General features: G+C 41.1%; 4 protein-coding genes across 8 annotated transcripts in view; 2 read left to right on the forward strand and 2 right to left on the reverse strand.

Moving 5' to 3' along the window:
- The first annotated feature begins 22,723 nt into the window (after positions 1-22,723).
- NIPA1 (NIPA magnesium transporter 1) lies at positions 22,724-37,245 on the forward strand. The gene is made up of 5 exons (XM_042868107.1): positions 22,724-22,883; positions 25,774-25,821; positions 29,367-29,457; positions 30,642-30,802; positions 32,127-37,245. The coding sequence occupies exons 1-5, from the start codon at positions 22,724-22,726 to the stop codon at positions 32,636-32,638; spliced, it is 972 nt and encodes a 323-aa protein (XP_042724041.1). The 3' UTR covers positions 32,639-37,245.
- Positions 37,246-40,969: 3,724 nt separating this feature from the next.
- On the forward strand, positions 40,970-51,958 carry NIPA2 (NIPA magnesium transporter 2). 4 transcript variants are annotated; one of them, XM_042867930.1, is made up of 8 exons: positions 40,970-41,190; positions 43,281-43,337; positions 47,272-47,332; positions 47,652-47,874; positions 49,317-49,373; positions 49,748-49,838; positions 50,425-50,585; positions 50,986-51,958. In XM_042867930.1, exons 4-8 carry the CDS (start codon positions 47,736-47,738, stop codon positions 51,621-51,623), a joined length of 1,086 nt encoding a protein of 361 aa, XP_042723864.1. In that variant the 5' UTR covers positions 40,970-41,190; positions 43,281-43,337; positions 47,272-47,332; positions 47,652-47,735; the 3' UTR covers positions 51,624-51,958. The 4 variants fall into 4 exon arrangements, with proteins under 4 accessions (XP_042723864.1, XP_042723863.1, XP_042723865.1 ...); XM_042867929.1 differs by lacking the exon at positions 40,970-41,190 and adding an exon at positions 41,287-41,354; XM_042867931.1 differs by lacking the exon at positions 40,970-41,190 and adding an exon at positions 41,421-41,592.
- CYFIP1 (cytoplasmic FMR1 interacting protein 1) lies at positions 50,092-118,561 on the reverse strand. Of its 2 annotated transcripts, XM_042867928.1 has the most exons (31): positions 118,466-118,561; positions 105,815-105,938; positions 105,567-105,656; positions 104,387-104,464; positions 103,608-103,709; positions 101,991-102,172; positions 101,221-101,317; positions 100,953-101,081; positions 100,147-100,251; positions 99,862-99,953; positions 98,650-98,767; positions 97,898-98,020; positions 96,427-96,552; positions 95,965-96,131; positions 94,818-94,965; positions 92,784-92,937; positions 91,397-91,553; positions 90,682-90,778; positions 89,895-89,971; positions 89,701-89,809; positions 89,005-89,124; positions 86,631-86,830; positions 80,675-80,762; positions 70,135-70,278; positions 68,214-68,304; positions 60,569-60,699; positions 58,855-58,927; positions 57,655-57,749; positions 55,846-56,084; positions 54,856-55,003; positions 50,092-54,450 (listed from the first exon to the last, which is right to left on the reverse strand). In XM_042867928.1, the coding sequence occupies exons 2-31, from the start codon at positions 105,929-105,931 to the stop codon at positions 54,286-54,288; spliced, it is 3,762 nt and encodes a 1,253-aa protein (XP_042723862.1). In that variant the 5' UTR covers positions 105,932-105,938; positions 118,466-118,561; the 3' UTR covers positions 50,092-54,285. The 2 variants fall into 2 exon arrangements, with proteins under 2 accessions (XP_042723862.1, XP_042723861.1); XM_042867927.1 differs by lacking the exons at positions 101,221-101,317; positions 101,991-102,172; positions 103,608-103,709; ... (2 more) ...; positions 105,815-105,938; positions 118,466-118,561 and having other exon boundaries at positions 99,862-99,950; positions 100,953-101,075.
- Positions 118,562-124,123: 5,562 nt separating this feature from the next.
- The window catches only part of TUBGCP5 (tubulin gamma complex associated protein 5), a 23,232-nt gene continuing 3,176 nt past the window's right edge, over positions 124,124-144,179 (reverse strand). The window contains exons 4-24 of the mRNA XM_042867323.1: positions 142,722-142,818; positions 142,058-142,168; positions 141,425-141,504; positions 140,272-140,407; positions 138,085-138,202; positions 137,331-137,420; positions 136,696-136,789; positions 136,190-136,421; positions 135,762-135,964; positions 135,119-135,234; positions 134,673-134,941; positions 133,569-133,767; positions 132,164-132,352; positions 131,087-131,269; positions 130,726-130,810; positions 130,491-130,611; positions 129,401-129,579; positions 128,484-128,609; positions 127,825-127,913; positions 126,611-126,711; positions 124,124-125,196 (exon numbers count right to left, since the gene is read on the reverse strand). Coding sequence (XP_042723257.1) covers positions 125,150-125,196; positions 126,611-126,711; positions 127,825-127,913; positions 128,484-128,609; positions 129,401-129,579; positions 130,491-130,611; positions 130,726-130,810; positions 131,087-131,269; positions 132,164-132,352; positions 133,569-133,767; positions 134,673-134,941; positions 135,119-135,234; positions 135,762-135,964; positions 136,190-136,421; positions 136,696-136,789; positions 137,331-137,420; positions 138,085-138,202; positions 140,272-140,407; positions 141,425-141,504; positions 142,058-142,168; positions 142,722-142,818 — 2,865 coding nt within the window. The 3' untranslated portion in view covers positions 124,124-125,149. The remainder of the gene's footprint in view (positions 125,197-126,610; positions 126,712-127,824; positions 127,914-128,483; positions 128,610-129,400; positions 129,580-130,490; positions 130,612-130,725; positions 130,811-131,086; positions 131,270-132,163; positions 132,353-133,568; positions 133,768-134,672; positions 134,942-135,118; positions 135,235-135,761; positions 135,965-136,189; positions 136,422-136,695; positions 136,790-137,330; positions 137,421-138,084; positions 138,203-140,271; positions 140,408-141,424; positions 141,505-142,057; positions 142,169-142,721; positions 142,819-144,179) is intronic.

Consider the following 144,179-nt stretch of genomic DNA (forward strand, 5'->3'; position numbering starts at 1 on the left):
ATTCCCTGAAATATCAGAATAGTATTCCTCCCAAGTTTAAACAAATTTCATTAACCTTGGCCACTACGGCAAAAATATCAACACAAATGCATTGCTTTGTCTTATAGTAAGTTTTCATTGTTTAATATCAAAATATCAGGTTAGGATAAAGAGTTTCAAGTGCCCCTAAAAAACGTGTTAAGAAAAAAGTAATTCCAAAATACAAAATGACAGCATGGATAACAAATGTGTTACTCCACCTGGGAGCATGTTGAGTTCTTTAAGCCTGCAGCCACAGCAGTGCAGCCTGTTCCCTGCAGTCTTCCTCCTTTTTTCACTTCCTTCTGTTCTTTGGATACAAAAGAAGGCTGAAAAGAATCTGCTGTCTATTTGCATTATTCATTAACTGCTAAATTAATAGCCATTTCCTTCCACCTTTCCCTCTGGGTACCAGATGCAGGAGTTGCTCAGACCACAGTCCAAGAAAATAACATGCCCCTGAGACATGTTGTCCCAAAGGGCATTCTTCTGACATGTGGCATGGTGAAGTCACCTGCAGAGGAGAAGTCACAGCACAGAGAGGGTGAAACAAAGTTTGGCTATGGCAGCGCGAAGGCAAATGGACTGAACACGAGCAAAAGGCAAGAGCTAATAAGGCCAACCCACACACATGTTGCTGCACGCCAACCAACTCTTTCCCTAATTTTTCAGCTTTTACAGATTGTCTGGAGTGTTGGAGACCATGCTGAGGTAATATCCTCACCACTATGTCAATCCCCTATTTATACTAAATATTGTAAAGTAGAAGATGCTACATATATATGTGCAAGTGTTCCCCGTGCTCAGGAATAAGTTCAAGTTTTTATTCTCATCAACATTTTGAATAAAATGGTATTTTACAATAGATTTTAGCATCCTTTGCTATTCTGTGAAAGTGTTACACACTTTATTAGCTGCAAGTTAGCTTGACTGATAGAGACCAATGGAGCCAACAGCAGCTAACAGCTCTCAAGAAGACCAGACCTTCAACTAAGTAGCATAAGTGGCGTAAGTAGCCTCACAGATACTTCGAGTGGTCAAAAGTACATAAGGGCAGTTTTGCAGACTTGCATTTGCACAACCAACTACAATTCCAGCAGCTAATATATCACCAGTGCCTCTGCATGTAGCAAAGATTTGTAGATTGCTGGCATTACATCCTGTTTAAGTGGAATTTTAGTAGAAATGAGGGCACTGATGTAGCTTTAGTATTTCACTGCTCTAAAACAACAACAAAAAAAGAACATTCTACAGCTGCTTTTGTACTACTAAACTATTCCTTAGTAATTTTGATGTATTCTAGATTACAGTGATCATGAATACAGAAAATGTGGACAGACTCTAAGGGCTGCTTTGCCTTACTTCATTGGCAAATAGCTCCAGATATTAAATCTAAATGAGAGTCTTGTTAGATAAATTTATCTAAAAAGGGTTGCTACTTGGCTGAATTAAGTCAGTTAGACCTTTAAGCATAAAATGTCCACCATATAAATGCAATAAAGACTACACTAGTTTTAATATGTCTAAAATATTACACCAGCAAAATAATGAATAATAATAATGGAAAGAGTACAAAACAAGTAGCTCTGCTAATGCAAATTATTTTGCACATATTAATTTGGCTCTGCTGTTTAGGTTTTCAAAGCCTTCTTTCCGAACTCTTCCAGAGACACAGAGTAAATATGATTTTGCATTGTAAAACATTTTTGCCTATGTTATATGCAAATATTATGTTCAGAGTAAGCTCCTGTGTATTGCCTTGACATACCCACCTCACACATGAAAACAGATGAGAAATGGTCTACAGTTAGTCTGTAGACTAACAAGTCAGCCAGAAAATAAAACAGCAAATGATCCATTTTTTTTATCAATCAGCACCATTTATCATGAAAGCATTTTGCTTGGCATCTTAAGTATGTAACAGAATTCCCCTATAAATCAAAGGTCACAGCTCTTGAGAAGTCCTGATCTTCTGTTCTTATGTCTTTCAGAATGCCATGTTGACCACACAAGCTTCACTACTGTCATCACTATAATGTATAGCACTTTGCTGTGTACTTCAGTAATAATGTCAGTTGATTTCTGCTTTTTTTTTTTTTTATTTGCTGCAGTTCAGAAGGGAACACGTGACTTCCTCTATTTTGAGTTACAAACCTTAATGTAAGCATTTTTCTGAAATATGTTCAGAAACCAAGGTATTACTAGAGAACAACAAGGAGGTTAAGAAAAATACAGCAGTTCCAGTGCAATGAGCATCAGAATGGCACTAAAGGAAAACTGAAAACTGTAACTAAACAGAACAGACTGAATTTCTGAAGAATGTTACCATCTGTCTGACCATTGCCCACTTGGAGCACATGCTTATAGACCTAATCTGCACAAATCATATCTTTCATTTTCCATCCTACAGGTACTGCTGTGTCATGGCTAAATCCAGAACGATTTTACCACTGCATTTTTCTGAGCAGAAAGTCTCATAAATTACTTATATTCCTAAAAATATCCTCTAGCATTTACAGCATACTATGTAAGCAGATGAACGACCTCCAGAGCACTTTGAGGAGAATCAATTAAAGATTTCTGAGCTGCAGAGACCAGATGGCCAAGTCTGAGACCACATCTGGACTGCCAGAAATTTTAAGCAAACCGCGTTATCTCAGTGTGCAAAAATATCACAAGAAAAATCCCAGATGATCCAATAAACTTGAAAAAACCCTCTCCAGTTCTAAAATAGGCTTATGGGTATAAAGGGATCGATGCCTGGGAGAGGCGCCAGAGATTTATGCAACCACTGCATTTGAAACTGATCGACAATGAGGGCTAACAGCTTTGAGTATTTTGGAGCTCGCCCACTGTTCTCACCCAAGAGATCAAGGGCAGGAGATTATGACCAGCCCTACCACAACCAGACAGAAGACAAATTTTAGGAGATGCAGCTCTGGCTGGATGCCTTACAGGTAATTAGATTCATATTTCCAGTACTTTACCTGCATATTTAGAGGTGGAGTTATACTGCAGCAGTTAAAAATAAATGAATGCATTAGATTAATATAAATTGCAAAAAATCTGTTGCTTTCTAGGACACTAGGAGGCTTCCCACGGAGATGGAAGTAGGGTATTTCTACTATAGTCACAAAAGCCTTCCTTAACTTCAAACATGTAAGAGGTCTGGTGACAGGGACCTATTTCAGTGGTTGATTCAATGTCCTTCTTATATAAGAGTTCTTCTGCCTTTCCATGCCAAAAAAAAACCCAAAACAGCTGAAATACTCACCTTCTGTATTTTTAGTAGGAAGGGCCATGGCCATAAGTTTCATGGAATTCAAATATGGCCACTTCTGCTTCTCTGTCCAAGGTCTGTTTATGTAATTTTTAGGATGTTGAATGAACTCAAGACCTGGCTCAGAGGCCGCGTTGCGTGATGCAGCTGAGCCTGCCAAGAGCAAGGCCCACCAGCCTGCAGCAGGACCAGCAGGCAGAACAAACACTGTGCAAGGCTCTGAGCATCCATTCACGTGGTGAGAAGGGTCTCTGGAAGATGCTCGCCAGCATCTCAGGGCAGCAGTTAGATGGCCAGAACACAAGGAAGTGTGACAGAGAAATTCAGGTGCTGTAATCCATGAGAGCAAAGCTACTGAGATCAGTAGAGGAGGACTGAATACTCTGAACACAAGGACAGCAATAGACTTTGTGTCCCTGAACCAAATACAGACTCATGGTGCACAGGTGAGCGAGAAAAGCTGGCCAGACATAAGGGTTCTTCTTCAAGAAATGCTTTCTGAGCATCTCCCACCGAGTTGCATTTAAACACAACTATAACAACTTCAACAAATGTAATTTCTGCAACTTGCTTACGCACATGAGCATTTCAGAATTGCTGTGTCATCCAGTCCATTTTCCAGTATAGCATAGGCTGTAAAATTTTGAGTGGCTGATTCCAATTTTATGTCTTCGAGATCAAACATGAATGCTATAAATAGACACCTGTTCTAGATGCGAAGATGTCAAGAAATGAAGAACTGTCGGAGGGTCAAAGTGTGTCTTCCTGCAGCTCCTGAGAATTGGCTGCATAGGCTCCAGGCTAATCCGTAGTGCAGCTGCCAAGCCTGTAAGAAGCACCTCAAATAAAGTGATTTTTGGATGACACTTCTGGTCTGGGTCACTGCCTAAGCCTCACAGCAGTTTCCCCATGCATTCCCTGTGATTGAGACCCTGACTTGCTGTCTTAACTTCAAGCTTGGTCTCAGAACTGACTCACCACTGTGGACTTGTCCAGTGGTCTGGGCTGCTGGATGAACCCGCTGATGTTCAACCCAACAGGTCCGCAGCTCTGATCAGTGAAGAGACTTCTACTGTCCTGCTGTCACAACCAGCTCTCCTCCCTTTATGGTTACTGCTCCCAGACCAGTTCTTCCATTATTTCTCTTGGGAGCTCGCTTCAAAGGTTCATCTATGCTAAGGACAGTTCACTATTGCTAAGGAAAAATCAAGAAATACACCTCTTTCTAACCGGTACACTCACTCTTGATGTTTTTTCCCACTGAACTGAAAAAAGTCAATACCTGCTCCCCATGAAGGAAGGGATTCTATGTTTTGATCAGATCACCCTCTGCTGCCTGCTGAGATGTTGTTTGCTATCAGACATTTTCTTTTATCTCTCAGATAATTTACAAGACACATCACTAGCTTTTCAGCATTTTTTTAAAAACATTATGAGCAGAACTACAAAAAGTAGTAGGGTAGATAACTGCAGGACAGGTACCCTATCTACAAAAGGGTAGATAACAGCAGGACAAGGGGAATTGGTTTGAAGTTGAGGGAGGGAAGATTTAGGTTGGATGTCAGGGGGAAGTTCTGTACAGGGAGAATGATGAGGTGCTGGAACAGGCTGCCCAGAGAGGCTGTGGATGCCCCATCCCTGGAGGTGTTCAAGGCCAGGTTGGATGGGGCCCTGGGCAGCCTGGTCTAGTATTGAATGTGGAGGTTGGTGGCCCTGCATGTGGCAGGGGGTTGGAGATTCATGATCCTTGAGGTCCCTTCCAACCCTGGCCATTCTGTGATTCTGTGATACACATTCTATTTCAGTATGCTGTATACAACGCTTCATGCACAGATATTTTTTTTGTCTCCCAGTACCTATCCCCATAAATCCCTTTTGCTTTGGTTTATCCAAATCACACATTTATATGCTTGTCCACTAAAGCACCTAATCCTATTCACAGCAAACTGCTTTTGAGGATATAGTTCCCCTTTCTCTTCTTACCCGGCTTCCACTCCCATTCTACAAGTGGTAATCAGCCATACTTGCTCTTTGGCTGAATTTCACAAAACCCAAATTAGCTGACAGTGCACGTTCCTCTGAATGATGGGAGCAGAATATTCTTCCTTCTCCAAGTTTCGTTATCTGTTCCCACAGTGCAGAACCCCACTGGTTCTGTCTATACTCCACAGGGACACCTGAAATAGTGTGTGTTAGTGACCTTTGTTATTTCATCTGATATACACTTATCTGTTCAAAAGTATCCTCTGGTGAAAACACAGCCAAACATATTTGCAAAGCTAAGTTTATTAAATATACAGAATTTCTTTTAGCAAATTTGTCAACTCAGCAAAGACAAAGATCTGTTTTGCTTAACAAGGAAGCTTTCAAAATCTCTTAACATTGATCCATTCCCTTTTAACACTTCTATAAAGTAATGCTTCAGCATTTTTTCCCCTGTTATTTTGCCCAGAATCAATGTCAACCAAACAAATCTAATTACCCAAAAGAAAAAAAAAAAAAGGACAGTGAGGTGCCCTAGGGCTGGGCAAACATTAACACTCCAACTTTCTTTAGTTTTCACAAATTTCCAAATACATTAGCATAAGCAGTGCAATCTCAAAGTCACTTAGAGTGGCTGATTCCAAAGCAGCCACAGAAAGATGATGGTGAAGGCCTAATTCCACATCCTTTGGCTCCTTATGGGGAAAAACAGAGCTTTTAATGATGCCATGAGGCCAGAGGAGTACTGGAGAGGGCTGACAACATAGTGACACTGCCTAAAGCTGCTAGAGATTGAGCTGTCGGTCTCAAAGTGCTGGACAAGGGGAAGCCTGTAAGACAGTGAGTCCAGACACTCCCTGAGCACCTCAGCTACGCCACTGATGGGCTTATACCATGTGGTTTGAGCAGCCTCCAGCAGATGTACATGGGAGTCTCCAAAAAATACCCTCTTCATTGCATATGTTATGAACTTATTTGTTACACAAGGATCAACAGTTTATAATAGTGTGGTGAAGAGATCTGAGGGTCACTCGTAAGAGCTTTTTTATTCCTTGTCAGAGAACATGGAAATGCAGCAACTGCAGTAGATCCTCATCCACAGCATAGCAGGGCAGTCACCTAATGAACAGAGAGACAGGGTTAATGGATTTATCTGCATCTGTTTCCTAGTATGGCTTAGATTTGTACTCTTAATCATGGATGATGAAGAATGGGTTTGATTTTGGCTTTTTAATGTCAAAAGCTCAGTCTAATTCCCTCAGCCATCATCGTTACAGAATCCTTTAAACTTTCTCAAGACACCAATGCATTTATATTTCAGTCTGATCTATTTCTTAATATTTTCTTTCCATCTCTTTAAAGTACATTTCTGGACCAACGCAGTATTAGCTGTCTCTCTAAGGAAGTAAACTTAAGTCAGATTCCGTCTTGTCCTCCTGCTTTTTTTTTTTTTTTTTTTTTTTTTCTTTCCTCTTAACTGCAGCAATTTTGCAGGAATACTTCGCAACCTTTTTTTTCTAGAAGGGGAAGATGCCTCATCTTCTTTTCTGAAGGGGCACAGCAGAGGGCAGCACATGGCACATGTTCCCCCAGCTGTTCCCAAGTGCCTCCCATGCGCTGTCCGTGCTCTTTGACTTTACAGCTTCTGCTTTAATGCAACACGTTTTCAGCAGCATCATCACACCAGAGATCAAGCCAAGAATTACAATTATTGATTTATACATGGGATGCAACAGTGAGCAGGAAAACAAATGTTTCAGCACCTCTATCAGCATACATTACTATAACTGTGGGATGTATTCATTTTTACCCCTGTGCCATCAGACTCTATCAGCTCCAGCATATAAAAGAAGGAAGTTATTCTAGCAAAAAGTATTCCACTTCTGTTTGCAGTAGGAAGTTGAGGGGAAAATGTTATGCAATTTCTCCCTTTTTACTTCTTGCTCCAGGGTTTCATTTCCAACATCTCCACTTACACAACAATTCCACAGCGACTGCCTTTTAGGGAAAAAAGACTACATGTGAGGAAAAGGACTCTGAGCTGTGCTAGCAGAGATAATTCTCAAGCTTTATTTTTCCCAGGGATGCTGAGGAAGCCACAACTGTTAGGGACCTCTGCTTTCTGACTTCTCCCTCTCTGCAGCAGAGGCAAGGGCCAGAGCTGGCTTACCCTCCTGATGCATTGCTGTTGAGGACTCACAGAATCACAGAATCACAGAACTGTAGGGGTTGGAAGGGACCTCCAGAGATCATCGAGTCCAACCCCCCGCCAAAGCAGGTTCCCTACAGCAGGTCGCACAGGTAGGCATCCAGGCAGATCTTGAACATCTCCAGAGAAGGAGACTCCACCACCTCCCTGGGCAGCCTGTTCCAGTGCTCCGTCACCTCACTGTAAAGAAGTTCTTGTGCACATTTGTGCAGAACTTCCTATGCTGCAGCTTATGTCCATTTCCCCTTGTCCTGTTTCCACTCACCACTGAAAAGAGTCCGGCCTCGCCATTCTGCCCCCCACACCTTAGATATTTATAGACCTGGATCAGGTCCCCTCTCAGTCTCCTTTTCTCAACAGACCCAGTTCACTCAGCCTTTCCTCATAGGGGAGATGCTCCAGGCCCTTCACCATCTTCAGACTCACGTACTGCCATTGGTTTTAGCTCCTGCTATAGACAGACACAGCCATCCAGAAGCACTTCCAGTTTATTCAGCCACATCCACTGTCTTATTAAAAGCAAATCTGCAAATCTTCCTCCTCAGCTAGCAAGTAAGGGCTCCAGACGATAATTCAGCTTGCACAATTAGTGGCAGCGAACAATCCTTGAGCAGCAGAAGCATGATTAATTATCATCAAATAACATCTGCCTGCCTTTAGCCTGCAGTCTCCTTCCTGCTGCTGATGCTGTAGGCTTCAGGGAATGGTTTGCAGGAGCCTGGAGCAATGGGAATTCTGATCTGAAGTTTCCTTTCCTAAATACTTTCTATCAGGCTTAAAGAATAACAGGCCATACATGTATTTAGACATAGGTTCCTGCCATAAAGAATCATATATCTTTTCTTATATCTATTTTCTGATGCATTAATATTTTGAAACTTAACTCTGTAACACTATAGGTCTTCTATTAAGCTTTCTCTAAGGCAGCACTATCTTCACAGTAATACTGTATACGATTAAATGCTCAGTACTGGGGATCTGTTCTCAAAAATATCCCCCTCTAACTTTAACTAAGTCTCCATTGAATTGAGACCAGAAAGGAAAATCTGAAGCCAAAGTGTATAATTCCATAGTTACTGAATGTGAGAAGTATTTACCTAGCATACATCTTAGCAATTGTATGAAACATTCTGTAGTCCATTTGTTTTCAACACAGATTACACCATGAGGACCTTGCACAGTCCATTTGGAGGCTGCACCTTTCTCAGTGGCTCAGGGGACCATGAGTCAGCCAACAGCAGCACCGGATTTCACTCTTTCCTCCCTTTCTCTCAAAGTAAACATGCCAAAGGGCTTCCATGCAAACTTTGTACGTTGTAAATGTCCTGTAAATGACAAAGCCTCAGGGGTGCTGGCAGAGCCATTTTGAATAACTGAAAATTCAAGAAAGACAGGGAAGTTCTTGAGAGAGTCCAGTGGAGGGCCACAAAGATGATTATGGACCTGGAGCATCTTCCCCATGAGGAAAGGCTGAGACACCTGGAAATGTTCATCCTGGAGAAGACTCAGAGGGGATCTTATAAACAATTATATATATTTAAATGACAGGTGTCAAGTGGATTGCGCTGCTCCTTCCATGGGAGCTGTGGTATCTCTCCTCCCATGGGGTTCAGCATCACCAAAGATCAGCAGCTGGTGAGGAGGCCAACACGCAGCCCTTCTCCCTGCTGCCCACAAACATGATTTTTTAATAGGTATACAGCCTGCAATATTCCCTCATTTAAGCTTAGGCAATAATTCTGTTAAAAATAATTCTGTCATGGTGATAATACTTCATACCCATAGTAATCTTCTCCACTTTCATAGCCACACAGCATAGGTCTAAAATACATCAAGACCTGTAAGACAGCCAAAATCTTTCAAATTCATTTCCCCACTTTTGCCATAAAGCAGGAGAGAAAACCATGCAGGAACACATACTGGTGTAACCAGCCTGCACGGGTACATTAAAACATGGCTGCTGGCATGTGTAAGATGATCTGAATGTCTCACAAGTGAGATTTCCAAAGATTTGGGGTCAACTCTTGCCTTAGATCATATGAATTTTAAATAAGTTATATTCTGCAAAGAAATTTAAACTGTTCCTCCCAGATAAGCACTTGAGAACTTATTTCTTGCATATTTTGTAGGAGTTGCCTGTGTCTTTTAGCTGCTGAGCTTTCTGACATCTTGCCCTTGTTTGAGCTCTTGATTGTCAGCATACATACTCAATACTGGTGAGGCTGTACCTCAAGTGCTGTGTACAGTTTGGGCCCCACAGTACAAGATGTGGAGGCCCTGGAGTGTGCCCAAAGAAGTGCAAAGAAACTGTAAAGGATCTGGATCACCAGTATTATGAGTAGCATCTGAGGGAACAGGGATTACTCAACCTGGAGAAGAGAAGGCTCTGGGGAGACCTTACTGCTTTCAACAATGATCTGATAGGAGGTTGTGGTAAGGTGAGGTTGGCTTCTTCTTCTGAGATAACAGTGAGAGGACAAGAGGGAATGGGCTTATGTTGTTCCAAGGGAAGTTCAGGTTGGACATTAGGAAAATTTCTTTTCCAAAAGAGTGGTGAGGCACTGGCACAGGCTGCCTAGAGAGCTGGTGAAGTCACTGCCCTAAGAGGTGTTCAAGAACTGTGTGGATATGGCATTGAGGGATATGGTTTAGTGGGCATAGTGGGGATGGGCTGATGGTTGCACTAGATGATCTGAGAAGTCTTTTCCAAACAATGATTTTATGATTCTATGAGCCATAATTTATAAAAACCTCACTTGGTGTTTTGCAGGAAGGGAAGAGGACCCAGGGACAAAGGACTGCAAATCATTTTACTGTTTACCTTTACCATCCATTTATCTTGGGCCAAGGTAAAATGTATGAGTTTTAGTAGGGCCAAGTGTTGGGTCCTGCATTTTAGTCACAACAATCCCAGGCAACCCTACAGGCTTGGGGAGGAGTGGCTGGAAAGCTGTCTGATGGAAGGGACCTTGGTGTACTGATGGACAGTCAGCTGAATATGAGCCAGCAGTGTGCCCAGATGGCCAAGAAGGCCAATGGCATCCTGGCTTGTATCAGGAATGGTGTGGTGAGCAGGAATGGGAAGCAATCCTGCCTCTGTACTCGGCATTGGTGAGGCCTCATCTCAAGTACTGTGTTCAGCCTTAGGAACCTCAGTACAGAAAAGACATTGAGGTGCTGAAGCAGGTCCAAAGAAGGGCAATAATGCTTGTGAAGGGCTTGGAGAATATGCCCTATGAGGAGAGACTGAAAGAAATGGGGCTGTTTAGTCTGGGGAAAAAGAGGCTGAGGGGAGACCCTATTGCTCTCTTCCAATATCAGAAAGGTGCTTACAGTGAGAGAGGGGCTGGTCTCTTCTCTCTGGTGACAGGTGACAGGACAAGAGGAAATGGCCTCAAGTTGCACCAGGGTAAGTTTAGGTTGGATATCAGGAAACACTTCTGTACAGAAAGGGTTGTGAAGCACTGGAATAGGCTCCCCAGGGAGGTGGGGGAGTCACCATCCCTGGATGTGTTTAAAATCCGTTTGGATGTGGTGCTCAGGGACATGATTTAGCGGAGGGTTGTTGGAGTCAGGGTAGTATGGTGAGGTTGTGGTTGGACTCGATGGTCTTTAAGGTCTTTTCCAACCTGAGCAATTCTATGATTCTATGAAATAACTTAAAGCTGTACATGTTTACCCAGTGATTTGCAGCTGATCACTTACCTTAAACAGTAGATTTCCTGAAAATCATTTAAAGCATTAGAAAAAGGCATTAAATTTAGCACTGATGCACTCTGCATTACTAACCATTCTCCCTTTCAAACTGATGGCCTGTTATCTAAGAGTTTAGCATAGTGCTGTTCTCCAGTGCTAGCTTAGGATTTGGTAGCATGTCTTTCCATTTCGCTGGTGAGAGAGCTCCACGCTGTGGGAGGAACATGCACCATGAGCAACAAGACAAGGGATGCTGAAAAGAGAAATTACGGCATCCAATTTACTCTTGTTATTTCACTAACCATTTCTTAGTGTGTGTGTCTGACAAAACTCCAACCTCTCTCTTTCAAAGGGGATGGACTTACACAAAAGCATTGCTTTGCTCTTGCCAGCATGTGGAGAAAGACACTGCACAGAAATGAGGGGAGAATGATTCAGAGATCTCAGCTCAGCCAAGTATTTAAGTACATACCTAGAATAAGCTGGCGGTAAGGTTAGACCTTTTGAATGGTAGGTACAGATAGCATCAAAAACAATCTGAAGTTCGGAAACATTTTCGTCTCACTGAAGTGATGCTTTATTTAGAAAATGCTGGCACTAGAATTTTCTATGCCATCATTTTCATATGTTTAGTTCCTCTATCCATTTTAGACATCAAGATCTTAACTGGCATATTCTAAGGGACATGCTTACCACTGTCATTTTTAAATAAAGGTAACAAGACATTCTCTATTATAACTGAAATGCAGGCTATGAGAATCAAGGGGCCATAATCTTTAAAAATGAAATCACTTAGTATCATGACATTTGCTTGTGTGCAGTGATCGGGTGGCATTTTATTGCACTGATTTTTTTTTATTGTACCTGACAAAAATAAAAAATAGAAATTAAAAACAAATAAACAAAAAAAACCCACAAAAACCATCTAATTTGTTCCACCCTGTTAGTGGTCAGTTTTATTTCCTGTGACACCTTTTCTCTCAAGGACAAATTCTGCTACCTATAGGCAGCACATACTTTTCAGTGTCAGAACCATCCCTTCTCATCACCTTGTGCTGACCTGTACATTTTCTCTTGGGTTCTGAGTTTCACCTCTTTGCAATTGCCCATTTAGTGACCTCTTACTTGCTCACAATCCCTTCATTCTGTTAAAGTTGACAGGCCAGCCATCATCCTTTTCACTGCCCTTTAACCTTCCATGCTTGTTCCCTATTGAATCCCAGTGAACAATAAGTCTCTGCCTCCTTCCCACTCTGGCACTGTGGTTTGGATCCGTCTCACTGTTTCTGCGAATAAGAAGTGGATTAGGCTTTTGCAGAGGATTAAGCACGGATATCATAGGAGTGGTTATAGTTAGCAGCATATACTTGTACCACAGGAATCGGATGTTTCATCTTCTAGTGGCCCCATGTCCAGCCATAGGTGCGTCATGACACTGGCAAAAGGCCTGCACTCACAGTGGGCCTTATGGGCTGTAGAGCTGGTGGCAGTCTTCCTGTTCTCATAGGTCGAGGCAGGTTGTGCCAGCATCATGCTGTACCAAGAATGGTCATCAGTGGTGGCCGGGCAAACTTCTGCAGTAAGTTCATCATTTGCTTGAGAATGAGGATTAGGGTACAGGGGAGCATGCACAAGGAGTGCATCCACATTTTTGTTGTCCTTCGATGGCAAAACATCTGAGTTACAATTCCATTTTTTTCAGGCACATATGAAAGGGAAGGGGCTACTCTTCTGGGGAAGGATAGCCCCTATGACTTCATCTGAGCCATTTGTCTCCATAATTAAATTCTGACTGGATTTTGAGTAGACTAGGATAGGAGTTAATGTGTGACTGCTTATATGAGCTCCTGATAAACTGCCTGTGCTTTGGGTATCTGTGGAAAGCGAGACCTCTTCTGAGTGAGAACCATTATGGGAGCCACAGACCAGGAAAAGCCTTTCATGAACCATCAATGATGTTTGCAAATACTGGAAGACATTCCACCCCACCATCACAATGGTCTCAGTCTCCCTTGGAGTCTCTACAAAAGCCTCAGGTGCTTGCCATGCAGTCCATGCTTCCTGTGGAAGGATTTATCTCTTGAATTTGGCACAGCTGTTGTTGCTGCTAGTGATTAAAGACCTCCCAGGAATGGTCTGTATGTGCCTTGAAAGGTGGAGAATATAAGAATGCAGTCTGTGTATTCTACAACACAGTTATCAAATAATTCAAGATGTCTTTTACAAAATGCGGGAAGGTGGCTGGAGCATTATAGAGATCAAATAGCAACACAAGATGTTTTCAGTGGCTGTATGTGGTGCACAGAGTGTTTTTTTTCTACTTGTTCCCTCGCCAGATTTGGAGCAAACTATACTCCTCTCTCAGCTCCAGCTTTATGAAGCAGCAAATCTCTTGCATTCACATTGCTCCAGAATGAGAAGCAGAGGATATCAGTTCTGCACAGTGATGTTGCGAAAGGAAGCAGAGGTCTGTGACTACTGCAAGCCGAAGGGCCAAACCAGTGTCCCTCAGAAGGGACAGCAGAACCCAAGGTAACAAAAGACGACTTTTTCCAACCGTTCTCAAAATCCATGGACAGACTGCTTCAGAGAGTCAAAGAATGACCTAAGTTGGAAGGGTTCCAACAACAAGGATCACTGAGTCCAACTCCTGGCTCTGTACAGGATCACCCAAAATTAAAACCAGTAAGTCTCAGCCTCAGCCCACTGTGTTCTCAGCTACACTTTTGATGTTGTGTCTTCCCACCCAGAGGGACCCTTACAAGCACATCTTCCTCTCCTGGCTCTATTCCCAGACCATTTTCTTCCATCTCTCCTCCTCCTTCTCTTACTCACCTCTTAGCAGCTCCTGGGGACAAGCCACCTCCCTGGAGACAAGCCATCTTCCCACACCAGCAGATGCAGTCCCCAGGTCCCTAATGCAGCAACCACTGTCAGTCAGAGAACAGATGCACTAAAATGCCATGTCCTCTCCAAAGGTCACAAAGTATATCCTAAAGAACAGGGTCCAGTTAATTAATTAAGACGTGACTTTATTGAAGAAAATTGTTTTTGAGCAGTGTGAGAGCTAGGTAAGATAAAAAAGGTGCATATGTGCAGACACAAACAAAAAAAAAGTGAACTTGTTGACTCATGCTAGTTATTAACTCAAGGCCTCTAGGGAAGAGCATTAATGTGAAAGTTCTAAAGCTGAAAAAATAATTAAAAAAAAACAGAAGGCAGTTAGAAGACTGTAGCTCAGAAAGGCAGAGGCAGAGGATTAGCCTTCACCCAGGAGTAACAGGGGCTGCTGGCTTTTCACATGACCGACAGCTGTATGACCAATGAGAGCATGTCCTGCACCCCAATAATAATGAGCCAGTGGGAAAGGATTGCAGCCTTGAAGCTCAAGTCTAGGCATTCCACTTCCTGTTCCACACACCGATGTTAGTAGATCCACTACCTAACCACAGAAATTGAGAAAAGCATCAATACGTGTATCTCACAGTTCAGATGAGCAAGAGTTTGCATGCATTTAAGAACTAACGCAAATGGTAGGCTGTTTTCTTTCTTGACAGAAGAAAAATAACTTCCAACCATTTTGTCTCAGAATCACAGCATGTCAGCCATTTTCTCACTCTCCTGCGCAGCTGTGGCCTGCTTTCTAGCAGCAAGGCAAGCCATGGCTTTGATTCTGCTACTCGTTATTAGATCATTTGATATGTTTGTGTTTTTACAACACAGATGCCCAGGTTCTGCAGAGAAGAGCACTTTTACATCCCACTATATTGTCAGTAATCACTCAGTCACACTCTCATTGCAAAGGCAGAAGGAAAAATGGGCTAATGCCTGGTCCCCCCATCATCCGTGCAGGGCACGTGTACACAATGCTCCTTAGCTATTCCTACTGCTGGAAGAATTGGCACAGGTGTAGGAACCTGCAAAAAGAACAACCAGGCAGGCATGGCCTCTACCCACATTGTCCCTACCTCCTAAGCCAAGCAGTGGTTCTGGGTGCAGTGCAATGTTACTTCTTGTTCCTAGACTACGATGTCTATCTTCCCACGTGATACTGTATCTGGCATATTTATGGAATCACAGAATCGTTAAGGTTGGAAGAGAGCTCTCAGATCATCTAGTACAACCGTCAGCCCAGCCCTACCATGCCCACTGACCATGTCGCTTAGTGCCATGTCCGCATGTTTCTTGAGCACCTCCAGGGATGGTGACTTCACCAGCTCCCTGGGCAGCCCGTGCCACTGCCTCACCACTCTTTCAGTGAAGAAATTTTCCTAATTTCCAACTAGAATTTCTCCTGGTACAACTTGAGTCCATTCCCTATTACCCTGTTGCTACTTACGTGGGAGAAGAAGCTGATCCTCACCTCACCACATCGTCCTTTCAGATCGTTGAGAGGGCAATAAGATCTCCCCTGAGCCTATTCTTCTTCAGGCTGAACAATCCCAGTTCCCCCAGCCCTTCCCCCTAAGACTTGTGCTCCAGACCTTGACAGCTTTGTCGCCCTTTTCTGAACACACTCCAGGATCTCCTTACAGTGAGGAGCAAAAAACAGAACTCTGTATTCAAGGAGTGGCCTTACCAGCTCTGAGTACAGAGGGATGATTTTTTCCTTCTCCATACACAGGTGAACAATGTCCAACTCAGAATCAGCTGGCTTTTCAGCTGGAATTCCTGATGACTTTTTGCATTTTGGGAAAAGGGAAAAGGTTTAAAGCCTTTCCTGCACTAGCCCTAGCAAGTGCTAGACACCTGCCATCGTCACTGAGGTAAGAGTGAAGCAGAGAAGTTAAAAGGAAACAAATATATAAAAGAATGATTTATTTAACAGACAAAGGAGGGAAGTCTCCCAAGTATTAATTTTGAGGGTTGGCAATACTGAAGTCAGCCAAACGGAGTCCAAAAGAAACATTAAGGAAGAAGATTATTCTGTTTCAGCTACTTGCTAAATCTAAGAGAGGAAGAGGATTCAGACGTTCTTGTTGTTCTATTGCTAGACATGCTGAAGTAGCAATTATCCTATCTACCTTGCACAGTGCTATTATGCAGTCAGCTTCATTTGAAGGAAAGATGTCCTGAGACAAAAGATTTAAAAATATTCTTCTGTTCACAGGACCTTTTCAAAAAGGGTTGTTTCTTTCTGTTTCTTTTTTCTTTTTTTTTTAAGTCAGACTTATTTGACAAATAAAGCTCATTGTTTCACTGAGTTTAAGATTGGATCATTAGACCACAGATGCTACTATTTGTTACATCCCATGACTGAGCCACACAGTACCATTTCAACAGTGGATACCACTAAATTCATAATTAAAATGGATTTTATCATTAAAACTAGAGATAGCATGATGTACATCAAAGAGCGTTGTATCAGTCTACAGTTTATATATAGGAAGACTTGTCTTTATGTCTGACTTTACCTACAATATTTGCTGGGTATCCCATATAGCCAGAAAATATTTATAGGTACTTTCAAGTTAGTGATAGCCAAATGCCTGTATTCCCATTCTCAGTTCTCATTATGACAGTTTAGCAATAACAGTAGCTTTTGTGTGCAGATTAGTTGCTGTTACAGATCTCCATATATCCAGTATAAACATATCACTGCCAACAGCAAGTAGCCAGCTAAGTAGTAGAACTATAAAAAGGACTGAACCCTTCAGAGTAAATATTTGAGGAGCAAACAATATCAAAGAAATCTGTAAGACAACTGCATGTAAAATGCAAAAGTGGAATAGCTGAAATAAATAAGAAGAAACTCATTGAGCGACTCTAATAATTGGGCTGTATCCCTGGTGCCTCATCTGCTAACAACATGAAACAAGACTTCCAATTTAACCTAAGTTAGCTAGCATTCCTGTCTGCTGCTTTGTGAGAACTCAGATTTAACCCAAGCATTTTACTCATTACTAAAACTCACTTTATGCTGGGAATCATAACATACTAGAGTGCATTAATATTGATTCATCATATAATAGATACTTTGACTACTAAGAAAACCAACTTTTCAGTATACAGATTGCTAGGACTTGAGTGAATTTCCTTGTATGGTAAAAATAATTCACTTTCTGACATTGCTTAAGATCTTAAAGTTGTGCTTAGTGCAAGTATAGCCTCATCTTATTAAAATGTGTAAATCCACAGGTGTGATAATTTTGTGATAATGCTGAACAGCTGATGAACACATTAAGACCAACTGCATGCCAATTGGTTTCCTTCCAGCTTAGATAAATAACTACCACAGCCACCTTCCATTATAGCTCTTAAGCTAGCTTTGTTATGTTAAACTTAGTGTTAAATATGAGAGTAGTTAGTTCTGTAGCTATTTTTATTTGAAGCAGAGCTTCATGGAAAGCCTTCTAGCAGCATGCACTTTTTGGTAGATTCTCTATAGAAAGCAATCCCATTAGCCCTTTACCTTTTCTCACAGTAGGATCCTGCTTAAGCCCAACAGCTGGGCTTGAGTTTTCTCAGTATGTTTCTCCTAGTGAAAACAGGCTACTTCACTGTGTCCTTGGGAAGATCGCAGGACTCACCCTGGAGGCAACTGTGAGTGAAGCTGGAGATGTAGTTTTCCTGCTGAGAAGGCAATTATTTAGTAGGTAAAACGTATTACTAGAAAGGTGGCATATTGCATACACTGGGAACTGAATGTAAGATAGCTACTGCAAGCTCAGTGGCTTACAGTTTGCAAAGGCATGGTTGGTTCAAAGCAAGGCTTCAAGTGGAAAGTAGGTTAGAATAATAAGCCATTCTCTTGTTGAAGTTGATATCTTATTGCTTAGTTGGATGACAAAAAATTCCAGCTGAGGTACATAGTAGTGAGTATGCAACCTTGCAACAATATTGCCTTGAAACTCTATTCAAAATACCTATATAAAAATAAACATTACAGTGAAGTTCAGGTTTGGAGTGCAGTATTATAACAAAGGATGTGCTGTACCTTACGAAAATTGATCTTTGAGCAGGCAGCTGACTGCTGTATTCCCTGAGGTGTCTGCTAGAAAAGATGACTTCCTGAGCAGCAATGTAATAGAAAATCCACGTATGTATTGTTGGAACTACTCAGCAAATCTCATGACAGAGTTTATTTGATGAGTGAGAGGAGTTCCTCTGAGTTCTTCACTTGGGAGAATTTGAATTGCCCAAGTCTCCAAGGCATACCTTGAAACATAGTCAATTCAGCAGCTGACTGATTGAAAAGAGCAGCCCAAAGGGAATTCAATGACTATGACATGGTGGTTTGGTATGCATCTGTATACCAAAGCAGTTCTATAAATCACCACGTCAAAGCTAACAACATCTCTAAGTCTGAAACATGGTCCAGAACTCCCTTAAACTCAAGCAGAAGATCAATATGGCTACTTAACAATGAAGGCATGGGAAAGGCAGGCAAATTCTTTGCACCCAGGACTGTAATAGTCAGCTTCTTTAAATTACTGTGACTATCATGCCTTCATTGGAAGACTTGTTCTAACGGTTCATGATAAAATGCTAGTGCATGCTAGGCTTTCATCATCCTCCCAAAATACGAAGACAAAACACTAGGCATACAGGTACTATATATGTATCACATCAGTTCGCAACTAATGTAGGTGGACTACACCATCTGCTGCAGAATTATCTGGAAAACTGGTGATTTTTCCTGTCTTCTCTAGTTGCTGGGGATCTAGAAGTGATTTCTGCTCAGCATGTGTGAGTAGGCATGGTATTAATTAAATCGAGTTCTCTGCAGCGTGTTGAGAAACATACATCAGAATTACCTGCCTAGCTTTTGCCTGTTGCAAGCTGGAGAGGTTCCTTCCAAGGACCTGAAAGAGAGCTGAAATGGCTCTATCTATCCGCAATACACCTGCTGTGCTGCCAGTGCCAGTAACCCAGCATCAGTCTTGCGTGATCTCTCTGAGAAGGAAGTTGAAGTTCTCCAGCATTGTAAGTGACCGCTATCATTTAGCTAAACTCTGATCTTCATTTACTCCAGGCTTTAAAAATCGCACACTTACAGCAGCTCTAATGCGCAAACATGGCAAGGCAGCAAAGGAAACCTTCCCTGTCCTCACTTCTCCATTCATTTGCAGACTACAGTAGGTTGTGCTGATTTGCAGAATGCTATTCTGCCCTGGAAGGCAGTTGGTATACCCGACTGCTGTTTTTCTAGTGGTAAGCCATGAGAAGGAGAGTCCATGGAAGCTTATGAGATCTCCCATGTTGCAGATAACATATAAGGCAGCGTAATGTTGCAGATTCAGATGTCCAGTTTTGGGCATCAAGACTGAGTGTGATTTTCTTAAGTGCCAGCTTCCCAGGATGTTTCAGGAGTCCTGTTGCCACTGTCTACAATGCAGTAGTCATTTGACAAAAACCATTACGGATTTAAAAGCTCAGACCTGGGCCCAAAGACTGTACAGCGTATCCTCTGATTCTTGTTAATGCAGCAGGGAAGAGAGTCAAAGAGCCACCAGGATCCGTGATATTTCAGGATACCAAGGCTTCCTTTCATTCTCTCATCTGCTGGTATGAATGCCCACAGCAAACCAAGATTCACATCACTTCCTTTCCAAAGCAGGACCAACTCAGACCAGTGACGGCCCACTTGTACCAAATCCACTTCTGTGCTCCAGAGTCCTTAGGAAGGATTTTAAGGTAATCTTCAGGCCAAGTTTCAGTGGACAAGTACACAACTATCTTCACATAAGTGTACTAATTTTGGGTTTTGGTTCTCAAGGGCCAGAGAACAGAAAGGATTTCCACTGTTTTACTGTTTTCTCTACAGTCTCAGTTCTTAGTGCTTCACTTGCTGGCAAAGTTGATTTCTTTAGTGCTTCTGCCAAGCAGAATTACTGCTCTTGCCTCAGGGTCTGATACAGCTGTTGGTTGGCTTCCACCCTGCTCTCCCAACTACTTTATAGGAGTTTCAGATCAACTTCTGGGCATACACAATACGTTCTCAGACTTGTGCCAGATACAGAATGATCTGATTTTCCTTTAGCATAGAAAACAAAACAAAACAACACTGCAACAGCTGCTTTAATTTATTTTTTAAATCATTTTTATTTCATGTACATAAAACAATCACAACAGAGCAATCAAAGCAGCTACAGAGGAAGCAGTACATTCCTTTGGACCACGTAGATCTAAAGCATTTTTCTTTTCCCTGCAGATCAGGAAAAAAACTCATCCTAACCAGAAAATGTCTACTCTGCACCCTGCCCTCCCCCTATGGCAAACAAAACAAAAAACTAAAACAAACAACAGCAGAACCTCTACCAGCTTTTTCATCTCCTTCTAAGAGATCTACCTCCATCATTCATCCCTCCCTAAGAGGAGAATCCCAAGATAAGTCTGTTAAGTACAGACTGTACCTCTTGACTGATCCCAAATACCTGTACTGTTATTGAGTTTCAGAGTTGAGTTATCTACCTCTACAAAGCAGTCTGTAGACTTTTTACACCAGTCCTCACATATTGCCTGAATTAAGCAAAAAGTGGCTAACAAGTGGAACCAGGTACTATGAGTGCTTAAAATCAAGTTGGATGAAAGCAATGGAGAGGAACAGTTTGTCAGAGGAAATGCTACATACATCCTGGTGTTCCTACTGTGCACTTCGTGTGCTCATGAGACATCAGACCACAGTGGCATTCAGTACACTGTAGTACTACGATGTAAAAGCTGAGCTAATCCACAGCATGTTGTTTTGCAATACTACAAACATGATGACAACTGCAGCAGGAGGAGTGCAGGACAACTGCAACAGAAATCAGAAGATTGTATTTACCATAGAAGTTTACATATACTGGGTATATGCAATTTAAGTTTAAGAAAGGTCATCTGATTTCCATTAACAGTTAAGAGCTGCAGTACCTCCCCTGTGACAAAAAGCTGAGGGAGCTGGGCGTGTTCAGCTTGGAGAAGGCTCCAGGGAGATCTCATTGTAGCTTTCCAGTACTTGGAGGGAGGAAGAAGGAAACTGACTTTTTACACAGTCTGATAGTGATAGGATTAACAGGACTTGTTTTTAAATAAAAGAGGGGAAACTCAGGTTAGATGTTAGGAAAAAAATCTTTACACAGAGGGGAGTGAGGCACAGGCTGCCCAGAGAAGACATAGGTGTCCCATCCCTGGAGGTGCACAAAGCCAGGTTGGATGGGGCCCTGGGCAGCCTGAGCTGGTGCGTGGAAGTAGGTGGTTTTTAAGGTCCCTTACAACCTAGGCCACTATATGAATGATATGAGCTGTTATTTCTAAGGTATGCTTATGCTTTGGTTCAAAAGGTTTGTAAAATAGACAATACAGATGTTTTGAATGAAATGATCTGGTAAGATATTGGTGGAGTCAGGCTCTGGTTTTCAAGATATTTGCAAAGTCATTATTTATCATCACTGTTTCTTATTTTAGTCTGTGACTAGTCCTGGAGAACCTTTACATGGCAAGAGTAATAGTAACCAGCTGAAAGAGGCAGCAAGTGTATGTGGAATTACCCATCCAAACATGTACTTCAGCAAGACATAACTAAGCATTACAATTTAGAGATTAAAATAATATGGATAGAGAGAAGTAAATGTTTCTTACAATGTCTGATGCCTGTTGGTTCTTGGTTGGGGGTATGTCAACTTTTTTTACTCTTGGTTTGACCACACTGCAGAGATTTGAACTATAAAAATCGCTCATGTTTGAGCTCTGTTTGGAAATTTGCTTGGTAATTGTGAAAGCTGTTAAACATGTTTCATCCTTCCACAGGGCAAAGCACAAGTTACATTTCCTGTAATAAATGTCACTGTACGTGTTAGTAGGCTGTATATAGATCAGAAGCTGGTATAACTACCCTGTGTTTGCCTTCACCTCTGTTCTTGTTTTGTGCTTTGCAAAATTCAAAGGGTTGCTATGGATAATTCTTCTTCCACCCGATGGAAGATTCTGCAGATCTTGTGAGTCTCACAAGGACAAACCCTCTATCCCATAGAATTAGATATTTATATATTCCCTACTGCAGGGAACCCGCTTTAGCGGGAAGTTTGGACTCCAGAGGCCCCATCCAACCCCTGCGGTTCTGTGCGGTTCCGTGAGATGTGTGCCACGCAGTAGCTCCGCGGAGTAGGAAGGCTGCTCTCAGCTCGGCTCTGCCGGGGTCTCTGCTACTTCCACACTCTTTCAAACGTGTCATGGCCAGGAGTCACGCTGCCCCTGAGGACGCGATGCCCCCCGTGCTGCCCGAAGAACACCAAACCGGCAGCGGTAGGACCCGAGGGAGGGGCTCAGCGCTGCCTCAGGGAGGCTCAAGCTGGAACCCCTCTCAGGCCACCCCGCTGCCCTCACAGGGCCAGCGCCTCACACAGCGCCCTGCCGTGACGTCAGAGTACGTGTGTATATGGGGGCTGGAGGGGAGGCGATGGTATGACGTCATCCTGCTGCCGTTCCCGAGCCCGGTTCAGCACGGAGCCGCCCCCGGCGGGCGGGGCGCGCAGCGCGGGGCGGTCCCGGTGCAGAACCGCTGCCGGCAGCGCTGGGCCCGGCCAGTCGCCGTGCGTGAAGCCATCGGCTGGGCGATGCGGATGGCGGTCGGTGCGGCAGCGGGGGACGGGGCGGCGCAGAACCCCGGCCCCGCCGCCGTGTCGCTGGGCTTGAGTGTGGCCGTGGTGTCCAGCCTGGTGAACGGCTCCACCTTCGTCCTGCAGAAGAAAGGGATCGTGCGGGCCCGCGGGCGAGGTAGGGACCCCGCCGCCCAGGGCGCTGCAGTGCGGGGGGAGCGCCGCAGCGGGCTCCCGTTCCCCTGCGGCACGGCGGCATCGAGCCGAGCTCCGCCTGCCGCGGGCACGTCGGGTCGCCCCGGGCGCGGCCGGGGCGGGCCGGGAGCACCTTGCAGGCGGCCGCGGGCTGCGGGGAAGGTGGGCTCGTTGTCTCCTGTGAGAAACGGAGGGCGCGTTCGGCGCAGTCATCGTCACCGCTCCCCAGCCCGCCTGTCTGCCGTCCCGCTGCCGCGCAGCGCTGGGAACCGCGCCTCTGCCGGCACGCGATGCTCTTTCACTTCCGTGTGGCGCCGCCGCGTTGTGCCGCTGTCTCGGGCCGTTGTGGTTCGTTCTGCGGTAGGGCCATTCCGAGCTACAGCCGCCGCGTGGTGGTTTCCTTCGGTGGAGGAAGGCGCGCCCACAGCGCCAAGTCGCTGCTCCTCTTCTCGTGTTGAAAATCCCATCCCTCGTTGTTGTTTTCTGATGTAAACCTACTCGGGAACTTAGCGTGCTGTCTGAGCAGCCTGGCCAGAATACGGATGTGAGCTCACAAGGCGTGGAAGTCTTCTGTGTTTTGTGCTGCAAACAGCAGCATCTCGATGCTTAGAGTGTAGGGAAACTGCAGTGTGTGCGTGGGTGCATGGAGCAGACCAAACTTCCAGCTCTGCTACCACCAGCTGACAGCCTGATCTAACAAGTTGTTACACTTCCTACGGTGACTTCACATTAAGGGTCTGGGGTAAATCACTGTTTTACAGGTGTGCTCTCCCTTCAAGATAGCTGTAATCTATTTTTATTGTCCATAGAGGAATTACACTGCGTCATAACTACTGAGCTTGTTGTAAGGGAAACAAAAGAGAAAGGAAAGACTTTCCAGCCCAGCTCTGCTAAAGGTATCATCTCGTGGTACAGTTGGGCCTCATTACCTCATTAGTGCCCTGAGTTAGGTGACTGATGGGAGTGTGTTTGTGTGGGTGCTGTGTCACAGCTGTGAAACATCTGCTCTGGAGATATGAATGAGTTTCACTTGTGTGTCTTCCCAAGTGTTTCCTGTCTCTGCATTAGAGGTTGGACTAGGTGACCTTTAAAGCTTCCTTCCAACTCAAATGATTCTATGAGACATCCAGCCAAATACCCTGTTTCTCTCTATTTAATGTGAAGCCATGTAGCCTTGAACCTAGCAGTCAGAATGAAGAACATGAAGATGTTCGGTGTCAGATGATGTCTTTTTTTCCACTGGCTTCAGCAGGTGCTGTATAATTAACAAGGAGGCACTGCAAGTCTTTTCTGTCATCTCTCCTGAGTCAATAATATCAAGTCGTTGCAATTAGTAATCCTCAGAAACAGCAGCGGGTGGCAAATATTTTGCAAAGTTATCTTACTTGAGTCAATATTTTCTGTAATTTGTGCCCCCAAGTGTTTTAATTTTATATGCAATAACAAAAGTCTAAAAAACGATTACTCCCACTCTAAAGCTGGCCATTTTCATTAGTCATTTTCTATCTCGCTTCAATTATGTAGTGTGATTTCCAAGTGCTTAATATTTCATAAGTTTCCAGAGTTGCAGATTATTATATCTTTCTTTCATTTGGGATTTCACAATGCTTGCTGTAGAATCATAGAATAGCTTAGGTTGGAAGGGACCTTAAAGATCACACAGTTCCAACCCTGTGCCATGGGCAGGGCTGCCCCCCACCGGCTCAGCTGCCCATGGCCCCATCCAACCTGGCCTTGAGCACCTCCGGGGATGGGGCACCACAGCTTCTCTGGGCAGCTGTGTCAGCACCTCACCACCCTCTGAGTGAAGAATTTTCTCTTTATACCTAATCTGAATCTCCCCTCTTTTAGTTTAAAGCCGTTCCCCCTTATCCTGTCACTATTAGACTGTATAAGAAAATTGGTCTGTCTTCTGCTTATAAGCTCACTTCAGGTACTGGAAGACCACAATGAGGTCTCCCCAGAGCCTTCTCTTCAGACTAGACAAGCCCAAGTCCTTCAGCCTTTCATCGTAGGAGAAATGTACTCACTGCAATACTGCCTATTGATCCAGAAGATCTTGAAAGAGAGTGTTTTCCCAAGTAAAGGCAGAGTGGGATTGCTGGAAAAGCTGGCATTATGCTGTTCTCATATTCTGCTCAAGTCATGTTTGATGGGAGCTAGCATTTGGTTTAGTAACTAGTGATTAGCATTGATGCTCTTCAGAAACAGAGCTGATAAAATGTGGGTACACAGGTTCCCTGGTGCACTCCAGGTCATCATGAAAATAGTCATCCTTGAGATGGGAAGGCCCAGAAAGACCATCCTGAGGTTTTATGCTTCTTGGAAATGCATTGGTATGTCCATAGTTCAGAGGTTTCAATCATAGCATTTTCCAGATATTCAAATACAGGATGATCTGTCCACACTACCATACTGCCAAATCTGCTTGCAAGACAAATTCTTGATACTACTTCACTGAAGCTATGTTAACAAATGAATTTATCCAAATAATTCTTTGTTTCCATATGTTTCCCATTCTCCTGGTAGTGGCTTCTATATGTATGTTAAACTTCCTTTAAAGTGGCATTTGCTGGTGTTTTGGACACTTTTCAAAGTCATATAGCATTAGTGGCGCATAGGTATTCCAATCTGGAAATCAGAGCCTCTGGCTGTTATGTTCCCTTAAGAAGGTCTGACTTGGGCAGTTTTATTTGCCCCAGGCCAGGTCTGGACACCTTTTATTTTCTCTCTTGTTTTCCTCCCACTTGCCTTGAGGAAAAAGGTTAAGATAAAAATCCTTAATAGTTGAGAGTGCTGAAATTGTTCTATTTTGTTGTTCTGATAATGCAGTTTCATATTTTTTCTAATACATCTTCCTATATTTCTCCCAGGTACTTCATACTTGACAGATATAGTATGGTGGTCTGGCACTATTGCAAGTAAGTATCTTAAATGGCTTGATTTTAAAAAAATTTTTTTTGAAGGGGGAAGTTGTGGTTAAGCTGCAAAATGAGGCAAGATCTGGTTTCTAATCTTGGATCTGGCACTCACTTGTAGTGAAGTTGCTTTCCCTCAGAAATATCCCACTTTTACTAAACTGCCTCTCTGGCTGTTCTGTCTGATGGTGTTAGAAAAAGCTAAGAGGTGGGATAAACCCAGATCAGGTGTTTTTTTTCTGGATTTTCTGAACCATCCGATACTTGCAGCTCTTGGCACCCACACACTGCTCTGACTGGATTCTTGCATGTTTTCTGTTTCTGGATTGCACTGGTACACCCAGTTTTTAATAGAAGTCAAAGCTGAATAAGAAATTGTAGCTCTGCACAAAGGGGCTCATTGAGCACATTATGCTTTAGATCAGAAAGCATTTAGCCTCAATTTTAAAAACAGTATCTTTTCTTATTTCTAGTTTGGTAGCTCTGGTTTCGGCGTCGTTTTTAATTTGCTGGGTTAATATGAAGCCTTACGTGGTGCTGATTATGAGATCTGTGCAGTTCTAGTTTTAGTGTCTTTGTAAGTAATCCTCACACTCAGTTCACTCTCCAGTTTCAATCCATGCAGAGTAACTAGCTTTCTCCTTTTGTAGTTCAGTCCTAGTGTTACCCACAGGAGTTTAAATGCAAAGCTGGTTTATAGACACTAGTCCAGCCTTCTGTGGATTATTTGGAAATGTTTTGATGAGTTTCTGAGAAGCGAATGAGTCCAGCTATGTCCTTTGCTTTGATGCAACAAAGTACTTTGTTGTCCTCAAGCTGCACAAAAGGAATGGAAACTGATAGATCCCTCAAAGGATGAGGTTCGCAGCAAGAGTAGGAGCCAATAGAGCTTCTAAAGCAAGTCTTCAGCTAATTCAGGCTGAGTTTAATTAGTGCTTTGTGGGCTTCTGACTCCGTGATCACGGCTGCCTAGGAAGCAATAAATCTGTGCTTTGGTCACTGTTTTTGTTCTCTGTGAGGCTTCTGTATTGAAGTTCAGAACAGACAGTTTACATAGGAGATTTTTTGGTACAGGAGTAAGAGGAAACGACTTCATGCTCAAAAGAGTTGCCTGAATTGGCCAAAGGTACAACAGCTGAAGGGATTGATTTAAGTTGGCTTTTGTCTATCAGCTAGGTGCAGGTATTTCAAAACACAGCCGCAATTATTTTGCAAAGAAACCAATTAAGGACTTTATAGGTTCATAATTGCAACACCGTTACAAACTGCAATAGCAAGGGCTGGGCAGGCAGGCAACTGTGGCATCTAGGGAAAGGCAATTCTTTGGCAATTGGGTGAGATTTCATATTTTTTTTCAGGTATGGAATTTGGAGTTAGGACAACTATCAAAGCCAGCATCAACTCTATCAACTTGTTTTTCCAGTATTTGTTCAGACACTGAACAAGCATTTCTGCGTTGGCATGCTAACTCCGAATAACACTGCCTAGCTATTTTGTGGCCTTGGGATCCACTGGAAGACTTCAAAGGAAGGCTTACAGATTCTACTGAGGGACTTCTTTTTTGACTGCTAAATTTTTTTAACACTAGTCAAGAGAGTGATTGCAGGTATCTCAGTTGGCTTTAGGTTCATTAGCTAATTGATTACTTTCAGTGTGAGCTGAACTTTTTTGTGATAAAACCAGGCTGGTAGATGTGCTCTAGGAACATTCCTAATGTGTGTTAGCTGTGAATAGATTCAGTCTGTGGAAAGAGGCTAAAGTTTGTTTGCAGTAAAGCCCCTGAGGTGCATGGAGCAGACAGCTTTCACTGTTCAGATCTGCTTTTACCAATCTTCTCGCAGATGTAGACATGTCAGTGTGCATCAAGCTTTGTGTTGCAAGAATTTCTGGGATATCAGTGCTGCTTTTGCAAACTGGAAGCCTGATGTACCTTCACAAGCTGAAGTAGTGATTTGATTTACAGCAGTGATGTGTCTGGAGATGAATTTCTAACCACTGAGGACTGGATAGGTTGGCAGCAAAGGTCCTCAACAACAGGCAGATGGTAACTATTACTTAGATTTGATTTTTTTAAATTACTCTTAGTTAATCCTAGTCTGTTGTTTATAGTGGTTACTATTCTATGGTAATGCTGAAAAGTTTTGGTAAGTTCACTTGGTTTATTACACGTGCAATGTGACTAAAGCTTTGGAGACCTAATTTATGAGTCTTGAGTTGGTGCCGTGTATTAGTGTTCTGTAGTCAGAAAGATGAGTCAGCTGATCTACACCCAAAAAAAGTGCAAACTTTTGTTAGAATAACTTGGAAGAGCGTGAAATCTGCAGATCCACAGCATGCCAGATGGGTCCTGCCTTCCATACAAGGTGTCCCTCAGAGCCATTGGATGCCTTGAGGATAGTGGCACAGCTGCCCCATGTGCCTGCCAAAATGCAGAACTGGGGCTGGTAGCTGAGTTACTCCGTTCCCAGGGGCTGAAAGCCTTTCAAAAGACCACTGCTGACTGAGGGACCAGCTTGTGCTCTAGCAGTGCTGCTCATTAGCTTCTCTGGCTCGCTCTTGCATATAGAGAAAGCTTCAGTGACTTCAACTAGTATAATCTTGCCATGTTTGCAGTTTTTGCAGTTTGTGTATCTCCTCCATGCTTCCTGTGGGTGACAGGTCTTCATTTTTACTGATGTAAATGTGAGCTCGTTTAATAAATTAACGAATGTTTGCACTGTGCTTTGCAGGTGTGAAGAGCAGTTTGATGATAACAACAGTTGATAGTTGATGGCAGTGCCAGCCTGAGCAGAAAGACAGTGTGGATTCTTGAAATGTTTTCAAATGTTTATAATGGCTCTTAAAATCAACTTGAAATTTGAGCTGTATGTAATCTGTGTTCAGTCTCAGGGTTTTTGCCAGGTAGCAAATTGTAACTGTGTGAGAATCATGTCGACCTATTATAAACGTACTGTAAACTTGCCAACACTTGCAAAACCATTTGGTCATTTTCTCTTTTTTTTTTTTTTTTTTGTTTACTGGAAACTTGAGCACATTTATCGCAGCTGTGGTGTGCAATAATGTGGTAAATTTTAGAACTGCCTTTTATGGAGTGGAGAAGTGAAAATAAGATTGTGAGGCTGCTAATGTGATTTGGTATGGATATATATATATTTTTTTTTTTACAGTGATCAGAAATTTCTTCTGATATTGTATAATGCTGTGAGAAGTTGAAGCATTCTATTCTATATTGAAGAGCTTTTATATATGCAGTTCATATTTCATTATTAGATTTATTTGCTGTCCTTATTTTTCCTCCCAAAGGTAACACTGCTGTTAGAAACTGTAAGCCAGTGTGTTCGTGTTATACGAATGCACATTCTGAACAAATCCTGTATTAACATATAAAAATTGCAGCCATTTGGGTTAAGTGCAAAATTAACAGAGCTAAGCAGATCTGTAACATCTGTTTTCCACTTAAATCAATCTTTCTCAAACAATATTGGGTAACTTTTCATTCCTTCTTTTTACAAAGAGGTTTAAAAACTTATTTCTGGTTCTCTTGACAGTGGCTCTTGGTCAAATAGGGAATTTCTTGGCCTACACTGCAGTCCCAACTGTGTTAGTGACCCCCTTGGGAGCGCTTGGTGTTCCATTTGGGTAAGAGTTTATTTTTTTTGTTTTTATTTGAATGTTGTTACTACTTGGTATCAAATAGACTCTGTGATCACTGGGCATCTGCTAAGGAGATGCCAGGTTTATGAGTGTAGTGATGAGTTGTAACTTTGCCTGCTCTGCTTTGCCCAGTGAAGTATGTGTATAGACTGGTGGTGGTGGGAGTGTGGTGAAGAAAGGATTCCTGAATCTCTTCTTTTTTCATTTGTTCCAGACCATAGGGATCATTAAACAACTGTTTTTTCCCCTTCATTTTGATTATTCTGGACTCTTCTGCTCATTCTCTTACTCACAGTTCCCTTACTATGTAGATCTTTCTCTTTGTTTCACATTTGTTCTCTGCCCTGCTATCCACAATCCACACGTGTTTATTGATGCTGATTTTAATTCAATTGGATTTGGCCCAGTTTCCTGAAGTGACAGGCTCCCCTGCAAATGGATGCTCACAGTTTCTTCAACGTTATGTTCACGTGAGGGGAAGGGGATAAAAAATAAGGCAGCGAGTGTTCCTGGATGGATTTTAATATACGGGTAAATATTCTGTGTGTATCTTGACACTATCTATGAAGCTACTGCAGAGAAAAGGTACAATTATTTTAAAACAGTGCTGAGTGCTGCTCTGAGAATTTTTGCACCTGCCTACTGCTGTCTGCTGAATTATGTATGACTGGAGTGGTTATCTACTTGAGGATATACATTGTGTGGGCCACGTGCCTTTCTGAAGTTTTGTATGCTATGAGATGCTACACTGGTGCTCTACTCACCACCTATTATTTTATTCTAGACCACATAGCTTTTAATATTTTGGTCAGCTACATATTTGAGCTGAGTCCTTGGATCTTTGTAATCAAAGATGATTTTCATCTCATGGTTGTATAGCATATAAAAATATAATGATATTTCACCAAATCATTAACAGGTGGTTATCTGCTAATGAGTTTTGTTTCTTGGTGGTTTTTTTGGTTTGCTTTTCTTGAGGTGAAACATCAAGGATTGAGTAAAACTGAGACTGGATGAATCTTCTGTTTTATAAGTATGTTTGAGGCTATTTGAAGATTTACTAATGTTTGATAATATTTCTTTAAGAAGGAAATTCATATGGCAGGTAACTTACTGCATTATTAACAGGATGTATTCGGGCTTAATTTTCTTCTTTTTCTTTGTGAAAGGTCCATTTTAGCTTCTTATTTGCTGAAAGAAAAACTGAACATTCTTGGCAAGCTAGGATGTTTGCTGAGCTGCGCTGGGTCTGTTGTTCTCATCATTCATTCCCCAAAGTCTGAGAGTGTAACGACTCAGGCTGAGCTTGAAGAGAAACTTACAAATCCAGGTACTTTGTTCCTTTTTTTCAACTCGGAATGATTTTGTGAGGCTGACTGAGAGAACACGTGAGGAGGAAACTAGCAACCTAAATGACACAGGAGAGCTGACTTCTGAAGAAAATATGACATGACAGAGGCAAACTGGTGCAGCTTTTGTGTAGGAAAACTGTGACTTGATGTCTATAGGACACCTCAGATTTATTGATCCGTCTATGTAGAAAGAAAAACATAGATGCTTTTGAAAAAGTTCTCCTTCACAGGAAGCTTAGAACAGTGGCCATTTGAGCTTTTAACTTTCTAAAATTTTGGAAGAGTGTATCACTTTCTTAGACACGAAAGCTATAATTCTAGGACCTTGATTTACATTGTTTTATACAGAACAAAAAATTCTCATTGTCTTTTCTCCTTTAATTCTACTCTTTTTAAATTTTAAGTTTATATTAAATGTTAATTATGTTCCAAATGAAATTTTTTTGCATGATAAAGGTGTGTATCAATAGACTGTTGAGATGTATGCTGAAATACCTATTCTTTTTCGTAACACCCCAGAAGTCCCAGGATAACACATACCAGTGCTGTCACGTGCCAGATCCACTTCTAATTTTCTTTCATAAGAGCTAAGCTTCCAATTATTGCTACTTTAATTGCTTTATGTGAGAGAAACTCGAACCTAACAGCATCAGCTATTCACATTTATGGCTGAAGGGAAAAAAATAAAAGCAAAACAAAAAAGTTGCAAACAAAGAAAACATATACTCTGGTCTAAATTTAATTTATCTGACCAAAATGAATTGGAAATGTATTATTTAAAGTTTTAAAGCATGCAACATTTTTCACTAGTCCAACTTGTATACTAATACTATAATGTAAATGATATGGTCTCCCAGTTCTTCCATCTGTCCTCTCTCATCTCACTCAGTTAATGGAGTCAGTTTTTATGCTTATGCTTTTTGCTGGATCCGTGCGCTGTGCTTTAATGAAATGAGTGATGAATGAGGTATTATCACAGCTGCCCATCATAAGGGACTTTACCCCTGACAGAAGAGAGTTTTTCAAATAAGAACAAAAAAGAAAAGACATCTTAAGTTCTGTTCAAATGTGCAGCTGTCTATTTTACTACTTGATGATTTGCTTTCCACAAAGAACGTGAGGACATCATTAGTTTCAGGTGCCCACAACATCACTGAAAGCACAGCGTTTTGGCTCTGCATTCAACAGCAAATCGTAGCTGTGATGTGTACTTTAGGTTCATTGACAGGACATGATTTGCCTGCTAAAATCTATAGAATGCCAAGAGTTCTTACCTTGCTGTTATCTTGTTTTGTTTTCCAGTTTTCGTGGGTTACCTCTGCGTAGTACTGCTAATGCTTCTCCTGCTAATCTTCTGGATAGCTCCAGCTCATGGACCTACTAATATCATGGTTTACATCAGTATTTGCTCTCTCTTGGGCAGTTTCACTGTTCCCAGCACAAAAGGCATTGGGCTGGCTGCTCAAGATATCTTTCACAATAATCCGTCAAGTCAAAGGGCTTTGTACCTCTGTCTGGTACTTTTGGCAGTATTAGGATGTAGCATTATCATTCAGTTCAGGTACATCAATAAGGCACTGGAATGTTTTGACTCCTCTGTGTTTGGAGCCATCTACTATGTTGTGTTTACGACTCTAGTCCTGCTGGCTTCAGCCATCCTTTTCAGGGAATGGAGTAATGTAGGAGTGGTCGATTTCTTGGGAATGGCATGTGGATTCACTACAGTATCTATTGGAATTGTTCTTATACAGGTCTTCAAGGAGTTCAACTTCAATATTGGAGACTTAAATAAACCTAACATGAAGACAGATTAATTTATTTTTTTTTCTTTTGAGGGGAAACTGGATGGCTCAGGGAAAGATAAAGAACCTTTCATTTCTAGGTCACTGATTCAAATATGATTCAGGTTGGTAGTCAGCCTCTGATGATTTGGTGGCCTATGTGAAATGAATTGGAGGCCTCCATCCAGTTTCAAAGGAGCAGTTTTCCATTGTACCCCAGTCAATACAATAAATGACCTTAATTGGAACCGTGGATTGAGTTAGCATAGAGACTGTTGTATTTCCTTACTTTAAAGGATAATCAATCAGAAGAGATGTGAGGATATTCTGACAGACTTGTGTGTGAATCCTTGTATTATGGCTGTCCCTGAGGTATTGTTTTTGTGGGTAGAAAACATCAGTTTCTAATGCACTCAATCTGATTCCTTTCCATGAGTGATGTGTACCTTAAAAATAAGAGGGGAAAAAATGCGAGTTGAACAATTTGTTAGTACTGCAATGTGTTCACCGTCAAGGCTGTGAATTCTGAGACTAATGTTGGCTGAACTATGGACCGCAGATCTGTCCTTTTTAGTGACTGTCTTGGCAATTTGGTCTGCCATGTGGTGAAGACACTGGGGAGTTTTAAATTGAATTCTTTACACAGAGCAGTGAACCCTTAAAATCCTTCACTATTTACTTATCAGCTGATGGTATTGTTCAGGGTATGCATTTTCCTTTGTAACATGTGCATTAAGACATACCGCATTCACCTGAGTTTTTAATCGGGAGACAAAGTCTGTAAAAGATACGGAAACGATGCACAGACTCATTGCCTATATGGTGGCTTATTTTGTAAGCAGCTCAGAACTATTTTCAGTGCCTTTGTAATCCAAAAATACTGCGTAAATGCGAATGTATTTGTTTCAGATGGCCTATATCGGTTTAATAATTCAGTCTCACTGTCAGTAATACTGGACTGTATTCAAATTCTAAACATGTAAAGCATCCAGGAGAGACACATTTTGGAAGAATTTACTAGCCTGAATTGAAACTCCTAGATGCTTTGACAGCTTTGGCATAGTTGTAATGGGAAGAGGTAAACTATGAGAGGACCTATTCAAAGCCAGCCAACATACCTTGATTCTACCAGTTACTACTTGATTCTAATTGACTAAACACAAGAAGCTATATTGCAAAGTAGTTAATAAGCAGCAAAACCAAAATGTTGAGACAGAAGAGCATAAAATTTCTCACTGCTCAGAAAAAGAAAAGATGGCCTTGTCCTCTTGTAACCTGGGAAAAGGAGATTGAAGCCTGCCAAAACACAGGCATTCAGAGAGCTGAGTTTCAGGCGACCAACTGGAACATACATTCAGATCCACTAACTTACAGACCTTTATGAATAGTTCAGCAATAATATTTTGACAGGTAGTACTCAAGTACACAGCTTAAGCTGTGAGTGGAATGATTCTGAACTGTTTAGGTTAAACCTTTTAGAGAACATTTGTATGTCAAAAATAGTTAATTTTCACATGTTTGTATTTGGTAGTTAAAAAATCACAAGTCAAAAATTTGTGAGGAAAGCTTGAAAAGTAAGAAATGTTTGTTTCTATTTCGAGTGCAAAAACAGAATTCAGACAGTGGAACTCAATAATCTCTGGGTCAGGATGTTTCTTGAATCAAGCAAAATCCCAGTATGGTTACAAGACAGCATTTGGAAAAAGTTCATGATGTTTTTTGAAGAATTCATGAATCTTTGTGACTGGCTGAGGGTAATACAAATGTTGATTAATGAAGGTAATAGTGCCCACTCTGAAGTGGGGTTTTTTTTGTGTGTCTGTGTGTGTGAATTAATGCTATCTTAAAACTCACCTATTGTTTGGAAGCCAGTTTGACAACTGTGAACTCCGGATTCATGGTCTGAACTGGCAGAAATGTGCACTCTTACAGACTGGCACAGAAATTGGGTGTCTTGACGTAATAAAATAGCAGAAAAGGGGCCATCTTGGATTTGCAGATACTTCATATGATTTCTAGAAAGTTTCAGAATGGTAGATGGGGCAAATTGGACCATGGAAGATAATTACTAAACTCTGTCGATATTGATTAAAGATGGCATATTGGTTATCAGCAGACAGTTATGTTTTGTCACCCTAGTTCCCTTTTTTTTTCCCACTGAAATATGAATTGTACATACGTTATGAGACCTGTAGTGACCTACTTTTTAAAACAATGTTAGCTGTTTTCTGAAGCAGTCAAATTGCCTTTTCAAAATCCGCAATCACAAGTTGCATGTTGGTTTTGTACTAGCCTTTAATCTCCAAACGTTTCCATGAAGATCTTTAGGTTAAAGTGAAAAAGTTTGTGGTCTTATCTCAGACCTCCTTTGGCCATGTTTGTATGTTTTGTTTTAAAACATTCTTATTCATTTAGAAAGTGCCTATCCTAGTATGTTAGGTGCATATGCAAATTATTAGTTAATATTGTATCCACAATAACTTGACTGCCCTATCTAACTCTTGCCATTTTCTGCAACACACAAGCAAGTTTACTTGAGGAGCACTCTCTACGCAGAGTAAGAATTAAGTAGCAACCATGTTCTGTGGTCCTTTGGCCATCCTTACAGCTGATAAATGTATGTATGGGTGTCTTCTCCCCGGCTGCTCCTCATCCATGATGAGCTTTCTAGAAATGTCTGGTTAACCTTGTTTAAAACAGATGTCAAAAGCCAGCACATAAGATGAAAGAAATTCTCGTGGCCTTGCACATCATTTTATATCTGCAGCCTTTTACATCGTGAATGCTAAATAATGGAAGCCTTTAGTTTTGCTACTTTGTTCATTGTATAACAGTGTTTTTTGAGTACTGCTATACCTGGACCTGGTTCAATTCTAACTTTAGAAGTGTATTAGCATTTTGTTGTCACTGTTGGTATCATTCTTCCTCCCTTTTTTAGTCTTTGCCAGTTGCTTTTCTGATTTAAAAGGAGGCAGTGTTGAAGTTGAATTTTAGCTGTTCCCTCTTTTTTTCCCCACCTCTGTCACCTCTGTCTGCACTTGAAAAAGACATCCAAGTTCCGTCATCTCAGGGAGCAAATGTGCATATAGCTGTTTCCTGAGCTTTCCCTCATGGAAGTGATGGAGCCTACATGTGTAAAATGGAGTGATTACAGTAGTGGAATGCATTTGAGTTAAATTCAAACCCATACAAAAGGTGTTTCACTCTGTACGTCTGGCATCTGTTGTACTTATCAAACTCACTCACTTGTTACTCACTTGCCTTTGATGATTATCCCTTCAGTGTATGGAGGGTTTACATGTGTCACTCCCAGTCTTTATTAGGTGTCAAACACAAAAATTCCTCAGATGCTCAGTAGGAAAATAGAAACATTTTTGATACAACAACCAAAAAAAAATTTGTTACCTTAAGTACTTACATAGAAATGAAAAATACCTAAGGTTATCTGCTGTACTGACTTTCCAACACGTTATATATGTAAATAGAGCCTATTTATTAGTGAGCTGAAACTAATGTTAAAGAGAACCTGTCATATCACAGTTTGGCAAGTGAGGCTTCCTATTAATAATCTTGGTTTGTACTGAATGTATGTATTTTTCTGAAGTAGCTAGCACTGAAAAATGAAAACACTGGATTTTGTTTGTTGAAATACTAGAATCTGTGAGGTTTAGCTTTGCTTTTTATTTGAAACATAGAGGGTTTGTATTTGAAGAAAGATCTGGGGTTAATAAGTATGGAGTGCTTAAAACTGGACTTTGCATGTTATACCCTTCTTTCTTCATAAATATAAAGCATTCTGCAGATGTTCCTCAGCTGTCTAGTTGAAGCTGCACTGTTAAATCAATTGTTAACAAATATTGATCAATTACCTGATGTCTTTTCTTTACAGAGACCAATCTTTGAAATAATTTTTTGGTGCTACTGAATACAGGCTGAAGTGATGCAGAATGTTAATGTACCATGTGAGGCACCAATGATGCAAAAAAGTTATTTCTATTAGTGCCCAAGTGTTTCAGACAACAATGTTGAAATGATTACAAAGTTAGAGATTAAGAAATCTTTCTTAAAAACTGAAAATATGTGGTTTTGGTGGGTTTTCTTGTGTTTGGATTTTTGTTTTCTTCTTTCTCTAAACAGCTACTCTAGAGAGTAGAAAATGTTACACAAATGGGGTATTTTTAACTTAATTCTTTTTTTTTTTAACTGTGGAACTTTCTTTTTTTCTAACTTTTGTTTTCCTGGAATGTAAAAAAACAGTTCTGATGCGATGTGGGGAAAAAGTGGATGGCAACAAATACACAATGTCAGGTTGCTTCAATGCTATTGCAATATACTCACTATGGATTACATACAAATGGTTTATTTTATTAGCTTTCAAATAATGTGTATATATATATATATATTTGTTAATGGCTTACCAGTCAAGCTTACTCTTTGCTTTTTAAAAAATAGTTATAGGCATGTTGTATTTGCCTTGTGTAAATTATAAGAGGCTATTTATTAAGTTTTCTGATAACTAATCTATTTATTAATCTGTAATGTTTTAAAATAAATGATTTTATTTCTAGCTCAATGCTTGCTTTGTGACTCCTCCTCTTTATCACACAGGCCAAAAAAAAAAAAAAAAAAGTATTTTCCCACTCATCTAATTGTGGTGCAGCCTAATCCCAATTCATGAGCCCAAGCTATTTTCCTTACTTTTGTAGCCTTTCTTTTACTGGTGGTGGACTGTTCTTTCATGTGTACAGATCAATTACCACGTGAAAGGCTCAGTCATCATGTGGTGGCATCTACCAAAAACTGCAGCCTTGATGTTTTAATTGCACTTGAGGTATGCTCACATATAAAATAAACCCTCCTGGCAGAAGTGTTCGGTGGAGCTTGAATCAGTTCAAACTGGTTTAAAGGTTATCGTACTCTCCTGTACATAGGCTAAGGAAACATGTGTGACTGGTCTAATTTCTTGCCACAAGAGCTTTCCACAGAGGGAGTCATTTCAGAAGATGGTGTCCGCCCAGGTAATCCTTCATCTGAAGTTCATAGCTACTTGTATTAGATACTGGCACAAGCATGACTTTCAGACATGTCATTTTTCAAATGGTGGGATCATGATGAGGAACTGTTTCGGTCTTTAGGCTTGTGTCTTAGGGAACAGACCAGTATTACTGCTGGTGAAAGTTAAAAGTTATTTTAAAACAAGCAAAGTGTCTCTTGAGTATAAAATTTGCATGCATTAGAAGAGACCGACATGGATTCCTCACAAGGTATGTGATTGAAATCTTATTTTTAAGATGTTGCTGATATTAATGCCATGTACTGAGATAGGAAGACCAGGAAACCAGAGGTTTTCTTTCTGTACGCAGCATCTCTGATTTCCCTTTTTTAATAGCCTTTTCTTTATTTATTTTTAAAGTAAGCGAGTATACCGTTGTTACCAGTGAGGTCTGTGACATAACCAGTCATGAGTGTGTGTGCGTCTCATCCCCACATCTCACGTGAGGAGGGTGTTAAAAAGACCAAAAACTCATGGTGCCGTTTTCTCTTTATTTAACCAGAGGTGGTGGAGGGGAAAAAATAAATAAAGTGCTGTTGATTTTTCTGACGTGTTTGTTACTGTTTTTGTTCTTATTTTTGAGATCTTAAGCCGAGCTTATTAAGTTGCATGTGGGAGAGCAACCCTTGTAGGATCAGACTCACAGATACAGATCCTTTGTTCTGCTCAGCTGTCTTGGTTAATCGCAGCAGGGACATGGCCACCAGAGGCCGTTACAGCTGCCTGATTTCCTCATCAGTTTTCTGCCATCTACAGACAGCACTGAATTTATTACCCTGGTGGGATGCTTTAAAACTCAGCCAGCTTGTGATATTTTGCCAAGGGATACCAGACAGAGGCTCTGGGTAGATAGCTTTTTATCGCAATCCTTTCACTGTTTGTATGGGGTTGGAAATTACTGCACGAGAGTGAGCTAGCTCATATGCAGCACGAACCTGCTAACCTGCTAATGTTTCCCAGGGTTGTGTGAGTGGCAGCCTTGCTCTTTATCCTGAAACCTTGAGGGATTGGGCCCCTCCCTGCAAGAAAGATATTGAGGCCCTGGAATGTGTTCAAAGGAGGGCAACAAAGCTGGTGAGGGGTCTGGAACACAGGCCATATGAGGAGAGGCTGAAGGAGCTGGGAATGTTCAGCCTGGAGAAGAGGAGGCTCAGGGGAGACCTTATTGCTCTCTATAACTTCCTGAAGGGAGGTTGTAGTGAGCTGGGGGTCGGCCTCTTCTCTCGTGTCATTAGTGATAGGACCAGAGGGAATGGCTTCAAGCTACGGCAGGGGAGATTCAGGCTGGACATGAGGAAGTATTACTTTTCAGAAAGGGTGGTCAGGCACTGGAATGGACTGCCCAGGGAGGTGGTGGAATCACCGACCCTGGGGGTGTTCAAGGAAAGACTGGATGTTGTGTTGAGGGACATGGTTTAGTGGGAGCTACTGGGAATAGGTGAACGGTTGGACTGGGTGATCTTGAAGGTCTTTTCCAACCTTAGTGATTCTATGATTCTATATTTATATACACAATAGATACTGAGCCCTGAAAAGTTCTGCTTATAGCTTTGCATAATAACTTATACTAGCAGACTTTTGCAGTGAAATTTACTGAGTACAAAGAACGTGTAGCGGTATTGTGAGAGTGGATGAGGGTAGGTAGCTTACTATCATTCTTCTTTTCAGAGTAGTTTCCAGATACTCTGAAAATGTGTCTGGTGTATCATGCTGTTGTAAATTATCAAGAGATGCTTTTTGATAATTTTCTGTTAAGCACAACCTCTGGCAGTGAAATAAGGCTGCGATGACTTGTGATGAACTGAGAGCACTCAAAAATGTTTTCTGTGTGAAGGAGTAATAGTATGTTGATCAGAACTAACAGCTGGAAAAAAATAAATCAAGAAGAGTTTAAACAGATATTGAACTTTTTCAAAGACTTCACAGTTCTGGTATCTTGCACAGCACAGAAAAGCCAGCTGTGAAGTGCTTAGCAAATAGCCGCGTACTGTCTGTTATATAGATCATCACAGAATCATAGAATGGCCTGGGTTGAAAAGGACCACAACGATCATCTAGTTTCAACTCCCTGCTATGTGCAGGGTCACCAAGCACCAGACCAGGCTGCCGAGAGCCACATCCAGCCTGGCCTTGAATGCCTCTGGGGGTGGAGTATCCACAACCTCAATGGGCAACCTGTTCCAGTGCAAAATTAATGTTGCATCTAACAGTCTAGTTTCAAGCCTGGGGATAGAATGTTGCCCTAGGACATAAAATAGGCCTAAAAATTATTTCTTTGAGTGTCCTGGAAAGTGCAGGACTTAAAGTGACAGAGTGAGGGGCCTTTTTGGTCCAGCTGTTGAGCAAGATGAGGGATCATGGGAGGGTAAGCCAAGATTGCTGCTCCGGTTTTGTTTCTGAGTTTTACAGAAATGAAGCAGAAGCCTATGCAGACTGTGGTCATGTTCTGAGAAATCCTAGCAAAGTGTTGTCACTGGGAGATGTGACCAACAGGTCTGTCCTACTTGAAAGTCAGAGCTCTCAGGTGGAGCTATCGTGGATGTTTTGGGAGTGGTGGCAATCTAGGCTAATGTTCCACGGTAGCTTTGGAAGGTGTATATCAGTAGTTTTGAAGGAACTGAAGGGCTCTCTGAGCCTGGCACTTATCAACTGATAGAGCTGTGTTCCAGAGTCTAAACTACAAGCTGAGGAGAAACATGCCAACATCCAGTCAGGCATATGAGATTCAAGCAGTCTTGGTAGGAAACTGGGTAAGAGGAGCATGGGATTTGGCTTAAATGGACTAATAAATCATACAAATCATTCAACTATTTAAAATGGCCTTTTTTTTTTTTTTTTTTTTTTTTTTAAATCTTACTGTATCTGGTCTGTAAGTTTTCCTGTAAGAGTGTAAAAAGAAAGGGGAACGTGGATTTTTGGAAGGGATGCTTGGGGTAGCAAGTCATAACGAATGACGTGCGGCTGCAAGGAAACATGCTTCTTGTGAAATATTCTGCAATGCATTAAATGGCTCTTCATTTAAAAACAATAATATAAAAAAGTTGCCCGTAGAAGGCGACAAAGCCGGCTCAGAAATAGCGTTCCTAAGCGGAGTTACGCCCCGCCCCGGGGTCAAGCAGCTCCCCCCTTCGCTCAGAAGGTGACGGCGGTTACGCGGCCCTCAGCCGCCGGTAGTGCTGACGTCACACCGCACCCCCAGGGGGAAGGAGAGGGGAAGGCTTACGGGAGAGGCCACGTGACCGGGGCGGGCGGGGCGCGGCCCGGCCCACAGCGAGGCGGCCGCGCCCTTTCCGGCGGGCGCTGCCGGGACCAGCGGGGCGGGTACAGCCGAGCGCGGGGAAGGCGCCTGCCCTCGCCTCTCGCTGCAGCTGCCCGCCGTCAGTCCTCACCCTCCCATCCCCTCACCTCATGGCGGTGCAGAGCGTAGGGGCCGGCCCCTCCCACCGCCCGCTCCGGCCTCCCCCTCCTCCTCTTCCGCGCGCGGGAGCCGCGGGGCTCCTCCCGATGGGAGCGTGAGGGGCGGCGACCGCAGGTAACGGGGGAGAGATGAGGGCGGAGGAGGCCTGGCGGCCCGCCACTTGGGGGAGGGCGGCCTGGAGCTCGCGCTCCGAGGGGCGGGGCTTGTGGGCGCGAGGCGCCGCCCCGCCTCGGGGTCGAGCCGCGGGCCCCGGTGCCGGCGTGCTGGGAGCCGTGTGGGTGAGCAGCCGGGAGGGCCGGGTGGGCCGTGCCTGGCCGTGGTAACGTGTGCGTGCGTGCGTGAGACTGGCGGCGGGGTATTCACGGTGCCGCGTTCGTCCCGTGGAGATGAACGGTTTCGTCCGTGGCTCGGTGTGACTCTGAGTGCCCGGTGAACACCGGCAGAGCTTCCCAACCCGGGCTCGGCTTCGGTGTGAGGTGTGAAGGGAGGTTTTGGGTTTGTTTCCGTTCGGTGAAGGTAAGGGTTGCGTCTGGCGTCTCAGTCCCGGAGCGTCTTTAGGTTGCGTGGAACGCGAGGCTGCCTGTCTCAAAAGCTCAAGGTGGAACTTGAGTGAACTTTGGTCGTGTGGCTGAGAATGAGGTAACGAAATAGTTGCAGCAGGGATGGAGGAGGTTGTGTCATTGACTGTTGGGCCGTTTTGATAGACTTCTGGGAAATGCAGGCAGGAGGGCAGCAGCTACGAAACACGCTGTAGTCGCCTAGTTGATGAATAACGCTCTGTTTTGGTGAACGTCCTGCCATTGAAGATTGTTCTTTATATAAAAGAGGATAAGTGTAAATAGCGTAGGAAGAATAGGATGTACAAAAAGGTAAAGAATGGATTCTTGTCTTGTTTTCTCCCCCAGTATCTTAAAATTGAATGCTCTTTGTTTTTTTCTTTATTAATGCTGTGTTGAAGGAGTACACTTCCTCACTGTTCAAAAAACCTTCTTCAATGGGCTTTTTGAAACTGGTGTGTCTTTTGCTTTGAGCACTTGTGCCTCTGGTGTGCTATCTATAAGCGCGTGTATGACATCCTTGTAAAAAAAAAAAAATAATAATAATAACATGAAGATAAAGCATATTTCCTTGTTTACCTTGACTGTGTAATACATAAAAATAAGCATAAGACTGCGCTCTCATGGACAAGGCTGGAAAACTTTATCTCTGCTTTAGGAGATTAGGGGAAATTTTTTCCCACAGAGGGTGGTGACACACTGGAACAGGTTGCCCAAGGAGGCTGTGGATGCCCCATCCTTGGAGGCATTCAAGGCCAGGCTGGATGTGGCTCTGGGCAGCCTGGTCTGCTGGTTGGCGACCCTGCACATAGCAGGGGGTTGAAACCAGATGATCATTGTGGTCCTTTTCAACCCAGGCCATTCTGTGATTCATTCTGTTGGAATTAGAGTTGCGCTACAAAATTGGAGGTGCTCTTTCCTACTTTCTGGACTCCTTGGGCTCTGGATGGCATGCATCTTGGCCTTTTAAAGGTGCACGTGACTGAGATTTGAACCAGCAGCTCTGAAGTCTGAATTGTGTGTTATGTCTGTCCTTTATGTGTTCTCTGCCCCCATGTCTCAGACAGATTTTCATGAGTGCGCATAACTGGACTGAGGAGGAAGACTTGGGTTACAGAGTTACCTGTACATTGCAGATTTAAGGAATCTTACTGAGAATATCTGCGTTGTTACTTTTTTCCCCAACCTAAGAGTTCTGTATATTAATATCTTCTAAAAGCTCACTGTACCAAAGCCAATGCTTGAAACTTTAGTTCTTCTTACCATAAAAGTGCTTAGGACTTAAGTTACTGAACAAATATGAAGGGATGACAACAGTATTTCAGTTCAACTTTTAGCATGTTCCCTCCTAAGGAATGGCTTGGATTGCACGCTCGTTTCTTCAATTAGTGAAGCGAAAAGCAAAGGGATGGGAGAACTGTAAGGTTCCATATGAGGTGTTTGAAGGGAATGTTGAACTGGAAAATCTCTCTACTGTGTTACTCAGGCATTTTTAAAAGTGTGAGCTCCCTTTGTGAAGCATAGGTGAGACTGTGTACACTTCTGTGTCGTGCATGAAGGTGAGATTAGCATTAAGTTATGGACATTGGGGTTTTCTAGCTGAATTCTTAATGTACCAATCAATATTCTTATTAACTTATATTTTAGAAACCTAACACTGGAGATACTTAAGAAGCGAATGCCTCTGGATTTTGGAACAAATTGGTATGTATGTAACAAGCCTTCAAAGGGTACATTACTGAACGCTTGTGCTGTTAGGGGGTGTTTCTGGTTCCTGTGGATTTATGCCTCTGGAAGGGAAGAAGGGAACGTATAACAGTCACTGTACACTTGTTTAAGCTTTGGCTGCTTGAACCCACTCTTCTTCCACATAAGCCTTTGTGGATGAGAGGGCATTAAGCAGGTGCACTATTTGAAATTCAGAAACACAAAATTTCTTACGGAGCTCTTACAGGTGAGCAGAATTGAGGAGACAGCAGAAAAGTTAAAAAAATAAATAAATAAATAAAAAATGGTGAGCAGCTGTACCTGGGGTAACTCTTAGTAATGTCATATCAAAACAGGCCTGTTGTTTTCAGATCCTTCTGGTGAGTCATGTAGTGTTGGTGGTGTGGCCGAAACAAGAGTGGTAATTAATGGCAGTGAGCAGGGAAGGGTTGCCAGTGAGTAAATGCTGTTGAATATTTTCAGGAAACATTTCTGTAAAAGGAGATGTTTCTGTAGGAGGAAATGAAAGTTATGACGTCCAGCCAGGTGGAACTGGCTAAACAAATGCAGTTCATAAAACAGTAGTTCTGCAGAAAAGAGTTTGGAGGTTATGCTGTTGGAGCACTTGAAGCTGACTGTGCAGGAAAAAAAAACCCACTCATTTTGGATTGAGTGGAAGAAGACTTCCACTGTATTGTGGAAGTGCTAATATCTCAGCTGAAATACAGTGCACAGCTTCAGGAGTCACACTTGAGAGAAAAAAGCATGGGCTGTTGAGAGGCCCCAGAGGGCCGCACAGCAGAAGGCAGCAAGCGCCTGACCTGCAGTGACAGAGGGAGTTGTACGTTGTTCCAAGGCCAAAGTGGACATTTGTGATGGGTTTTGTTAATCAAAGGGAAGATCTAGATGAAGATCATTAGGTAATGAGAGAGTTCCTAACAAACGTCAGAACATCGAAGCACACGTGATGTTTATGTGGTTTCATTCATAAGAATCTTCCTTGGAGAGGAGTGTTTGAATTGCCTGTAGCGAGGAGCAGCATTAAGTGATGCTGTACTTGGGCAGATGGTTAAAGTAAATGGCTTGTTGAAGTCTGCCTTAGTTTATTGATATCATCTCATTCACAGTTAAAAAGATGAGGCTTTGGAGAGAAAATCCAGAATTCTAGCATTCAGAGATTTTAGTGTACGTTTAGGCTATTTCTCAGAGAAAAGACAGTCTACTTAGCTATTGAGGGCTGGTGGCCAAGTAGGCAAAGTTAGAACAATCCACCATGTTAACTTTTACTGACTGTAATTATTGCTTTCAGATGAAGTACAACAATTAGAGGTGATAATTAATTTTCTTTGGCTGATAACTCCCTCATACTTTCTTAAGCTTATCTACTTTCAAATGTAAAATATTATTTCATCTCACAAAATCACTTCTAATGTTTCTGAATATGTAGCTAATTTGTTACAATAAATATTTAACATCTTTTAAGCTCCGTACCTTGTGCTCCTGTGGAGAGAAAAGGACTTCTGAGCACAGAGGAAAAAGAAATGTTTCCTTGTGTTAGGCTGGTGACACACTGGAACAGGTTGCCTAAGGAGGCTGTGGGTGCCCCATCCCTGGAGGCATTCAAGGCCAGGCTGGATGTGGCTCTGGGCAGCCTGGTCTGCTGGTTGGTGACCCTGCACATAGCAGGGGGTTGAAACTAGATGGTCATTGTGGTCCTTTTCAACCCGGGCCTTTCTATGATTCCATGATTCACTCTAGCTTGTCAGCAGCTTTGCTTGTTATTTATGCTATTTCCCAGATATACTCAGTGTTAAAATCAGTTGTGAATTCAGTTAAAGAATCTTTGCAGAACAGTGCCAAGTCCAAATGAAACCACCGCCAACCTTCCTTCCCTCCTGGTGAGCCTCTTCAGTGAGGAGCTGGATTTGCCACAACCCTGCTGCAGAAATGGCCAGTGAAGGGAGACATCAGGGTGAACTATGCATGAAAGTACGGCACTCCAATCCAAGCCAGAATAGGACTGGCCACATCTGCGAGGGCAGCTAAGCTTAGGAAAAAACAGCAATGTGAAAAGTAATCAGATTCTTCCTCCAAAGAAAGGTGATTTTGTCAGTTTGAGCTCTGTTTTAATAAAAAACTACACCAATAAAATTACTCTCATTGGTAATATAACTGGAGTAGCTTCTGTTGGTCTTCTGAATTCATAGAATCACAAGGTTGGAAAGGACCCACAAGATCATCTAGTCCAACCGTCCTGCCATCACCATTGCCACCACAAGCACTAAACCATATCTCACAGCTCCTCGTCCAGACCCCTCTTGAACACTGCCAGGGACGGCAACTCCACCACCTCCCTGGGCAGCCATTCCAGTGCCTGACCACTCTGAGAGAAAAAGTTCTTCCTTATGGCTAACCTAAACCTCCTGTGATACAACTTGCGGCCATCTCCTCAGGTCCTGTTTATTGCCTGGGAGAAGAGGCAGTTCAAAGCCAGGAAGTGTTTGGAGCTGTTAGTGAGGTGATTTGTTGTGGTCTGGCTCTCTCACTCATGAGTTTTGTTTGGTAGGTGTCTTTAAGTCATGCATGAATCCACTTCAGGTTTTTTTGTTGTTTCTGTTGGTTTTTGAAGCAGATCTTTGCAGTTCTTTTATTTCACTTTTTCCTACAAAAGAAGATACTGAAACATCTGCAAGGATAATCAGAGAGGGCTGGAGGTTTTTGAGCTGCCGATCTTGTAGCGTTTTGGATAGTGCTGTGTTGAGTGTTTATGGAATAAGTTTGCTTTTCTTTGCTTTTTCACAGCCTAATGGTGCAAACAAGGGGAGCTGTGTTCACTTTTAATGTTAACCTACCTGTGGTTGTCTGCTGGGTTTTCCTAGGAGAGTAGTGAATTAATGGAAGTTGGCAGCAAGAGCATAAAGAGAAAGGTAGTATTGGAAGAAAACAATGAATTTAAAGAAACAAGAGCAGGAGTCGAAGCTGTGAGCTTGCCTGGCAGTCTTGCAGTGTACTTTTTGAAGTCCAAAGCTTGCATTGGTACGCCCATCTCTGCCAGAGCCTGGGTGCTTGGTATTGTGCTGCCTTGGTGCTGACATTGTCTCTCAGTATTAGAATCTGAATTCCATGACTTTAATGAGCACCTGAATGGAAACATTTTTTTCCTTCCTGTTCTTTGCTCCCTTTCCCTTTAAAGTCAAAAGCTTGTTAATACAACGTGCAGCAGCACATGCAGTGCTTCTGATTATGTGGAAAATGATTGCTTGGGGAAATCAATGCAAATCTGTGATTGGTGTTCCCAGGAAATAAAACTACCTTTATCTATAGGTGTGTTTTCTTCCTTTCGGCCAGTTCTCTGAATGTTTGTAATAACCAGCAGCCTTAAAATAAAAGCCTAAATATAGTTTCCATTTCCCTTCATACTAGAGGAACGTTAATCTTCTTGAAAGGACTTTGGGTTGGGTTTTGTTTTGGGTTTGGTTTTTATTCATTTTAAAAGGATTTATACAGATATCTTAAATTTAAATCTTACGTATTAGATGAAATCCAGGAGATCTTCATTGCAGTAGATAACAGGAGAAAGGATGCACTGAAATGAATTTCCGTATTTAGCTAGAGGATGAGTATGTAAAACCTACATTTGTACTCCAGTCTAGTTAGTACTTCTTGCTAAGCTGTCATTGAAGGTCTTACATAACTAAGGCTTAGGTTGGGTGGGTGCTTTTCAGCAGAGAGCACATAGTTGCTGTAGCTGAGCAGAAAAATGCTTCATGCAGGTGTGGGAAGTTCTTTGTACAGTGCATCAACAAACAGAGGCATTTTCTTGTTCCTTGTTTATAGCTAGTACATGCATGTGCTTACATCTAGGCTCATTTGTGTCAGGCAAATTGCTGTTAATCTGACACTTGTTCTGCTCTTCTTTCACTTTCTCTAGTGAGTTTATGTGGAAGAAATGCTGTGGCTGTTCTCAGGCTCTCTGACAAACTAATTTCAATGTAAGTAATTATTTGTTTGGTGTTGTCAGTTAAGTGGTGTGCAGCCCACAGGTCTGTGTACGTAAGGAAAAGGAAAATAAATCACAGCACTTAAAAGTTTTCCTTTTCTTTCTTTTCTGGGAAGCTTTTATGTTGTAAGGTTGTCATTTTTATATTCTGGGTCAGATGAAGATGTTAGTTGCTCATCTGTGAGTCAAGCTTACCCATACTTCTTTCTTTCCATAGGCCTATTCTCAGGAAGAATCAGCCACACGAACTGCTGAGGAATCCTCTGTGTGTTACACATTTCTACCATTTTAATCGTGTTTGTTCTGTGCAGGTTTCAGTATTGCATCACCTTGTGTTGAGTAACAGAAGCTCTACTGTTCATTGATCAATGTGACAGTCCCCAGAAGTTTACGAGATGAGCCAAGCCCGTGGGAGATATGACTTCTGCATTGGGCTGGTGTTGGCTATGAGCTCCAGCATCTTTATTGGAGGGAGTTTCATCCTGAAAAAGAAAGGCCTTCTCCGATTAGCAAGGAAGGGCTCCATGAGAGCAGGTAAATGCATGTTTAAGAAGCTTGACAACATTCTGGTTTTACTGCTTAATAGATTACTGAATTTATGATCTCCTTCTTACTGTTAGGTATATGGAACCTAAAATATTTATCCAGTGTGTTTTTGTTGTGTTTTTTTCCCTCTGGTGTCAAATACACCTAACTCAGCATGTGACACATACTGCTTGATTTGCATACAGTGCCCTGTAGGGACACTTACTATAAAACTATTCCTTTTCATGTTAGGTAAGGCTTGAATTCATTTTGCAAATTGATCTTGGAACCAGCACTCTTAACTGTATCTGTGCTCCTAGGAGGGTGGATTTAACTGCATTTGTCAGGAGATGGTGTAGAAAATTCAGAGTCACATGTAATGATATGCTGTAGTGTTGTCTGTTCTCTGGAGCTGCTGAAAGTGTTTGTCTCTCATTGTTGCCTTTTTAAAGCCAGGAACGTTCTAAGCAGTGCTCAGTTCTACTTACGGATTAATATATTACCCACACAAAAAGCTATGTTAATGGACACTTGTATACATTTCCAGCTTTATTCTGTTGAATTGAATTAATATTAAATCACTTTCAGTATAGCCGTTACCATTTTGGGAATCGATTTTTTTTTTTCATCAGTCTGTCAATGTATTGATTGGAACAATAAAATTCTGACCAGCACTACCTAGATTCTTTCTTTTCCTTCTGCTTGTACCTGGGTTTTCTATATGAGGCTCGTGTTTGCAATGTTTAGTAGCAACCAAGTCTGAGTTCTGCCTGTAGCAGGGAGGGATCCAACTTAAGGTCTTAAAGATTTTAAAAGCCACTTCCCCACACCTCAATGGCTGTAAAGGAGATGAGGGATTGTTACAGTACGTTGGAGCTGTAATAGAATATTGGTTTGAGAGCAGCATGCAATGAGCATGCAGATAGTTGCAGAATCCTTAGATCGTTCAGAAAGCTGAATCTGAATATTTGTAATTCAGTGGCAGTCCTGTCTGCTTTTGAAAGATGATTGATTCTGTGTGAGATACACAATTCATTTTGCCTGGTTTGGAATGGGGAAGTATGACTGCATTTCACACTGACGTATGTAGTTGATTGTCTAAGCCACACCTGATTTCCAGAGTGTTTTTCTGAGATGTGTAACTTGGCTTTTTGTGTTGTTACAGTGAGTTGAAAGAACTGTTTTTCATTGTAAAGCCAGTAAGATCATCACTGCCACTTCTAACAAAAAGGAAATAAATAATCAGTTTTCAAAGCAGGCTGTAAGAAGCATCTGCACGTCAGTGCTTCACAATGATTTCAGTTCCTCTAGCTCAAGAGACCATATAAAAAAGACAGTAAAGACTGCCTGTATTTTTAAGAGCAAACAAAAATGTTTTGGCAGTGTTATTAGTGACAGAGCTAGCTGTTTGTTGATCTGTATTTTTAATGGAGTAACAAACACTCTTTCAGGTCAAGGTGGTCATGCATACCTTAAGGAGTGGCTGTGGTGGGCTGGACTTCTTTCAAGTAAGTAACTGTGACTTAATGTATGCTGTAGCCTGTGTTTTGCCTTGTAGCCTGGCACTGCAGATTCTTCCGTGCGAAAGTTCATGATTCCAGTTAGCAGGCTGGGGAGATACAACATGGACACCAAAGTAAAGCACCTCTTCTAATTTGGCAGAATTAATTTTAGGGCCTGTTGTAGTTCCCCAGCCTGTTTTGTGTTAAAAATAGCAGTGGACGCTTTGTGTTCTACAAGTAGTGTTAGCCCAACACCACCATTAGGTTTTTCCCTTGTTCCCTTACTGCATGTTCATGTGTGCAAGAAGATTTGCATGGATTCACACGTTTGTTGCATAAGACACCCTAACCTCTTTTTTGTTATCATTACTACTCTGCAGTGGGAGCGGGAGAAGTAGCTAACTTTGCTGCCTATGCTTTTGCACCAGCTACATTAGTGACTCCTCTAGGAGCTCTCAGTGTTCTTGTAAGGTAAGAAATACTAACAGAAAGCAATGTGATTGCAGAGAGTGAAGCTAAATATTTGTAAGTGCCTGAGATATGCTGTAGTAAATGTGGTTTGTTCTTAACTATAAATGAAGAGCAGTTATAAACGTCAGAAGTAACTTGAAGTTTCTCCAAATTCCAAGTGACTGCTTTAAAATGGTTCTGGCAGTTTGCACCTCAATATGTGAAAAACTGTTGCCTTCTCCATTTTAAAAACACATTGTATACAACACAGGAGTATTTTCAAGATTTTTGTCTTTTTAAAAATGATTTTTACAAGTGCCTCAACACAGAGTTCAGGGGAGGCAGCATAAAAAGGTGCTGCAAAATCCTACAAGTTAGTTCTGCCTGCAGCAAGTATCCTGATAGTGACATAGTTGATTTTCTATTTTGAATAAAAGCTTAACCAGTGGAATTGCTGTAAGTAATTTATGGCTATTAGAGGTGTTCCTGCTCACCAAAAAGTGCACATCATGTATGTAACTGGCATGTATGGTCAAATCAAGCTGTAAGTCGGTGAGCAAATAAATATTACTGATTGCATGTTTTGTTCATTTTTTCTTCTTTCTAGTGCCATTTTGTCATCCTTCTTTTTAAATGAAAAACTTAATCTACATGGAAAAATAGGGTGTTTGCTAAGTATACTTGGATCAACCGTGATGGTAATTCATGCTCCACAAGAGGAAGAAGTAGAAACTTTAGATGAAATGTCCAACAAACTCCGTGATCCAGGTAAGAAAAATGCTGGCTTGATTTCTAAGTAGTTAATACAGAAAGATGTGTACTTACTCCTCTCTAAGCAGAGAGTTTTATTACCACCCTCAGATACCACAAAGGTGTCCTGTGTCTGCTTCATGTTGTCACAGCGGAGTAGAGATTTAGGTTCTGCAGTGTGATTCCATAGAGAGTCTTCAGGCTGACAGAGTGGTAAATGTAATGTGCCCAAGTTTCATTATTTTAGCAAGGTCACACTAAAATCATTTTAACTTCAGTGTTGGTGGAGTAACGAGAAACTTGCTGTCTTTTCTATTCAAGCTGAGTCAGTCGCCTTATTAGTGTGCTTTTTCTTGTTACCCTTAAGGTGTTTGATAGAATACATAAATAACAAGATGCCTTTTCTCCCCACACACAGGTTTTGTGGTCTTTGCAACAGTTGTTGTCATTGTGTCTTTAATTCTAATAGTCGTGGTGGGGCCTCGCCATGGACAGACCAACATCCTTGTGTACATCACAATTTGCTCTGTGATCGGAGCATTATCAGTCTCCTGTGTAAAAGGCCTGGGCATTGCTATCAAGGAACTTTTTGCAGGAAAGCCAGTGCTGAAACGTCCCTTGTCTTGGATTCTGCTGCTAAGCCTTACCGTCTGTGTGAGCACGCAGATCAACTACTTGAACAGGGCTCTGGATATATTCAACACTTCAATAGTGACTCCAATCTACTACGTAATCTTTACGACGTCCGTTTTAACTTGTTCTGCTATCCTGTTCAAGGAATGGCAGCACATGGCGGCTGATGATATTACTGGCACCTTCAGTGGCTTCCTTACTATCATCGTGGGGATCTTTTTATTGCATGCCTTCAAAGATGTTAACTTCACCCTAGCAAATTTGCCCGTTTCCTTGCGGAAAGATGACAGAGCAGCAAATGGGTCTTTGCTGAGCACGTATGACTGCTTTAATCACGATGAAGAAAGTTCTACCTGCCTAAGTGAAATACAATCCACAGAGAGTCTCTCAGCCAGGAGAAATGGAAGTCTGTCAGCCTTCTGAAAACACCTACTTGTTAAATAAGAGAAGAACAATTCTGTAACTCTGGATTTATTTCTTTTTCCTGCTGTGAAATGTCTGAGCTTGTCTGGAACCTCATGTACTTCTTAACAGTGTGGGTAGACAATCTTTAAGTTCGGTTAGTTTGGATCACAAACACTGAAGGGGGTTTTAATTTGCCTTATTTTTACTTTACAAAAATACTAAAATGACCTCAGACCACAGCTGGTGTTGTTGCTTAAGTTATGTAAATACTTTCCCTCTTCCGTTTCAAGATGTATTGCACTAATGACAATTTTATCCAAAATAAATGGCTTTATTTCTGCATTGGTGGTAAACGGATTGCAGTGGGCCTGAATCCTTTGTACTTATTGTGCCCCAAATGACTGCTGAATGGCTGTAACATCTTATCACAGTGGGAGCTGTCCCAGCCTTTGGCAGAAGAAAGCTATAACCAAGCAGCAGTAATCCTTTGAAAGTCCTACTTACCTAAAGCTTTGTTAGACCTGGAGGATTTACATCAACAAACCAACCCTAATCACAGAACTGTAGTTCTGCTTGCAGTAATGCAGTTGCTGCCTCTGTCAGTACTTCAGGAAGTGGATTAGAAAAAAAACAAATCCAAAATGTCACTGCTTAAACAGTGTTCTGGTGGTAAATTTTTTTTAAGCAAGTTCACAAAGGCAGAAAATAAGTATTAGTGATGTAGTTTTATAACAACATTCCTCCTATAGATGGGGAAGGCTAGAGCCAACTGTTTACTGTTCTCATTTTGTCAGTTTCAGTGCTTAATGTTGAAGAGTACAGTTTATTACCAGGACAGAAATCAAGCACCTACCACCTGTGAAACTGACTCTGCTGCCTTCCTTTTCGTATGTGGAAGAGACACCAGGATGTCAAACAAGAAAAAAGGTCCTTGAAATTCTGAGTGAAGAACAGGATTTGAATTTCTGTCTGGTTTTAAGAAGCATCACATCTCTACTGTTCAGGTACAGAGCACAGCTCCCTCCAAAGACCCTAAAAACTGCAGGTTGTGCAGCAGTAGCACCAGACTGCTGACTGCCACTTCTAGTACCAAAACACCAGCCTGACTCAGGCTAAAATTTCATGTAACATTTTACTTTATACTGTAATAGATGCTTTGGATTCCAGATCCCTGGTGTTAGATAATTTAAAATAAGACAGTTATGCCTTTTGTGTGCTTTCTTTTTCCCCTTTAAGGCGAGCAATTATACTAAGTGCAGAAGGTGGTGGATTTTTTTTTTTAAACACTTAAATCTGGTTGACGAAATAATAAGCCACCTTTGAAAGTGTGAAACTAACAGAGAAGTAATGTCTGAAAACATATTCATCGAAGGGAAAATGTCATCCTAAATCCACACTAATGCTACTATTTCTAACATGTTAGAGATCAGTCCACCTAATGCTGCTAGTTAACCAGTGAGAATTATAATTTACTTTAATTACACCATAAATAATTATTTTTACGGAGTTCTTAAGCCAAAAACCAAGCTCTATTACTTAACTGCTTATGTAGCACAGGGCCAAGATGAAGCCTCGGGTATGTGAGACTTGGCTCTAAACCACTAATGATCTCAGGAAATTAAGCATTTCTTCAATTCCTTAATTGAAGCCTGAAGCAGAGGGGAATGTGTGACTGACTAGAAGGCTTCCTGGCACTCCACTGTGAGGAAATAACGGTTGTCTTTAAGAAACATTTCTTTATCTAGTAGAAGAAATGCTTGAATCAAGGACAAGCATCTCCCACACACCATGGCAGCCATGTGTGTCTGCTTGCCAGAACAGTGGCTCTCAAGCACTGACAGTCTGGGAAAACCTGCATCAAAGTAAATTTACTTGCAGACTGCCTGGCAAATCTCTATCTTCTGTTTTGTGAGGAATTTTAGCTCATTTTTTTCTCCTTCCTCAAGGAGAAACAAGAACTCCTTATCACTTGTAAACATGTTTCTATCTCCAACCAAAATACAAGCTGGGAAAGAAGCTCTTACGAGGAAAAAACAGAGATTCCATTCTAATCAGTTAAAGTTCTGCCACTTAGAAATACCAGAAGTACTATCAGCCACCTCCATCTTAAGTAACTGTAGAGCAGTCCCCCTGAGCCAGCCTTCATTTCCACAATTAATGATCACAGAATACTTTTGTGTAGAGAAAGAACAGTCGACTGAAAAAATCAGTTATTCACAAAGCAGCTGCAGAATTCATTGTTTTTTTGTTTTTTTTTTTAATAAAGGCTAATCAAGCAATTAATGCTCTAATACAATTAGGCATTGGTTTCTAAATCTTTCTACAGAGCCCAGTTTCTTAGCCTCCGCAGCTGTTATTTTGATAGCTTGGGGGAATGTTTATTCTGATCCGGTCTGAGATGGCCACCTCAGAAAAGGAATGCAAAGAGGTTGCAAGAACAAACCCTCTACAGCTGCAGGCTTTTAATCAAAGTATATAAAATTTTAGTCTAGAAAAATAAGTATGGATTGTATACAGTTACTGTGCTTGGAGAGTGAAGAGGACAGTGCATCACTCAGATGGCACAGGAGGACTGAAAAGGGCAGATAAAAGGATTTCTTCAACCTGCTGGCATTTTGTTTTTCTCCTTTCCCATACTTTTAGCCTAACCAGGTGCAAAAAGTATCATTAGGGAGGAAATCTAGTTGCTGGCAAGGGACTGGTGAATGGGCGGCTGGAAGCAGCGCACGTGTTCCACGGGTGTGCTCTCTCCATCTCCAGACTTCAGATACTTGTCCAAAATAGCAATTATTTCATCATTCAGAATCTGGAACTTGCGAATTCTTTCAACCATTTTCTTCAAAGGCTGCAAAATGCAAAAAAAACCCAACAATTAGCTCTGGAGATGAAAAGCACCAAATGCTGTGACGTCACCTCATTACAAATGTTCCCCCATTACTGGTCATGCAATCAAGAAATCCAAGGTGCATTCTGGTTTCTGACACTGCAGCTTTTTGTACAAAAAGGGCAATTTACAACTGCCTTCATGTAATCATAATCCAAGTGCAAGCGTAGGAGATGAGCAGCGTTCAGAAAATCCTTACAGCCAAGTAATTACAGCCTTCAGGCTCCAGTATTAGCATCTAATCCTTTGTACTCTCATTTTCAACATTTCATTCCAAAAAGCGATCAGTCCATCTGCAAAGCACCTGAATACAAACAGCTCTGATTTTTTTGTTCGTTCTGGAAAGAACAAATATTTTCAACATACCACATTCTTTATAACCTCATCTTTGCCATCGTGCTTTTGGACTTTCAGCAGGTGGTAGCAGAAATCCAACACGTCAAAGCGACGCTGCTGTCCCAAGAGCACAATGATCATGCAGCCAGCCCAGTGCAGGCCATCTCCAAAGCACTGCCTGAAATAGAAACCAGAACACAAAGAGCCTTCAAAAACAGCTACAGGAAAGGTTTAGGAATCAGCCATTATAATAAAACACATATTAAATAACTCCAGAATATGACAAACATGAATCTAAAAAATACTGTGAAGTCTAGTAGATCAATTTTGCTTTCCAGGTTCCACAAGTGATGCAAATGAATGCTTAATACACACACACACACACAAAAAGGAAGCCTCCACCTTCTGCTTTCCTACAACTTACAGTTAGTTACTTCAAGGACATTTACCCTTTCCCCCACTTCGGCTCTAGCAGCACACATTTCATTTTCAAAGAAAACAAAGGGGGAATTCAGCACTGTCACTCTGCTTTGGGCTGCAGACAGGAAGGGAAGCAAAGGTCATTTCCCCCATAGCTGGTCAGTGAGAAGCACTCGACAGCAGCAGTTTTTCAAAATATGGATATGCACAAGTTACCAAACCCAAGAACCGTATTAACGTGTTAACTTCCAAATGCTCATCCTTGCAGAGAGGAGTCAGATGAGAAAGTACTGGCTAGGGACGCTCGCACACGTCCAGCTATTTTATTTGCATTCAGCTTCTGTAATGGTAAGGCTACCATTGAACAACGTGTGCTAGGGCCTGCTTGTCATGGGATCATTCATTCTACTCTGCCAGCACTTAAAATAGAGGGTCATTTTCTTTAAAGATACAATCATCTCTGTGTTCACGCGTTACGAGCCCCTGCCTGCGATCGCATCGCTCCCCTTGGCTTTGCAGTAAGCAGACACACAAACAAACCCCTCTATTTGGTGCACAAGGAACAAAGGAAGGGCTGTTGGCACAGGTGCCCATACGTACTCCACAGTGAACTCGTGCGTTCCCACGGGGATGCAGTAGACGAACTGCATCGCGCTCCAGAGGCGGTGGAATTCTACACACTCGTCCACGTGCATCACACCATTGCTGGGTAGGGGCCCACGCCAGATGGGATCGTCCAGGAAGGATCGGATCCTCGTCAAGATAACCTCAAACATGGACAGGCCGCAGCAGAGGCGTTCCTTGGTCAGCAAGTCGCCTTCCCTTGCGATTGCTATTTGCTGAGAATGGAAAGTGCAAAATCCCAGTCACACAAAGCACTCAGTTTACAGGCCTTCTTCCACACTGACTTACTTCACACTGAATTACTGAAGGAACTGGGGCTCTTTAGTCTGAGGAAGAGGAGGCTGAGGGGAGACCTTATTGCTCTCTCCCAGTATCTGAAAGGTGCTTACAGTGAGAGCGGGGCTGGTCTCTTCTCACTGGTGACAGGTTACAGGACAAGAGGAAATGGCCTCAAGTTGCACCAGGGTAAGTTTAGGTTGGATATCAGGAAACACTTCTGTACAGAAAGGGTTGTGAAGCACTGGAATAGGCTCCCCTAGGGAGGTGGGTGAGTCACCATCCCTGGATGTGTTTAAAATCTGTTTGGATGTGGTGCTCAGGGACATGATTTAGTGGAGGGTTGTTGGAGTCAGGGTAGTATGGTGAGGTTGTGGTTGGACTTGATGGTCTTTGAGGTCTTTTCCAACCTGAGCAATTCTATGACTCTATAACTTCTAGAAAAGTACCATCCTGAGCTAATAGCACAGCACTGTTCACGTAACTGCTCCAGTTCCCACACTGCGCTCTCCTCTGGAGCACACTGATTGGAAAACATGTAATAGGAGCTTTAAAAAAAATAACAACCATAATTCAGTTTCACTTGGTTTATTCTAGAAGTTTCTCTTGTCCTTGAAGTGAAGTCAGAGTTCAGTTCAGTGAAAAAGCACTCAGAAAAATCTAAGAGCCTTTCCTGTCCTAAGGAAGTTTTAAGGGGTTTTGCTTGCATGGATGGATGCAGAAAGCCAGAAGAGTGCTCAGTGGCCTGCTGCTAGTATGGGCTGTAGCAGCTGCAGCTGCTAGATGAGAAAGCTCCAAAGACAGTAGAAATGGACTCAGATAAAACCAAAAAATGGCAATACCAAGTCAGTGCTTGTCCCACTTACATCATCACACTGCTCTCTTCTGCAGCACAGCAGCATCCACCACCGTGCATTACAATAGAACAGACTGAAGGCTTTGCTTTAGAGCACTCTGCTCTACACAGTTCACATCTCAATGGCTTGTAACCACTACAGTTCACAGAGTATTACTGTGCCCCCACAGTGACAGAATAACAGTGCTGAAGCTACAAAGGCAGTGGAAAAAGAATGTCCTCCTTGGTCATCAGTTTGCCTGGAGAACTCAACTCAAACGACCACTCATTTCTAGTGGTTTTCTAATTTACTGGCTGAAAGAGGAAGAAACTGTTTTAAGAAAATTACATACATTAAAGTGGATCACAGTGAGTGGAATTTGCATTAGCAGCTCACAGCCCGGCCTGTACGCTGAGCATGTATTACGTAGCAACGTACATGAATAATACAATGTTCCTCCAAACCTGTCACCCCCACCCATCTCAAATATTTTAAACTTCTGGGCTACAGAGCTTTACCAAATCCATGGATCTAATACAATTCCTGTCATGTGAGCAAGCTGGGTGTGCGGGTTGAATTCCTGACACAGCTATCTGCGCTGTGTCAAAGAACAGGTTTCTGAGTGCCCAAAAGTGTCCTGAATTGCCTCAGACAGAAATGAGAGCAAGATTACCTGTGGTGTTCCCAGTCTTTCAATGAGAGGGACCAAGTGTAACGGAGCATATTTTGATTCAAGTCTCTTCATTTTAGCATCAAGCCTTTCACCCTCTGAAAGAAAAATAAAAGGAGCATTGATTCATCTGGTTCATTTGATTGATATCTGGCAATTTATTCAGTGCAACAGAAAGCTGAATATGTTTTTATTTTTATAGGCCATTTCAATTCTAAACAGTTGGTTAATCATCAGTGTGGTTTTAGAAAAAACATACGTATTTAAATCGTAGATTGGTACATCCAAACAAAAAAACACCAAGTATTTATAGTGGAATACATTTAATGCATTACTAGATTCAAGACAGAAAGTAAGGCTCTGTTATGCTACTGCTGCTAACATATTTGACTCCCACTTGTACTAACCAACTAAATTGCCTGACTGTAGAAGGTGGGTTATAGTGAGGGTGGAATTCTGTGTATAGTAAGGCTGAAAAAAAGCACTTGGCAGCCCCTTGTCACTGACAAGTAGGAAATATTCTCTGGCAAGCGGGAAATACTGCTTACAATGGTCTAACAAACGGTTTGCTTTATGTACAGAGATGCAAGAATCTGAAAATATTCTCAAAGATTTTTAGCTGATGAGATTTCTCTGAGCAGAACAGATCAACTGCTCTGACAGTGAGAAACAGAGGAAATGAGACAGAAGAGCAGCCTGGAAAGAAGCAGAAGAGCAAGGGGAAAAAAGCTCACTTCCTAACAGTGATGGATAACAAAAGGGGATACTCAAGAAAGCAATCCTACAAACGCTCAGTGTGCATCAATGTAATAGAAAAAAAAAGTAGAAAACAAACGTTTGAAAAGGCTACAGGAACTGCCTGCATTTACTTTATCTGCTCCCAGGCTTCTTATACCTCACTGCGATTGACAGCTATGTACATCAGACAATAGTTTCAGAAAAGCCTCTCACCTTACCCACATTGAGGCATTACTGCTGCCCCAAATACCCCACTCTGTCAGAGTATTCCTCATCTCCCTCTTGTAGATTGCACTGCAACTCGCCACGAATATATTCTTCAGCCAGGCAACCAGGCTTGAATCGGTTACCTCTACCATAAATGTAACAGCAGTGTTGTAAAGGACTGGAAGTGGTCACCAGCAGTGCAGCAGCATGTAAGGAAAGCAGAAAGCATTGCCCAAACGGGGTGTTTTCATTCCGTACCTTTGACATGAACTCTCGGCAGGATGTTTTGGAACGGTGCCGCATGCAACAGGTCACACACTTCCTCTAGGGACTGGAACAAAATGGAAAGGAGGCAGTTAGGAATAAAGAGTCTCCAGACCACACCAGATACAAAAACTGGGCTTCCAAAAGCATGCTGATGCTGGAACAGCAGAGGGCAGCCAGCCTCCGCTGTTAAAGCTGCACACATAACTGCTCTGGTGCTTTCTGCACAGAAATTCTTCCTAAGACTAAATGATTTCACCAGGTTACCTTGGATTGACAAAGCAATCAGCAGCTCTCCTCCCACCCTGAGCTGGCTGTTCTTAAAGGACAGGATATTTATTAAAAAGACTAATTCAGGATGAGTAATTTCGGTGTGAAAGTGGCAGACGGATCCTGAGCAGACAAACAGAACTGTGATGGATGACGCACAGCTCAGCTATTTTTACCAGCACTGCTCCCACAACACATTATCACATTGGGCACGTCTCCCAATAAGGCAGGCTGAGACACCTCCCAGGAGCTGCTTTACTTCTTCAGGGATGTGGGGAAGGAAGAGAGATGCCTCCTGCTTTTTGGTTGCTGTACGTGCAGAGATGACCAGCAGATGACACACAGCTTTGCTGTGTATCTGTCTTTCTTGGAGCAGATGTTCTGCCTATTTGCAGTCCTTGGTGCTAGTATTAGATGTTCAGCAGCCACAGCCCTACCAAGGCCAGGGTACTATGGCTATGTGCCTTTCCTAGCTCTAATCCTCGATGTCAACAACACAAAAATGGACATGCTATGCAGTGAAGATTAACAAGATCCAGCCACTAGCAGAGATGCACCAAAGACCCTAAATTTTGCACTAGTTATGGTAGATGACCACAGTGGAAAAACACTGGAATACAGATAGGACATCAGGGCACCATTGAGAGCAAAACCAAGAGAAGGGGCAGCAAGCAGGGGTGTGTTTCTAGAAAGTGCCTTCAAAGTCATGTCACACTGAACGTGACTCCAGCACTGGCATCACTTCAGTGCACCCTCAGTCAATTCCCCCAGGCAGCAGCAGGGCCTTCACCTCTCTGGCCTCTCACCTCGTGCCCTGTTAACCTGAAGCCCACTCCAAAGCCCAAACTGTGACAGTTACCCCATCACAAGATATGGTTTCACTGCCAGTCAGCTGGCTCTCCCATCACCCACCCATCATCCCTAGGGAGGGATGCTCTAACATTGCACTGGTCTCCTGAGAACAGTGTGCCTTCATTATCTCAGCTAACATTAACAGTTTTAAACACCTGAGAAAAGGACTCTTACATGAGGATTCATGCTTGTGCACAGCAGGCCCCCAGCCAGCTTACTGAGTGAGCTAATGTTGGGCTGGTTGGCAGTCAGCAAAGATCTCTCCTTGATGGACAGCCCAGCCTCAGCGCCTATATGCACAGGTGGGGAATCTCTCCCCACCTAGAATGGGCAACACAGGTAAAGAAAGGGAAAACACCACTCTTATTGCTTTCATTGCTCATAAGCAATGTTCATCTTTCCCTCTGTGAGCACCCAAAAGCATCAAGACCAAGAGATCAGCATAGGAAATTGTTTCTACCTATCTGTCCATCCACAACAGCAATCCTGCAGATTTCAACTTTGTTATTTGTGCCATTAGTAACATAAATTTGAGAGTACATTTGGAGACACAGCAGGGTTTTAAACCAGCACAGCAGGTACCTACCAGGCTCTGCTCAATAAGCAGGCAAAACAGGACAGCATTTCCCACTTCCCGCAAATTCTGGAAACAGACAGTCTTCAGCTCTGCGTATTCAACTATGTCCTTCAGCTGATGATGGAAAAACTCCAAGATACCTGAAATCAACAGAGAAGCAAACGAATGAAAGGAAAAACAATAATCAAAACTCAGGAGCCAGAAAGAAATCTAGCGATGATCACACCAGTGCAGCTCTCCATGTATCAGCACGTGAGGTTGTTTTTAATTTATGGACATGCCTCCTAGACGAAACTGAAAGGAGCAGTATTTAAACATATTAACAATCAGAGGTTAATGTTAAGCCAGTGATGTGTTGAGCATTTCAACTGGATAAACCATGCAGAATGGAGTGCCTACATTCTGCTGGATGGAGCTGCTAAAGTAGGAGGTAAGAGAATGATTTCCAGACGCAGAAAGACAGAGCAGGGCTCTTGTCTGCTATTAGTCCTGTTCCATCCTCTTATTCTTGATTCTATTTCTGTCCCCCAGCCTGCTGCACCACCCAACATGTTCAGTTCACAGCTCTTCTTCCCACAGATGACAGAGCCAGCAAGGAGCAGAGCACTGAAGGGAGCACAGGTGATGTCAAAATAGAGCTGCAAGCACCACAGCCATGCAGACACGATCCATAATCTCTCAAGACAAATACAAAAAAGCCAAGTCAAGCTCTGCTGACAAGGATGCACTACATCCTGGCTGACAAGCACAGTCAGATTGGTTCATCTATCAGGTTTTCAAAAAACTGCTGAAAAACAGCTAAACTGTCATTTTTAAAGCCACACAACTTATAGAATCATCTCAAACCTCTCCAGTAAGGCTTACTGTATTGATGGACTCCGAGCTCCTTCCCCCCTCACTCCAGAGAAAGGCTGTGTCTTCTCCTGGTTTACAAGCAATTTCAGGAAGCCCCTGGGTTCAGGTGGCTCCTGCAGGTCAACAGCACCAAGGCTGAAGAGATACGCAGGGTGGGTGAGGAAGAGTAGAAAACTGCAGTAGGGCAGACAGCTTCCAGGCTCTTTATAACATATTTCCATCAGCATTTTTGCATCTGTTTGCATAAATCTGGCCTTTTCAACCTCAAGAATAGTGATAGAAGAAAACACATAATGCAAAGCTTTTGGATTGTATGCTAGATAAAGCAGTTTCCATTACAATCAGTGAGGAACACAGAGAGCCTCTAGCACCTTCCCACATGCTGCTTGGATGCGGATGGAGAACCCTTCCTATATAGAGGATGAGCCTCCCATATTCACCCAGCAAGGCGACAGCCCAGAGGGAGCACATAACACAAAATATACGCTGGAGCGTATTCATGCCAAGGAAATCCCTCAATTTCAGAAGAGCTTAAGTATTTACAGAGGAGGAAAAAAGAGTATGGCTAACCCACGCGTTTCTACAGAACGTCTCACGCCATTAAATTTAGCAACAGAGAACATCAGTAAAGTGAACAGTAAGGGGAGCCAGAACTGCCTGTGCTACATCTCAAAGATCTGTTTGTCAACAGAAAATGCGCAGTAAAGGAGTGTTCCTCCATGCATTCAGTGAAGAGAGGTTTCAGACTTGAGTAACTTAATGACTGAATAGGAAAACAAAACAGACACCCTAACGGAGGTCATCAGTTGTCATGAATGCTTGCTGACTTTGATGGATTCAAAGAAGAAACTGAAATGTAGCTGAAGGGAATGTTATTGATGTTACATAGACAGCTCTGCAGTGAAATCCTGAGAATAACTGATGTCACCTACAGCAAATGTAAAAAAGGAGGATGACAGCACACAGCGAAACCAAGAGCAGCACAAAGAACAGTGACCAGCAACAAGAAAAACTATTACCTAAACCCATACTGAAAGTGCAACAGAAACCAAATGAAGGCTGTAAGTCCACCCAAAAGCAGCAGGAGCCAGAGAAGCGGGAGGTTCACATCATGAACACCAAGTAACTACAGACCAGTCAGTCTCACCTCTGTGCATGGCAAGATCATGGAGCAGATCCTCCTGAATGCCCAACTGAGACACACAGAAAATAAGGATGAGGTGATTGGTGCTAACCAACATGGCTTCAGCAAGGGCAAGTCACGCCTGACAAATCTGGTAGCCTTCTATGATGGAGTTACGGCATCGGTAGATAAGGAAGAGCAAGTGACCTCACCTACCCCTACTTCTGCAAAGTGTCTGACGCTGTCCTGAATGACATCCTGATTGACAAGTTGGAGAAAAATGGATTCGATGGATGAAGCATTTGCTGGATAAGGAATTGGCTGGCTGGTCACACTCAGAGAGTTGCAGTCAATGGCTCAGTGTCCAAGTGGAGGCCATTGATGAGTGGCGTTCCTCAGGGATCGGTGCCATTTAACATCTTTGTAGGCAACATGGACAGTGAGACTGAGCGCACCCTCAGCAAGTTTGCAGATGACACCAAGCAGAGTGGTGCAGCTGACACGCTAGAGGAAAAGGATGCTATCCAGAGGGGCCTCGACAAGCCTGAGAGGTGAGGGTGGTGTGACACTGAACAAGTTGCCCAGCAAGGTTATGAATGCCCCTGGCCCTCCTGCCCCCTGGCCTGCATTCAAGGCCAGGCTGGATGGGGCTTTGAGCAACCTGGTCTAGAGGGAGCTGTCCCTGCCTATAGCACAGGACTTGAAGTAGATGATCTTAAAGGTCCCTTCTAACCCAAACCATTCTATGATTCATTCTATGAAAATTACACGTTGTCTTCTACAACTGCTCCAAGTTACCGAGTTCCTTTCAAAGTCCTTAACAAAGACTTTTCTTTCCTCCCTGAGAGCTCCCATGGCCATATGCAGATACACAAATGCACACACCCACACACAGGCACTCATGAACAAAATGGTGTCATTATTTTGAGAACCTGACACTCCGTATTTATTACGCAGCTGTTCCAAAAGCCGTATCAACTACCTCCCTTACATGCAGCGCTTGATTTAGGGGTGAAGCAGAGGAAAGTTCACAGAAGTACACAGGCAATTTCTGACGGAACAGAAATGATGCTGGAAGTGCAATCTGCTCCACAGTGGAGACCTGGGGCAGCAGAACATTATCAAGTTTCCATTAATATTTAAACGATGGCGCTCCTGGTTACATCTACTTGTAGTGTACAGCACACAGAAGGGCATTCCTATGAGACTCCATGCGCATAATGAAGCCCTGCAGAAAGACCAACTGTCTTAGTTTCATTTTAATTGCATGCAGCCTCCATCCTTCTCCTAACTCTGTGGGTGCGAGCTGTAAGCAACTGAGTTAACATACATCTTGTATTTCGCAAATTAATCCGTTTGCTCCTTCTTTCCAAGAAAGCAACTTTAACTAAACCTCCCTATTCCTGCAGATGGGATGACGCTGGGAGCAGTAATAATTGGTCGTATAATCCCAGTTTCTGATTTACACAGATAGCAGCCTTGCTTCTGCTGAGATCAAACATCTAGTAAAGCACAGGAGATTAGTAAAGGATTAGGCTCCATCTCAACTGTGCTCAAACAGCAGATGCCAAGTTTCAGCTGTGCAGGCTGTCCACTAATTAATTTAGGAAGTCAGACTAAATCGACACATGGTCAGATTTCTTCACTTTGACCTTCTCTCATTTTCTATAAAACAATTTCAGTTCACACCTAGAGACTCAAATCAAGCATGTTCCAGAGCTTGTAACAAGCCTGGTACCTCAAAGATTATCTATTGGCTATTAATTATAGACCTAAGGTGCTGACTAACAACAAACCTGATCTTGAAAATAACTCTGGATCTACCCACAATATGGCTTATTTTCTGCACAGTGCTGACTTTACAACTGTGAGGTGAAGTCTGCTAATCTGCAGCATCAAAATTGTTCCCAAGAAACCGGGTGATATAATGAACTTTATGCTGATTCCCCTACAGACCTTCAAGTGCTGTCTATGATTATTTCTTTAGTTCAGTAGAGACATCGTTAATTAGTTTTGCATCTCAGCAGTCACACCATTCCTTTAAAAGAAAAAGGAATTCTGATCACAAAGCCTGTGCACTGCTTATTTTGCTAGAAATAAATATCCTATTGGTCTTCGTATCTATTGTGTTGCTCACTGTCCTTTCAAAATCATCTAGGATTTTGTTTTATGTAAACATAACGTACACTTCTGCAGTGTTTTGTCAACAGAGAACCAGGATTACCTTTTTTTCTCATTAAGTACGGACACGTGAAGGGCATTTCCCTCACCACTGCCTCCTGAAGTCTTTCAGTGTCATTTCTCAGCTTCCTTTCTGATTCCAAATCAGACAGAAGGAAATACAATATGGAAAGCTTCTGAAAGTTTGGCTTTGCTGAATTATCTGATATTGGAGCTCAGAAAATGGCCTCCCCTGTGTTTTTCTGCAAGTCCTTCAACAGCACTCCTATCTTTTCCTGCTGTGCATCTCCCCATGTCCCAACATTCTTTTCCGATGGACAAGTTTCAGAAAAATCTATGAATAAATTTCCTCCACGTTCTCCCCCAGGAGAATTCAAGACATGGCCCCCCAGCAAAATTAACCTACCCTTCCACTGATCCAAGTTCAGTCAAAATACCAGGAATACCTGGAAGCATCTGCAGCCTCTCTGCTATGCACCAAGCTATCCTTCCCTTTCACTACTACTGCTCTCTTCCAGCTAAGGCTCCCTCCAGTCCTCATTAGATACTCCAGAAGATGTACAGGGGTACAGGGGGAGACAGTTACCTGCTGGGTTGCTATGTTGAGCAGAAAGGCGCAGCCAGCAGCACAACTGGTCAAAGGAGAGATGGCAGCACAGCTGGCAGCCACCTGGAGCCACAGAGCTGGGGGCTTCTCCCACATGGAGGGCAAACACGTGATCACAAGAGGTCACTGCCTCTTACATGTTGTAACGCACAGTTTGCCTCACAGCAGGCCTCTAAGCCTCATCAAACAGCAGAGCTGAGGAGCTGTTTTCCTTACCACAACCAATGGCATTCCAGAGTGGCCAGGACATGAAATACTTGTTTATGAAAAGAAGGAAAGCTGTATTTAAATTCTAGGAAAACACCAGAAGAAAAATTTTACTTCCAAGATCAAAAGTCAAGTTCAGACTTTTACAAACTATTATTCCTTTCAAGAGCTTCAGAGACATTAACAGGTCCCTTCAAGAATCCTTACACTTGATGTATTTTTAGACAAATATTTTTATGACTACAAGATGAGCCAGTTCCCCACTGCTGTAAGATTGTTTCTATGGAAACAAATCCATTGGTGAGCAGGAGTCCTGAACAATTCTAATGCCACTGTCTGTACTCTGCTCCTTTTAGCAAGAATAAACCTCTTCAGAAATCCACAGGTCCAGAGGGCTGATCACGTAGAGCTCCCAGAACTGCAATCAGCGGAGTTCAAATAAAGCTCTCCATCAAAGTTTGGAGCACATGAAATAGCTGGAGACTTACTGAGCAAACTTAAATTGCTTTGCTCGTGGAGAATGGACTCAGGAAGTTAATTCTAAATTGATGAACTAATGTTACATCAAGGCAGATGAGAGTCTGTGTACCTAATCCATAAATTGGAGTCATAGCTTTGGTCTTTATGTGTAGGCAGCGGTAGGTACAAAGAAGTGATTAAATGAGTTAGGGATGAAAAGCAGCATACAAACATGTTCTGTAAGATGCAAACTTACTACTACAACTACTGAACACTGCTTCTGCAGCAGGCTGCCAGAGGCAGAGAAGGCAAGAGACAGCAGTTGGCATGCACTTGCTTGCATTTTCAGTGTGAGCCAAGTGAATAAGGTGAACAAGTGGCAGAAACCATACAGAGATTTTAGCAGAGAAGAGAGGACAGTTTTTGAATCAAACGTGGGTTGAGCCTTTTCTTTCCATACTATGACAATTCCTCTTGGCATGCCAGACTGGGGCTAAAATCTACAGCAGGTTGCCATCACAGAGAACATTTTCCGTCACCAATCAGACACGCTCCAAGGGCAGGCAGCTCATGATGGAAGGGCTCCAGAGGCAGCAGTGCAATTCTTCAGTTATGCTACAGTCAGATGAAAACCCCCGGAGTTTCCACACATGTTTTTTGTTTAGTGGCTTCAGTAAGAACACACAGAAAAGCTGTGACTGTGCTACAAAGACTGCCTCTGCCGCTTCTTGGAAGAAGTTATCAAGTGTTCTTTGCTAGAAATATTTCAGCACAGAAAAATACCCATCGAGACAAAATCAGCCTGTGCACCAGCCACAGACATGCTTAGGGGACAGAATCAAGTGGGTTTTTTGAGATCCATTCCAATTCGAGTTGCTGTCTTCTACCGTAACATGAAGAACTCTGATATCTCAGGACAGCAGGAATCCAATCATAGAGGATTTCTTTTCAAGTAGTAATTATGAGGTCGAAGTTGTTAGCGTTCTCTAGAAAACCAGAATGTTAAGAAGATTTTAAAAGGTTTAGGTCCTGCAGCAAGAGTAGATAATCTCTGTGAATAGCTGCACAAGTAATGTTTTGCCTTTCTTACAGGATAGATTGCCTTTTTATCTCAGGAGAAAGTTTCTGTTTAGGTCCCTAATACTTCTTAAAGTTGAGGATTTCTGGCAGAGAACACAGGCTTCCTAACCTCACCTGCAGCTCACCTCAAGCCTCAGTGATGCAGACTCTGTATCTGAGAATACATGCTATTGTGGCCAGGACTTAATGAGTGGCTAAAATTCTCAGAAAGATTATTTTTAAGCTGCTAAGTACCATGAGTCATCCATTTCTATGCTCCAGGGAGAAAAACAGGAAGGAAACACTTAGTGAGTCCTCGATTTCGTTTAACATTGGTAATGAGCGTCAAGCAAGCTGTGGGAAGCAGAAAAAACAACCTTACTCCATTTGGAGTGGCATTTAATAAACCTGAAGAACTCTGAAATAATAAAGATATGCTCAGAAGGTGGGTGGCACATGGAAAGATTAAAAGATTAATTTGTGTTAATTAGATATTGTGGAGGAGGAATATTTTGAAGGGGGAAGCAGTTTCAAAATTTCAGAGAACAATGTGATAAATACTAATTAGCCAATTATTTCCCCACAGGGGCATGTAACTTTCAAAGACGTTTCTTCTCCAACTGTTATACTTCCTGCTAAGAGGCCGAGGTGCTCCCTGCACAACCTTCTGACACAACTGCTCTGTCAGGACCAGTCTGCCCCTCAGCAGTAACGTTTCTTTTACCTTACATTTCATAAGGGCAAAGCAAGAGGAAATGAAGGCTTTCCTGGAGAGTCAGGATTATCTAAATGAGACATTTTAACAGCACTGGTACAAAGGGCTAACTTGCAGAGGGAAAGCTCAACGTGCTTGAGATAAAGAGCAGAATGAGAAACTATAGTGAGTATCCCAGCTCAAGGTAATCGTGTCATAAAGCTATCTATAGACAGACTGCCATCCTTTCATTTTCCCTAAGGACTGAAGTTGTAAAACACCATCTAATCCTTTATTAAGTATTTTCAGAAAGCTCAGCCCTTAACGATACTTGCTATGAAAAAAATGACTAAGTTCTGTTTAATGGGACAGAGAAGAGAGGGAGAGACAGACAGAGGTACAAATAATCCAGAAGACAGTAATTAGTATCATTTTATTAAGTTTATAGTAACATCAAAAGTGAACTAACCTGGAGAACCATACTCGTGTCTTGGCAACCTACAGATCTTAGGCATCACCTCCATCAGGGTCTTGACATACTGAAGAATTGTCCCTTGTAACTAAGAGAAAAGAGGCACTTGTTAATGTGTTACTAGAGAAAAACAAAAATTGTGTTCAAGCCACATACAGACTGAACGTGGTCTTGAATTTAGCCCTGTGCCAGCCATCATCTTCAAAAAAGGTCACTCTTTCAAATGAGTACAGCTGCATTTTCCTTCACATGGTATTAGCTGCTTTTTGCTACAGGAAGAATAGCTCGACAGCTAAAGCCAGGAAGGAAAAAAAAAGTACAGGAAATCACCAACTTTTCTTATAGCCAGCCTTGACTGTCCAACCAACTTTTTGATGTTAGTAAACAAGTTCATCAGAATGTTTTCAAAAGCAGCAAAAGAATAATGCTTAGTATGCTTAGTATGAGGCATGTCTCTAACAGCTTCAACTGGCTATTCTAGGCACACCAGTTAAGACACAGCTCCAGTCCATAGTCATACCTTCCTGCCATAGACACCTATCTCCCAACATCTGAGCATTCAGATCACGCATCCCCCCACCTTGAGGCTTTTCAGCCACCTTTACTAATGCTTACTTGTTCTATGCTGCCTTTAATAAATTGAGGTGATCTGCAAAAAGTAAAAATAATCCCCCTCAAAACAGTTAACCAACACTCAGCTCCAAAGCATGAAAATTACGTTTCCATCTTTCCCTGAAGATTATACCATAGAATCATATAGAATCACAGAATTGTAGATGGCCTGGGTTGAAAAGGACCACAACGATCACCTGGTTTCAACCCCCCTGCTATGTGTGAGGTCGCCAACCACCAGACCAGGCTGCCCAGAGCCACATCCAGCCTGGCCTTGAATGCCTCCAGGGATGGGGCATCCACAGCCTCCTTGGGCAACCTGTTCCTGTGTGTCACCACCCTCTGTGTGAAAAACTTCCTCCTAATATCCAAACTAAACCTTCCCTGTCTCTGTTTAAAACCATTCCCCCCGGCCCTATCACTATCTACACTTTACCCCCAGCATTCCTTCAAACAGGCTCCATCTTTTCAGACATTTCAAAAACATACTTAGAACATTGTTGGAATGACAATAAACAATTTGTCAACTGCCTGAAGTGAGCTTATGAATAGTACAGCTATGCACCTGTTACATTTGGACTAAGTTGGCAGCATGCTCCTTACAGAAACATGAGCTGGAGAGGGAAAAAACACTCCTGTAGCTTAAACTTACTAGCAACACATTATGATTGTATGCAAAGGTGTTCATACAGTAAACAAACAGCCTCTCAACTCCTAGTTCCAAAAAAGGTTGTTTCCAGTACTAGTATCCATAGGCTGTATGGGTAACTCCTCCAACATCTGATGGTCTGAGCACTCCTCTGAATAGGCCTGATGCTACCCACTTCTAGATAAAAGCACTGAGATTAAGCCCTCCTTGTGATTAAGGCTCATCCATCAGTGACATTATTAATCAAAGCCCTGAAGTCACAGAAGGCAGAAAGCACACTCCAGCTGCTTTAAAGCATTCTGAGAGAGTAAATTTATGGTACATTTTTTAGTTTCAACCAACTCAATGGAAACATTTATACTTTTCCAGAGTTTATCTAGGACCCAGCAGCATAGATCTCCACAAATTGAATTAATCCCCAAAGCAGAATTCAAGATTTTCAAAACACTGCTCAGCTTCCCAAGGTATATCTTCTATTGCTTTCACGAGACACCAGGCATTCCCAAATACAGCTTGTACTGAATTTCAGTGGGTGTAACATTTTAATTTAAGCTGAAATCTTAGTTTCCTTAGACATCCTACTTCCATTTTATTTTTCTTAAGATATTTCCTACCAGAAGCTATTTGGAATAGCAAAACTGACAGACAATGGCATACCAGGCTCTTGACGACTTTCAGCAGTTCCTCCATCACCACAGCAATCCCCTGATAGCCAAGAAGCCTACAGATGACTTTAAAGTGAGGGGGGCCAACAAAATTCCTATAGTTGCTGTAGATGCTTGAATATGCCAGATTCAATGCCTGAAATGAGGAAAAACAGATTGTATTAAATGAAAAATCTAAGCTGACTGCATCTTACAAATAATCTCATTTAAACACCACTTTGTAGAGTATTAAGAACAACGTAAATCTTGTATCTCACTCTCTATCCAGAAAGTTAAAATATAAAGCTTCATTTTTGGAAGGCAGGAACTCTCTTGCTAAGCAAGAAAAGCTCATAAGAAGTAAAAAGAACAAAAAAGTATTTACTCACCAGACATTTTTCACTTGACATTTATAAAGTCACAAACATTACCTCATGTATTTTTCTGTTTACACAAGTAGAAAAGGATGATGGGTGCATGAATTTGAAGCACAATTTCTATTCCTACGCAGTCCATTTTATGTACAACACATCTTAAAAGAAGTGACTTCAATTTTCAGCTCACAATAGGTGTTGTAAACCTCTGTAAGAGGACCCCCTTACAGAAAACAGCCTTTTGCAGTTACTGCTCTCTCTAGCTAATTAATAAGGATCTCTTTTCTGCAACCCCCCCTAGATGCACACAAGATTAAAGCAAATCCAAGTCTGGGATGCACCCTCACAAAAATTCTTTTGGAGTTTATAAAGAAACACAGGATCAAGTTAGAAGGGACTCTTAAAGGTCACCTAGTCCAACTCCCCTGCAATGAACAGAGACACACCTACAGCTACATCAGGTCACTCAGAGCCCTGACCAGTCTGACCCTGAGTGCCTCCACGGATGGGGCATCCACCACCTATCTGGGCAACCTGTGTCAGTATCTCATAACTCTTACTGCAAAAAACTTCCTTATATCAAACCTAAATATCCCAGCTTTTGGTTTGAAACCATTTCCTCTTGTCCTGTCACCACAGACCCTCCTAAAGAGTCTGCCCTTTTCTTTCTCAAGCCCCCCTTTAGATACTGAAAGGCTGTGCTCAGCTCACCAGGCTGAACAGCCCCAGCTCTCTCAGCCTGTTCTTGGAGGAGAGGTGTTCCATCCTTGGGTCATTTTTGCAGTCCTCTGGACACGCTCCAACAGCTCCATGTCTATCCTGTACCGAGGATTCCACATCAGGATGTGGTACTCCAGATGAGGCCTCCCCAGCTCAGAGCAGAGAGGCAGGATCACCTCCCTCACCCTGCCAGTCACTCTTCTTCTGATGCAGCCCACAATTTGGTCGGCTTTCTGTGCTGACTTACGTCCAGCTTCCCATCCACCAGTATCCCATGCTTTTCAGCAAGGCTGTGCTCTATCCTTACATTCCACAGCCTGTACTGGTAGTGGAGATCAGGGCCTTGGCTACATCAAAGAGTAAGCAGAAATATACAAACGGATGCTGGATAGGGATTTAGAAAATGTTTGCTAAAGCTATGGATCAAACGGGAGTTGGCCAACTTCACCTGGGGTGCAGCAGAGGACCACAAAGAGAATTAAGGGCTACAGCATCTGTTCTACAAGGAAAGATGGAGCTAGGTTTGCCAGCCTGGAGAGAAGGCGGATCCTGTCCATGTGTAAATGTACTTGGTGGGGAAGTAAGGGAGCTGGACTCAGCTCAGACGTGCTCAGCACCAGGACAACAGGGCACAAACAGGAAACTCCAGTTAAACACATTATTACTGGAAGAGTGGTCAAACAGGGAGGCTGTGCAGTCTCTGTCCTTGAAGATGTTCAAGGCTGCAGCCCTGAGCAACTCACTAGAGGCGGCCCTGCCATGGCTGACAGCCGACGTGTCTTCTGCCACCCTGTGAAGACAATGTTAATTCCAAACTCTCAGCGACTGAACAGCACGAAGCTGCAGTCCCTCATGTACAACAAACCTATCTGTGCAGATTTCTGCTCACACTGAGAGGATCTGGGACACTGAAGAGGATGAGAACTGGTAAAACATTAAGTGTGCAGACAAATGTCCCAACATATGAAACATTTTATAGAGTCATCCCAAAAAGGAAAGACTCCTTTTCTTTCTCCTGATGTTCCCAATCAGGTAAATCTACACATTAAACACGTCCAAAGTATTTCAGCCACAGCACAAAGAGAATTTTCCTTCACTGGCTTAAAGCATCCCACTGCCACCAGCTCTCTCGTATGCTGGTTAGAAGGGAGCTCCCTTCATACAGCAGAAATCTGTCACAGAAAGGCAAGCCCTAAAAACACGGTTTCATTATAAATAACTCACCAATGCATACCAGTAAGTCTGCCAATCTAATAATACACCGTTTTCCAAGTAACCTTTGCAGAGAAGCACCTGACATAATCTACCTGTAAGCACAGGATCCAGCAGTAAGTGAAGCAGGACCGAGGATTTAGAAAACCCCATCACACAGCATTGCTGCTTTCCCCCCATGGTGCACTAAACCATAAAACACCGAGGGAAAATGCCACTAACACAGAGGGAGGGGAAGGTAGAGAGAGGGAGCTTACGTTTGTTCAGCTACGCCTTGCTCCCTCCCCTCCTGAAAGTGAACAAAACAACAACAAAAAAAAGAGTTGCTGGTTGCTGATGTCATCCAAGAGCTAACATAAATCACTCACAGCACCACCAGTACAGGCACAGGAGCATGTAACAGGGATGTGCAGGCAGCGTGCTGCCCAATGTGAGGCAAGCAAGGGAGAGAGGGGAAAGGACATGATTTTTTTCCTCTATGTTCTTTGAAAACCAAGGCAACAGCACCTTTAGACAAGATGTGGCCCTGCCTGAATTTAAGTAGAAGAGACAAAGAAACCATGCACCAGCAGTGCCGTGAGGAAAAAGACAGGAGCGAGCAGTGAGAACTCAGTCCCAGGAATCTGAAGGGAAGAGAAAGCAAACTGGCAACAGAGAGCATGAAGCTCCAGTAGCTCCTGATGAAAACGATGCAGAACGTTTGGTGCCTGTTCATTCATTTCCTCGGCATCACCACCCGACAGTCCTGGTCTGACATTTCTCCCAGGAGGCAATGGTAAGTACTGACTTCAAAAACACCAGATGTGCTTTCCAAACATTTACTTGTCCTAATTACGCATCTTATAACAAATGATGTGTTATAACGACAGAAAAAAATAGTATTATTGTTATTTAGTAAAGCACCAAATACTCTACTTAAAAAATGCTGTGATGAATAAATGTTTCTAGACAGTATTAGGAAGTGTTCTATAAAAAATAATTACATTTTTAAATAATTGGGATTCACCAGCTAGAAAGGAGACAATTGAACAAGGAAAAGGTCTGCTCCTACCAATGCTCAGAAGTCAGTTACATGTCAAAATGTGTCTCTCTGTTAAGCTTATCTGATAGAAAACTCAGTTCCTTTATCCGGCTGCTGTACTGAAAAGAGTGCACTTAACTTGATCAGGAAGGCAGCACCATGCCATCACAGAAACATTAAGGCTGGAGAAGACCTCTATGATCCCCCAGTCCAACCATCAGCCCATCCCCACCATGCCCACTGACTACATCCCTCAGTGCCACATCCACACGGTTCTGGAACACCTTCAGGGACGGTGACTGCACCACCTCCCTGGGCAGCCTGTGCCACTGCATCACCGCCCTTCCTGACCAGACTTTGCATAGGAAAGAATATTAGCAATTAAAAAAATAAAATAAAATAAAAAAGCACTACAATGATAAAAGCTGTATTTCAGCAACTAAACCCAGCTTGAGAAAGCTCTTCTGGAGTGCACCAGGGCTAAGCACCGCGACTGATGGCAACAGTGTGCGGCCATCACAGCAGCTGCCTTAGCTGCGGATAGAGAGGTGCAAACTCACCAGCAGGAAAGGAGAACAGCAGGGAACATGCAGTTAATGTAAAACACGATGGGAGACAAAAATACTGGCTGGTGACAGCTCTGCATGCTGTTTTGTTTTCAGTTAGCCATGACTGGAAGAAATCAAAGACTTGTGGGTGGCGGAGGAATTTATCACTCAATTGCCACTCTTACCATCCCTTGCCAAGTAAGAAAATCAGTTGCTCACGAATTGGATAACAGAAATCACCATATAAGTAGAATAAAATGCTAGATACTCAGAGAGAAAAACAAATGCTGCATTTCTTAAAACAAAACAAAAAACAATACATACAAAACCAACCCAAACCCCACTTATCAACACACTCATCAGGCAAGAAGTAACTGCAACAGGTAAGCAATTCATTAGTTGGGTGGTTCATCTGGCTGTCTTCAGTCTAATGCCAATTCAGACAAGAATTTCAGTTTGATTTAAGGTTCAACATTACTTTTTCGTAACAGTGTCCCTTAACATAAGATTAAGCTATGTACAAAGATTTTTTTCCTAACAGAAATGCTTGGTTTACTAACCAGATTACTCCAGTACTGTTCCAGAGAAGAGATGTATTAATGCATTAGTTTAAACTTCTGATCATTCACTTTTTCCCTGTTGGATGGCTGCATCTTTCACAACTGTAAAGGATGTTTTCAATCTTGAGAAGTTTTTATTTTACCTCATGTCACCTGAATACAAACTCCTCTGGCCAAAATACCCACAGACTTGATTCTAAAGACTGTATCACATTTATGCGCCTAAAAGAGAGCAGGCAAATTCTGAATGGGATACTGAGGGCTATTACCCCTTGGCTCCGTGTTATGAGGGCACAGTAAAATGAAAATCCCTTTGGAAGAAAGTGGCTCCCCAGAGCCAAACCCAGTAGAACACACCATCTCTCAGAGACAAGATGCAGCTGGTCACGTGGACAGGCAGCAGCAATGGCTGAAATAATACAGGCACATATTTAGCCTTTAACCTGGCGAAGAACTATGTAGTTTAAAACTAAGAGCATTGTTTCCTAACAAATTCCTTCTTTGAATTACAGAGTGCTATGATCCCCACAGCATCCCCTGTGCTGCAGCATCTCAGCTGCCATTCTGGGAAGCAATAATTCCTTTGGGAAGGGGGATCACTGCTGGCAAAGCCAATACATCACAGCAACACCGCAATGGGAATAACTGTCCAGAACATCACAGGGAACACAGCGATGGTGATTTGGCCCAGAATGGCCAGCTGTGCCGACAGCTTTTACAGTGTCATGTATCACCCCAACTGGAACAGCGTGCTGTCCAGCTACTCCAGGAAGAGTTTCCAGAAGGAGGAGAGGGTGCCTGCCAGCCGCTCCTCATTCGTGGTGGAAAACCTCACCCCGCTGACCACGTACCTCCTGTGCGTCACCTGCCAGTCTGCCAGCCCTTCCAGCGACCAGTGTCAGGTGTTCAACACGCTGGAACAAGACCCGGCATCTGCTAACACCACCAAGAAGGAGCTGGCATTGGGCATCTGGCTGGCCAGCAGCCTCCTGCTGCTCATCATTGCCGCAATCCTCCTCTACGGCTGCCTGCACCTGCTGTGCCGTGCTAGGCGTGAGCGGTCACAGGGCCAAGTCGGGGCCTCCCAGAGGGAGGCACATGACTTGGAGGAGCGCAGCAGGCAGAGCCAAGTGCTGCAGGACAGACAGGAGAGGCAGCCAGATGGCATCCAGCTGGCCACCATCATTGAGAATCCTGCAGTCTGCAGGGAGCCTGGCCAGCCAGTCTCCAGCAGCCGGGAACGAGCGCCAGCAGCAGGACAGTGCCCTGCTGTCAGTTGGGAACCATAGGTCACGGCAGAGCTGTACTCCCATCTGTGCCTGCTACCTTTGTGGCTCTTTCCAGTGCCCTACACAGCCACTGATGCCCTGGGTGAAAGCTGAGGTTCCCCAGAAGTTTGCTAGTTAAAAAAGAAGCATGGAGCAAGCCATTGGCTTGCATCTGGGGACAGATTTGGTTGCTTTCCTTTCATAGAAATGAGCAAACAGACATAAAAACAAACATAAACAGTGACCAAGTTAATTTTTTTTTCTTTTTTTCCCTTTTTTTTTTTTTCTAAGAAATACAAACAAGAATAGAAGTTTCCACATGAGAGCTCAGTTTGCCATATTGAAGCACACGCCCTGAGCATGACAGCTTGCTGGTACACGTGTCACTGCCCAATTCTGACCACTTCTCACTCGCTCTCAATAGTGCCCACTCTCAGCAACGGCTCAGTCACAGCACATCAGCTACACTTATTGGGTTTTCATGGTGTCCTTTCATCTCTCAGAAATCTCCACTCGACTGGACACACACAGTATAGCACCTCTGCAAGGACAATTCCATACAGCCTAAGAGATGCTCCAGGATAACCTTACTTGGCACTCTGTGGCTCCCACCAGAGGCTCCTTTCCGCACTGCAGGCAAGTGACTTCCCGCAGGGGCAATGCAGTTCAGAGAAGCAGCTCCTGGTCCTTCCTCCTTTTTTGACAACAGAACTCATCCAGCAGCTGCCAGCTTCCAACCACACTCAAAGTTTTGTACAGCCAAGGGGCAAGGAAGTAAAAACGTGCTGAAATGCATTTCCTGTTTGTAACAACCAAATCTGCTCCTCATCTCACTCTGCGTTGGACTTCATGGCAAAGTATCAAGCAAAGTCCTCAGACAGAAACCTGTTCACCTTTGCAAAATGATACATCTTGTCTCGTTTATGTGTAAAAGTCACCCTGCTTGAAATCTCTTTACATTCCCTAAAAAATGTAGTAAATCTTTGCATCGCTGTGTAACATGGTCTTTCTGAAAGAAGGATGCACTCACTGTGCCTGCAGGTATTTTAAGCAGCCACTGGCACAGACATCCACGTACAGCCTGCCCCACTGACACAGCCTGGCTATGCCAGCAGAGGTACAGGGTGGGCAGCCACTGGGCCAACATGCATCCCAGCAGGCAGTGTGGCTCAGCAGCTGCTCTGTTTTGACCACAACTCCCACAGCTTGTGAAAAACCTCAACCCTCGTCTTGCTGGAAAAATAGATGAGCACACCTAAGCATCAGGCTGCTTTACTTTTTTCTCCCAGGACAAGTGAAATATGGAGAAAGGTGTGCCAAAAAAAAGGGGAGTATTTCTTCTCCAGAAAAAACCACCTCAGAAGGCATCTTTGTTGCATTAAGTTGGCAACGTGTTCTCCATCCCTGCACAGCACCTCCTACAGCTGACAAGTGTTTGTCTGACACCAATCTTAAATAAACCATGAAGATGACAGCACTTCTCTGTTGTTTGAAGTCAGGGTGAATCATGAAATGCACTGATAAACTCTTCAGAATGTAAGGGAAACACTACAGGTTTGCTTCCAAAAAAGGGTAAGGGTGGTGGGCAAAGATTTGAATTAATAATTCAGCTGATAACAAGATGCGGCACAGTGCAAACTGGTGTCTATTTGCACACCAACACAGATAGAAACCATCATCTTTATACTGAGAAGTATTTTCCAAAGGGCTGAGGTTTTTTTCACTAAATAACTCAGCACATACAAAATGCAGAAGACATACAAGTGTGAAAAAGTTCCGTAAGCGTTGTTTAAGGCAGAAAGCTGACTATTAAACTCTGGTCTACAGAACCAGGCACTTTATAATCAGGTACTCTTGCCAACAATGCTCTGGAGGTGCTGCAAGCACAGCACTGACAGCCAGGCAAGGGCAGCCACCGTCACAGAGAAAGGACATAAACCTGTTAAAAGAGTGTCCAAAGGAGGACTACAAAGATGGTGAAGGATCTGTAGGACAAGGTGTATGACAAGCAGCTGAGGTTGTGCTCAGCGCAGAGGAGCTGAGGGGAGGCCTAATGGCGGCTGCAGCTCCTCACAGGGAGCGGAGGGGCAGCGCTGAGCTCTGCTCTGTGTGACAGCGACAGGGCCCGAGGGAACGGCATGGAGCTGTCAGGGGAGGGCAGCTGGGGGTCAGGGAAAGGGGCTGCACCACAGGGCGGTGGGCGGGGAACGGGATGCACAGGGCTGTGGGCACTGCCCCAGTGCTGCTGGAATTCGAGGAGTGTTTGGACACTGCTCTCAGAGACAGGGTTTGATTTTTGGACTGGTCCTATGTGGAGCCAGGGGCTGGACTTGATGATCCCTGGGGCACCCTTCCACCTTGGGATATCCTACAATTCTACCAGTCATTCACATGTAATGTTAGTTCTGAACGCCCAGAACAGACTATTTCTTATACCTGCATTAGTCTTTCCTGCACCCAGCCAACGCTGCCAAATTTCAGCTGACATTCATTTTGCTAACCCTACACACATTTCAGTGGTGTAAGGGGATTGTAATGTCAAACACTCCTGCTCACGTTCAAGGCCAATAGCTCCGTCCTGTCTCCAGCTCTGCTCCCAGCTCAGCCAGAATAAGTTATACCTATGGTCTTCTGTTTTGATAATGAAGATACTGCTAAGAAAACTTTGGATACAGTAAAGAATGCGGACACAACTGTCTACGCTGAACATGAATACACATTAACATAGACCAAATGATTTAACCCATGTAGAAATATATGAGAATGAGTGAGCCCCTTGAGATCAAAACTAGAAATATCATCAGTGGTTCACAAACAAGTTCTGTGCTTATGCAAAAATTCTGCACAGCAAGTGTGTAACTATTACAATCCCATACACGCCTAAGTATTTGCATGCACAGGGAGCCACCATGCCTCTGCCCTGACCTAAATAAACACCAACAATTGCTTAAAACCAACCAAACAAAAAATCCAGTTAGAAAAAGAAAAAACAAAAAACCACACACACATTCCTTGGGTATCTAATCAATACAAAGTGCTTACCTGAATATTCCGAGTAGTTCAAATACTCAGAAAGACAGCAAAAATAAATACACAGCTGTTCCACATTCCTCCATTACCCACACATGTAGCAATTGAACAGTTTAACAGTTAAAAGACTCAAAAATTGTCACAGAGTGCATCTACTGGCTGTGCAGCACACAGAATAACATCTCATGGTAATATCACTGTGGAATTTGTAGCACCCATCATGTAAGAAATACCACCTGTTACTTGCTGTGTACATAGAAATTTCCTTACAATTCCATTCTGATATTCTCAATTCCAAAATGCACTGGAGTCAAGAATAAAATATATACTTCTGTAAAAATTCAGAACTAGTAAGGAATCCTTGCTAACACAGGTGCATCTAGTTACAAAATCTGCTCCAGAAACACATAGGACCATAGAATGGCTTGGGTTGGAAGCAACCTCAAGGATCACGAGTCTCCAACCCCCTGCCACAGGCAGGGCCACCAACCTCCCCATTTAATACTAGACCTGGGGCCCCACGCTAGTATTAACCTAATTAGGCTAATACTAGGCTGCCCAGGGCCCCATCCAACCTGGCCTTAAACACCTCCAGGGTGTTCAACCTCCACAACTACTCCGGACAGCCTGTTCCAGCACCTTACCACTCTCTTGAACCAAACATCTAAGAAGCCCTTTGATGGCTTCTCTTCATAGCACTACAGAAAAATATTCAGATATCTAAAAACGTATGGCTTTCAGAGTAAGGATTACTGAACTCATTTTAATAATGTAACCTTACTGATAAAATGTTCCCCGGCAAATCCTCCTCACTCGCCCCACTGTGTCATCATTTAGATAAATTACGTTAACAATCTGCACTAAATTCAGTGAGCTTTCTGGTCTTTACACAGCATCTGGTGAATTCCTAAAATAGTAAAGAACACAATAACTCTAATGTAAGAGAATCCTGTGCTCCTATAATTTACCATTGCCAGCTGGAGAACAATTACATAAAAACACTTTTCACAGGACCAGATGATCACTTGTTACTGTTCCGTATTAAAAATAAAACTGAAAGGTGAAGCTTTCCAACTCTTTTACATGCTAAAGCATGAAAATTTTAAGGGAGCAGCACATTCATTATGTCTAAGATGTGTAACTGCACAGAGTAAACAACTACAAATCACACAGGCTTCTGTGGAAATCCTGCACAAACCTGCAGAGCACCATGAGGCCAGTACAAGATGAAGAGATGAGCTGACCAGAATGCCAAGCTCATCACAGAGAATGTGACATCCTCAGTTTGAAGTTGCCAAAGATATGGTACATTTTCTCTAGAATAATTCAAGCAGTTTAGTAGCTGATAGTTTAGGATAGTAAGAGTGTCTATATTCCTGCTATGCCAGACAATAACTGAAGCTGTTTTTCCCACCTGTTCTTGTCTTTCCTGCTACACCTTTAGCAGCATAGCAAGGAAGTGGCTGCACTCAGGATGGGCTCTCATTCTCCTTTCCCCAGCTGACTACTCTCTGAGCCTGCTCTGCCACTACAAGCAGCTGCAGTGCAAGGTGGTTGAGAGCAGGAGCTGTTTTTAGCCATCAGATAAGACTATCTATCAGACTAATCACTTGCACTTTGCTAAAATATACTGTGGACTTCGTGGCACAGCCTAAAAACAAAGCGTACATTGAATTCAACACAACCACAGAATGCACTTGAGTCCATCTCTAGTATAACTTTCATATGCATAAAATATATGAATATTTTTGGTAACATTCATGTGAAACAATACCCTTAAATACTGGCAAACCATAAACGTAAAGGGAATAAACTCCAACCTTTGATCCGTAGAGATACTGGGGCTGAGCATTGGGCTGCTTATCTCTCTGGAACTCCTGAGAAAATGGTAGCACAGTCCGAACAAATCTACAATAATAAAACAAAGACATAATTATTAACCCTTTAATTACTAGGTGTGTGTCTACTGCACTTTATCCTGTACACTACTGTTGTCTATGAATAACATCAAAGCCAGGCCAGTACCCTTTCAGATCTGAGGATGGGAAAGCACAGAGCCTCCAAATACCTAAGCACAATGCAAAACTCAGTGGCCAAACTAGTGTTTGAATGTTTCATCATACTTGACTGATGTTCTATTATGTACATAGCAACAGAAACCAGGCCTAACAAACAGCGTTACTGCTGTACATCGCACAAGGGGAGAAGAACTACAAGGACTTGGAATGCTGCAAAAGATGTGAACAAACATCCCGTCCGAACTGAGGGCTCCAAGAGCCTGAGAATCTGCAAGTCTGAATCCTCTCCTAAGCTATCAGCCCTGTGATAGTGCTGTGTAATCACAGAATTCACGTTTTACAGCAGTATGGTTTTAGTGGAGGAAGAAGTTAGTCAGCACCTACTACAACTTTAATTCTGCTTTAAATTTAAATGAAGCAAAATGAGGGACAGGATGGGGGTGCTTGTGGGTTAGGCATTTCTTGGTAAATGGCACAAAGTTGCACAGGCATAGGGAAAGTGAAAATGAATCATTTAAGAACTGCACATCAAGTGTTTGCATCCAGTCAAGCTGTTCCAGCTGATAGTGTCCAAAACAAATTGCATTTAAGAAAAGGTTTCAGAAGGGGAAGTTTGCAGCATTTATAACACTGAAAAATAATACCGTACTTGCATTTGTTTTTGTTTTAAATATGTCCAAATTGAATTGAAACGCAAAATAAATGATCCATTAATCATTTCTCCTTGTAAATACCTAGGTATTCTATTTATGACAATTTTGTAGCTGAAAACAGGAACAGCTACCTAAACAAAATCTGTTCCGCCCAAACACGTACAAGTTGTACCATTCTGTTAAAAATTATTTGTACTACTTTTATTTCTGAGTAATCTGAATTTTTCTTCTGAGAATTTATAACTTCAAATAAACCTAACTTGAATTAGATGTTAGGAGGAAATTCTTCACTCAGAGGCGGTGAGGTGCTGGCACAGCTGCCCAGAGAAGCTGTGGTGCCCCCATCCCTGGAGGTACTGAAGGACAGGTTGGATGGGGCCCTGGGCAGCCTGAGCTGGTGGGGGGCAGCCCTGGCCATAGCCCGGGGTGGGACTGAGCGGACTTTGAGGTCCCTTCCAACCTAAGCCGTAAGTGATTTTTTCCCACAACACTAAAAGATATACATAGAAAACATTAAGTCCAGCATCACTTGCACTCTTCAATCTTTTTCAATGAGCAGGTATGTTCTCTTTCTGACATCCTGCAGGTTGCCTTCCTCCTGCTCCTCTTTCAAGAAACAGAAGTACCACTTTCAAGGACTGAGGAATCAACTCTCTCCCAATCAACCCACGACAAAGCGAGACAGATTTTACCTTCCCTCCAGCGCTGCTGGCTGCAGGTTTTGGCACATTACAGGATCACCAGTTCTTTTTCATTTTTAATCACTGTTGATGATCTCAGTAATTTATCCATTTTAATCAACACAGGTTGCAAGCAGCCAAAGTAGATTAAGTGGATGAAAAGCCAGCTGGCTTAACAGAGCTTTGCAGCGGTGATTGCTAAAGGATGACACGAGCCCTGAAGTATTTTCAGGATCAAATCATTTTATGTCAGTGTCTCTGTGATACTTCCCAGGAAGGAGTTCACAGTGAGCACTTTACAACAGACTGCCATCATCTATTTAAAAATATAAAGAGAAAACTGAAAAGGACCACTACGGTTAATGATCCCACTTCCTTGCTGCCACAGGCACCAGATCAGGCAATCTCATTCATAAACTTACTGAGCTTCAACTCACAGCATTCCCTCCCTCTCTCCTCATGAAGTGTGCTTCTGGACTTCCCTGTCCAATGGATAGGGATCTTTTCAATGCCCAGCCTACCAGCTCAAAGCACAGTCCCTACTCCTCTTCAGGAATGCTAGATCCAGTGCATTCTTCCTGAATGTGAATGTCAGGCATACCTATCTGCACATTATATGGTACAATGCACCTTAAAAGCATTTGCATGACATTGCTAATGAATCTTGACCCCTTCTCCAAGCTGCTGAGTAAAACAAAGCATGCTATGGGAGCAGCACAGGGATGAAGTGATTGCTTTGGCTTGACCAAAACTGCGGCTACTACAGTTCAGCTCTGCCACTGAGACAAGCTCCTGTTTAGGCCACGGTTTCTTTGAGCTCTGAGGATTTAAGACCACACTGCACACAGTCACCACTACACAACCCTTTAATTTGGGTTTTCTGCAGCTTGCCCATCACTGCAGTATCTAAGCATGCTGCAGTGTGCTGCTGCATGAAGTGCCAAGTACCATTCAAAAACAAGACCAGACCAATTGGGAAGATAAAAGCTGCAGGAGTGCACAAAACGTTTCTAAGTCATCCACACCGTCTGCTGTTTTACAGGGTTTTTTTTTTACAGCTGTATTTCCAGTTGCTTAGAAATTGTGTGTGTGGCAGGGTTGGGGGTTGTTATGAAGGACGTTGAGAAGAACTGGCTGACACTTAAGGATGGTGCTACTGGAGAAAAAGCAAACAAAATGGGGGGCATATTTAGCTAGAAAACAAGGCTTTAGACCTTGGATTAGTACAAAAATGCTGTGTCTTAATCTTTTCAAACAGCAAATGCCTGAGTATCACAAAGGAAATATCAATGTTCTTTCAAAATTCAGTGGTCCTGGGTTTGGCGTGATTAAAATAATAGTTGGACTTAGCCCCAAAAGAAACTGATAAAGAATTTCTGTTCCAAAATCAGGATCACATTAAAATCCATCAGTAACTTAAAGGGTAATTATAGGCTTATGTGAGATTCCCCACAGAATTCAGGATTTGTATAATACGTTGAGAGGAGACAGGACACCAGGACTGATGGCTGTCCTGGGAAGCTTGCATCAGTGTTTCAAGAAAATTCAGAAACCCTTAATCCCAATAAGCATCCAGATTGTCTTACACTTGTCTCACTTTCTTAACCCTGAACACAAAACACACTGTCAGCTCAGAAATAAGGCAGAAAACATGGCAGAAAAGGGAACACTAGCAGCAATACTTGAAAAGGAACAAAAAAGAAAAATCCTTAAGTTGCCCCTGAGCCTACTAAATCCTCTGGATGGCCCAGTCATCCTAGTTCCACAAGTACAGAGGGAAAAAGCACAGGCATGGGCTTAAAATATGAAACAATTTCATGGTGCAGAAAGCCCTTCGGCTTGGAAAAGCAGGGGCAACTGGGAGCAATCATGAAGAGAGCTCTTAAAAGAAGTCCCAAGCAACACAGAAAAGACAAGTGAGAAATGGCTGCTCATGATCACTCTCAGAGTAAGAACTGGCCAGAACAGTTCCAGAACAAACTGAAGAGAGATCCCTTTTCCTACAGCATACAGCTTCCCTGTGAACCCCTCACAAAGCATCTCATAAATGTGAAAGCTTCACATAGCTTTTAAAAAGGACTGGATAAAGCAGTAGGAAAAAAAATAAAGAACAGTCTGCAAAGGGTCAGAAACACAATAACATTCAGAAAAGCAGCAACTGCAAAAATTAAATTCCTCTATCTTTTGATAACAGCTTCATTGTTTTATCTCAGTACATCATCACGTATGAAAATATTCCTAAATCCTAAATAATTAAAGATGCCACATGTTTCAATTACTTCTGCACGAATAACGGCAGTCTGAACAAAACCCACAGGCTCTGCAAACATTTCAACTCTTACAAACGTTTGAAATCACCAAGTTCCAGCACTGCTAGGAAAAAAGCTTCGAAAAAAAACAAAACAAAACAAAAAGATGCTGGGCACAAATCAATCTGCTAACACACTAACTTTAAAGGAACAATCCTCATGCCTCAGCTCCACTCAAATTAACAGAAGGCAGGGCACAGGGACTTCATTGTCTAGGATCTCTGCTTCCAGCTCCTCACCCCAAGCACCTCCATGTCTATTGTCCACCATACTCACTGCTCTTTCTTCCAACCTTTCACTGTTCCATTGCTTCCCTTGCTTCCTTCCTACCTACCTTCCTACCTTCACTACCTGTCAAGAGTTTAACTGACAGCTCACACAGAGCATGTCGCTGGGTGCCCATGTACTTGTGCACAATTACTTGTGCTCAGTTAAATACACTGATAACTCATCAATCTAAAGCTCATGCAAGGCAGTAACAGAAATAATGACCATGCTGGAAATGACCTGTTCCTCTACCAGCAAAAATACCAATGGGCACCACAGTGTGTGTCTGTAATTCTCACCACACTCCCATTTTCGCCTGAAACCAGAGCTACTTTGAGATGAAAACAGATCTGCCCAAAATTAATAACTAATAATGTAATAAAATATTATTATTATATTATTAATAACAACAATAATGTAATAATAATCGGGATACATTGATTATCCTGAATTAACTACCTAACCAGCCTGAGGACCAGCCTAACTCAATTTGTGTGCAGTTTTTAAATAGGCAAGCAGCTGTCCTATCGGTACCATGGTCTTTATAGCCAAAATGAAAAGAGATTAACTAATTCTAGGAGCTACCAAACATATTTTATTAAAGCTGCCACATGAAATAGCACCCTTTCATCAAAATTTTCCTTTAATATTATGCTTATGTGATTCTTAACGCACCACACTGAACATTCCAATACTGACATATCAACATGCACAGTTCAACACTGCTGTGCAAACAGATGCGTGAAATAAAAGCTTCTTGGTGAAAACTTAAACACAACATTCACTTTTTTTTTCCCCAGACAGAATGTTGGCTCTAAACCACAACAAAACCATCAAAAAAAACATGTCAGACAGAGGAAGCATTCCAAGGAGAGCAAAAGATGAGAACAGGCTTCTCTTCCTGCCATAGTTCAATATCAGTATTGCTTTACTGACTCTTCACAATGCTTTAATCAGGTTTTGCTTAAAAGCCAAAAGCAAACACAAAATCAGGAAGCCCAAGTGCTGTGCCTTCCACTCATTCAAACTTTGAATCCTATCATTTGCTTCCTATTTCCATTACTCACTCTCCTTCAAGGCTGCAACAGCAGGAAGGAAGTACACCTGGAACAAAGCTCTAACACTACAGATACACACCGTTCTGCTGCCATAAGCTAAGCAAAACAAGAAAAGCTCACCAGCAGAGAAGATCTTTTAAAAGCAGCACTAACCACCTGAGAAAAAGAAATGAGAAGAAATACAATTTACAGCTTCTCTGAATGACCAGAGGATCAGGTCAGGTCAGGTCAGAGAATGAGTTTTCTCTGCTCAAAAAGACACATGCTTCAAGGTAAGACTTCGCTGGCTAACAAAGGCTTAGTAAGACACAACCATCGGCCACGAAATAGCCACAAGTTCCAGAAACATGGCAGACAGCAGCAAGGCAGATAAAACCATAGTGAGCAAGCACTGAACTCTTCCCTTTTTCTTCTTATCAACGCGGAAACAAGGAATATAATTTTACTTTCGTCATCGCACAGTTGAGGATCCTGTTTACCAAATGTCTTTCTGACATGTATGTAGCAGTATTTTTGGACACACTTTATTTTCAGCATATCATAGCTAAGTCATAAAATGTCATAAAATGTAACCCCAGCAACCAAATTCTATTTCTACTGTGGACTAATAACAGTCTTTCATACATCTGACAGTACTTAGTAAAATGACTCATTTTACCTCATTTCAAGAAAAGCACCAGCAGCGAAAAATACACTAAATGAATGGTGATGGAATTTGTTAGCATTTGCTGTGAGAGAAGTTGCAGGAGAGCAAGAGAACTGCTGCCAACAAAAGGCTACACCATGCCAACCTGTTAGTGGATCCATTGTAGCAGTAGTTTGGAAGGAAATCGTAATTGAGTTCCCAAAATACATGAAGAGTGATTCGTCCGTAAGGGGCTGACACATTGTGATTGGCTTCCCTGAACATGGCATCGAAGCTGTCCAAGGTCATGTATCTGCTCAGAAGTTTGTGAGTCATTTTGTTTATTTCTATCAAGCCATCCAGCTCCTACAAAAAAAATAAATCAAGAGGAAAGAAAACAAGCAGTAAATTTAACAAAGGAGAGAACCTCAGCAAAGTACATAAATAGCCTTAATTGAATAGGAGACTATCAGTGAAAAATGGACAGCTGACTCCTCTCCAGTCTCTTAGTTCACTGGCAAAGCTGCAAGGAATCTGTGTTCCCAAGACTGCTATGTGTCTGCATCCCACCAAACCCTCTGAGATGCTGAGGGCATGACCTGTCTGCACTGCTGGCAGGTGTCTCAAACACAGACATGGGCCAACTAAGCTAAAGTTAGAACTCTAACACTTAACTGGAGTCAGAAACAGATCAAGAAACAGCTTCTGCATTTCCTACATTACAAGCATCTGCAAAGTTATTTCTGCTGGGCAGAGCAACTGGTGACCAAACTTATGTAGTAGTACTGCTAGGGATAATACTAGATTTATCATAAATCCTTCTCGTGGTTTAGTCAGGTAAAGAGCTTACTAAGAGGCAATAAAAGATGAGCCATTTACAAATGGAGGGAAAGTACCTACAGAATCACAAGCTGTGGATTATACATATGGGCACTGCCTTTCATAATGTTTTTTCTGTTGACAAGACATTTCCAAGTACGGTTTCTGGCACTTTCTTTTAAATAAACTACAATAGAAACAATGCATCTTTGACACCGGACACTGAAACACTCCTTATGGAACTTATTTACTTATGTTATGTTACTTATGGAACAGAGCACTGAGCTCATTAATGACCAGAGTTGATCTAGCAATTCCAAGGCAAGTTACAGCACAGCCTCTAACCAGTATGTACCAAGGAAAAAAAAAAAAAAAAAAGGAAAAAAAAATTAAAAGCAGAGAACACAACCTTTCATTCCAAAAACCACCAACGAGCATTGCTTATAGTTGTGCAATGACATATGAAAGAATATCCAGGGGAGACTGGTCTTCATTTGACTATGTAGATATATTCCCATACAGTGCTATCTGATTCATCTGCTCCATTTTCCAAAGGATTTTCAAACTTGTGAGTGACAGTTAACTTAAGAAGACAAAAAGAACCACTATGATCATTGCAACAGCACTGAGTCCAATCTGAGAGCAGAGATAGATTGATCTTTTAATTGCCTTCATTTATTTAGCTTCAAAAACAGCAGAAGTTATTTACAAGTTAAGCTATTAGTACCAGTTTCTCATAGAGGAAACTAAGCAGTTTTCAGCAGAAGTGATTCTGTGTAAAACCAAAGAAAAAAAAGGGAAGATGGCAACAGGGGAATGGATGGCAACTTAGCCCTGTCAATCTCTACCTCAAAGAAGAGTAAGAGCCTATGACCTAAGAATCATCAGTGGCTTCTGTTCACTTAGCCAGTAACAAAACTACATTTAAGTAATTCAAATGTTAGAACACCATGCTCTGAAATGTCATGAAAAACCTGACTCCTACCCATTTCAGGGCCTCAGAATTCTATTTACCCCCAGTAAAGGATGACATGAAATTGGGCGAGTTAATGCACGTCAAAATCTCACAGGTGAAAAAACAAACATATTACAACAAGACTGACAGTAAACTTTCATTCCAGCAGAACAGAATATAGCTTACAGCTGGCATTTCTGACTGAACATTAACTTGTCAAATTCATGCAGTTTGGCAATAAAAATTGCCCACAAACATTTTCATCAGGAAACTAACTCAAAAATACACCTCAGTATTGCACAGATGCTCTCCTTTCACATGCCAGATCTCATCCCTTCGCAAGAAAAGCTTACCTTGATTTTGTCATGCTACAGAAAACAAGCTGGTGGGCTAAACAAACTCCTTTTGATTCTACCAGGCGCAGTGTTGTTTTGTTTTGGTCTGCAGAATATGCATAAGCACACACAGAAGTGGGCATTTCCAAAAACTTAAGTCATGAGAGTGCTTACTCTCCTTGCCTGCTCATAGCTCCTAGAATACACTTTCTCTACAGGTGCTGTTTACACTTAGAGCTCCTGTGGAGCTCAGCCTCTTCCCCTCTCTCCAGGTGTGACCATGCAGTTAATCACTGAGAGAACACCTAGAGGGCTTCCAGCCAAACTTGAGATTGTTTTTTTCTTTTTTTTTCCTTCTACCATTAAAAAAGGAACACATGCTTTTAATGAGAAAAGTGAAAAAAAAAAAAAAAAAAAGGTGGAACACTCACCACAATGGAAGTCAAATCCTCACTTTCAAATCGACCAATTGCCAGCTCCATTGATCTGTACATAGCTGCTGAAATTCGCTGAGTGATCAATCGGTTCAGGTCTATTGACCTACCAAGAAGCTGAGGAAAAACTGCCATTAAGCTTTGAACTGAACATCAAATCACAAGACAAGCTGTACACGAACTACAAGGTTCCACAAATTAATAGACTTTTAAACAGTGGATTTGCATTCCAAACACACAGAAACAAAGTATATGGATAACATTTATAAATCCATGAATAAATGAGGTGTTACATTTTATATCTAATTTCTCATAAAAAGAAGTAATACCACATGCAGTATTCTTATCTAGGTATATATGTATCATCACTTAATGGCTTCATTACATTGTGCCAACAACACATTAAAAAAAAAATGTTGAAAGATGTTATTAGGAAGACAACATTACTACACACATTTCTCCTATTTGGCTTGCATTTGCTTAACTTCAACACATACTTGCAACTAAAGTGGGATCCTTTAAGATTTTAGTTAGTTTATTCCTCCTACAGACAAAAAAACCTTATCTCAAATGTCACTTCTGCCACTTACAAAGCAGAACAGAAAGCACAGAAATAGTTTTGCGTATCTACGGAAATCAACACCACTGGAAAAATGCCGAGCAATGCAAATACAAGAACATGAGTTCACTCACCTGGACGTGTCTTTGCTTCAGCAGCGTCTCATAGCGGTTGGACTGCAGCAACTGAATGGTTGCTCCCTGATTCTTACATTCTGAACGCAAACGTTTATCCAAAAGCAGGCTATCAAGAAAAGAAAGCGAAGAGAAAAGTATAGCAAACAGCAAACCCAAGCACGAATAAAAGTTCTTGCTACTGAAATATCTACCTGCCAGCCATTGCCTTGTAGTATGCAAATATTTGGTCTGCCAGCTTGTAGACAAATTGGTCAAAACACAGGTTTACCTTAGGAGAGAGGAAAAAAAGTGTATTTATGGCAACTCAGGAACTTCTCCAAGACTTTCCACCACTCAGTAAATACAACTAGAAGAGTTAACATTTCTGAAGATCCTTGCACAAGAGAAGATGACATTCAGCCTTCATCATTAATGTGAAGGGTTTTGTAAAGATCTACACATGTCCTTGCAATGCATCAGCAAATCAATCATCTATATGCTGTCTTTGCAACTTGTTCCTCATCGCCATCTGTTATGAATCTTTTGCAATAGGTCTCATCCTTAAACTCAGCCTACTTAGAGGAGGCTAAGGGGAGACCTTATTGCTCTCTTCCAGTATCTGAAAGGTGATTACAGCAAGAGTGGGGTTGGTCTCTTCCCACTGGTGACAGGACAAGGGGAAATGGCCTCAAATTGCACCAGGGGAGGTTTAGGTTGGATATCAGGAAAAACTTCTTTACAGGAGGGGTTGTTAAAACACTGGAATAGGCTCCCCAGGGAGGTGATTGAGTCACCATCCCTGAATGTGTTTAAAAACCATTTGGGTGTGGTGCTCAGGGACATGATTTAGCGGAGGGTTGTTGGAGTCAGGGTAGTATGGTGAGGTTGTGGTTGGACTTGATGATCTTTAAGGTCTTTTCCAACCTGAGCAATTCTAGGATTCTATAATTCCACATTAACATACAGACTACTTTGCTCCTGTAGGTAAGGTTGCTTTACCTCTGCCTCAATCTCATCATAGAGGAACTGCTTCTTAAATTTAGTAAGCGCATAATGAGCACTGTCATTATAAAGGTCCAAAGAATACAGAACATACCTGAATGAAAACAAACAAACAAACAAAAATGTTACATATCTCTAGAGATGCGGCTCTTCAAAATGGTTAAGTCAACATACTTAAAGCTTGTGAATACTATGACCTACATGTGTGTCATGTAACCAAGATTTTTTGTTCTTGGAGTTTATATACAGATTCATACTTGCTCATTTAAGAAAGTCTTTTGTTAATTTAATAATTTTTACAGATACGTTTGCAGTCTGAAACTTGCTTTGCAGATACAGTTTTTCATCAAGTGAAACCATGCCTGCTCTTAGTACCCTAGATTATATTGAGTAGGTAATCAATTATGTTGATTATATTGAGTTATTAATAAGATCTACTGCAAAATAAGCATAGAAGGAGAACTCATCCAGGGAACAACACATTTAGCCACTGCAATTACATTTATATTAAATACTTAATATTTTATTCACTTTGGAAAAAAAAAAACAAACACTGTGAGTTGTGGAAGTAAGCAAAGAGGAAAACTGTATGACGGTTTAGAATACCTTCTCAGTGACTGCTTGTTAAAATCAATTAAAGCAGTAACATTATAATAAAGAGTGGCAATCATTAAGAATAATCATTCAGTGGAAGAGCACGAGTAGGTCTTACTCCATCATTGACGCCTCTTTGGTCTCCAAAATATGGTCTGTCAGAATCCAAGGCATTGACATCTCAATGGGAAACTGGATTCTTCTTCCCATGGTCAGCTCTAAGAAGAATTCCCTGAACCACAGCTGGGACAGATCACAGCACTGCTGCAGGGTTTCTTTCGGGATAAATAAGGCAGAATTACACTTCTTACAGAAGTACATCAAGGAGAATACAACTGTGATTCTGATGATGCAAGGTGAAACAAATAAAAGCAGGCGTTGAGTCATACACAAGCCAAATGTGTAAACTCAATTCAAAATGCAGAGCCCATGACTTTCTGAAATAGTTCTGAACTCCATGTTGGCCCCCAAAGAGGTGCCTTATTACAAAAAATACTGTGGGAGTGGACCAGACTACCAGTTAAATGGAAAAATTCTGCACACCATTATGGGGGGCTTCTAATTTAATTTTTCATTTAGGGTCTGCTCCTCGACAGTGCGCTGAACTTGGGAAGTAGCTGGTGAAGGAGACAACACAGTACTGGGACCGTTAGTACTATCCATCCTTATGGAGGACTGAATCACTCCACACATCTCTGTTCATCAGACAGGTCGTAAGTGACACACAGACACATGAAGAAGGGATTAAAACAAAAAGTTTCTAAGGCCACTGTCAGGGACACAGATGTACGTTTTCCCACCTCTCCAGTAAACACTCAGCACAAGCCTTCATTTGTGTAAGGCTTCAGAGCCAAAACAAAAAATAAATTTTTTACATTAAAATCTCCAAAACTGAACGTGCTGCTCACCAGCAACATTGTAACAGAAATTAACAGGCTCCCCCTTCTTTGAGGGTAAAGGAGTCCAGTAACAAAGCAAAAATGAAAGACAACACAGCATGGTGATGACAAAGACTAAATACATTCAATGTCAGTAGGTGAATTCTTTAGGACAGCATGTTTCCGATTACAATTAACTGAATAGTAAAAGTGGTGAAATGACATCAAATTTACCACAACAGAGAATCCATTTCCTCTGTACTTGGGAAAAAAAAAAAAAAAAAAGAGAAAAAAAAAAGAGAAAAAAAACCCAAAACACAAAAACAACTTTCTTTTAAAAATTTCAATGCACAAAGAATTATCTGTCCCTTGTTTGCATGAATACATTTAAAAAAAAAAAATGAGGCAACAATATGAAATTTGACCCATTATAAATGAATGTGTTACGAGTCAAAATAAACCTACCACAATAATGAATAACACATCTCAGAAAACATTTGGACAGACCAAGGTTTTTTGATCAATAAAACAACAGTAAGTTGGCTGAGGCAATCGGAAACATTTCCCAGGTTGTGTTAGAGGTGTTAGGACATGCTAAGCTGGACACTGATCATCTCCATATCTTACCACTGAAATTTATCAAATGAGTGTAGAAGAAAGACTCGCGATGGAATTTTTCTATGTCCAATATGGTGGGTCCCTCAAGGCTACTTCTCAAGGTTTTCTTGGAACCACTTTTGTCAGCAATGAGGGACTCTAACATAGTTCTCACCATGTAAAGCTGTATCATTAAAGGAAACAATTGTGGTGGAAGGGGGGAAAAAAGGAAAATACACACGGCACATTAGTTGAGCAACACTGAGAATGACTATCAGTAAGCGACTGCTCCACTTCAAATTGAAAACTGGCACTGTGTGGGCAAAAAGCCTTCAGGCAAGAGGAACGGATGCAGCGCTAACCTACCCAGCAGCACAATGCCTACCCACACCAAGGGACCTCCACTGACTCTGAGCAGCAGACCATTTGCAGTGGAACAGTTCACATCACCACAAGAGTAGAAGTAATAAGTAACGTCTTACCACCAAAGTTTAACAGAGGCGGATAGATGTAGGACTGCCTCAGAAACTTGTGTGTCATTTGCAATAGCTTTTCCAGTCCCAGAGCCTTGAGCTGCTTCAACAGCTCAGCAGAGTTTAAGGACTCTGTCATAGTGCGAACCATGTAGAGCTAAAAACCAACAGACAGGGGCAGGCAGGGGAGAGAGAATCCGTTAATAAAAACACACGGGTAAATAAGGAAGGGGAAACAGAAGCAGAGAAATTGTGTTAGTTTGTTAAAAATGAAAAGCAGCACGGTAAGCATGCAAAGGAAACTAATACACTTCTAAAGCAGAAAGGTTTCTTCCTTCAGAATAATTGTTGCCATCCAGTGCTCCCTGAGGAGAATGGAAAAATCACCATTCACCTCAGCAGATGTGGAGCCAGGCCCACAGCTGTTGGCTTCTCAGAGTATTTCACAGAGATTTCCAAGCATATCCAATTTGTAAATAGCCATTTTAGAACTGCAGGAGATTGAGATAGAAGTACCTAGAGCGGATAGCTTTGATCTCCTCCCCTCAGCAGAGACAAACAAGTGTGCCACCCCAAGAGCAGAAATGACAACAGAACCGTGTGCTCTAACAAGCCTGTAGCTGCCACTGAAACAAAGCTCTCAGACACACCAAGTGTAGAGAAACACACTGATGAATATATATATATATATATTTTTTTTTAAGTTGATTGTATTTCCCTCAGAAAATTAGAAATCAAAACAAAATCTTCATTAGAATCATCCTAGTAAAACTTAGGCAGTCTTTTACTACCCAAGAGTGTTATCCACATGGGTTCTCTTCCCCACTGATGTATATAAGAATATTTGATTTACAAACCACAGTGGCCTTCAGTTTTTCACCCAAAGTGCTTGGTACCTCATTTTCTCAGTTGGACTATGAATACTCAGGCCATACACTCTCCAAAACAAATTTACAAATAAAATAGAACAGGAAATTACACAGAGAAAACAAAACCAGCATCTAGGTATGGGATTTTGATGACATTTTTGATGCCACAGAAAATGCACTTGAAATACTATTAATAGTAGCATAATGATATACAGATTTTAGGGAGCAGTTTCTTTATTCACTGCTGAACAAGATGAGGGATCTTGTCAAGATTCAAATACTCTCCCTTGCTTTATATTTAAATTCTAAATATAATTTAAAACTATAATTTAAAACTATAATTTAAAACAATGTAATTTATGAGATTTAACTAAAAGAACCAGCCACATGAGGGAGAATCTAAAATGGAAACAGTTAAGAAATAATCAAATCATTCCAAAATATCGCATTAAAATATTAGGAGCTCAAGGAGAAAATATTTCTTTGCAGTGAGTCAAATTGCAGAGATGGAACACTTGGAAAACCACGCATCTGAATAGAAAGTGACAGCAACCCAGACAGATGATTTGGTTAAGTATACGTCATTTTGTAAATATAAAACTAATCAAAGTAGATTTTGAACATTCCAAAAGAAAACTGCACTTTAAAGTAGTTTAGCCAGAGAGAAAATGTGATGTGCTATCATCACTGACAAGTACCACAACCATTAGATGGGAACATACCTGAGTACTGGAGGGACCCACCGCACGCCTTGGGACTTTGATATCAAAGCCACTTTTGGGGTCTTTTTCTCCTCTTAGAGCTGGGTCATTGAACGGTTCATGACCTGCTTCCCAGTCACAGACTGTCTTTCTGATGGCCTGCAAAACACTAAACAGAATTCACACCGCTTCAGACTTGCACGCATCCAAGTGCGCAGAAACTCTGCAACGATGCTCTGGAGTTCAGAGGAACTCAGAGGAAAAAACAACTTTGCCAACAACTTCAAGACGGCCAGATCCACGTGATAATAATTCTACACTGTTCCCTCAAAAAGAGTAGTCCAGAGCACTCCTCCTTTGTCCCAAAGTCGACCTATGAAACTGGTTCAAAACCCAATTGTCAGAAATTTGCCTTTGTGATCCTTAGTGAGTGCATCAAGCCATTTTGTACTCGTGCACCATGAAATGCTGGCCAGTTAATCAAATAAAACCACACTAAAACAAGACAATTTGAGCTGGAATTGAAAAAGATACTTCCTGTTTCCTGCAGAACTCCTAAATTCAGCTGGATTTTATACAAACGTTACACTTTAACTAAATTGAGAGTAAACAACTGATAAAGAAGTTAAGCTTAAAATCAAACAACTAGGGACACAAAAATACAGTGAAAAGTCATAGCAATCAGTGTGGGACAGAGCATTTGGAAAAGAAGTGGAAGGCTAATAAGGTAGAAGCAGAAGAAGTGAAGAAATAAGGCAAGATGCCAAGAGGGCAGAGAAAAGACTATGGGATGTAAATATCAGACACAAGGAAACACCTGAATCATAAGGAAGGTGGACAGCAACAATTTTATTCAAAATAAAAATACTGGTCTTTCTTTAAATATTACAGTACTTATCTTTCCTTAGGATAGAAATAAACTACAGGCAATCCTGTTAGAAGAAATCCTGAGGTAGTGCAAAGAAGCTCAAGACAACCTGGACTCCTACCTTAGCCATACTGGCAGTCATCCACTCTGACTCCCAACATACAGTCAGGCAAGCTAACTCGGAATACCATACAGACTACAAAGGGAGTGTGGATTCAAGAGGCAAAATTTATCAACTGTGCAATTTTAATAAGAGTTGGAGAAAAAAAGTACAGGGAGAGATGAGAAGAAGAACATTACCTCTGAATGACATTTTTCTTTTTTTTAATCGCTTGTCTTAATGGCTCTCTAAGCGTGACCTGGGCAAAGTCCTGAAGAGCTGCATAAATGGTATGGCGAATGGCATGATTGAAAACACTTTCCATCCTTCCCATCAGCACCTGAAGACCTTTGATCATGGCAATCACCTGGAAAAAAAAAACACAGTTGTTTTTTTTAAATTTTGTTTGTATACTTGTTCAAAAAGTCATTTTTTTTCAATATAGAAAATGAATGAAGAGGAATTAACAAGTTCAAAAAGGTAGAGGAGAAAGGCAGTCTGAAGAGGCTAGTTTTCCTGTACCCCTTCTGTGCTTTGAATGTAGGAAAACATGCACTTTCAGAGTCAACATGGGCATAGAAAATGCTTTCAGAGAATGTTCTCTTTTGTATGGAATTAATCTTTGGGAAATCCATCTAAAAAGAAAAAGGAAAATTTCTTACCTCAACCAAAGCAAACTTCTCCTCACTAGTATAATTGTATCTTGTTGCTCTTTCATACTCTTCTGCATTGTCAGGACAATCTTTATTAGAGTATTTGTCAGTTGGGTGTACCAGCTTCCATGAGTACTGCAGTTCACAAAATGGAAGAGGGAGAAGAAAGATGGAAACAAAAAAGGCCTGATAAACAAAACATACCTGAGCACAAATAATATGCTTATAAAATACTCTGATGTTTTCAAGAACATCTGAAAAATATCTGGTACTATTCTCAAAACCTACATAAATTCTGAAACAGCACATGATGTATGTAACAAGGTTATGGATACTGAGTTATTAACAAGGTTGATGGATACTGAGTGTGCTCAGAAAACGGATCAATAAGTGAGATACTCCATGCCAGGAGAAAATCTCAGTGGGAGGGCAGAAGAACTTATGTGACAAGCACTTGAGGGAATCCATACAAATCAGACAAAGAAAAGCATGGACCTAAAATTGGCAGTGGTAAGAGGTAAAACAAACAAACAAACAAAAAAAAACAACCAAAAAGCCTACAAAAGTAAGCCCCAACTAAACAACTGCTGTGGTTTGTTCTGGAACTGGGAGTATAAAGACGGAGGTAAAAATGAGAGATTTCTACAGAGGTATAACAAATAGATCAAAGGATCAAATCTGTCTTCTCTCATACAATATATCACCTGTTTCAACCCCTTCTAAGTTGTGCTTTGCCGTAGGTAAGACGCACAGCCTTTATCTAAGTAAGAGTCTGGAATATATGAAGCATTCCCACAGTCTCCTCTTCAGTTTCTGCATTAAACAGTTTCTGATTGAAAAAAAATATATAAATGGCTACTTTTCTAACTAGCATCTGTTTTTAAAGTAAGTTATTAAAATACAAACCACTTTGCAGGTTATTTCCTCTCCCTCATCTCTTCTCAAATTTTATATTATCTACATTTATCAACTAAAAGTCTTCCTTATTCTTCTCCCATTGGCTAATGGAAGCCCTTCCATCTTTTCTGTGTGTACAGTTAAGATGTCCCACACTTCAGTTTACTAAGTGACAGCATCTAACCATAGCCAACTGAACACACTGACTTCCTATGTGACTGCATGTAGGTAATACATGACATATATGGAAAAATAAATGAAGTCAGTCTACGAAACATGTGCCAAGAGCAACATAAAAAGCAACTGATCAAGGGTCACAGGTGAACACCTATCCAGTAAATGTAAAAAGTTAAATGTAGTGTATGAGAAGGCACATGCTACTGGATATTTCAAGCAGTAACATTACTCCTAGACTTTGAGAGCTGAGGTGCTGCTTTCCTCTGGGAACAGACTGAATCAGGAGAAAAGGAGTGCAGGAAAAAAGAGAATTAAGAGAACAGTACATAACATGCATTTTTTGTTCTCTTAAAGCAAAGCCTGTCCAACCTCATTTTCATCTGCTTTCCTTCTTCAGAAAACATACCACTTCCATGACATGTGCACTCCACTGAGAGAGAAGCTGCAAGCCTTGGAGAGAAAGATCAAAGAGCTTCCGATACTCTGCATCTGTTTTTTGAGCTTCCTGTCGGCCAGAACCAGTCACCACCTATGATGTTTTTAAACAAGCAAACAAAAAAAATTAAAACACCTTGTGTACAACATTTCAAGTCACATTTCTCAATATTTTTTTAAGCATTACACAGCATCACTTATCAAGACGTGGGTACAAAAGACCAGTAAAAGTTTTTTCTTTTAAAGAATTATCTCATTACATTTCACAGACTTTGGTCAAGAGATAGAAACCACAAGGACTCTGTATCACCAAAATATCACTGCAGACAAACTTAAGACACTGATTATATATTATATACGCATGTGCACTTGATTTTAGTTTTCAACTCATCTCTTAAATTATAGCTTCACTCAAAGCATTATGGGCACACATTTGGAGTAAAGGTTAGACAACCTATTCCCACAGAGACATGTCAAAAATTTCTGGGATACACAGACAAACAGAAGATGTCTGCAGTTTGTATGATGTATCAGAGTTTAAGATTTAAAATTTAAACAATATCATGCTGGGGATGGGTACCAGCCTTGCAGCCAGCTTTTCTTGAGTCAGGTCCTTGAGCTCTATCCTTTACCCAGCCTGAGATTTGCCTACTTTTTAGATGTTCTACAATAACTGCTAGCCAGTGATGTAAAATCTGCGCAAATAGCTCTAATCTCCCACACCTCACTGTTGCTGTAGCGAGCCAGTTCTGATATGAAACGCATATGGTCTTCTCTGATTTGGATCATCTGCTCACATATATTGTACTGGGGACTGCTGCTGGAAGACGTGCACGTCCATCTGTTGCAGAAGACAAAAAAATCTCCAATCAGTTGATGCAATAAAGAGTACAGCTGATACTAAAAAAGAAAGAACAAAAGATGAGTGACTCATTTTTTTTCCTTAAATCCTCCTTCTCATCCACGTGAGGCCTTTCCTCTCCTCTTTCACTCTGCTGCTGCTGTGAAATACAAACTGCCATCTCTCTTCAGAAGCACACACTTAGGGACAGGACCAAAAAGGACTGAAAGCCTGGGCAGAGGGACAAGTATAGGAGGCCATAAGATGTTTAGCTGCTTTCAGCTTGTTTTTCTTCATTCATGTTTAACTAAGAAGAGCTTACAGTATGCTCCAAATATAAAAAATAGTTATTATTAAATACTATTAACATGTTATCAAGAGAGACACAAAATACATGCTACCAAATATTGTGTTAAACAGCCTCATACTTTTAGTAGCACAGCAGGTTCGCTACTATTGATTTTCTCTTAGCAATTACATGCAAGTTACATTTTTTTTTCTGCAGGAATTAAAATGCAAAGCACTACATTCTAAATTCACATAACTGCACGGAGGGAAGGTCTCAGAGGAGCACAGGAACATTTGCTAAAATAAAGCAATAACCATAACCCATGGAACAATTTATATAAAACATCTGCATTTTCCAGCCATTTTGCTGTGTTGTACTCCTACCAAAACAAAGAGGGACACAAGCTAAGTTTCTGCTCCATGTACAATATACACATGCACTACTGCTCACCTTGCTTAGTATAATCCTTCATTTCTTTTAAAGAAAGTTTCATATTTAAAGGAAAAAATAAAAATTACATTAGTGTAAGATAAATTTTACATCCTCCAACTCAGGTGAAAAACAATGCCACTGAAGCAAGAAATAACTCAGCAGCACAGAAAGATTTTTAAATAACCTGTCCTTTACATTGTATCTACTATGTGAAGTACATTAATAGTGAAATACCCACACCAAAAAACAGACCAAGGTGAAAATCCTATTAATGTAATTATTACAGATTATCAGGTGATTATGAAATTATACTTCATGGGTCTGACCTTCCCCAGCCCACATGCTCCCCTCTCTGTATCCTCGTCCTACCTACCTGGATTTGTTTTCCTCATAATGAGCACTTGTCTTGATGTATCTTGCAAGTTCAATCTGCATATCACCAAAGAGCGGGACAACCTGCAGCTGCTGTACATAGGGAATAGATCAGATTAGATAAATGATGAAATATGCACCTTAGTGAAAGGAAACTGCTATTTACCCAATGACAGTTTCAAAGTCATCTTTGTTTTATTTGATTTTATTAATCTGGATGTATATTTAAAACGCAGCGGGAATTGCCTTCTACATTACACATTAGGAAATGCTTCTCTTAACCAACCTTGAAGAATTTGTCAATCTTGGCTAAATTTATCCTCTTTTTTGCATCCAGCTTGTAGATGTTACTGACACTTCCATCCATCAGGTACAATCCAAAGCCCATAACCTGGCAAAAGAAAAAAACCAAACCTCTCTGCAAAAGGAGTTCAGGGGTATAAACATGCTGAAAATATTTGTTATGAGACAAACATTCAGCGTTTACTCCATACCTTTTCATTCACTGCAAGACACACAGTAGATAATATCAACCAACTTCACATTACCTGGCACTCTTTTATTAGACGTACTTATACCTCATACTTATCGCTCATTTTTTCTGCTTACTAACCCTAATTTTTAAGTTACTTGTTACTTATGATACATAGCATCAGCTTCAGAAGCCTTTTGCACAAATTTCCCACCTATCTAGAACTAAAATTTCCTAGTTCCTTTCTGTTGTTGCTATACTTCACAGAGACGTTAGTATAATCCTTCATTTCTTTTAAAGAAAGTTTCATATTTAAAGGAAATATGCAGCCTTGTTAGGAAACACAGCATTCGTTTCCTAACAAGGCTGCAGTTCAGTTAGACTAACTTCAATTTATGAAAAACAAAAATGGATTAGAAGTTTTCTTAACAGATTTAGTGTTTAAAATAAAAGAAAAAAAAAAAAGAAAGACAAAGACACTGAAGAATAAAAACAAAGGGCAACATTTGAGTTACGTGGTTCATGTGGTTCTGGCAAAAGGAAACAAAAATCCAACAAGAATGCAAACATCTTTGTTCTGCTTCAACCTTTTTTTAAGTTTGTACTGAAAAGAAACTCACTTTCAACAGCATGTGTTTCTCGCTGGGGGTTAGATACATTTTGTTTTCATAGTAGTCCACACACAAATTCACAATATCTGCAAGCAGTTCTTCATAGCCAACAATCACTTCCAACTGCTGCTGTAACGACTGACAAAAAAGAAGAAAAGGACATGAGTCAAGAAGTTACAGTCCCACAGGATCAGCAGCTACTACCAAAGTGAAAGGGTTTTCTTTTAAAGGCTTCATACAGCATTCGGTATTTTGGAAAAAGACAACTAAAGCTTACTTGTGTTATCTTGTTGTGGTTTGCAAGGAACATGGAAAGATTCTGGGACTCTTGAATGGATTGAGGATCTGCCATTTTCCGTAGAAACTGAGCAGCTCTTTGCAAAAAGAAGAAAACAACAACCATATTTCCTTTCAGTGGCACTGCTTGTACGCAAATTCATCCCCGCTCAACAGAAACACATTTGTCTCTGCATCTACCAGGTAGTCAGCAGAACTCCAAGACATCAGCAAACCTGAAACTGTCAGTACAATGGCAACGCCATTTGTTGCTTTTACAAGGTTGTTGACCTTAGCATTGCTACCTCCCATCTCATGAATAAAGCAGAAAGAATTTGACACATAAGGCCAGTGCCTTCATGCCACAGCTTCACAAGAACATATTAGCCAAACCTACCCTCTTATTGACAACCTCTTAAGAGCAATGCTGAAATATCATAAGAACAACTTTGATTTACAAGCATCAAAACTGGATGCCAAAAACTGGAATAGAACAAAAAGTCAGCTTTCTCTGAAACTTGAAAAGCAGTACTGAGCAATGCGTATCCAATAGATGTAGTGAACACCAAGATAGAAGTATTTGCCTGTTTTGCCTTGAAAGACAGAAGAATCTTTAGTTGCTGGAAGAGCAGCATAAAGAAAGTCAATTCAGTCAACAGTTTAGCTGCAGTAACTGCAGAAAAAGCTGTCCAAAAAGGAGCTACTGCTGCCATCTTGTGGGAGCTCTGTCTCCCCACAGCATAAATCCTGATCCCATCCTGAACAGCTTACCTCTTGTAGGCTGAATGGTCATTTTTCACACTGCACTTCATATTTTTCAGCTCATCCAGTACTGCAAACATGTTGATAAATTTGCCCAGTGTGATCAGATACGCTTCAGAGACAAAGTCTTTTCTCCTCTCTGCATGGCACAAGCGTCTCACCTCCCCACAAAACCGTTCAATTGCATTTCTCTAACAGAAAACAAAAGAGACGAGTCAGGGAGTAAAAGCCATGATGTTTCCAAGAAAGATTTATCACACACAACTGGAGATCTGACACCTGTCTGTCCTCCCCTCTAGGTGAGGTCTTCCACTGTCACAACGGTCCACTTTGGTGCACCTGCAAGAGCTAATGAAAAGCACCACCGAAGCAGAAAAACATTTAAGGCATGTGAGGCCAACAACACACCAACACAGCCTTTCCAGCTTCACCTCTGTGTACTACAAGTGTCATAAAGAATTTTAGCCTGGCACAACTGGAAATATGATTAGCAATTTAAAGTCAGAAAAAATAAATCCCTTTGAAACAAGTGATTTTATATCAGAATAGTGATTAATGCTAGCACATGCCAATTTGCAAAACCATGCTTGCAGATGGTTATTTGAGGGCTTATTTCCAAGTGTACACCAGGACCCTCTGAGATTACAAGTACAAGTAGAAACTTCAGACACAAAGAGGAATCTGTTCTGAGTTTAGGGCAATAACCTCAAATGAAAGGAGATTTTTGTAGTCAGTAAGATCCATGAGTTTAGGAAGATGACAGAAAATGCTACATTGCATTCATTCTCCTGTGTGCTCCATGGTTTGCAAGCTCTAGTTGCTCTGGCTTCCTCAGAAAAATGCCAAGAAACATCCTCCATTCATTGAATAAAGTGGCAAGCTGCTTGCACAGGAGGAGAGAGCAAGACAAATGGCTGTTCTCTAGTCTATATTTAGTTTGGGTGGCTGGCAGGTCAGAAAAACTGTGTTAGCTTGCTTCAAGGATGAATTTCTGCAGCGAAGTTGCACTGGGTGCTATGATGTCGAGGCTTGTAGAACCCTCAACCACCCAACAAATGGTCTCTGTGCCTTGATGGCCTTATGTATACACATGAGATGTGTTTTATTTCTATTTCCTTTCCTTCCAAGTGTCAGGAACCATGTGCCATTATCTTCTATTTTATGCTCAAAGTCTTAATGGAGGAATCTCTTTTCGGTGGTGTGCAGCAATAGAACAAGAGGCAATAGGCAGAAAGTGGAACACAGGGAATTCCATACAAACACAAGGAAGAACTTATTTACAGTGAGAGTGGTGGAGCACTGGAAGATGCTGCTCAGAGAGGTTGTGGAGTCTCCTTGTCTGGAGATACTCAAGAACCACTTGGATGCCTCCCTCTGAGACCTGCTGTAGGAAACTGCTTTAGCAGGGAGTAGGATTCAACAATCCCTAGAGGTCCCTTCCTACCCCTATAATTCTCTGATTCTTTGAAACTCCTGAAGTTGTTAAAACAGGCATTAGAAATGCTGCCCTTCTGAGAGACCTTTTTTCCCCCAAAATATAACAATTAGGTTGAGTGACCGAGCATACAATATTAAGCATACAGAATAAGCATATAAGCTTGCTAACAAATTTTCTATTCCTTTTACCTGGAAATACATAAAATTCATCAGTTTTGTGACTTCTGGCTCCAGCACTTCCACAGTTTTCTCATAAATTTCTACTCTGTTAGGCTGCTCGTTGCACTTAACCTGAAGACAATTAGAGAGATCGTTACACTTACAGCTTTCCCCGATACAAAATTTCCCTCAGAAACTAAGATCCCAAATGACAAGCTGGTAAATGTATTATTATCACCTTGACAATACAAATTTACGGCATCTACTGCTGGCTTTACTAAATCTATGCCATTCTTCTAAGATTCATTATGAGTTTAAAAATATAAATTGAGATTTTTTCTCTATTTTCTCTATTCTTTGCACTTTTGCATAAAAATATTTGCAAGCTGTTGCCAATTCACAGTTTCACTTTTGGTCAGTTTCCTGATGCATCTTAACATTCTTCCCATCCCATCACCGTATCACCAATCCCAGACATGTATTCACAGGATTTAATTTTTGTACACAGATCAAGAAAACTCTGCATAGCTCTGACAAGAAGAGAACGACCCATCTAAAAACCTAGAATGTTTAACACAAATGCTAATTATTACATGCTATAACACCTGTTAAACCTGCTCTGAATTTAAATATCTGGGGGAAAAAAGCAAGACGTCCAACCAGTTCCCAAGTGTTAAAACACTATTCTACAGCATGCACAGCTTGCTAATTCAGGGATCAAAGCAAATTTCAGAACTCATTACTAAATCTCTAACCAAAACAAGATGGAAGTCCACATGCTGCATGACGGTTTAATTTTGATTCTTTACCTGGGGAATGGCTCTTGAGCAGCTCCTCCATGTATATAACATGACAGCATATTCCTGGCCCTCTTCTAACATTTCATTCTGCAAGAGAGACACTTGATAATAATAAGGCATTGTAAAATAAAGGAGTTAAACTCAATTCTCTGCCATCATTCCAAAGCAAACTATTTTTCTTATTCAAAAGTGTATGTGCAAACATATATTGCAAGCTAAATGATATACCTTACTGCATATGTGTGAAGTAACATTACAATAATACATAGGTGCAAACTGGCATACTGAATGCATCAGTGCTGTTTCTACCATTAAAGAAACATAACAGTTGAATTGATCAGCTACAGATGCCCAGCTTAGGCAACAGCTAAATTTTTCTATCTACTCACAGTCATGTTTTAACATTCAATCTAATTCTGAGAAAATTCTTATCACCTGGGGACTGTACGTAATCAAAACAATCAAAACAAGTTAAGAACTTGCCAGATAATTTTAAAAGCAGATTGATGTAAATTGACGTAATTTTCAGTTCCATGTAACCGATGCAGTTTGTGAAATGGCTTTTAGAATGACAAAATGTATTAATCCTCATTTTTCAAAAATGCATAAAACAACTAAAAGTTCAAAATGGAAAAGTGTTTGCAACCTGCAATTTCCTTTGTATCCCCAAACAGCAATACCACCAGCAGAGGTAGTTATGAGTAAGAAGTCTCATCTTCCATTGTAAAACTGTTAAAAACCACAAAAGACCTTACACAAAACCATGCCAATGAACAACTAATGTATACATTATACAGTGAGGAAGCCAACAAAAACCCTTACTACCACTAACCTGACAGAGAAACATTGGAAATTTGGGAGAATGAAAGGTAATTTTTTATTCAAGTTACAGCCAAAAGTCATCAATAAAACCAACCCATCTCCAAATACTGAAAGAAATGCACAGTGAAAGCAATAAACTTTGGAACAACACTGGTTGATCAAGAAAAAGGACAGCTTTTAAAACTGCCAGCTTATTATATTATATGCAAGAAAAGAAATGCCACACACTTCTGTGTTACTGCCTCCTGGAAATGTTACAGACAACTTCTTTTCTGTGACCACAATTCTTTCAATGAAATGCAAAATGATACATCATTCCCCTTTTATTCTAGGTAGCAGAGAAGTATCTACCTGGACACCTACTTACCATACTAGAGTGGACTGTGGCTTGCTCAATGTATCTCGCAATGCCAGTGACAAATGCATTTCTGTCCTCAAAGTTAGTGTTGAAGTTTGGCTGCAAAGAAAGCAAAATGTTGAATCAAATTCTTGGTAAGGAAAATAATTTATGTATATCATAAAAGTGAACACTTTTGCTACTGTTGTTGTTTGCCTTTTGAGAGTACAGATTCTTGCAAAAGAACTGCAATATTTTTTTCTGAAATGACAGCAGACCTGGTAAAGCAGAGATGATGGTGGAGGTTCAATACACGGTTGCTGATCTGGCAATGGTAATTCTTCCAAGAGATCCACATTGGATAAGGCATCCTCCAGTGTTACTTGAGCAGTCATTTTGCACCTGTGGTTAAAAAAATACATACATATACATGTATGTATATACATATAGGTGTGTATACATACACGTACCTGTAGTTGTTTTATATATATATATATATTTAACTATATAAACAGAAAACAAACATCACAAAGAGCAGGGAACCATTACTACTGTGGGAAACAGGTAGTTTCCCTTTGATAGACACCATAATGGAAGGGAACACAGTCAAACCAAAACCCACATGGTTTCAGTATGCAAGTTTAAAATGAATGTTAGGATAACGACCTCCTCCTTACTTTTTGACTTCAGAAATACTTCTCTTCCTCCCTGCTGCACCAAAAACAGAGAAAACACTGACATCAAATTCACAGGAAAAAAGGACTGCCCTCAGATGTAACCACGAGGACAGTAACATCAATCTGAAGTTAAAAATAAATAAATGAAGAAACCACCAAAGATAACGCAGTAAAAGCAAAAACCAAAGCAAAGGGAAGGAAACACTCAGAACTGATACGCCACCTGCCCTCAGAGGCCAACCAACAAACCACACACAGAGAGAGCTCACCAACAATTTCTAACAACTACTGTCAGACAGGTCTGCAGGCATTTTGCTTCTTGAAACCATGGCTCCAGCTTTGCTTCGAGCCTGAGCAGGTTAGTTTTCATTACAATAAATAAATGAGCAGTGCACATGTTGTGCAACTTGCAATCCCTGTTGAAAAATGATGAAGGACAGGACTGACAGGAGTGCTTGCTGACAGAGCTGCCCACACTGAGCACAGCTCCTTCACAGCTAATGCGGTTATTCTTCAATGACAGGCAGGCAAAAGCCATGGCATCTTCCCTTCAATAAATAAACAAATGCCAAAAGAATTCCATATCTGGGCACAAGCCCCACAAGGAAGTTGAACTGTCAACAGTTTTAGCCTGGAGGAAAACAAGAGAGTTGCTAAGAAGTTAGAGCACCACAAGCAAACATTATTTTAATATTTTTGTTCTGAGTATCTATAGGTCAAGCTTCAGCTAAAATAAAAACCAACACACTTTACCTGGGATAGTTTAACTGAGAGGCTTCTTCCAACTTGAAGCTTCTCCTCCCTGTAGGCTCATGACCAAAACAAACTCCCACTCACAGCTCCCCTGGGCCTCACACCCATGGGACAGATGCATGCACAGTCACCCCACGCTGCCACAATGGACAGGCAAATGGCCACAAAACACTGCTCCATCCCTACTCCAAAACCCAGTGAAAAAATGGTTGCCTCTTATACTCTGAAAACTACTGCAGTTATTCACACAAAAGGGAGTTGTCATTTAATGGAATAGAAATGGCCAGGTCTCCCCTCACCAGCACCAGTGAGGCTACACCCAAAGTACCATGGCCACAGCTGGAGCAACGTTTCTGGACCCCGTGGTGGAAAAGGGACATAGATATATTGCAAAGAGTCCAACACTGGCCCACCAAAATGCTGAATCACAGAATCACAGAATTGTAGGGGTTGGAAGGGACCTCCAGAGATCATCGAGTCCAACCCCCCTGCCAAAGCAAGGAACAGAAGCACCTCTCTTATGAGGAAAGAGAGCTGAGACTGTTCAACCTGGAGAAGAGGAAGCTCAGGGAGATCTCATCGATGCCCTTAAACACCTGAAGAAAGGATGCACAGAGGTCAGGTCCAGCTTCCTGTCAGTGGTGCCCAGTGCCAGGACAAGAGGCCATGGGCACAAACCAGCACACAGGAGCTCCCTCTGAACGCCAGGAGCACTCCTGTGTAGGTGACGGAGCAGTGGCAGAGGCTGCCACTGTGAGGGCAGTGGCTGTGGGGTCTCCTCCTTGGGGGCTGGAGCAAGTGGGCCCTGAGTGCTCCGTCAGCCTCAGCCATGCTGTGATCCTCATCCCGCCTCCTCAAACACAGCCCAGATCCCCAGTGTGGAAGAAAAGCCAAGGATGCTGATGCTAAAAAAGTAGTTAGAAAATACGAACCAAAGGATAAGCAAAACCCAAACTCCTTCTCACTTACACTGCTGTCTTTTTAACAGCACCAGTCTAAGAAACTCCCCTCAGCAGGATGGATGCACAGGCTACAAAAGAAAGACTCCCTGCTGCCCTTTACACTGTGAGAAGAAACACAGGAGAGTACATTTTTTCCAAGCCCTTCGGCATGATTTCACAAAGATAGAACAGCATTTTGTGAACTGGGACAATGTAAGCAAATGGGCACAGACTGTTACAAAAGCCCTCTTGTTCTAAGGTTGCTGACAGATTCCCTTGGTAATTGCCATCCACACAGTTGGTGTTTGACTGGCCAAGCCATCATTTTAGCACGCCAGCCCTTCACTTTTCCTATCCTGCTGTCTAGCAAGACATGGAAGAAGAAGAAACTCCTTCCTGCCCAGCTTTGACACATTTGCATACATTGAGAGCAGCAGAGGAAGGGCAGCTGGAGCTCAGCTTGTTCTCCTCACCAGCCCTGAGACCTTGGTGGGAAAGATTTTCTTCAAGGTTCCTTTTCTTTTCATCCCCTAAGTATAATGAAAAGTCATTTAAGTAAACTAAAATTCCCAAGACACAAAACTGAACAGTTTTGCCTCCTTGAGACTGATCAGTATGAATTCTTATACGTGAAACTACTGGGCAGCAGCACTACTACTTCAACAGACTCCCTTCTGGCAAAGAACACAAGAAACTTCAAAGACCTCCTTTAAAAAAATCACAAACCACTGTCTGATTATGAATTCATCTTAATGAGAAGAGATTAAAACACTGTAGTTACACTGATAATTATAGCTACACTGGTAAATTTATTCAAGCAGCAAGGTTTACTTTCTTACTACAGTCCTCTGATGCTGTATTTTCAGCTGAGCACTCACCTAGGATTTTCCAGGACTGATTCGCTCAAGCAGAAACATATGAATTACTTCAAAACAATCCTTTTCTTTTTTTTTTTCCTTTTTCTTTTTTTTTTTTCTTTTTCTTCTGTCTTTGCATCACAACCCATCATTACAGCACTGAAGTCAAAATGCATTCCAGGAACACACTTTCCTGGACATACACAACTTAATTAAAAGCCATTTGTTATCTTACATCCTCCCTCCAGGAGAATCACACACATCTGCATGTTGGTTAGCTAAGTTTTAGTGTCTGATGAGCACACCCATCTTCCTAAGCAGTAGAAAGCTGTGTCTGTGCTGATTCCCAGGCTCTCTCCAGACTGCAAAGCCAGCAGACAAGAAATCCCTGTCTCCTGCACAAACAATCATCTTACCATGCAAATTCCCACTGCATCCAAGGGTCAGATGTATCAATCATGGGTGGTTTTTTTCTTTTTTTTTTTTTTAGGGCAACACCACTGACTAACTTAAATTAAGATATTCTTCTTTCTCTTCATTTGTGGAGGAGACAAGCACCAGATGGGCCTGACCTGCTCAGAACAGTTTGCAGTGCAGAGAAGCTTACTGTGCCATCTCCGTAACATTTTGTCCAGGTGAAAAACAAAAGAAAGGCACCAGACCCTGAAGTTCCTGTAGCATTATCTACATCTTAATCTAACTTCAGAGCTGGCTTAGTACTGAAACATATTCAAACAAAAGATCTGCCAGTCCTTTTTAAATGTTATAATTCTGTATCATTGTTAACAGCTATGCAACTGCATGGCACACAACACTTTGCTTAGCATTGCTCTGGTATTTAGAGGTGAGGGTCAATCCTAAGAGATAAACTATTTCCACATCTCCATCTTAACAGAATAACGTCTTTGCTAAAGATTAATTCCAAGCATACCAGAAAATGCACAGTGTGCATCTTTCAGCCTTGCTCTTGAAGGCCTCTTGATAGTTGGGCAGCCTGGTCCACTGGTTGATGACCCTGCCCACAGAAGGGCAGTTGAAACTAGATGATCTTTCAAGTCTTTTTCGACTCAGGCCATTCTATGATTCTATAATGATTCTATGATGATAGTGCAGACTGTTTGAAAAAACATATACAAACAGGAACACATTATGGGAAAAAGCCTTTCAAACAAACAAACAATCCACCTACATGAGTGACCAGAAGAACATTAAAAAAACATTGAAAGTAAGGACTGAGAAAGCAGAAGGTAGAGGAAAGAGTAGTAACTTCAGAATCACTATGATCTCAGTGATCATTTCCAACCTTTATGTTTCTATGATTCTATTTCAGAATGGAAAAGTATCCCCAAAATGCCATTTCTTGGGTGGAGGAATGATGTTTCTGGGCTGGTTCCTCTATAGAAATAAAGCTTTTTTCTTCTCATTCTTGGGGCAAGGATGTAGCTCTCCTAGCAGGGGCATGGACACGGCTGGACTAGATGATCTTAGAAGTCTTTTCCAACCTGAACGATTCTATGAGTCTACAAAAAAGAGGACTGCTGTAATACTATTCCACTCTCACAATCAACTTGTTTTTTTTTTAATCTCCAACACCCAAGGGAATTAAGGGATTATTATTTTTTTTAAATGAGGGAAAAAAAGAAAAAAACACTTTCGAGTTTTTAAGATATCTTCTATTGACAGTTACACGGGTCAAATTACTTATCAAAGAAGAAATCAGAAGACAACTCACTCACAGTCTATAATTACCTATAACAGGAAAATGATGTTAGATATTGGGAGATAGTTCCTAAGCGTGTTCAAGAAACAGCACACAAAATCCTGCAGACGTAAGTAAATTTAGGTAACCGTATGTTTCTTGAGACCTCCTTGTAAGTACAGAAATCACCAAGCATTTCCTCTTTCACTTCTTCTTCCAGAACCAAGGCTTCCACAGAAACAACCTCTAATGGCCTCAAGGATCTATTCAGCTGAACTTGAAAAAAACTTTGATTCTCAGTGCAAGAAGTTTAACCTCATAACTGGGCTCGCTGATCTCTACCTGTTTTCTTTTCCGTCATTCACTCAAAGTCCTGAAAATCCAGAAATCTTTATGGATTTATCAGCACAGGACCATCAGAGCAGTAACCCAGTAGCCCCCTTGCTTAGAAGAGGGGAACAGCAGCAGGCAGTGGCCTGGACGTGGTGACAATTTCCAGGTGGTTTCCGCCAGCAGCTCCTTAGAGCAAATCCAAATCTTTACCCAGGACAGAGCAGGTGATGCTCTCAACTCCATCTATTGTGCCTTATGCTCACAGCGTGCTCTAGAAGGAAAACTTCCCTGAAAAACCAAAGGTTTAGCTGATAGCATGGCACAAAAGAGATCTGACAAGTGAACAGGCAATGCCACAGAGGGAGAATCTGTGTTGAACACTGACTGGGGTTAGAGAAGCAGACACAGCAACCGAGCTCAGGCTTTCATGACAGGAAGGACTGCATCAAGGAACTGTTGTAGACATGATAACCCTTCTGGACCTTTACTTCAAGGTGATGCCATTTATCTCATGGTTTTACATAGTGTGCAAGTCAGACCACAGGGATTCACCTGTATCACCATTTTTTGACACCAGTATCTTAAATAACTATTTAAAAAAGAAATTCCCAAAGTATGTATTTTCATTAAACCATCATTCCCAAGCATACCTGAAGTTTAAATGAGCACAAATTCAATAAAAACACAGAATTATGCTTTTAACAGCCTGAAAGTTATAAAATCCACAAATGCATTAAAGAAAAAAAAAAAAAAAGAAGTGACACCAATGAATTTTTTTTTGGAAAAGCATACCCTATTGCTGCTATAACTACAGTACAAATCCCTGCAGCTCTACAGAAGCTGCACCAGCAGCTCTGAAGGCAGCCCATGCAGTCAGAGGATGCAGGCAATGTAGAGCTGCACCCACAGCTATGTAAGCTCTTAAAACCTAATGAACCCAATCCACATGCCAGGGGCAGTGTGGGGATACTGCAAAGAGAAGCAAAGGGGTCTGGGGATGTTCAGGGAATTGGTTTTGCTAAGGTCATGTCCTACACGACCCAAGAAGATCTCAAGCATTGAAATTTGTGAAAGAAATATTTTTTACTCGAATTCCAAAATCCTTAAGGTTGGGTTTAAACAATATATTAAAAAAACCTGCTGGATTACAGAAGCTCTAGAATATTTTATGACTTCATACATGAGAACACTGTTTAATTTGACTGAAAACAGGTGCTGGGAAGAGTTTCTCTCTGTCTTTTTGCAGATCACTGGAAGCATTTCTTATTTTGTGTTTAAATAGATGCATTGCATTTCCAAGTGCTTGTGCATGTTCCCAGGCTCAAAATAAGACAAAAAGGAAGTCTGTCTGCTCTTTAAACAGCACTTCCTCTGACACTCTCTTCTCTCCCAAGTTTGCAAAAGCATCTTTGAATTTCAAATTAAATGAAGAATCTTAAATTAAGCCTAGCGTGGGTACTGAAAATTACAATTGCATTGCAACTCAGGAATTTAAACACACATCTACGTGTGGGTTTTTTTGTGCTGGTTTTTGTTTGTTTGTTTTTGTTTTTTTTTTTTAATAAGCTTAAATAAGTAAATGAAAAATAAGCAAATCAAAATTTATCCTACTTCTTAGGGCAGGATACACTGATGAAAATGAGGGAAATTCTACATTCTCTGTAAGTAAGGCAGTGAAGGAAGGGAAAAATAAGTACATCCCTGGCTTGCATCAGAAATAGTGTTGTCAGCAGGAGCAGGAAGTAACCATCCCCCTGTGCTCAGCCATGGTGGGGCTGTTGCTCAAGTGCTGTGTTTTGGGCCCCTCACCAGAAGAAAGGCACTGAGGCCTGGAGCATGCACAGAGAAGGGCAATGAAGCTGTGAGGGGTCTGGAGCACAAGTCTACAAAAAGCCGCTGAGGGAACTGGGATTGTTCAAGCTGGAGAAGAGGAAGCTCAGGGGAGACCTTATCACTCTCTACAACAACCTGAAGGGAGGTTGTGGCGAGGTGGGGATCGGCCTCTTCTCCCATGTAACAGTGATAGGACTACAGGGAACGGCTTCAAATTGCACCAGGGGAGATTCAGGTTGGATGTCAGAAAATACTTCTCCAAGAGCACGGTCAGGTACTGGAACGGGCTGCCCACAGATGTGGGGGAGTCACCGACCCTGGAGGTGTTGTACTGAGGTACATGGTTTAGTGGGAAATAGTGATGATAAGTGGACGGTTGGATTGCATGATCTTGGAGGTCATTTACAACCTCGGTGATTCCATGATTCTACGTTCTCTAAAGAAGAGGAGCAAAAGCATTCAGCAGGCCAGTAGGGATAAACTTAAAAAGAAGACTGAATGGTCAGTTGAACTGCAGTGTGTGGGACCAACCGCAGTGAACTACATAGGAAACGACAAAATTCCCACAGTAACAGGCTTGGTCTACACAGCAGAAGATGTTTAGTTTTATCTCCGTAGCAATGCAACATTTCATCATTTCTTTTGCTCCCTTGTGTCATTCTTCTATGTTACTGGCTTGCAGAAAATCAATTAAACCATTTTTCCATGAAGATAAATTGTTTCAGTACTCCTTGCAATGTTCCTACTCAGGATAAGTCATGAGACTGATCACAAAAGGCCCCTGAAGGTAAGAGTTGATAAAAAGAATTGATCGTCCCTTCCTAGAGCAGCACAGCAAAGATCACAATGTTTTGTTGGTTTTTTTTTCTCCCAAACTTCCAAGAAATCTCCCAAAATTTCACTTTTGTTTTATGTTAATTTATGGTCTGATTTTTGGGTGGTCCTGTTTGGAGCCAGGAGCTGGACTACTGATCCTTATAGGCCCTCTCCAACTCAAGATGTTCTATGATTCTATGAATTAAACCTCAAAAGCAGCAGCTGATCAACTGTATACTCTGAATACGCAGGAACAATTTTATTAAATTAATAAGCAAACTGCTTCAGAGATAAGCAATGTGCCAGATCTGCTCTTTTTCAGTGCTGGGTTGACAGAATCTGCCTTTTTGTGATGGGGATTAATGCAGCATGGTATTTTTGTGCAGGAGTGGAGCTATTCGGTGTTCCTAAGCAACAGATTAGCATAAACTGAAGAAGCAAATAAAAATGCTTTTCTCATCATTTACTGACCCACCTTATTAAAGTAAGGGACCAAAGGCAGCAGGCAGCAGCTGACAACCCTTTATGCAACAGACCTGACGTACAGCTCAGCTTTCAAAAAGCAGTTTGCATTTGGAATAAACAAGGCTCAGTAAACATGAAAGGGAAAACTAAAAATTCCAGTGCTGAACTGTGTTGCAATTCCACCCGACAACACAGCAAATCCCAGAAGGGTCACATCAGGGAAATGGTTCACCTAGAACCAGGCTTCTGAGTGCACACAGCACTTGACTAACTCCCCTCCTCTTTCTCAGGGCAGCGGTCACAGCCTCAAGCTGCTGGAGTTAAAGGAGCATTTGGACACTGCACTCAGACACCGGGTTTGAATTTTGGATGGTGCTGTGTGGAACCAGGAACTGGTCTTTATGTTCCTCCTGGGTCCCTCCCACCTCAGAATATTCTATGATTCTGTTCTTTTCCCTTCACACAATTCACCTCACCCCTGTTGTTTAATCTCTTCTCCTTGACTTGCTGTGCTGTCCCACTGCTCCACCTGCTGCAGCTGTCCTCAGTGCATTTTCTCCATGCCTCCATTTCAGATTCTTCCACAGCTGCAGGAGCTCTGCTAACCAGTTCCTGCTGTGCCACATGGATGTGCTCAGAGGCAACACTGCATGGCACTGCTTTGGGAATGACTAAGAAAGGTACACCTGTGTATGGAGTGTATGCAGTGACTGGTAGGCAGAGCACCTGTCTGCCAGTTACAGATGAGGGAGCCACAGGGTCTGAAAGGCCAGCCTGAGTCCTTAGATGCTAATACAAAAAACAACTAAGTTTTCAACCTTATTTCACCAGAGTAGAGGAAATAAAACAAAACATAAAATATTGTTGTTGTTTTTTTTTTTCCAGGGGCTGCGCTCTAAGACATTTTCCAGAAAGAAAGCTAATAGTCTTTACTAGTGTTGTAAGTTTTCCTTTTCCTTTAAATGGGCTCATCACCTGATGAGTTTTATTCTTTCATTTTCATACAGCAAATAAAAATATGCAGTCTCAGTAAAAATGCTTCATCGAAAGCTCTACTTATGGCATCACCCAAAAAGTATCTACATGTGAATCTTGAGCAATGTATCCTAACAGTTCACCTGAACTTAACGTTCAAAATCAATAGGAGAGTGTGCTGAAATTAGTAGAGGTCAGGGAACCCACTTGAAATAACTGGGGCTGTACCGAGAGAAGAACAGAAGTCAAGCTCAGGTCTATAGCATTTTTTTTTCCTGCCAATACAGTGTCCATGCCCTCATCAGAACTGAAGTATGTTTAAGTATTGTGTAGCAACACTACATTTTTATCAAGATCTTGGAGACAGATCTCCTGCATAGCTGTAGTGCATTAAGGTCAGCATTTCTGGGAGCTCCATGTCCCATTCTACAGCTGGAATCCTACCTAGCATGTCAGCTCTTGAAATGCATGTGCTAACACAATGTGCTGGTTTTGAAAGCTGGCTATTTTTACTTAAAAACAACAGCACTGCTTTACTTGCATTCATTCATAAGAGCATTACAGAGAATCAATTCTGGTAATTATTTGTGAGAGACAGTCATTTAAAAAGTGGTAAGTCCACCCTTTCTCTAAAGTATTAACATACCTTTGGGTGGAGGAAGGGAAGGAGAAAAGGCATTTTGTGCTCCAAATGAGTAATTCTTGGGTTTACTAACTTGTTTGCTCATTCTATTACAGACCTACACAAAGCTGTTCTATGAGAGGCTGCTGAGAGAGACACCACTGAACTGGAAAAAATCTAACTCCAAGTAGCTGCTCTGAGTATGAAGTAATTGTGCAGCTCCACTTGGAACCACAGAACAGCTGCTTGGCCCAAAGATCATCACACTCACCTTTATTTCTCTAAGAGAAGGAACACAAGTCACACCAATGCATCTTACGTTTGTTATATCACTACAATGACAGATGTTGATTAGTGCAAGCACACTCACAACAAGCAAGTTGTACTCTGAGCTATTGGTACCACACAGCAAAGTAGTGTACCCTGATTCCTACAAACATAAGCTTCTAGGGACAAATGTACAGCACAGAAGTGTCCTAAGCTGATTTCTGTAGCTTAAAATACCATTTCTAAAGTCTCAGTGAGTTTTTCTGGGTACACAATCCTATTTCACAATGTTGAAATGCCCTTCTTCTCTGTTCCCAAGACAGTTACACACACACACACACACACACACAAAAGCCAAATATATGTGGGTTTTTTACACAGTCAAGTAACAACATAGCCAGATTTTGAAGTTGGACCGGATGATCGCAGAGGTCTTTTCCAATCTTGGTGACTCAAAACCCAACAAAAAAAGGAATGAGGTTATCTGATCTATCAGAGGCCGCCTATGACAACTTTCATATTCTAAATATCATAAGTTTCCAAATCTGTTACATTTACTACCTGCTCTCAAATTCTAACAAAACTCAGAAGCATTTAAAGGAATCACAATCCCACGCACATGCATGGATTCATCTGAAGTACCTCATTGGTGCACCATTCACACTTAGCCTGTGTCAAGTTCCTGCAGTTTCCCCACAAAAACAAGCACCAAATCTGGTTCAGGAATAATTGCTTACTAAGCTGGGGCTTGTCATACTAAGTACAGCTATTTAAGATCATACAACAACAGTTCAGAAACCCACACTGTCATTGTTGAAAAAGAAGCCAAGTCAATCATGTGACTGACTTCTGCTATGACATAACGCGCTGCCCAACACTGAAGTTTACTTTCATTTGGTACAGCAAAGGAACCACAAGAAGAATTTGCCCCAAGAATGCAGAGCAATGACAGTAAAATGAAGCTGTCTTGACTCACGTATAGAATATATACGGAAATTATACTAAAATTCATTTTCTTTTGCATAACAGTGTAAGTGATCTTAGCAGCTTTCAGGCCAGCAGATGAGTAAAATTGAGTCTGAGGAGCTTTATGTGGGCTTTTTGTTCTGCTTTATGTAACTTCATAGCTCCCATACAACTCCTCCGAAGCTTTCAATAAACCTCAGTCTGAGTATCTCAAATCTCTGAGAAGCAAAACAAGAAATAAAAGTCTGATGATCCTGAGAAACAGGTTATGGAAAGACTGTGACAACCACTCTCAGGAACCAGTCGCCTTCCAAAGACAGCTCTCTCTCCGAGAGAATAAACAAACCACTAAGCAAAACCAAGGAGCACATGAGACAAACTTTTAACATAAATGATGCAGCTGGAACTGATATCCGTTAATTACATGATTACACTTTAAGGTCTATGCAAGTTAAGGGAGTTTGTAGGTACAAGTCCCGGGGCAGATTTCTACCTAAAGCTAACTTAAAACCCAATAATTTTATTAATGAATACTTTAGATACCGAGTGTATGTCATACAATATAGAAATACAATTTCTTCTATGTAAAACAAGCATAGAGGAATCAAACAATGAAAAATTCAGACTGTTTGTGAAACATCCCCATTCTACAACACCGATTTTTTTAAAAACAATTTTTGTAACTCAGATTCACTCAGTAGATAAATGATTCTGTGAGCTCTGGACATCACGTTGAGTTGGAAGGGACTTTTAAAGGTAGTCCAGCTCCCCTGCAATGAGCAGGGATCGCCGTCAGAAGCTTTAAGGTAACCCTGCTGGGCACAGCTCAGACGCTGCTCCATTCTCCTCCTTGTGACCCTCAGCAGTGTCCGTTCAGCACCCCACATTTTGCAGGCTGCTTCCGAGCACCACCTCCTCTTTCCTGGTCCTGGCAGCTACAAAAATACTGCTGCCCGCACCAGCCAGACCTCACAGACTTCTTGTTTGAGAACGCTTAGAAAGCCTTTCGCTGAAAAAGCCAGGGTTTTGGAAAGGATGCAGGGAAAAGTGAGATAAGGACAAGAAGCAGAAGAGCGCTGATGTCAGGACCAGCACCAGTTTCAAGCACGCAGCTTACAAACCCAGTCTGAACATAAAAAAACTCTTTGTAGAAACGCAATTGTTAAGCACGGTCCAGAAAACAGAAAGTTGTCTCACGATAATTATCAGAACCTCCGCTCTAAAAAACACACAGTAACGCACGGGGAAGTTTTCAGAATATAAATCGTAACAAGCAAGCAGAACGCAACAAGGACCAGAGCTGCAATTAGAGCCCAAGCTTCGTGCCCCCCACAATCACCGTAACGCTGTGTGACCTCTAACTAAGGAAAAGCCCCCCCAGACAGCTTTCCTCCCCGCCGTGCAGCCACAGGGCTCCCTGCTGTACATATCGCGCACATGCCCGAACTCTGCCCAGACCCCCCGCCGAACGCTGCTGGAACACCGCCCCCATCGTGGCAGCGGGAGCTTACGGCCTCCGCCCCAGCAGCCCCAACCCACAGGACGGCACACAAAACCCAGGGGCGGACACCGGGAGGAGCGGCGAGACGCGCCCCGAGCGCAGCGCTCCGGACCGGGCAGGGGGCGAGGCCGCACCCGAAGCGCCGCCGCCGCCGCCGCCGCGCTGGGCCCGGCCGGGCCAGGCCGCTCCGCCTCCCGGGAAGCGCTGCCGCGGAGGCTGCTCACCCGCTCGGCGCCGCCGGCTCCCGGGAACGGCGCTGCCCGGCGGCGGTGACCCGTCCGGGGCTCGGCTCGGCTGAGAGCGGCGCTGGGCCGGCTGCTCGCTCCTGGGCCGCGCCCGGCGGGGAGTTTCCTGTATGAGTCACCGGACTGGGAGCCGCGCAGGGAAACACCCTTCCTGCGACCCAGCCCCTCCTCCCGCCGCCCGTCCCAAGCCCGCCGCCCCTTCCCTTCCTTCCCACCCGGGCCAGCCCCTCCTCCCTCCCTGCCCGCCGGCGTCTTGCTCCGACAACGGCGGCTCGTTTCGTTGGTATACGAGAGGCCGTGCCCTGTTCGAGCTGCACTACGAATGGCGGAGGGGACAGCGGTGCTGGGGCACCCCGGTGACATTTGTCTGGGTGGAAAACTAACGAGGTTTCTTTCCTTTGCCTCTCCGGCAGGACGGTGATCCCAGCAGTAAGGGTGTTGGTTCTAACCTCATGGAACCAACACAAACCCGTCTAAAAGTATTTCCTCTAGGTGGTGCTCATGTATGGCTTTTTTTTCGTAGCTGAAGCGCTGCTGTTAATTGAAACCGAGCCAAACCAAGAGTATCTATTTCCCCACCTTTGATTTTTCTATAAAACACAACGAACACATAAAGTACTTCCTCCATTTAATACGTGCCTACTTTTTTCAGCGCGCTCCTATCTGCAGTTCTGCTTTCCTTCAATTTCTTCATCCTTCATCAAATGAACGTGGAAGCATCAGCACAATGTGAAACTGCTGCTTCTTCCTTAAAGGTTGTCAGGATCGCTGTGAGTGAGGGTAGGCCGGGTAAACAAACATGCCTTGTGTAGGGGTTACTGCCAGCTTACAGCTTGGAAAGTTCCAGACCATCTTGGTATTTCCCCAAAGCCTGGTTGCTTGTAATTGGACTAAGTTGTACCCAACATTTTTCACTATTGAAATCCTCTACAGTCATTAGCAAACGAGGCAGTATTGATGTAGCAAGCAACTTTCTGCCTTTGCTTTCAACAGCTGATGGTTTGGGTTTGCTGAGAACAGAACAATTATTCCTTCAGTTGGTGTATATATATATATATATTTTTTTTTTTTTAAGTGAGTTTCCATTCTACTAAGCTTCCTTAAATAGCCTTGTAACAGCCTTTGGAAAGTGGGAATAAGTTGCAAAGCCCATCATTCTCAGTACTTCATCTACTGCCTTATCGAATTATTCCACCCGTTCCACATCATCAAGAATTCCGACAGTTTGTGGAGAAATTCTGCATCATTTCAGACTGTTGCCATTTCACCATGTTCCTGGCATGTCTTCAGTTATTTTTTCCAGTGCTGTACCCAGAGCTGCAATCCAGGGCCGCTCTATTAAAGTTTATTTTCTAGGATGGGGTACTTACTCTTCTCTGATAGGATATTTCCATAATATATGTTGGGTGCGTACGTTATAGAATTGTTTGCATTGGACGGGAGCCTTAAAAGCCATCTATTTTAACTCCTCTATGAAGAACGGGAACACCTACAGCTACATCAGGTTGCTCAGAGCCCCATCCAGCCTGACCTTGAATGTCTCCAGGGATGGGGCATCCAGCACAGCTCCGTGCAACCTGTTTATACTGACAGAATGAATTTCACCCATCATAGCCCATGATCCCTAGGCTTCTTAGCTCAGTGAAAACTGCAGAAGACAACCAGAGCCAGTTGCTTCCATTTCTAGCTGCTACTGCTCAATACACTTCATCATAAACCTAGTGCAGTGAGGTTGTTAAATTAAAAAAAGAAAAACTCACCTTCATAATGAAGGATTGGTTTCATTTCCTTGTCCCAAGTGAGCACAGAGTTGACAGCAACCCTGTCTTAGTGCAGCACTTGGCCTACATCAGCACTGCGACCTCAGTTCCTAAGCCACAAGTGAAGCAAGGGAGACTTGAAACATGCTGTGTCTGCAAGCACTAGACAGGGAACTTACTCCAAAGCTAAAAGCTCCCAGTGAGATCTGATCTACAGCATTTTGCCTCCAGCAAATGCTGGAGTGATACTGCTTAGGCTTCTCGGGAGTACAGCTCCCACCTTTGCCAAAAGTCAGCCAGTGCCAGGAGCGGCTGCTTCACCCTATCCTAAGGATTGGCTGACATCCCAGGGTCTTCCTATGCTCTTTCTGAAGCATTTGAGTGATTGAAGTATTTCCCCACTAGTGGAGCATTCTGCTCTTCACTGACATTCCCATACTCAAATTTATACCAACCCATGAAGTCAGATAAAAAATGCTGATATTTGATTACATGCAGCTTTTTTTGCCTATCAAGATCTTTTCTACTTTTTTTTGTATATTGCAATCATAGAATGGCCTGGGTTGAAAAGGACCACAGTGATCATCTAGTTTTAACCCCCCTGCTATGAGCAGGGTCGCCAACCACCAGACCAGGGTGCCAGAAGAATTAGAGGACAATCCCATTTCACCATCTGAACATCTACACTATCATGTAACATGAGGCATACTTATCAGTATTACATTCTGGAATGCCCCCATGACTCCTTGCTTTCCATTTTTGTGCAATTTAAGTACTGCAATGACTGTTCTTGATAAAGGGTTTCAGTGGGTCTTCATGACCAGCTTCTCCTTTTACTGTATCATCCCTCTTACTCTTGCACCACTGCAGGACCTTCTGGGCCTGGCTAAAGTTATACATATCTACATATACCTGATCATCACCAGATGTCCTACCCACTAGAAGGTAGGTGTGGCCTCTATGATGCCAATGGCTAGAATTAGAATCTCAAACAGACCTTTCTCGGGTGGTATTTATTTAAACTCAGTATTTAACCTGTCACCATTATCTTTACTGATATCTATAACACCACTGTGTTATGCTCCTGACAATTTTTGTACCTTCCATCTTCATCAGATGAACACCAGACAGTAAGACAGCACAAGCTTAACCCAATTCCCTGCAGATCAGAGAAGGACTTTTTCCAATGCTCTATGCTAGCTACGCTAGCCACAGATACCCACAAGACTACTGCCTGAATTCCAGCTGGGTTTGTTCTATTTTGAATTCCTTTCTTTCGGCTGTACAGTATTTATCCAAGCTCTATGAATGAAAACCATCTGCAGAAGCCCAGATGATTTCCATGTCATTCCATGTGAAAGAAGAGGTTAGACAGAAGTCTTGAGGCCTTGCTTACGTGTTTCTAAGATGCTTATGTACTCCAGTTTTACACCTTTCCACCCAGATATCTTAGTGATTAAGTTTAATAGCATTCCTACCTCTCAGTTTGAGGTGCTGAGTCCATACACTGATCTTTTTATCCTCACAAGGGAGATAATACAACACAGAAACGCGCTATGATCTGTCATGATCCAACACAGAAAGGTTGTTATGAAGCCATCACGAACAACAGCCACAAGGACATCCATGCAAAACTACAAAGAAAGGTGATAATTGTCTCTGAATTAATTTAAAAATAAACCTACACCTGCAGCAAAAAGTCAGACAGCTTTCCACACTCTAAAAGACTGAGGGGAAAAAAAATCTGACATTAGGAGTCAGTACACACTTGGTTTTGTATCAGATATGACAAATGGTTTAAAGCAGAGCAAGACTATGGAGCTATTCCATACTCCCACACATAAAACAGAGCTGTTGCTGGAGATAGGCAGAGCACTTGGAGAGTGTTTGCTGTGGCCATGTCCCATCTCTATCATGCAAGCAACAGCTTAAATATAATCCCTCACTTGGCCTCATGTAAGGCCCATCTAGTGCTGGTCATTTTATGAGTTATCTAGACGCTACGACCAACAGCCCCATACAGCTTCCCCAGTAATAAAAGCAGTGCAGCAACAAGCCACAGCATGATCCAATAACTACAAATTGCAGAGATGTGGGAATGTTTCTCTATAAGCATAGAAAGAAAGCTGGCAACATGTAAATCTGTAGAGTGAATAAGATTAAAATGCAGTTGGGGGGTGGATATTTTTATGTTTTTTATGGGCATGCAATTCAGAGATGGTATCTTTAATCCATGCTGCCAAGGAAACCATGCAATCAGCAACTGCTTGTTAACTTTTTGCTATCAATAGCTTGACACAGCAAAAGTCCCCAAGGACCCACTTAATTAGGAGGTTATTAAACTAAACAACAAAGAAAGCGTTAGAGAATTTCTGAAATCTGTTCTAAAATGGACCTAGATACAATAGAAGATCACAGGAAAGAGAAGGAAATGGAAGGGAAGTACTGAGGCTGACAGATAAGGGCCTCTACACTAACTTCTGACAGCGCACACAGAAGTTAGAGAGAAAAAAACAGACTTGCAAATAAAGCGTAGATTTAACTGTGACAGCATCCAATAATGCTGTTTGGTTTTTTTCCCAAAGATTCTTAGACATCAGATATAACATCTCACCTTGAACATTATAATTTTTCTAAGACCATTTAGCCAGATCCTTACTTTTAAGTTCCTAAATCCATGCTTGCTGTTTCACCCAGATTAGTGCTCTTTATAAAATCATTCACTCCTCCATGCACGTCATTTAAGTACTTGTTTTTCAAGAACCCAACGCCTTCTTGTGGCTTAGCATGAAACTGGATAACTTGGCTGAGAGGAGGATCTAACAGTATTTTTGTTTTGTAGTTTGCATTTCTCCAGGACGAGAACAATCTGGCTGCAGCTACAAATCAGCCTGAGCTTCCTCTCATTCAATAATTCATGAAGACATTATCCCCATAATCAAGAATCATTTTTTTTAAATAAGCTCCTACTTCTAACTTTAGGTTTAGGTGTCTCAGGCACATTTCTGTCATAGGACATACCTTTTTTCACTTCAGTACACACCGACCTTTTAATATTATGAAACCAACAGCCATAAGCATAAAAAGATCAACTTTGCAAAATCAATTCCTTGAAATTTTAAAATCTGCCACCTAGTGGGCTTTTCTTTTTTTTAAACAACAAAAGCTTTAAACCAGAAGTTATCCCTTAGAAGCTTAGAAAGATCAGTTTTCACATGCTCAACATCCCAGAAGTGCAAATAAAGCTATACATATAAATGCAACATTTCCATGTTGAAGAGAAGGATCCCAAATTTAAGATTCAAATCAGAGATAACTGATGGAAATTGGAATTTGCAAGCAGTCAAAATCATCCAGAAGAAATGGACAGGGGGTGAAATCCAACTAGCAGCACTTCTCTCTAAAGAGATCAGAAAATGCTAGACTTTTTTTTTTTTTTTTTTAATCTGAAATTTGAGCAAATAGCTGAAATACCCAAAACCTCACCAAAAACCTCTTTTCTGAATAGATAAATCTTTACTTAGCCACTGCTAGGAGGCCGATGAAAGGTCTTGGCAACATCACAAGGCATACACACCAAAACTGAAGGACTTATTCTTCAGTTAAACAAAAAAGACTCAATAAATAAATAAATAAATAAATAAATAAATAAATAAGCCATAACTTTGCAGGAGCTTGTTGAGATCTCTCGTTTACACAAACCAGCAATATTTACACATGTAAAGTAATGCAGCAAATTCACAGCTCCAAAAACAGCTTTATAACGTGAGCCACTGTTCCACAGCTATTATTAATATACTGCACGTACATAGCAGAAACACCCCTCTAACTTTAGTAAGTTACCACTGAGATTCAAGCAGAAACTCACACACAATGGTCTAATTCCAATTATTTAATCTTTTATTTACTCAAGTAAAAAGGCAAATGGCAGTGATTTTCTTCTTTTAAATGTAGGTGTACTCATGTCAGAATGACAAAATTACAGGGATGTAGCACGGTTGTAGAACAAGGCCCACATCCATCTCTCTAAAAATGTACCCTTATTGGTACAAAATCCTATGATTTGATCAAAATCAATCAAAGTCCTAAGTGTATTGTGATCTACCTCTTTACAAGAAATTAGCTATTAAATGAATGGTTTTGTTTGCAAAAAGCTTTGAAGGAGAATGATCAACTTGTATCTGATGACCTCTGAAACATCTCAGCAATCCAACAGGTAAAAGCAATGTATGTCACACTGTCATCTTCATCATGCTTAAACTGCCAAGTTTACCACCAAAATGAGTATGCTTTCATCATTTAACATCAAAAAATATCAGTATTTTATGGCCTGCAATAATCCAATGAAGTTAATGTTGTTGTTTTTTTAATATCAGGTTATTGTAACAGTCATAATTGTTCCCAAAGAGTGCTTCAGAGCCATTAAGCAAACAAGATAAATGGCTCTTAGCTTCTTTTTTTTCCCCAAAATGAACTCAACCAACCTTTTGAATAATAAGAACTGAGTCACACCACTGCACAGTGCCCTGTGACCTAGTCACAGCTGCAAAATTAATGGAAACAGTAAATCAGCAGTTATTCATAATAATAATAAAACCAAAATATTTATACAGCACAAAATACACTTCATATATTTCAGGCAAGATTGTTCACGCAGGATGCATTTTACAATGCACATTTTTTCATGTTAAAGCATATACATACAGAGAACAATACAGCCACAACCAATACACTTAAATACCTGTACATTATTTACATTTGAAAATACTTTACACAACCCCAAACCATCAGTATAATTTAACTATATACGTTTCAAAATGGAGTGTAAAATGCTTACAGTTAACAAAGGACATTCAACATAAATGCTGCTTTCAGTTGTTCTGCAGCTCAGCAGATTCAGGCACTAGCTCTGTTCCATGCCAGCCATCAGTGACAGAGCTAAAGATTCCACTGTGAATCAAACCATTTTAAAAAGTGAGTATCTGCACTTAGATCAGTCTGCAAACATTCACTGTAATATTCAATTTCATAGTTTAAATGGAAAATACTAGTTTATTTTTTAAATGTTAACACTTCAGGATTTAAGATGCTAAAACATTTCAAATGTTATGAATTTCTGACATTTCTTAGTGATGATTAACTGATAAGAACTGGCAAGAAGTAAGATCCTTTGTTTGAAAGACTAATGGCAGCAAATGGCAGCAAACAGAAAACTGGATAAAAGTGATAAAAGTGGAGGGGAATTATGTGCAGTTAGCCATTCTCACTGACAGTTCTTGCAGACAACCTCTTGTTGGCTGAAGAGCAGCAGTAAGATATAACCCTCTTTTAGAAGCCCATCTCCTTTCCCTATTGGAAAAGGCTGATCTCAGAGGAAAAACAGATGAATGTGCATCTAAAGCTTATCTAAAGCATCCCAGCTAATTCCATTCAGAAGTCACACCCTAGCTCTAACTGGCATTGACAACCCATTTAAGCTAGTATCAGGCTGCAAGTAGAAACACAAATATTCTCCTTCTGCTGTTTCTGGTACTGAGTAACCTCCAGCAGGCAGTCAAGAGCATAAGGGCAGCTGCAGCTAAGGCATCAAAATATTAAAATGTTATTTGTTCAAGCTATTCCCCAGCTGCCACCTAGCAACATCAAAAATGATTGTATATGCTCTTCAGGTCTTTGTTTTAATTACCTATTCAGAAGACTGCTTTGGCTGTATCAGACAAGGGATACAGGCTAAGGGAGCTGGGCTTGTTCAGCCTAGAGATAAGAAGGCTGCAAGGAGACCTCAACTGCCCACTCTCAGTATTTAAAAGGGGATTATAAACAGGAGGGGAATCAACTTTCTACAAGGGTGGACAGTGATAGGACAAGAGAGAATGGTTTTAAGCTCAAGGAGGGAAGGTTCAGATTGGATGTTAGGAGGAAGTTTTTTACACAGAGACTAATGAGGTGCTGGCACAAGCTGCCCAGAGGCTGTGTATGTTGCATCCCTGGAGGCATTCAAGATGTGGCCTTGGGCAGCCTGGTCTAGTGCCAGATCTGGAGGTTGGTGGCCCTGCCTGTGGCAGGGGGTTTGGAACTTGATGACCCTTGGGTCCCTTCCAACCCAAGCCATTCTGTGATTCTGTGATCTTCTCTTCAAGCAAACAGGTAAACTGAAGATAGTTGTCATGAAAAATAAATTATGGTACATATATTCTAAAATTAATTAATTCAACTTATTTGGAAGTAAGGCTTTATGTTTCTCTGAATGCTTCATTTATTATTTTCACAAATTAGACTCTTTAATCTGTACTGACAAATAGATTAAAACTTAAATACATTTTGTGTGACGAGTGCAGGTATATGAAAAGCATCATGTACTTACAGTGAGGAAAAGAGCCTCGGCAGACAGCTTTGTTGAGGACAGTTACAAGAAACATGTGGCAGTTTTTAAAATCAGATTCCATTTTCTCTATGGATTCCATCCTACAAAGAAGTATAAGGGAGGTACACTTACCAGTCAGTCAACCTTACTTATATTTTGAAGTTACCTTCAAAATATAAGCAAAATTTCACAGTGAACAACCAACGTGTTTTTCACACTGCATTCTATCTTGAACTTAAAATATTTCAGTTATATTTGAGTATACCACTCTAGAATCTAAACTGTGGCCAATTTAGACTGGAGTACCTGAACACTATCAGAGTGGCATTACTAGTGGTTTTGTCATCCCCTTGTAAGTATTTGCAGTTACCAGGAGGAACTTTGTGGTTTCAGCTGATGAGAACTACTGTTCTGAGGTACTCAGAACAGTTTTCAGGAATTTCAAGACAGCCATTCCTGGTCCCAAGTGCTTTGGAGCTCTTTGGGCCAAACTTACACTACCAAATAAAAACAAGGACACACAGCAAGTTAAACAGGGCCTCAATCACCCACAGTTTCTTATTACAGAATCACAGAACAACACACAATTGTAGGGGCAGGAAAGCACCTCTGTTTCATCTAGTTTCTATACGAAAATCTTTGGAGCAAATTCAACTTTCATAGACTTCAACATCTCCACATTTTTGCCCTTGAAATTTTGACAAAGGTTTCATAATGTGGACAGTCTAGTGAGAAAAATAATTGGATTTAGATTTACCTACACTTATTTTTAACCTACATTTATTTTTAAGAAAGACAAAAATGTACTGCCTTCTAGAATGAAAGTCATGCAAAACAATCTCGCTTTTCGTGAGCCAAAAAAATGTCAGCAGCTGGCTGCCTATAACTTTAAACAACAAGAAAACAAGATCATAAACAAAACCTATGAGCATCCCATTTTATCACTGCGAACAAATATGGATGAAAACCTCTCTTTGTTGCTATGCTGTACAACCTTTTCAGATACTTTAAAGATACACGCGAACCATACTTGCAATTAGAAAATACCAAATACACACTCAAAGAAGTATATGACACTTGTTATGTTCTAAGATAAATTTCACTTCTATGAAGAAATAGTGATTAGCTTCTGGCATCTACCATTAAACATCTCAAAAGCACGTTTCTGAGCTGTGAAATCATGACTGGGTTTTATTTTAGGTACGTATACTTACTTCCAAGCCCCCAGACCCGCCTGCCAACGGTCTGCAAACATCAACACTAAATTTAAAACTTTCATTATAGCTTCTTTGACAAAGCTCACCTAAAGTAACAGAACAAAAGGAGTAACAATCAGAAAGTAATTGTTAATGAAGGGAATAATCATTTTCATTACTAAGGACACAAACGTATCCTACGCCTTCCAATCTTATCTGTAAAAATGGTCTCCAAGGCGTAATACAAGTCAATACAAGTTAAGATTTGCTTTGTATTTGCCCTCATTCATTTCATGATTATTTCAACGAGGATTAGTCCAGACAGTATATGAGACAGGCGACTGTGACAACAGACATGTCTCCATTTCCTACTACACTAGCGTGAACAATCCTCATTACATTTCCAAGCCTGTTAGTTCAAATACCAGCATCTCTAAAACACAAAGGTATGTAAACTCCAGTAGATAATTTAATTTTATTTTCTCTCCTTTACAGAAAGCTGAGACTTGCAAGGGAAACAATATCAGTGTTAATCCTAAACAAGTTACCACTTCCTCAAGAGGATCTATTTATTACAATGCATGTATGAACTGCAAAATAGGCACAGCATCACTAGTACTAAACTATTTTCATGTCCTGCTGAACTCAGTACATCAGATATTCCATTTTTTACCCACCTTTTCTCTTAGTAAGCAGCGATCATGGATTGTAGATAGGTATCTGTAATGAATCTTTATTAATTGATCTAAATCTTTAGCTTCTTCTACCTGGTGCTGAAATTCCAAGCCAGTACTGTGAAGAATCTTAAAGAGAAAACCACAGTTATTTAAATTCTATGTTGCACACAAATCCTTGTGACTCATTTCCAAGACTTCCTTTTTGAGAGCCAATAATTGCCTGATACATTCACTCTTCCCTTTCCAGTCTCAACCTGGAGGCTCAGCCTCCCAGCTACTACAAAGTAAAAACTCTGAACTCATCTCACAACTCAGTGATATTTTATATACTTTGCACAAGTAGGAACATTATCACTACACACAGGTGGATATTAGCTCTGGAGGAATCAACTTGGACTATATTATTTCATTAAAGGCCAAAAAACAGCAATTGAGTAGATATGAACCTTCTAGATGTTACCTTTATTTTTGAGAAGTAACAAATTTTGGATTTGCCTGGCAGAGATTTTTTTAGAAGAATCCAATTACAAAAAACATCCGCAGCAACACTTTTATGACCATAATAGCTCTTGAGAGATTCTTAACAGCTTAAAGAAGCCTATTTTGGCATGCATTGCACACACAGCTCTGGTACAAACAGCCAAAAAGAAAAAAAATATATATGAAAAAATAATATCCAAAGATCAGTCTGCATACAGAGCTTGTGAAGCATTTTTAGAATTGATTTTAACTGCCTAAGTGAAAGCTGAAAGTTTTTCTAGCTTAAATTTTAGATTAAAATCACCTTGCAGAACAGACATTAGAAAAGGATTTTGCTTTATTAACTTATATCTCTTTGGTCTGGATAGTTTTAAATAAAAAATAACACTGCATTTTACAAGTTCTTAGCATAGATGAAATTATGACATAAGACAAACCCGAGTCATGATGTAGTTGTGCAGACTGTTAACAAAATGCATAAGTTTCACTCTTAAGAGGAACATGCGATGTATTTGTTGTTTTATACTTTCTGTTTGTGGTCCAAATCGAGGAAGTGTTCCATGTTCTAATAAAGTTCCCTCTTTAACCTGTGAGTTTTCTGCAGCACAGACAAGTTCTAAAAATAAAACATATTAAAACCTTTATGAAAACAAACTGTAGCTAAAATGTTACTTAAAATTGATTTATTTCTCATTACTATGCAAGATACGCTGCTATAAGATTTTTCTTGCAATTCAGGTGTTTTATTAAAATATAGCAGCAATATATTGTATTTTGAAAATATGTGTACAATATAATTTGATAAATATGAGAACAGGAAATGCTATTTAAAGGTTCATTATGTACAAAGATAATAAATAAATAAATAAAGTGCATACTATCTCCACAAAGGGGGAAATGCTTAAAACACAAAACCTTATCTGTAAAGTAAAGATAGAAAATCACACACTTTCAGGAACAGAATCTAGCTGATGTACAAAACACAGATGAAGCACCAAACTTTCTGATTTGATTTTCCAGGACATGAATCACATATCAACTTCATATACAAAAGGAAAAGCATCATTACAGTGAAGATTAAGATCTCACCAGCAGATCTCTTTCTACAAACATCAAATTATTAAACTGTAGCTTAAAGTATGTATTCTTATCAAGTTTACTGTTTCAATCTCAATTTCAGTATTTTTTTCATCTTGTTTTCTAAACTTGCTTGCAAGATATTACTCACAAAAAACTTGGGCTATGAGTAGAGGACAGATCTTCCTACAACAGCAAGGTAGGAAGATCATACCTAAACCAACTAGACCTGAATCAAAGTGGCAACAAGAATGCAGGAATAACATTGTTTATGAGGCTGAGGAGATGTAAAAAGCATGTCCTATTTAATATATCTGAATTGTGAAGCTAAAAGAGATTAATATTTTACAGATTTAATCATACTGCTCACTTCAGAAAGCAGCAGACCACTTATATCCTTAGACCCCAGAACAAGTTTTTAGAGTCTCTCTTATTCGAACAGCTTCTTACCGTCAAATCTTAGAACATCTAGACTATACTTGGCCCACTTTATTTGTAATAAGAGCAGAAAAACTTGGTTGTAAATCTTTTGGCACTCTAGGCTTATAACTATGTCCACAGGCCAAGGAACCTAAGAACAGCAGAGGATAAGACAGAGACAGAAAAGGTAAGTCACATTAATACAACACTTCAGATCTATTCTAGAATAAAAACCAGCAGCAATATTAAAGTTACTATACCCTACCTTATAACTTAATGTCAAGCCATCTAGGGTGTGGACAGGCAGTTTCTTCTTTGCTGTATCAACACTTTCAAATGATATAGACAACCTTCACAAGGAAAGAAGTGATTTTATTGGTGGCAATCTAATTCTATATTAGTGGCTACTTGCATTAGAGATTTTTTTTTCACTGTCTTAAACATTGCCTAATTTAATCTGATAGAGCTGTGTTGAAAAGGGGACAACAGCTCAAAGCTTCACTGAAACAGATTCTTGCAATGAATGTGCATTAATTAGTATTGAACTATGCCAGTGAAATGTACTAATACAGGCAGATGTGAAAGAAAATGCAACTGAAGTCTATTTTATAGGATTTTGCATTTACCTTGAGCTGTCCTCTGCATAGCGCTGTCCTACTGCTTCTTGAAGCTGAACATTTAAGAAGGCAACATTCTGCCAAGCCTCCTTTTCTCTAATTTTGTCAAAAATGGATGTATAGAAATCATACATAGTATCTCCAGCTTCAAGTAAGAAAAAGTTTCTCATAGCTTGCAAATATTCTACAAGCCTAAAGAAGGAAAAAAAAAAATATAGAACATTATGTAAGTCTTCATCATACAAGTGCAACCAAACCTTAACAACCCTTCATTATACGTACTGAACAGAAATGTAATGAAATCCACTGCTCAAGAAAACCTCCAAACATGTTCAAATAAAACAAAATAATCAACTCATTTTTTCCTGTCAACTTGAAAGGCATGCTGTCTTCAACAGACGTGATCTCGGCATTCAGCCTTCTTACAGGCCAGGCAATTCTCCAAAATGGCTGTGAGTTTGGCAATCCCGTCCTTTCTGAACACAACTTAAGAGAGTTCTGTGTAAGAAAGGACTTCAAAATGCAGTTCCAGAAGGTGATGATAGTGATACTTCCTTTGCAAAGCATAGGAAGAACAGTACCTCTGCATTTCTTTCAAAACACAACTACAGAAATACATTAAGTACTTAAGGTAGCTTAAAACATGACCTCTTCTGACCACCTAACAGGAATAGGCCATTTTACTTCACGTTGTATAAAAATACTGCATAACAGTGTTTCACGTAGTATAAATTTTTATATCAACAAAACCAAATTTCAGACTATATAAATACATTCTGGCCTCCTAAAATTCATCTTCCAGTTTCAAATGACAAGACTACTAAAAATCCTGTCCAAAACAACTTCCCTGTTTTTCTTCAGTGGGTGTTCAACAATGTATGTGCTGTTGGTTTAAAGCAGATAGACCAAAGTTTCATCGTGACCTTCTTAGACCTCCCCTTTTTTGTTAAGTATTTCCTTGATCATTCAATTAGTACAGAAAGGCCTTTAATTCACATTTGTAGGGTTTTTTTAGAGAAAATTCCTGCTTTTACTTATATAGCATAACATTGATAATTAGAAAGGATAAACACATTACTTTCTTACCTATAATCCTTCTTTAAAGTTTGCATTAGATTACCACAGCACTCCAAGTATTGCTTGTCTATGTGAGGATAAAGGCAAGACCTCAGTGTCAGTTCAAAAGTCTGGCAGGTGACCGATTCTGAGGATCTATCCACACAAACATCCCCACCAGTAAACTTCTCATGAAAGTCACTCTGCTCCAAATATAATCTTAAAAATTAAATATAATAAAAATACTTATGTTAGAATACATGTATATTGTGCAAATTACAGAAGAAAAATGTCATACCTTAGAAAATTTTAATCAAAATTAGAACCTCTACTCAAAAAACAGGATTGCAGAATAAAAGCTGTTTGCAGCTATTAATAGTAACTGTTACATTAGAAGTTATATTATTACTATGTAATGTAGAATTATATTAATGGCTGCAACTGTAATATTGTATATTAGTTTAGTTTCCCCTAATACAGTGACCAGGCATAAGAATACGGAAAAGGATGGCATACTGTAATCACTGCTGAAGGAGTAATTCCAAAGAACAACATCAAGTTTGAACACTATCCAGCTTAATAAACCCTTTCTCATTGGAACTTTAAAAACTATGTTACTGCACACACAGTAGCCAGATGAACTTCCCAGTAAGGAATTTTTTTTTTTTTTTTTAAACCAACAATTTGGGAAAAGTATTAATAAAGTTTGTTTGAGGCACCTTGAGTATAAGATACCTGTATTATTTGCAGGCAGCCTACGTTTGTAAATTATTATTGTATCAGAAAAGGTCAACTTATTATAATGATGTTTGAAAAGCTGCTCAGTAGTTGAATCCAGTGTAAGAAGCCTGGTCCACTGCAGATATCGCCTTGATAGACTGGATGAGTCAGACACTGAATTAACTTATATCTAACTCAAACAAATAGTACCAACGAATGAGAGAAGTGATAGTTTTATCTATTAATAATTATGACTTCTTTAAAACAACTTCCTCTGAAGTCTGAACTGAAAATACAGAAATTGCCAACTAGTATTTAGGAAAAACCTCAATAGCTGTTTCTTATTTGAAATGACAAAAGATTTTTAGAGTGTATATTGCACACAAATTCCAAGCAAGCATATTTACAATTTAGATTTTACCAAAGCATTCATTACTCAAACACTTATTTATGTGCAAAAAAGGTCATGAGAAAGGCTGCATCTATTTACTACACTGATATAAGCAGCCGATTCCTCACTGATTTGTTTTTCTCTAACAAAGCAGAAGGGTAGTATTCATTGAGATACTGCCACTGATTATTGGTGTTCCTCTTTATTCTGTTTGCTTGTTTACTGCAGCAGCAATAAAAATTTGCTTTACCAGATGTCACTGAGCAGAACATTGCTCTCAACAACACAGCAGGAAGACCATTCATCTAGTGGGTATTTACTTACCTGGCGAAATTAATAGCCAGCAGTGGGTCATGGACATCATCCAGTTCCAAGTGCCTTTCTGCTATAGATTGCATCTTTATTAGGCTCTGCTTGGTGGCCTGCTGCTCTGTAATAATATCTGGAACAGATTCCTCCCCGTGCCTCAGGCGAGACTGCACGGATTCCAGGAACAGCGTATACAAACTCTTTCTTTCAGCATCTAAACTGGGCAACGTGTTTCATGGTAAGATTTCATTGTAAGAGAAAATACTGCCTGAACTACAAGACCAACTGCAGAATCTAACATACACTTGATACATTTTAAACAAAATGTAGGCTACTTCTCAAGTAAGTACTTAGAACTAAATACTGCTAAATCAGTGGGGCTAGTCCAATGCTTCAAGTCAGGCATTTGGTTAAACACATTGCTAATTAGAGACTATAAGAGAACTTCTTTCTCATAAAGGCAATTCTCAGCACCTAAAACAACCATGTCACAGAGGGAAAGAAGCCTATAGAGATACCAACATAATTCAGCAATCACTATTAACCCCACAGAAATTGCATGACCAAAAATTGCATTTCATCTCCTCCAAAAAACAAACAAACAAAAACAAACAAACAAAAAAATAAACAACCAACATTGATTACCTGCTACACTATGTTTTACAATCATTGAAAAAAGTAACCTGGCTACAGATACCCATAAAAATGTCAGTATAAGTTTCATCTAGTTATTAGTAAACTTTTTTTTGTTGAAGTACCATATGTCACCTCAAAATTACTCAACTACTGAAAAACAACTATTTATTAGACCAAAACACAGTTTTACTGTTTACCATATTGTCTAATAACAAATGAAATGTTCTGAAAACAAGTTTATGAAAGTTTGAAGCAGTAAGATCTGAAGGGAGTACTTGATCACTGCTCATTGTTTGCTTTGTTCTTCTCACTTGACTGCATTGGAAGAGTAAGTTTTCAATCAGAACTGGAGTTACAAACCATGATACTGACATACAAGGAGGACAGTGAAGTTGTTCCGTAACCACAGAAACACCATTATATAAAATATTCCCATGCTGTTAGTTACCCTATGGATTGATATCCCACCAACCGACAGCTCACCCCTGGATGCAGCCTGCTGTGGAGAGCCATCTTTGCATTGAAGATTCTTCAACAGCTGCATGGATTTTCCAGCCATGATGATTTGCTTTAGCACAGGTTTCAGAAAAGAGACCATAGTGTGTTGCCTGCTTGAAGGGGCCTGATCACTGCCAGAACTGGCACTGGCATTATCACTCATCTTCTCTTCATTCTCTGTTTTTTCTGACACACTATATAACGTGTAGGTAGCATACCAAAAATCTCTGTGATTAACTGGAACGTTTTTGTTCCTGCAGAAAAGAAAAAAAAGAAGGAAAAAAAAAAAAGGCGTTGAATATTTTCCTTTTTAAAAGATGAAACTTCCTTACTAGAAGGTTTATCGCCATCTTTGTTCTATACGCTGCCCTTCTTTCAGAACAATCAAGAAGTTCTTTCAAACTATGAGTGTCCAACATCAGCAGCCCTACCTCTGAATGATGAATTCCTTTGCAGGATCAAACAAATTGCCGTGGACAATCCACTCATCCACTGTCTGTAAGTATGGCCTCACAGTCTCAACCCAGAGAGAGAACAGAAGGGACACCTGAATTTAAAGAAAGAAAAAAAAGCTGAACATTTTTCCAGTAAATATTAAAAGCAACATGGCAAAGTCTAACCCATTAATTGTATGACAGTAAGTTTATAAGATATACTTAACGATACTTAACGATTTTTAAAGATCAAATATTCAACTAAAAATACAGGCCTAGCACTATAAGTGGAGACGTGCATTGTGCAAGTTTCCCTTATTACTTTTGTCATTGCAATCAGACCCAAACAGCACCTTTCACTACTCTCACTCCGACATTCCTTAAATGATAACTGATAGTTGTAACACACCGTGGTTTTATAATGGACACAGTGACATCTACTACATTTTCACTAATGCTCATCTCCTCATTAATCTTGTATGTAGTTTGAGTGAAGTTTCATCAGAAAACAGTAATTCATTTTGGCTACCAGATTTGTCCCCGGTTGCTGAAGGACAATGTACTCAGTCAGCAGAGTGAAAACAGCTTTACCAAATATTCTAGAGTGTGATTTCATTCAGGATGAATGATTTTTGCCTACCGTTTGCTCAGATGCTTCTCCAACGCTGTCATATTCCAGAATAGCTTTGTAAAGAGTATTAAGCAGATGAGACGCTCGTACAACATTCCTGGTGTCAGGTGGCACTTCTGCTACTCCTGTGCTAAAAACCTTGTGAAGTACCTTCAGCTGTGCCAGGCGGGGAGACAGCTTATCTATCACTATCGAAAGTGTGACTGTTTTGTCTGGGGGAAAAAAGATGGGGGGGAGGGGAAAAAAGATGTATAAAGGCAACACGCAACAGAAAATCAAATTCTGGTAATGCTATTCATGAGGTTTTAAAATGAAGAACGGCATCTTTCACAGTTTCAAAATGCCTTCACATAATATTTTGCATGCTTCCCTCATAAAAATTTCCTTCTGTGCCTCCCTCTTGTAAAATATCCCATAAAATTTCCCTTGCACTCTACCTTTGTTGATGATGCATTTTTCAATTTCGGTAAGTTCTTCTTTGAAGCTAATGAAGTATTTGTATAAGGCCCACATAAAAGCTTGGTATGTTCTGAATGGGGCTTCAGTGGTTTTCTTTGGAGTAGAAACATTTTCCGGGCTGTGTCCCATCACCTCATCAATAAACTTCTGCAGTCTAAACACAACTTGACCATACGCAGCTATCTGCTCCAACACAGACCTTAGGCAATTCTAGAATAAAGATATATATGTATATGTATATATATATATATTTCTAATGAAAGCCTAACAATTAAATCACAGAATATTTATCTGAATTAACATGCAATGAAATTCTGCCCTCTTTACTGCTTCATCACATAGAGGAAAAGCCCATTCCACTCGGACTAAACGAAGAACAATTACGGAAATGTTACTTTCCCACAAGCAGGGTTAACTTCCTAGTCCCAAAAACTACACCTTCCTACTGACAGATACATTCAGCTGAGATTCAGAAACAACTTACATGGGTTAAGTGAGTTACAATTATATCGTTCCGCACAACCACTTTTCCATCATTCAGCTGAAATATAAAGAGCTTTTTCACTCCTGAAAGTAGCCTTGAAAAGAAACAAGGATTAATGCTTTTTCTTTGCCTTTATGGATTCACAACAACATTAATAAAAGAATCAGCTCTGCCTTGCTTACATTTCTGTTTTCAAATGAAAGGTGCTCAAAGATCAACTGTAATGCTATTCATACTGTTAAGCTGTTGCTAGAACGAGAACAAAACACTGACACTAGGCAAACACATCCTAAAGTTCCTCTCCAAACAAGACATCTTCCAGCCATGGGATGAATCAAAACCTACTTTGCAAAATTGGACACTATATTAAAAGATTCTAGGGCAAGGTAAGAACAACTTGGTTCTTCTTAACAGTTAGACTTGAGGAATCAATACATACAAGCAGCATTTTACATTTTCTTTGTAAATCTCAATGGTTAAATATACACTAGCAGCATCCGTGTTGTCAGCAACACTGGAAGCTCTGTAATAATTCCTTCTTCAGATACAACTTCAAAGATAAATCTCTTATTTCCTTGAATGAGGATACAAAAACATACAGACTTAAAATGCAAGCTTTTTGATATTGCTCTTACCAAAGAGTTTCCCTTATAACCTGGGTTTCTGTGACTAGTGTTCTCTCTTCTGGTACATATAAAGGATCACTGGTGTACAAGTGGTGGTCCCTAGTAAAATGTGAAATGAAAACAATTTAAGGCCTGAAATCGAAGATCAATAATCTGAAAGAAAAGATGAAACAATACTCTTAAGGCTCAGTTTTGCTCTAATTGTATATGAATAGATACAATGTTCACGTAGACATTTTAAGTCAGAGCTTGTTCCCACACTGTTAAGTACAATACTATGGAAAACGTTCACTATCATCTAGTTGTACACAGCAGGGCAAACAATTAGGTAGGTAATAAGTAATGAATTTGAGATTTTTTTTTATGTTTCTAATTATTTCACTTTCAACGTATGAAAAGTTATGGAGTTAATCTTTCCATTCCAAAAACTAAAACCTAAAAGTAAAGTTTCAATTTCCTGAACTCATACCAGCCAAATTCATACTTTATCTCAAAAGTTTGCTTCTGAAACTGAAACTTCCCCAGGCAACTGCGACCTTTTCCCTGTAGTAATGCACAATTCTTTGTAAACCTTCCGCAGTATTTTTCACATTTTAGGACACAATGATTATTAGTATTTGCAATGTTTGATTCTTTATCAGAGGCAACAGTTACACAAGCAATAACTTTATTAGCTTTATACTTCATAGTAAAGATGCTTAATTAAGTCGTTATTTAGCTTTACGTGCCAGCAAGGAAGATGCAAGTGACACTGTTTTCTCACCAGACTGCAGCTAAGTTGGAATGCAAGTGCAAACTATGAGAAAAACGAGGAGCTCTTCCTGTCCAGTACTGAGGAACGACATGCTGCTCCAGCCAGCTGCGGGCATCAGGCTCACCAACTGTAAAAACACATGACTGCGGTGAGGTATTTTATTTCTACAGGAAATGCCTATGATAACGTTTCCATGTGTTTTTAATAAGCCTATCTGCTCAGCTGCAGAAGTAAAGATCTTTTAATATATATCAGAGTTTTCAACTGCTTACATTTCACCTCGATCACGTGACTTGTGCATCGTGCATTAATTAACTCACACAGAAACGTCTCACCTCCTATTTGTATTCACCTCAAGTACTGTGTTCAGTTTTGGGCACTCAGTACAGAAAGAACATTGAGGTGCTGGAGCAGGTCCAAAGAATGGCAATAAGGCTTGTGAAGGGCTTGGAGAATATGCCCTATGAGGAGAGACGGAAGGAACTGGAGCTGTTTAGTCTGGGGATGAGGAGGCTGAGGGGAGACCTTATTGCTCTCTTCCAGTATCTGAAAGGTGCTTACAGCAATAGTAATATAGCAATAGTGGGGTTGGCCTCTTCCCACTGGTGACAGGACAAGGGGAAATGGCCTCAAGTTGCACCAGAGTAATTTTAGGTTGGATATCAGGAAACACTTCTGTACAGAAAGGGTTGTGAAGCACTGGAATAGGCTCCCCAGGGAGGTGGGGGAGTCACCATCCCTGGATGTGTTTAAAATCTGTTTGGATGTGGTGCTCAGGGACATGATTTAGTGGAGGGTTGTTGGAGTCAGGGTAGTATAGTGAGGTTGTGGTTGGACTTGATGATCTTTAAGGTTTTTTCCAACCTGCATAATTCTACGATTCTCTGTCTTAAAAAACAGACTCAGAGATGTACCTAGTTTTTAACTATTCCTCAGAGAATGCATTTTTATTTCAGGCAATTGTCACATGATATATACACATCATGGTTTTACGATGCTTGGTTATCAGTATTCCACATCATAACATCATGTAGCACACTGGGAGTTAAAGAGTTAATGCTCCAGGTCCAGGTATCTGTCCATGAAGAGAAGAACTATTACATACCACAGAGGACTGTTTGCTGTTCTTTTATTATTTTCACTCAGGAGAAGAAGACAAAAGCCCTTGTAGGTCACCTGATGGATCATCTGGCTCATGTCTGTTGCTCGTCTCATCTCAGCATCAAAATAAGGTATTCAGCTTTTGGACACTCTCTCTCATATTTGATTTATTAGCTTAAATTCTAATTATATTGTATTATATTGTATTATAGTGCATTATCTTGCATTCCAATATCTTATTTAGCAAAGTAGTTTGTTTCTCCTCAGATCGCTGTTGCTGTTTTGTTCTAGGGCCCATTTCTCTACCCTCTTCCTTTTTCCAGAGCACAGATCCATGTGTCCCTCTGTCCTACTAGTCACAGCACTGGACCGAACCAGCCCATAAGCCATTGGCAATACAAAGCAAAGCAGACTTCAAAAAAAAACTGCCAAATATCACCATCTTTATCACACTGTTCCTTTTTGCTATGCATTCAGTACGTTACACAAAAATGTTTTTTTTTCTGAAATGTGGTTACTAAGAAAAACATAACTGATCACAGTAGATAACTACTACTTATACAAATTATGCATATTACAGACTTCTTATACAAGATATCACAAATCTAACAATATTCTATGTGAAAATCTACTGCTATAGTTAATATTCTGTGAAACTATTCAAAAATAAGCCACCAGTATTCTAAAGACATAAAACAAATTTTTCAGAAGCGTTTTATACCTAGAACTGAGTCAATCAGTTCTGTTGCCAATTAAATATTATTTTAGCATCCTGATAGTTAATAATAAGCATTTACTTTATACCCATAAAGCTGCATGCTACATCTATTTTGGAAGTTTTCATTTCTGTCATTGAGTATTTATGCTTATTTCCATACAAATAAACAGAAGCCTTCTCCATCAGCATCAACAGAAATTAAATCAAGCTTTCCATGTTGAAAAATTAAACAAGTAAACACTAAAGTGAATTATAGGTCTAAAATGCAGTATCTCACTAAGTATCTTCAGTGTCTCACTAAAGAATAATAAAGCAGTATTTGTTTATAAAATCTGAGTACGTATGATTAGATTAGAAACATTAGTACTTAAACTAACCTTTCCAGGAAACATTAGGTACTGTTTTCTTGTTTGGATCTTGGTCTTCTAAAGGTGTTCTGTCTACTTGAATACCCGAGTCCTCCCTGCTCAAAGGCTGAGTATCATCCTCCTCCTCACTTTCTCCAGACCAATCCTAACAAGGGAAACAAAACCCCACATGTTCCATTACAACATAATGGACAGATCTATACTCTGTTCCTATTGACTTGTTTGTAGCTGAATGTAACAATTTTCTTTCTTTCATTACAAAGCTAATTCAGGACATTAAGACTAACATAACTGTCTCACAGAGACTAGTTTAAATTATATTAACATTAAAGCTGCAAGTTTTAAGTGGAAGAAGCATTTGTATTTATCTGCACAGAAACTGAGCACTGTAGAATAAAACACACGCTATTGACTTTTCAAGCTATATTCCACATGCCCAGTCACAAGAGAAGGCTCTGATGATGATACTGTGTTTTTCAAAGTTACTGATAGAAATTCTCCTACTGAGACTCAAAACATAGCATGACCTGAACTTCCTCTGCTTCTTACTTACCACCAAAACTTGCCACAACACTGGCAAGACTGTAACTTTCAGAAACCCATGTTAGGATGATCTGGGAAAGCCACATATGTTCCATTAATTTCAACCTGCTTGGAAATCTGCTATAGTCCTCACCTCCTCTTGCCATATACATTCTACTTTGATGCTAAGAATTTCACATACTCCTTTATACTATACCTACACTGTAGTTATATAGTATATATACCTATATATACCTATATTAAGTAGGAAAGAGGTCAAAAAAAGTACACAGGCTGCCAAAGAAAAGCAATTTACTTTCTCTGAAACCTTTCAGGGGAATCAGAATTAAGGAGTGGAAGAGTTTAACTACAGAGCTAAAGGAGGCTTTGATCAGTAGCAGGCAGACGAGGCCAGCTCAGTCGCAAGGCTAAGTTAGAGCAGAACGAAGAACAAAAGCATTTCTATTGCTGCTACTCTGAGTATGCTTGAATCTCGTGGTGTCAAGAAAGCAACAGCATGTCAAGGAATCCTTTAAGAATCAACGTAAACAGAGCACACAAGTCAGGGTAATTTAACCAGATCTCCAGCGTACTTCAGAACAGTTTATATGCTCTCCTTTTACTTTAAGAAATTACTTACTGGTGAATCTATGCCTGGGCCAAAGTAAATTTCTTCTCCTTCCAACAAATACTTTCCCCAATCAAATTTTTCTTCCTTTTCTAGAAGAAGTATAAATAAAATAAAATAGTAAGTATCACTTCACTCTGACTTCCTTTGAAAACAAATTCCACAGCTTAAACTACCTTTATACTTTAAATCTAAAGCAAAGACATAGTCATCCACTTAAGGTTACACCACTGTTCTTTTAACAAGGTTATACACTTTCAACATGACACATGAATTGTGATATTGACTACGTATATTCTTTATCTCTGAGTTCTCAATTTTATTGCTTATACACTCAAAATATGCAGCACGGAGTGCTTTCAACACATTTATCTCTATAATGTTACACTACCCTATCCTTCAGTCCTGGAAAAACATGCAAGAATGCAACTTATCACTGACTGTGACTACTCCATTAGCTCAGTGGAGACAGTCTAAATGTGTAACTTACATATGCACAAGCATAGTGGACGATAAACAACAACAAAGCAAGAATTGTCTTACTCTCCTAAAGACACCACATATCCACAATGTGATGTGTCATATTTTAAAAGTAACAAATCACACTTAGAATATATTATATCTTAAACATGAAGCTTACTCAACTGTAATTAGAGCTGTTTGAGATAACCTCTTCATATTCACATTCCTGGAATGGGCTGAAAGTGCATTCAAAACACCGCCGAGGGAATGTGCAGAGATCATTCAAAAAGGAATCTTAAGATGCAAGATTTTCTTTAGGTTAGTCTGAAATATTCTTCTTTCAGTCTACGATACAACACTGCAAACAAATGGGGGATGGTATCCACTCAAACTTAAGCACAAGCCTCATTTTAGGCACTGAGTGAAATAGTCCTACTTCAGAACGCAGGCAACTGGGGTCTCCCTCTGGGAACCTTCAAAGGTATTTACCTTTCCTTGACTACATTGGGAACACAGGAATTTATATTACCAAAGTTGTTTCAGTACATATCCTATTAAGGTGCAAGACAGAGACTGAGGATAGAAACCAGCTGTCTGCCTTTGAGCGTGTAAGAGCTCCCAAGGTACTTTGCTGGCTGGAGAACTCAATTATGGAATGCAACACAAACAGGAGGTAGGAAAGGTTATTTGCAGACTATTTGAAATGTACACATTGTAAAAAAGACAATCAATAGTGCACCTTGATGTGATGGGAGATAATAAAATGGAGAGGAAAAACAGTGTTCTTATCAGCTTGTATTAACTGAGTGCATCTTTTGTTAGCAACACAAACATCTTGTAAACTTACCTGCTTCTTTTTCTCTTGGCTTTTCCACATAGGTGGTGTTAGATGGAGAATCAGACAAACATAACAGAAGAGACAGTATGGAATAGTGTGTATCTGTCTATAAAACACATTGGAAAAAAAGCCAATTAAAAAGACATTGAAAAGATTTTGGTTAAAAACAACTTCAGCCTATTATCTTTAAGAACACTCACAATTAATTCCCTCACCTCAGTCCCGAACTAAAAAATAAGATCTGCAACACAATATTAAATGTTATCTGCTCTCTTCTGCCCACCAGCTAGCTGATCAATATGCAAATACTATGAAAACACTCTCAGCTGCCTCTTACTGAGCAGCTAATCAGGTGATATGGAAAAGAGATAAGAGGAACCCGGAACTACTGTGAAAGTAAGAAGTCAGCTGAGGCCAGGTAAGTGCACACAGCTATATCAACATGGACAAAAGAAAAGGCCCTGCAGGTATCTAATTTCCCACACTCCTATGGTTTGTTATTTCAAGTGGAGGCTAAATCAAAGTTAGCTAAAAACATTTCACTAAAACTGCTCCATTTAGATATCATCTTCACATCATCTTCCCTCATCTGAAAACCTACACAAAGTGTTAAGGACACATTTTTAACTCTGATATTGTGCTAAAGCAGTTTTGAAACAGGCCTTCAACTAAGCTAGAATATTATAGCAACAGTGGTATTTGGCAAAGATTGGTGTTACAGTCCTAATTCCTAATACTTGCTTAGAGGACAAACACTGCTGTCATTAGTGAGCTTTTTCTTTCTGAAGCAAGATTTTTCATTGGCCTCATTCTGACCTTCCAGAGTTCTTCAGCAGAACGCCTCACATCTAGCCACGTGGATATTCTGCTATCCACATTCCATATGCATGGACTTAAATACATGAAAAGCTCATTGGGAATGTGATCCAAGCCCACTTCCAATAAGAATTCTCAATTTTTTTGTAGAGCAACATCACCCTCAACTAGTGTACATGGAGTATAACATGTTCCCACTGAACATTACTGACCTTTAGGGTTAGTCAAAGAGTTTTGGTAGGTCGTCAACAGAGCCACAAATGAGAGCAGGCATTGCGCTTAGAAGACACAAAACTGTTAAATACCCAATCTTCCCAGTTATGTGACACTGCTGAAAACTAAAAGCAGTTTAACTTCCAAGTATGAGATATATAATATCTCCAGCTGTATTCTATTCACAATTAAAAAAAAAAAAAAAAAGTAAAAAGTCTTAGGATACTTGCAACATTTAGAATGCTTGCTTGGATTTTTGTTTTTATTCGACTCTCAAAATAAGTTAAAGGTTTGTAATTAGAAAAAACCTAAGGAGCACAGTACAGTAACTCAAGATGTGCAAGCTATTGAGGGCTCCACATTTTTTTTCAACAAAGTAGAGGAAAGCTAAAAAAAAAAAAAAAGTCCAAAGAAAGGTATATGACAGCAGTTCAATGA

The sequence above is a fragment of the Lagopus leucura genome, unplaced genomic scaffold (genome assembly GCF_019238085.1).
Source record: "Lagopus leucura isolate 7727_CA_CO unplaced genomic scaffold, USGS_WTPT01 Super-Scaffold_100001, whole genome shotgun sequence".
NCBI lineage: Eukaryota > Metazoa > Chordata > Aves > Galliformes > Phasianidae > Lagopus > Lagopus leucura.

Coding starts and splice junctions, on each gene's coding strand:
- CYFIP1 (XM_042867928.1), bottom strand. CDS start 105,931: ATGACTGCTCAAGTAACACTGGAGGATGCCTTATCCAATGTGGATCTC. Junction 105,657..105,814: donor CATCATCTCTGCTTTACCAG/GTCTGCTGTCAT, acceptor CTTTCTTTGCAG/CCAAACTTCAACACTAACTT. Junction 91,554..92,783: donor TCATTTGATAAATTTCAGTG/GTAAGATATGGA, acceptor TTATCCCGAAAG/AAACCCTGCAGCAGTGCTGT.
- NIPA2 (XM_042867930.1), top strand. CDS start 47,736: ATGAGCCAAGCCCGTGGGAGATATGACTTCTGCATTGGGCTGGTGTTG. Junction 47,875..49,316: donor GAAGGGCTCCATGAGAGCAG/GTAAATGCATGT, acceptor ACACTCTTTCAG/GTCAAGGTGGTCATGCATAC. Junction 49,374..49,747: donor GTGGGCTGGACTTCTTTCAA/GTAAGTAACTGT, acceptor ACTACTCTGCAG/TGGGAGCGGGAGAAGTAGCT.
- NIPA1 (XM_042868107.1), top strand. CDS start 22,724: ATGCGGATGGCGGTCGGTGCGGCAGCGGGGGACGGGGCGGCGCAGAAC. Junction 25,822..29,366: donor GTGGTCTGGCACTATTGCAA/GTAAGTATCTTA, acceptor TTCTCTTGACAG/TGGCTCTTGGTCAAATAGGG. Junction 30,803..32,126: donor AGAGAAACTTACAAATCCAG/GTACTTTGTTCC, acceptor TTTGTTTTCCAG/TTTTCGTGGGTTACCTCTGC.